Below are 116,438 nucleotides of genomic sequence, written 5' to 3' on the forward strand. Positions count from 1 at the left end.
GAGGCACAGAATCAACGATGGTAGAAATTCAGTCATTCAACAAACATTAATTGGGTGGCCTGGCAACCTACTGATTCATGAGTTTGGAAGTGCATAAAATATTATTTAGAAGCTACACGTGCAGGCTGGTAACTTAATATTATTGAACTCATGTTCCCTAAGCACCTCTCCTCTGATCTTGAGCAAACTATACTTATATGACCTTATTATGAATTAACCAGGGCCAACAAAGAATCTGGACTGCCAATGCAGGAGATCTGGGTTCGATCCCTGGGTCAGGAAGATCCCCTGGAGAAGGGGATGGCAACCCACTCCAGTATTCTTGCCTGGAGAATCCCATGGATAGAGGAGCCTGGCGGGCTACAGTCCATAGAGTCGCAAAAAGTCGGACACGACTGAAGTGACTTAGCACATAGCACAGACAATCTTTCAGAAGACTTCGATTTGCAGTTTTGGTCAAAAGTCCTTCAGCCTTCACAAACGAAGACTTGTCTTTCTGGGTTGGGCTCCTTTGCTAGTAAAGAGGTTTCTGTTTCTTTAAAAGGAGGCGGTACCCTGTCAAATGGACCCTAAAGCATAGGCTGAAGGCGCGTGAAGTCCCACCCACTTTCTGTGACGTCCTGTGGCCCGGCTTCTGATTGCCCGCTTCAGACGTCAATCTCGGGGCGTGTGTCTTGCTGGGACACAGTGGAGGTCTAACCTCTGGTTTGCGGAGCGGTCGGGTGTATTCTCCGCTCGTCCTCACGCCCTCGAGGCCCCCGCCGCCCGACCCAACGGCGGAGCCAGCCTGTGGCTCCCGCGGCGCCCTCCCGCACCGGATCGCTCCTCGCTGGGGCGGGACCTGGCCCGACGGCTCCGGTCACTATGGTCAGTGGTCTAAGGGGAAAGCGGGTGGGAAGGGGGCGCGGTAGGCGGGGTCGCCCCCCGGGCGCATGTGCACTCGCGGGACGGGGGATTCGGCGCGAGGCTCAGCCCTCAGTGTCAAATCCGCTGCGTTCGGGTCCCCCAGGAATACCGGGGTGTCCCGGTCCTTTCTTGGAAGGCTCCCGTGGACGGTCAGCGACGAGAACCCAACCCAGCGCCCAGGATCCCCGCCCCCGGCGCGTTCGTCCCTGGTTTCCCATGTGCCGCTCCAACAGCGGGGACAGGGAGGCTCCAGGGCTAAGGGTCCCCTCCTTTTCGTTACTAGCCCTCCCCCCCCGCCCCCCCCGCCCCCCCCCCCCAGTTCGCAGCTCCTTGCCGCACCCACCCGAGGGCTCAGCCATTAGAGACCTCCCCACTCCCAAGCCCCACGAGTGGACCTGGGGTTGCCACGGGTAGCCCGACATCCTCTCTGTCCTGCTTGTCAACAGAAGGTATTTGCAGTTAGGACCCACGTGGAGAGACTGTCTCAAGTTGTGAGGCACGTGACTTAGGGGCCAGAAATGGCCCCCGAGACCCTCTGAGCCAGGCCAAACTCAGGGCTTGCGCAGCCGGGGACCCTGAGGCCCAGAGAGGGAGGGGCTGGGACTGATCACGGTGGACTTGGATTCCCAGGCCAGTGCTCTTTGTATTTCTGTGTGTGTGTGTTAGTTGCTCAGTGGTGTCCGACTCCTTGCAGCTCCATGGACTGCAGCACGCCAAGCTCCTCTGTTCGTGGAATTCTCCCCACAAGAATACTGGAATGGGTTGCCATTCCCTTCTTCAGGGGATCTTCCCTACCCAGGGATCGAATCTGGGTCTCCAGCATTGCAGGCAGATTCTTTACCATCTGAGCCACCAGGAATTATTCCTTTGTATCACTACATCAGTCCATCTTGGGGGTGAGGGGAGACAGGGGCACAGGCAATCTGCAGAGGACTCTGTGTGATGAATGCCTAAAACTGATCAACTCTGACCCCCCTGCTCCAGGGAGCCTGGAACGCATAAGGAGTGGTGGCTTGGCCTGTGGTCACAGCCCTGAGGGGTGATCTCACCTCCACCCCCTGGAAACCCGAGAGGCGTTGGTTGGTCGCTTCCCCTCCCCAGCACTATTTTGCACACCTGTATAATGGGCTGCTGTGAGGATCACGTGAGGTGATGCACATGGAGCGCTTGGTTCAGATAATTGGCCGTGGCTTTCCTTCTGACAACAAAATCCTGGAAATGGGTGTGCACAGGGGCCTGGTTCTTAGAGCCTCCTCCCTCCTAGGTCTGAGTAAGGAAATGGGTCACTGACCACTGAGGGCTGCCGCTGGCTTGGGGCACAGGTCAGAGCCTGGTCACGGTCTGACACGTTCTGAGTGTGGCGTGGGTGGCCCGGCCGGTCCTGAACAAACCAGCTGGGTGTGGCTGAGGGCTTCTGGAGCGCCTGGAAACACCCACTTCCTGTTTCCAGGCAGGACCTAAGGGTTGACCTGGCTCTTCTGCTCCTGGAAGGGCACGGAAGTGTTTCTGCATCGCCCACAAGGGAGTGGCCAGGGCTGGGGTAATAATGGGTTTAGCCACCCTGGAGCCGAGGCTGGCTTGCCTTCCAGTCACCGCTGGGTAGCTGAGAGCATGGCGGGGTGGTGGGGCTGGGCCCTGATCTTCTGTCCTTCGTGGTGCACAGTGAGGCCTCTGACTCCAGCCTCCCATCTGCCCTGGACTCAGGAGAACAGAAGTTAGAGGGCAGATAGAGTCAGAGCACCAGCCCGCGCCCTGTGACAGGCAGCGTAGGTGCCTTGGAGAAGAATGAAGTGGTTAACTCACCAAACAAGACGTCTGTCTGGGAATCATGGGGAGGGGGTGGGGCAGAGGCAGTGCAGGGTGTGTTCTCGTCTGTTCATTCAGCATTTAGTGAGCACCTACTGTTTGCCAGGCACCGTGCTGGGCCCACTGGTGATGTTTTTGAGTCTGTGTGGTATGCATGATGGTGAGTGTGTGTGTGGTAGGCAGAGGAGAATGCCTTTGGAACATATAGTGTTTTCTTTCTGTATCCATTTCAAAGTCACTGAGCTTGGGAAAGGTCCCAGGTAGAAGACATAGAACCCTTGGGAAGGCAGTGGCCTGGGTGAGGACAAGGTTTGGGGGCTGCCACTGATGGAGGTTGCAGGTAGTGAGGGGCCTCATGCTCACTCAAAGGGCATTTAACATTCAGTGAAGAGTGAGGGTCAGATGTGAACAGCAAACCCACAGGGCCCTTCTGTGCTTTGTTCTTTGGTTTTTCAAACAAGCCCCCAGTAGGGTCCCTAGTCCAGCCCCACGCTGGGCTGGGCATTGATGAGAAAGACAAGGGCCTGCCCTCTTTTAGGAACTCACTGCATGAGACAAGACAGAACTGGACACAAGCAATTCCTGAACTATCAGTCATGACCTAAGAAGCTTAAGGGCTTGGGGAGCACAGCAGGAACCCATGCACTCTAAGGGAGCAGTGAGTGTCAAGGAAGGCTTCACAAAGGGGTCTTTTGAATGGGTTATTAAAGGATGTGTAGGAGTTTTCAAGAAGCATTTGGGGAATTGTGTGTTCCAGTCAGGGTGGGACAGGCCTGGAAATATGTGCTTACAGGCCTGGAAACATGGTTAAGAGTGGGATATTCTGGGAATGGTGAGCAGTCTGTATGGAGAGAGGAGAGATGAATCTAGAAAAACTGGGAGGGGGGTGGTCAGAATGTACTGTAAAGGGCTTCACATGCTGTGCCATGGGGTTTGGGTTTTAGTCTGCAAATGTGGTGGTGGAGGGGACCATAATGTATTTTTGACAAATAAGAGATGGTTGATTTGGATGGTCTCTCTGGCAGTGGAGCAGACAGAGGGCCAAAAGAGGCCAGGCTGGAGTCAGAGACCAGCTTATCCATCTATTCCGTCATCCACTCATTCTGCATTTTGGGAGCATTACTGTGTGGCAGGCACTGGGGAATCTGGTCATGACAGGCAAGCAAAGTCCCTGCTCTCATGGAGTTGACATTCTTGTGGAGGGAGAGAGACAGGAAGCAAGTCAACAAGTGAAAGTATATGTTAGAGAACCCACTGAAGACATAAAACAAGTTAAGGCAGTAGAGGTTGGGGCAGGGGCAACTTTAGACAAGATGGTCAGGGAAGGTGATTACACACGTAAAGAGGCAGAGAATCTGTCCGTGCACAGGAACAGCATGTGCAAAGGCCCTGCGGTGGAAATGGGTGCATCTTGTTGGAGGAACATAGGAGGGTCACTGGGGCTGGAGTTCAGGAGCGTGAGGGGAGCAAGGCCAGATGACGGTTGTCATCCGAAGGCTGAGTCTTTTCCCAAGTGAAGGAAGCCACTGGAGGGAACTGGGGAGGGGCACGCCCTCAACTGGTTTGCTTTGTGGGAGCCTGTGCTGGGTGCTGTGGGTGACGGTGGGGACGGGAGTGGAAGTGGGAGCCAGGAGGTCCACTGGGCAGACGCTGGTGCCACCTCCCTGGGGGCAGATGGTGGCAGCTCTGGCCAGACACAGGAGCAGAGCTGAAGCAGGAAGAGAGGAGGGGAAGGGTCATCCCATGTCTTTAGTGTGAGTTCTATCTGGATAGAGGGGCTTCCGAGGGTCTGGTGACACCTGGAGGGGATGCAGTGGTGGAGGGAGAAGGCAGTTAGGGGCGCAGTAGTTCGGGGATCATGGTCAGACATCCTGGTGGCTGGTGGTGTTTGAGGCTGGATCTCTAGGGAGAGGTCAGGGCGGGAGGTGAAGGTCTGAGGGTTGATTAGGAGGATGCTAAGGGTCCAGGTGTCAGATGAGAGAGGACCAGCATCTGAATTCAGGCTGTCTGCAAGGCCAGCCAATAACTGTGACCTGAGGCAATAGGGACTCAGGTGTAGGGTCTTCCCTGTTTCCTGCGCTGAACAGCAGAGATGGGGCATGTGAGTGGTAGGCTGAGTAATAGCACGGAGACACCCACATCCTAATCCCAGAGCCCATGAATAGGGTACCTCACATGGCAGCAGGGGCTTTGCAGGTATGGTGAATTAAGGGTCCTGAAATGGGGAGAGCACCCTGGATTACCCAGGGAGGTCCAATGATGTGATCACAAGGATCCTTATAAGGAAGAGGCAGGAAGCAGAGTGAGAAGGAGATGTGGCAGTGGGTGGAAGGGCTCATAAGCCAAGAAATGCAGGAAGCTTCTAGAAACTGACAAAGGTAAGGAAGTGGGTTCTCCCCTGAGCCTCCAGAAATGTAATTAAATCCTGTTGTTTTAAATCGCTGTTTGTACTAATTGGTTACAGCAGCAGTAGGAAGCCCCTTCAGAGCCCTAGGACTAGCACTCCCCTAAATCTTTGGCCTCCAAATGTTTTTGATCGCTCATCAGTAAAAGTGTTTGATTATTCCGTAGGTTGCTACATGGTAGATTATACCCTAAAGTAGACATTTAAAGCGGCATTCCCTGGAATATTACTCAGCCATAAAAAAGAATGAAATTGGGTCATTTGCAGTGATATGAATAGACCTAGAGTCTGTCATACAGAATGAAGTAAGTCAGAAAGAGGAAAACAAATGTTGTGTATTAATGCATATATACGGAATCTAGAAAAATGGTGCTGATGAACTATTTGCAGGGCAGGGATAGAAACACAGACATAGAGAACAAACACGTGCACATGGGGTGGTGGGGGGGCATGGGAGGGTGGAGCAAACTGGGAGAATAGAATTGACATATACACGCTACCATATGTAAAACAGATAGCGAGTGGGAAGCTGCTGTTTAGCACAGGGAGCTCTGCCCGGTGCTCTGTGATAACCTGCGGTGGAGGCGGGGGTGGGGGCTGTGGGAGGGAGGGGATATATGCATACATGTGGCTGATTCACTTTGTTGTTCAGCAGAAACGAACACAACATTGTTAAGCAACCATACTCCAGTAAAAATCAGATTAAAAGGCATTTCCTTCCGGCCCCTGCAAACAGCCCGCTATGGAGACCCCAGCACTAGGCAGGCAAGGCCAGGTATGGAGCCACGGGGAGCCTCTAGAAATGACAGGGACCTTTTGAGAGGGGCGGCGGACTGCATTCTGGGTCCTGCCCCACTGGTGGTGAGGCTGCAGGCTCTGGCCCCTGCCATGGAGGAGTTGGTAGCTTGAGGTCAGACCATGCACTGAGTTGTGGCTTCTGGGAGTCTGGGCCTGGTTAACAAGGCTGAGTCATGGCCCGGGGTCAGCCCCGCCAGCAGAGCAGCCTCAGAGGGAGGTCGGGCAGGCCAAGGGCTGGCCTTGCCCACCAGGCCTCGGGGTGGACCCAGGAGAGGCCCACCAGCACCTCAGAGCCTGGACCAGGGGTGCCCACAGAGGCACCGCAGGATACAACATGGGTGGTGGGGGGGCGGGTTGTAGGTAGAGGCATAAGCCTGAGGCCTGGCTATTAAGGAGCCATCAGGAAGTGACGACAGAGCACAGCTGAGGGCCAGGTGGGCTCTCTTCGTGGAGGGGGAGAGGGTCAGAAAGGCACAGGTCTGTGGAATACCTTTAATGTGCTGGGGGACCAGGGTCCCAGTTTCTTCCTGAATCGCTTCACTGTGTGACTTGAGGCCAACAGCTTGACCTCTCTGGGCTTCAGTTTCTATGTGTAAAACAGAGCTACTGTGAGGCTTAAGTGAGATTATCCCCAGCACCTGGCATACGGTGACCTCCCAGCAAAGGTAACGCATCAATCAGCGGGTACGTCGTGCCTGCTGGGGACCAGCAGCTGTTCCAGGAGTACGGTGACAGAAGTGACAAGGGACCCCGTCCCCGTGGAGCTTCATATCACCTCTCCTGAAAGCTCACGGGGGCTGGCTTCCAACCCTGAGCTGTACCTGTTCCAGGAGGGGCCCATGGAGAACTCACTGGAGGGGCAGGGGGCGCGCGTGGTTCACACATGTTGTGGGTCAGAGCCTTAAGGTCTGTGGGCCCGAGCTGCCAGAGCCCAGTCCTTTCAGCCTGGCCCCTCCCTGCCCCACAGCTCCTTGTCACCCCATTATCTCCTGGGGGGGGGGTCCCTGGAGGCGCTCGCACAGTGCTGGGCGCATGGGGTTCCCATGGGCGGGGAGGGGGCAGGCAGCAGCTGTGGGGCGCAATTTCTGACATCGCCCTGGCAATGGGCCCTCCCTTGGGCCCTGGCGGGTCACATCTTTACCGGAAGCCTTCGGAACTTCAAATGCCGCCCCCGTGGAGCAGGATCCGTGGATGAGGGTAGAGGTGGAGGGCTGGGGTCAACCTGGTTTTTCGTTAGTCTCAGGCTGGTTGAGGAACTCCTGGGGCTATGTGGAGAGGTTCTAGACGTGTAGAGGCTTTGGCGAGAAAACCGAGGGAAGCAGGGGGGAACTTGCCTTCCCTCCATTTGGAGGTGGGCGGTGTCTGGACGCGGGGTGGGGATCAAGGGCAGGGTCAGCAGGACCCCAGTAGGTGGTGACATGCTGGTTCTATAGTCTCCAAAGGTAGGAGATGAGAGGACCCCGACAAGTACTCAGATCTGGTCTAAACACCAAGCCCCCATTCTAGTGCATCTGGTTAGTTCCCGGGGTCTCTGGGGAGGAGTCAGTGATTAGAGAAACATCCTTCTCCACTTTGAAATATATTCTTCCACTTAGCAGCTCAAAACTGTTTCAGAGTAGAGGTGCTATCTGCCTGACCTAATTCATTAGCACCTGTTTGCAAATCAGCAGCTAAAGGCTAAAATCCTTTTAAGTGACCTGATGAGGTCTGACGCAACATTGTCAGGCGAGGCCAGTCCCTGTCCCATAACACCCTGGAAATTTTTGGCCACGATTTAAAAAACCACCAATTACAGTCAGCCAAGGTCAAATGCAGAGTACTGTACTTGGTTTATGGGCCAGTGAGCTGAGGCTGTTCTTCCAGCCATGTGACGAGGGCCATGCTTATGGTAAGTGGGGCGGGGGCCACTTGGGCTGACTTGAGTCACCCTGGACGTGCCAAAGTAGAAACTCACTCACCCCTCCCATTGGCCCTGTAAACACACATGGGGCCACGAGGGGGCGCTGGAGCCAACTCAAGGCTTCACTGCTGGGCAGGGCAACCAACCTGAGCGCCATTTGTCAAAAAGGGTGGATCTTAAATAGTATTGAATGAAGAGAAAAGGCCACGATACCTATAGAATAATTTGTCTGCACATTTAAAACGCATGCATACATAAAACAACTTGGTATTTTTAAAAAGACATATTGAAAGACATAGGGAATACCTATAAAGGATGGGGGGTGGCAGGATGGGAACAGGGATGGGAGATAAAGGGGGAAAGTTGACAAAACGCCTGGGGCTGACGGTGGGTCTCTTGAACCCTAAGTGTGAGCCCCTCCCCACCCCCAAACTGCTGTTTAATGTTTTCCTTTTAAATTGACTGTTTTAAATAGCCTAAGTAAATTTGCTATTTACTTTGCAAAAATGATACGGCTGTGGCGAGTGGAAAACCCAGGTAGGCTTCCCTGGTATGAGGCCTGTGGGTCCCCTTCCTGACCCACCTTTCACGTTCTCATTTTGACTGGCAGTTTTCTACCATCTGAAATATTGGCTTGGCCAAAAAGTTCGTTCAGGTGTGTCCATATGATGTTATAAAAACTCGAACAAAGTTTTGGCCAACCCAGTACTTGTCGCTCCGTATTTAGGATTCATTCTTTATACCGCTTTCCACTCTGCCAGTGACATTGTCTCAGAAACTGCTCATCAAATAGAACTGAGTTTGTGCCTTTTCCCTCACCGTTTGTTGGGTTTTATTGCGGCGGGGGGACGTCCAAGTGCGAGTGTTCAATACAGCTGTGGTCCTTTGTCATCATCCTTCATTTAAAAAGACCCAAGCCAGCATTTTAAGTCAGCTGTGTGTAAAAAACAAGCCTTTTTTTGACTGACGTAGGTAGGTAAATAATGGGACTTATTCTTTGGCAGTGCCAAAGACTGGCCAAGCTACTGTCCAAGCTGTGCTCATTCACACGCTAGTAAGGTTATACTCAAAATTTCCTTCCCTTTTAGGCCACCACAGAGCATTGAGGAGAGTTCCCTGAGCCATACAGTCGGTTCTCATCAAGGCTACTTATTTTAACTACAAACTACAAGTGGCTTTCACATTATATTTTAACATCATATTCCTGATGAAATCAGAGCCTTTCCCGGGGCAGGGGGTGGGGGTTGGAGATGGGGGTGCAGCTCCCACTGCCCTGAACCCTCGTCTGAGCAGGAAAAACATGAGGCAGAGACAAGCCTGTGGGAGATTAGCTGTTAGAACAGATGGGTCCTACCCTTCCCCTGGCCTTGGGTCTTCCTTTTGCCATTAGATGACTTCTCCACTCTCTGCTGCTGCTGCTAAGTCGCTTCAGTCGTGTCCGACTCTGTGCGACCCCATAGATGGCAGCCCACCAGGCTTCCCCCGCCCCTGGGATTCTCCAAGCAAGAACACTGGAGTGGGTTGCCATTTCCTTCGCCAATGCATGAAAGTAAAAAGTGAAAGTGAAGTCGCTTAGTTGTGTCCAACTCTTAGTGACCCCATGGACTACAGCCCACCTGCCTCCTCCATCATTGGATTTTCCAGGCAAGAGTACTGGAGTGGGGTGCCACTGAGGTCCTGATTTCTCTCTCTGGGTGGAAACTGACCTCCACCCAGAGATGGGCTGCAATATGAACTTTCACCAGTAGGTGGTGCTAGATGGTTTAACCTCTGTGTTTTCAGGTCAAACACCACTGAGCGACTGAATAACACAGTGCTTGGTGCAGACTGGTTGGGTATTGTCGGATGAATAGAAGAAGGAATGAATGAGTGAGACAGGAAGGTCAGGAGAAGACAAGGGGAGTATGGAGCCTCCTTACAGTATGGAGGCTCAGTAGGCTTGAGTTACTATATTCTTTTTTCTTCCAGTGTTATTGACATCCAGCAGTGCGTAAGTTTAAGGTATACAGCACAGAGATTTGACTTACGTAGATCATGCAATGATTGCACGTCTAGTGAGCATCCCTCATCTTTGTAAAGACACAAAATTTAAAAAAATAGAAAAGATTTTTCCTCTGATGAGAACGCTTAGGACTTACTCTCTTGTGTTAGTCGCTCAGTCCCTGTCTGACTCTTTGTGACCCCATGGACTGTAGGCTCCTCTGTCCATGGAATTCTCCCAGCAAGAGTACTGGCGTGGGGTGCCATTAAACTCTACAAAGTTCATAGACAACTGTTAATTATATTTATCATGTTGTACATTACGTCCCTAGTACTTGTTTATCTTACAGCTGGAAGTTTGTAACTGGAACCTTTTGACCCCCTTCCTCCAGTTCCCTGTGATCCCACCCCTGCCTCGGGTAACCACACATCTGATCTCTGTTTCTATGAGTTTGTTTTTGGAGTATAATTGACCTACAGCTCTATGTTAGTTCCTGTTACCCCACATAACGATTCACTGGTTCTCTATACTTCAGGATGATCACCATGGTAAGCTTAGTTATTGTCACCAAAGATACTACATAATTATTGAGTATACTCCCCTCACTGTATACTTCATACCCATGACTCATCTCTTCTGTTTAGTACCTCTTAATCTCACTCACCTGTTTCTCTCCTCCCCGCCAACCCCCTCCCCTCTGGCAAACACCTGTTCATTCTCTGTATCGGTGACCCTGTTTTTGTTTTGTTCATTTCTTTAGATTTCACGTTGCAGGTGATATCATGTAATATTGCCTTTCACTATTTTAACTTCCTCAGTGTGATGATCCCTAGGTCCATCCATGATGGTGCAAAGAGAAATATATCATTCTTTTTTGTGACTGAATATTTCCATTGCATATTCTACACCACATCTTTATCCATTCACCTATTGATGGGCACTTAGGTTGCTTCCACATCTTGACTATTGTAAACAGTGCTTCAATGAACATAGTGGTGCCTGTATCTTTCCTAAAGAGTGCTTTTGTTTTCTTTGGATACATACCCTGAAGTGGAATGACATATGATAGTTCTGTCTTAATTTGTCTGAGGAATCTCCACACTGTTCTCCTTATATGACTATACCAGCTTATAATCCCATCAGCAGTGCACCCCGGGTCCCCGTTTCCCCACATTCTCACCAACCTTGTTAGAAAGTGAGAGTTGCTCAGTTGTGTCCAACTTTTTGTGACCCCGTGGACTGTACAGTCCATGGAATTCTCCAGGCCAGAATACTGGAGTGGGTAGCCGTTCCCTTCTTCAGGGGATCTTCTCAACTCAGGGATCAAACCCAGGTCTCCTGCATTGCAGGCAGATTCTTTACCAGCTGAGCCACAAGGGAAGTCCCACCAACCTTGTCATTTGTCTTTTTGATAACAGCCATTCTAACAGAGGTGAGGTGATACCTCATTGTGGTTTTGATTCCCTGATGGTTAACGGTGTTGAAAATCTTCTCATGGACCTGTTGGCCATCCATATGTCTTCTTTGGAAAAATATCTGTGCAGATCCTCTGCCCATTTTTCAATTGGGTTGTGTGTGTCTTGGATGTTGAGTTGTATGAATTCTTTATATATTTTGGATATTAACTCCTTATTCAGATATATCATTTGCAAATATCTTCTTCTTTTCAGTATGTGGCCTTTTCCTTTTGTTGAAAGTTTCTTTGCTGTGCAAAAACTTTTTTTTTTCTAAACAGGAATATTCATAGTAACTTTATTCATAATAGCCCCAAAGTGGAAACAACCCCCAAATCCATCAACTGACAAATGGAACAAAATATGGTATACTGTACCATAGAATATTATCTGACAACAAAAAGGAAACAAGTACTGATATGTGGTACAACATGGATGCTTCTTAAATACATTAAGTGAAAGAAATCAGTCATAAAAGACCAATCATATGATTCCATTTGTATGAAATGTTCAGAAGAGGTGAGTTTACACGCACAGGAAACAGATTCCCAGATGAAAAGCTTTTTGTTTTAATGTAGTCCCATTTGTTTGTTTCTGTTTGTGTTTTCCTTGCCTGAGGAGACAGATCCCCCAAAAATACAACTAAGACCAACGTCAAACGGCATACTGCCTGTGTTTTCCTCTAGAATTTTAATGGTTTCGGGTGTTACATTTAAGTCTTTAAACCATTTTGCATTTATTTTTGTGCACCGATGTATTATAGTCTATAAAATGAGTCAGTTCAGAAATTACAAGATGAGGGACTTCCCCGGTGGTCCAGGGGCTAAGACTCTGCACTGCCAATGCCAGGGTAGCAGGTTCGATCCCTGGTCAGGGAACTAGATCCCACATGCCACAGCTAAGAGTTCATGTGTTGCAACTAAGACCCAGCACAGCCAACTAAGTAAATATTTCCAAAAAATTTAAAACGAAAGGACTTACAAGATGATAACGCCTTTCACGATGGGGCTGACCCTGACTCCTGCCGGGGACCCTGGCTTCTGGGCTGCTAGTCACATACTCGCAGGTGCTTCTGTCCAGGGAAGGTAACATCCTGCAGCCAGCACGCGGTGGGCTTTCTATTGGTGAAAGTCCTGCAGTTGCTTTTGAAATTGTCACAGCTTTGCTCCTTTTTTCTGTCTTTCAGAGTGAAACATCTTTCAACCTAATATCAGAAAAATGTGACATTCTATCAATTCTTCGGGATCATCCTGAAAACAGAATCTACCAGAGGAAAATCCAGGTAAGGCAGAGGGTCAGGAGGAGGGGAGCCTAGATGAAATGGGCTGGAGTTGGGAGCAGAGACAAAGGTACCACTTTGAAGGTAAAAAGGCTTTGCCTTTGGACCAGGTTCCTGGACAAATTAAAGCCTCCCAGAATAATGCAGTGTTGAGCATATTTACCTTAGTGAGAAATCCTTTAGTTGCAAAAAAAAAAAAAAAACAAAAACGAAAAAAACCAGCAGTTTTTGACCTCATTACAGGATTGCAAGGTCAGGACTTTTATTACCCACATTTCACAGCGGAGGGAACCAAGTTACGAAAATTAAATGGCTGGCCCACAATTCTACCGCACATGTGTGGAGGAGCCGGCACTTGGGCCGAACAGCCTCAGCTCATAAAAGTAGTATTTGTAACCACTCTGAGAGCAGCTCTCTGGTGAGAAGGCCCACTCTGGCTGGACTCTGACAAAGGAGAGATGGCTGAAGGATGCAGGAACGGTTATGGGACTAGGAGGAACCTGGGTGTCCCCCTACTGCCCTCTGGCCACCTGCATTTGGGCAGGACTGTCTCCTGTGGCCGCTGGGAGCCCTTCCTGGGGCAGGAGTGAGAGCTGGGCTGTACATCTCATCCTCTGGGAGATGATCTGGCCCTCCAGGGAGCACACCCCTCCCTACAGCCTGCCTCTAGGGGGCCGTCAGCTCCACCCTGGTGGGAGCAGGGACTCCCTGATCCCTTAGAAACCACACTGGGCCATCAGAATCCTGACCGTAGGCAGGCCCGGGAGGCAGCTGTGGCGGACGCGGACAGCTCAGAGCAGAACTGGAGCAGGTGCCATGGGGACGCCACACCTCTTAAGAACCGCTTGGAGGACTGGCCAGACTGCTTGGCGATGGCCGAGGAGGCCTTTCCTACTGCCTGTGCCGCCTCCTGGCCCACCTCACAGCCACATGCACCCTCGCTGCCCCCACCAGGCACACCACTTCTCTCGGTGCGATTCCTCCAGGAAGTCTTCCTGGACTGCTGAAGTCTGGTGTAGATGCCACTGCTCCGCGGCACCCTGGTGCATCCCCTGTCCTCCTGTGACAGTCGTCCAACCGTCCATCATCCCCCTAGCCTGTAGGCTCCTCAGAGCGGGACACGGCTCCCCGTTCACAGTGCCTCCTGCAGGTCGCACTCCACGTATTTTTATTTTTGTGGGATGAGAGTTGGGACACCATGGAGGGCCTCCAGTCTGAGAGGAGGGAGCAGATGTTGCCTGGGGGAGGTGGAACCCCACCCCTGACAGGACTCGACGGGGGTTCTGTTGGTACGGACACCCACATTTCCTCTGTCCCCCGCAGGAACTCAGCAAAAGGTTCACCGCCATCCGCAAGACCAAGGGGGATGGCAACTGCTTCTACCGGGCCTTGGGCTACTCCTACCTGGAGTCTCTGCTGGGCAAGAGCAGGGAGATCCTCAAGTGAGTGCCGCATGTGGGATGCCGGGCGGGCTGTGCTTCTGCTGCGTCGATTGGCCCTGAACCTCCCTGAGGGTTTGGTCTCAGCGCAGCCTGCTTAGCCCAGGCAATGAGTGGTGGCTTTGACATCAAGGGGATGCCCAGCGGCCCTCGTGGTGGAAGTGAGGGCAGCCAAGGGGCTGGCTGGGGATGGGACAAATGACCTAGAGGGCATTTCCAGCTCTCTGATCTGAGTGTGCCTGGGTGAGGTGAGTTTTGCCTTGGCTATGTTCTTGAAGCCTCACTCCAAGGAGAAAACAAAGAAGCATTGCCCGTTGTTCTGGATCGCTTTAGCTGACCTTGGAAGTGAGTGTGTGTAACCCAGGCGTCTGCCTGATCAGCCTGGATCTGGAGTTGATGCTGTCCTAGGCCCTTCTGTCCTGCAGCTGGGACTTGATCTTCCCTTCGACCCCTGGGGTTCGGCTTCATTCGGGCCTTCTCAGATGTCAGCATTTGTGCAGACCCCCTGGGATCTTCTTCAGATGCAGATTCCAGTTCTGTACGGCTGGGGCCGGGGACTCTGCATTTCTCACAAGCTCCAGGAGAAGCCGCCGGTGCTACTGGGTAACAGGGAGTAGTAGCAAGATGTTGAGACCCGCTTCCTTAACCTTGGAGGTCTCACAGGATCTTAGAGGATCCATGAAGATCCCAGGCTTCCTCATCAGATGCCCTCCCACACACACACCAGGGAAGAGTGCAGAGTGGCCACGGGTCACAGAGCACATGGGGTTGATCCATGGACCCTGGTGCCAGGACTCCTTTGCTAAGCGGGTTTCTACTCTACCCTCCTTCTGGGGCACCCTTGCTCCCTGCAACCATCACCCAAGTGGGTACCACATGCCGACTGTGCTGTGGGCCCCGGGGGTGCAGCAGCAAACAGGAGAGACAAAGCGCTCCGCCTGTCGAGCTTGCGTCCTAACTGGGAACGAGGGACAGGGGACATGGGCAGTACTTGGTGTGTCAGATAGGGGAAGCGCTGTGGGAAAAAAAACAGGCAGGAAAGGCAGCCAGGTTGTCCAGGGCTAGGGACTGCAGTTTTAAGTAGGAGTTGGAGACATAGCGGGGGCAGGTGGGGTAAGGCCTCATGGGCCTCATGGACCTCGAATATTGGCCTGAATGAGATAGAGGCACAGAGGGTTTGGCAGAGCAAAAGGCCTGACGTGTGGGCTGCTGTGTGCAGGGAAAACCAGGCACATGCACAAATGATGGCGTCCGAGAGCAGCGGGGGCGTGATCTAGGAGAGCCCAGAGGAGAGGTCGTAGAGGCGGCCTGAGTGGGTGGAGGTGGCACCACAGGATCCACTTGTGGCTGGAGTGGGGCGCGTGAGCAGAGAGTCGAGGCTGAGTGCTGGGTGTTTGACCTGAGTTATCAGGACTGAGAAGCCCGTGCCACACAGCGAGGCTGGGGGAGATCAGGAGCTCCAGGTTGCCAAGTCTGAAATGCCTGGGAGCCATCCAGGTGGGGTCCAGTGGGAAGTACCAGGCTGGTGTCACCCCATTTTACAGATGAGTAAACTGAGCTTCAGATAGGTTACATGACTTGTGCAAGGCAAGTGTGTGGCCAAGAGGGGATCTACGCTCTAAGTCCGGACACTATCCTCCTTCCCCTCCCTCACCTCGTTGGGGCAGGAGTCCTGTCCTGAGTGTTTGTCCCCCGCTAGATTGGACCCATGTGTCTCCGTGTCCCCAGGGCTGGCACTGTGAGGCCCGCAGGAACTGGTGAGGAATGAGCATGGGGATGCGATGGGCATGTGGCCAGTGATGGGAGGGTTTGCAGGCAGGAAAGCCGAGAGCCAAGCTGTGCATGTTGGCCTCACGGGAACAGTGGCCAGAGAGGCCTTCACAGCCCGCCGTGGAGACCTGTCCCCATCACCCACCCTGCACAGAAGGGGAGCCTTATAAAGCCAGAGAGCGACTTAGCAGCAGGGCTGCAGCCCCCCGCAACGTGCTCCTTCCCACACCTGCCCTGGCCAAAACGGGCTCAGAGACGCCGGCCCAGCCAGGGGCAGGCTGCCTTTCAGCAAAAGTAAAAGTGCCTCAGCTTCCAGATTATGAGATGATTCCACTTCAGACCAGCCTCTCCTCCCCTCGCCCTCCCACCAGGCACCTACGCCTCCCAGGCCTTTCTCCTTGTGCCCTGAGTCTCTCATGAAAACCCCCGCCGCGTCCTCACTGGAGCCTGGGCTCCCTTCCCAGGAGCCGGGCTGCAGTTAGGCCTGAGCCAGCTGGTCCCCCTGAGCCTCTCTACTCGGCCCTTCTTGTGTGGAAGGTGTTCCCTCCTGTGGACCGTCCCTTGGACTGTCTCGTCTCTGCTGCTGAACTCTGGCAGCTCCTCGCCATCCCCAGGGCTCAGGGCACGTCCCAGACGGGGCTGTGCCCGTAGGCGGCCTGCAGTGGGAGCAGGGACAAGAGGAGGGGTCCCTGGACCAGATCTTGTGGTAGGTCAGTGCTGGCAAAGGTTTAATGGCCGTTTGGCTGGGAGGCCTGATCTGTCATGTGAGTTGATTTCTGTGGTCTAAATCCTCTTGTCATGATTTTTTGTTTTCAAGCTACCGTCATGGGTTCACTGAATAGGGAGTAGGGAAGACGTATGCAACATACCCTATAGTCCAGGTTGTATTTCCACCGTCCACCCACAACAGACGATGATAACCTCATGAGCATAGATGAGACTCTTGTTTTTTTTTAAAAAAAAAAAATGTTTTTTACGTCCAGCCCATCTCTGAGAAGAGCGTGCCTGGCCAAGGGGACAGTGGATGTCAAGGGGTGAAGATGCGAAGGGGGAGTGGCTGTAGGGCATGAGGGAGGCTGTGGACTGGACTGGAGATGTGGCTGGTGAGCTTGGCAGGGGCCCTTCCGGGACCCCGGTGCTGAGAAGCTGTGACCTGAGGGAGAAGGCTGTGGCAGGTCACTCTTATGGTCCCTGTGGAGTGGGGACCAGGAGGGAGGGAAGGCTGGGTGTCATCAGGCCAGAGATGGTATTGATGCCCCAGGAACCATGGGACAGTCAAGAGACCTTTGGAAGATAGAATCAATATATTTTGGAATGGGTGGTACCTCAATTTTCTCATCTGCGAAATGGGTATATGACCCACCTCCGGTGACTCTCAGGTGTGTGGGGGCAGAGTGGGGAGTGAGATGACAGCTGACGGTCACAGAGGTGCCCCTGCCTTTCCCTGAAAGCACTGGCTTTCCCCTTCAGGTTCAAAGAGCGTGTACTGCAGACCCCCAATGACCTCCTGGCAGCTGGCTTCGAGGAGCACACTTTCCGAAACTTCTTCAACGCTGTGAGTTAACCCCAGGCACGACGGCTGAGGGGCTCAGCTTTCTTCAGGGCTGGCAGAGCAGACAGAAGACTGAGGGCTCCTTCCTGCCTGTGGGGACATCGAGAGGCCAGGGGGCCCAAGGCCCTGCCCTTCCTCTGGGAGGAGGCACCTCCTTTGGAACGGTAGCTGTCAGGCTGGAAATTTCCCCCAGCCTCCCCACCTCACCCCCCTGACCCCACTAGTGAGGGCAGTGCGGGGCTGGAGGACTCTCACTTCTGAATCTGTATGTAAGAATCGGAGTCACGGCAGTGAGGAGGGAGACTCGGGGCCAAGGGACTCACTACAGAGTGTCTCTAACCCTGTCACTTAGCTTTGGCGAGATCTCTGATGGATTGATTCTGGGGCCTCAACTTGAGGATTTCAAGGTGGAAATTTCAAGGAGCGAGGTTCGTGGAGGGAGGGGCAGGGCCTGCCTGGCCCCCAGCTGAGGGCCCGGGGGTGCAGTTTTACAGTGTGGTAGAGCTGGTGGAGAAGGATGGCTCCGTGTCCAGCCTGCTGAAGGTGTTCAACGACCAGAGCTTCTCAGACCGAATCGTGCAGTTCCTGCGCCTGCTGACCTCTGCCTTCATCAGGAACCGTGCAGACTTCTTCCGACATTTCATTGACGAGGAGATGGACATCAAAGACTTCTGCGCTCATGTAGGTCCTCGGGGCTCCGGCTTGGGATGTGGCCTCCAGCCCTGGGCTCTGCTCTCATCCCTCTCTCCTTAAGAGACCTTAACACCAACATTCCCTATCAGGGGGCTGGGGGGTCACGTCTACGTGGCAATTCAGAGCTTTAGATTAGATTAGCAAACTGAACAGGTTGTCCTTCAGCTGCCTGAGCTGTGGGGCTTTGAGCAAGTCACTTTCCCTCTCTGAGTCTCAGATTGTCTCATCAAAGGGCCTTTGGACTGGACTGTTTACAAAATGACAGAGTAGCAACCCCAGAGTCATCTTTGCTCCAGGACATATTTTATGATGTGCGGTGTTTACCTGAAAGGACTGCCAACCATTTAAACGTTGCGCAGTTTTTATATGGATGTCTGGATTTCTCTGGAAAAATCAGATCCAGCTCTCCAGGCTTTATTCTTGCATGGCAACAATCAGCAGGAGCTAAGTGGCAGCTGCCTGAGTTACTGGACTCACTAGCCAGCTTGTCACCATCTCTGCCTGTCTCCACTGACTCGCTCACTTGCTCGCCCAGCCCTCTTTAAGCACCTAAGCTTGAATACCCTTTATGATAGTCCCTTTCTGCTCTGAGGTTCCTTATGCATTAGAAAGCCCAAGCTGAAAAACTCCTGCTCTCCTCTCCAGATTCTTCAAAGTATTGTGTTCTTCTGACATACGAGGGGACCAGAATCAAAAAGATCTAGAGTCAAACCTTTTAATTCTGGTGACTTCTGTCTGTTCCTTCCTCACTGAGCCTGCGTTTCCTTCTCTAGAAAATGCGTATGTCGACATCTGCCTCAAGGCCTGTTGTGGAGACCATTGCACAGTTGCAGAGGTTTTGAGCTCTGCAACTGGGCAAAAAGCCAGGGTGGGACCTCTCACCTGTCCTCTCCTGGGCCTGCATCCTCAGCTGGGTTGTTTTCTCCTTGTGGCTTTTGCAGGAAGTGGAGCCCATGGCCATGGAGTGTGACCACATCCAAATCACAGCCCTGTCCCAGGCCTTGAACATCGCCCTGCAGGTGGAGTACGTGGACGAGATGGACACGGCCCTGAACCACCACGTGTTCCCCGAGGCTGCCACCCCCTCCGTGTACCTGCTCTATAAAACATCCCACTACAACATCCTTTATGCAGCCGATAAACACTGATTAATTCTAGGCCATGCAGTGGAGCCTGTCACCTAACGGGACTGCATTCTGAATGGAACATTACGGCTTTTCAGTTTTTTAAGCGATTTAGACTATAGTTAAGAGAACGTTGCCGCCTTTGGGGCAAAGGCACTGGGAATAAGGCCTACTCACTATGGACTGTTGGTAACTTGGTGATAATATTTTTAATATTTATTTTCACGGAGGATCCAGTGTTTTATAACTCTGGGCAAGGATGCCAGAACTGGCTTTAGCCCCAGTTCTGAGACATTGCATAGGTCACTACCCATCTCTGGGTCCAAATCTTCATCTGGAGGAGGTTCCTGCCAGTGTTGACATTCTGTTGTTGGGTAAAAAAATGTCCTTTGGTTTATTTTCCCTGGAGGCAGTGCCTGTCTGCAGGGGAGGAAAAGCTCAAGCTCAAGGTCTTACCAGTTCTATAAAAAATCAAGTCCAGTCAGCTGCTGGACTACACTTGAGGTGGTGAACTGAGGCCAACCTGAAGATCTCCAGTGTACTTCGAAACATTCACGATGGAGTGCTTTCTCACCGCGAACTTGAGGAACAAGACTTTAATGCCAAAGTCTAGACAGGGGCCTGTAGCCATCAGCATGAAGCCCAAGTTGTCGGGCCTCTTACCTCCCTCAGGGCCAGGACTGCCTGCCTTCTGGGGGGCAGCCCTGCAGGGTTCTGCTGCCAGCCCCACCCGGACAGACACTGAGCAAGACGAGGGTTCGGGAGGACCAAGAAGCTGTCTCGTCATCCCTAACACACCCTGGAAGCAGGATCTAGCGATGCAGCCAGGCTCCAGCTGAGCAGAGCAGACAAGCGCTTTGAGGCTGTCTTTGGCTTCTTTCTCCGTTCCCTCTTATGGGCTGGCTAGAGGTTAGGTGGGAAAGACTGGAGATGAGCAGGTGGTAGTGGGGGAGCCCACCGCTGTGGGAGCTGCCGGGTAGCCAAGAGCCCTGGCTCCTGCCAGCCTCCTCATTCATCCGTCTGGACATGGCCCTTAATAAGCTGCTCACCTTACTGCCTCAGGATCTCAAGGAGCCCTGGCTGGGCTGTGGCCACTGCCAGCAAGCTGTCTTCCCCTCTGGGAAGAAAGGGAGAATGCAGGGGTGTGGAATTGCCTTTCTTAATCGAAGGCCTTCAAAGGTTCCAACCTGCAGGGATTTATTCGAATCTACCGGTGCTTCAGTGTCAGACTGCAGTGTTTGCCGACAGCCAGGCCGCGCCGGGACCTGGGTAACAGCCTGCTCCCAGTCCCTGTATACAAAGGGCACTCTTGTGTCCATTTTCTGCCTTTGTGAAAACCGATGTCAGGGTGCTTTTAATCCCAGGCACGGGCCCGGGTTCCCGTACTGCCCTGGGCTGGAATGTGGACCCACAGGCTCAAGCTGAGTGCTTGTCCCTTCTTCACAGGAATGTAAATCCGACCCTGATCTCTGAATTGGTTCAGTGGTTCCCCCTCCCTGCCCCTCCCACCTTGGCCTGGGGAGAAGTACACTGTGACAAGTACACTGTCAGAGTGGGGTGATGCGTTACATGGTTTGTGAGTATCATGATCCCTGTTTCCAAACTGAAGGGCACTAAGCTCAATCTCTGCTGCTCAGAGCCGTTGTGAGAGGCGTCCTGGGTCTCGGGCCGGGCTGCCGGGCACAGTATGATCAGCAGTGGCTGCTTCCTAACTGCATTTGTCGTTTGTGCACCATCCACAAAAGCGAAGCTTTCTCTTCAGCAGAGGCTGGAGAAATTCCCTTCGGGGTGTGTCTGTGCCTTTCCAGGCCTGCCAGTGCTCCTGTGGCGGGGGGGACCCTCTTCTCAGGAGAGATGCTATCAGTTTAGAATCACAACACCCGAGAGAGGCAGGCTGTTTTCATGACCTTGCCCTCTGCTCTCCCATTTTTCACAAAACCACTGGCCAGACCCAAAGCACCGCTCTCTTCCCTTCACATCCGCCCTCAGATCTTGCTTCTGAAGGGAAAGCGCCGTGGAGGAAAGGAGTGGCAGGATTCAGAGGAACTCTAAGGAACACAAAGTTAAAAACTCACTCACGCACGGACGTTACCCTGCTTGGCTACAGCAGTCAGGCAGGCAGGCAATCCCACTTCCTGGGTAATGCACCCACCCCGCGATGCCTTCTCTTTGCAGACCAAAAGCTGGAAGGAAAGTTGCTTTAAGAGTTTGTCTTTACAACTGCATATGTGTTACTTTCCTTCCAAAGGGAACTTTATAAATCAGTGTGACTATTTAGCAACAGAACTGCCCTCGATTTTGGTTCCTACTTTAAGCACAAAGTGGCTCTGGAGCCAGACTGCCTGGGTTCAAAATCTCGACTTTGTCACTAACTAGTTATATGACCTTAGCCAAGTCACTTCACTCCCCCTGAGTTCCAATTCCCACAACTAGTGAAATGGAGACAGTTACCAACACATCACAGAATTATTGGTTCAAGTGCAACAAGATTATGTATGAAAATAATCGCACAACCTGACGTGTAGTGAGTGCCCTATAAGTGGGATGCTTCCCCCGCAGACCCTTCCCAATGGGACGTGGCAGAACACCCCAAGACGGGAAAAAGCCACCTTGGCGGTGACTCAGCAGTTTCCTGGGCAGAGGGAAGAAGTCGAAGGACCAAACACACTGCCATGCTGAGCAGAGGCAGGGGCACGGGCTGTGGCTCAGTGAGTGGGTCCCCAGGGGCCCCTGGTGCTGTGGGAGGTAGGCCAGGCCCTACGGCTTCCTCGGGCAATTGGTTAAAAACTTTTCTAGTATTAAAATGGTTTCCATAACAACTTTTGGTCCTGGCTTCTTAATAGTTGGTACCTGGCCCACACCAAAGATCAACACTGCCGTCCCATGGGGCTTGTCTGTGTGAGTGGATCAGCAGGGGCAGGAGTGTCTTCGTTGAGTGAAAGGTCCAGCCGCTCAGGAAATTCTGTCCTTGGGCTGGGCTGCAAGTGCCAAAGGAACCACAGGCCTCGCCAGAGCTTCACCTCATTGGGTCAAAGAGCAAAACTGCCTTGGAGGCCGGCCCTATCTTTTAAAACCCAGCTCTTTACCATGTTACCCCACCACAAAAGAATCTGCTAGGGGGCAAGGACAGGATGTCAAAGGACATCAGTGGGTCTCCTTGGCCTGTGACAAGTGTCCTTAGGCCTCCCAAGGCCCAGGAGCTGCTGCGGGACCTTGAGTCTGCTTGTGCGTCCACTGCTGGCATCTGGAAGATGGAGAGCCCCTGCTGTCCTCTGACAGCTGTCACTCAGAAGCTGACTTCACATTCTCCTCCACGTCACTGGGGATGCTGGGAAGACATCCTTTAAAGCAGGGGATTCCTGGTGGTTCAGTGGTGAAGGATCTGCCTGCCAGTGCAGGAGACATGGGTCCCTTCCCTGGTTCAGGAAAATCAGTGCCCCACATGCCGCAGGGCAACTAAGCCCATGCCCCACAACCAGTCTGTGCTCTAGAGCCCGGGAACCACAACTACTAAAGCCCCTCAGCCTAGAGCCCAGGCTCCTCCGCGAAAGAACAAGAGAAGCCACCAGGATGAGAAGCCTGTGCATTGCAACTGGAGAGGAGCCCCTGCTCGCTGCAAACTAGAGAAAGCCTGTGCACAGCAACAAAAGCCAGCACAGTCAAAAACAAAACACTTAAAAAAAAAAAGCATACCAAAAAACATTAACCACCAAGCAGTTTTCTAAACTTGCCTTTGACCTACAAGAAAATGCCCAGGCTTCTAATCCTAGCTCTGAGCAAGTCTTAACCACTCAGCATGAGCTTTCTCAACTACAACAAAGGGTACTAAGACTTATGTCCCAGGGTCTTGACGGAAACTAAATGATAATTAAGGCAGATAAAAAGTACCGAAGCAACACCCAGTGATACCTGCATCTGAGTTCAGGCCAACACCCTGTTGCAGTTACCTACAGGGGCTATGGGGATACAGCTGCCAACCACGAGGCCAAGGGAACACGTTTCGAAGCCCACACTTAGCTGTGCAGAAACGTCTGCTTCTCCCATGCCTGTGGCTACTCACCCAGACTGACGGCGAAGCTGCGGTGGTGCCAGGAGGTCACATGTTCCCTCAGCTCCTATTTACACCAGGCCCGGATCTAGGCACAAGGGCTGCAAGGGGAAATAAAGCAGCTTCTGCTCTCAGGGAGCCCAGCAAGATACCAGATCCCAGTGCGGCCAGTGCTGTGGGTGTCCGCAGGAGGAACTCCTCACCTCCTGGGGTTCAGGGGCCAGCATTGCTCAGGGATGGGAAAAGGCAAACAGGCCAAGGGAAATGCTGGGACAAAGGCTGGGGGAAAGGAATGAGGGCGTGACAGCGTGGGCAGCAACCATTCTGTCATACAGAGGAGGGAAGCTGTGAGACCAGGCCGCAGACTGGCCAGAGCCAGAGCCTGCACGCCTCACGGTCAGACTCTGCACACTGCTCCTGGCTTCCCCACGAGGGGCTCAGTGAGGTTAAGAAAGCTGTGTTCTCTAGGAACCCAAGAGCAGCAGTCTCTACCCTGCCCACGTCCCAAGGAGGCTCAGGCAAGACAACAGCTGTGAGGCAGAAAGAGCGAAGGAGCTGCTAGGATTCTGTTATGGAGAAAAGCGGGAACACACGTTGGGGACCCAGGCAGAAATGACTTCATCGTGATCGGCGAAACTCACCGCCTCTGCTCCATCCACACTGTGCAGGCTGCAGCCCGAGGACTGGACGGGGTCCCCCGACTCTGGCAGAAACTCAAGGTGACGCGTTGGTTCTGACCATTGTTTTTAATTGAGAAAATCAAGTTACACATACAAGAAGCCTGTAAGCACTGAAATGCAGAAATATATAAGCTGGCACACAGAATTCTTACTCTGAAACAACACGAATCTGTATGAGGTCTGTCCTGCTGTGAGGGGTGGTGTGGAAGAGAGGGAGGTTTCTGGAAGCAGAGCTGACAGTGGGGTGAGATCCAAGGCGGGAAGGTTTCCATACAGCCGGGGAACGCAGCCGCGGTGCGGTCGCAGCTGGCTCTGCCTGGGGCGGTCAGCCTGCACTTGTGCTTGGCCGAGGCTGCTCCTGCGGCTGCTTCTTGGGCTGCTGCTGCTGCTGCTGCTGCTGCTTCTTCTTCTGTTTGGAAAGGCAGCTCAGCGCGGACTCACCCTTTCTTGGGGCAGACATGAGCACGGGTAGCTTGCCCGACTGAGTCGGATACTTGGTTTTCAGGTCATCTTTAAACAGCGGCTGCGTAAGTAAATGGCGCAGCTCCTTCTTCAGGATCTTCATCTGCTTTTGTCTCCGACGCTCTTCCTGCTCGTCAACTCTTCCTCCTTGAAACGCAATTCAAAATAGATCGCATTTACTATGACTTATAGGAGCATTTTCTTTCCCTTGATGGATAATACTTGTGATGAAAAAATGTTTTGGACCTCTTGGGGAGACAGGGCTCCTAGGTTCTCGGCAGAGGCCAGTGTTGGCTAACTTCCAACAGTTTAGGAGAACCACTCAGGGCCACCCTGTCCTTCAACCCCATGAGGCAGGTACTTTATGCCCTAGTTTTATAAATGAGGACAGCATAGGTACCAGAGAGTTGAGTAACCTGACCTGGGCACACAGCTAGTTAAGAGAACAGGCAGCAAACACCTGCAGTCTGGTCTCAGAGCCTGCCCCGACTTCCACCATCTCTCCACACAAGGGACGGACCTATAGCCTCCAGACGGATGATGGCAACAGCTGAGGGCTTTAGGCTCATCTGAGATTAGGCTTCTCACAAAGGAGGAGGAGGTATCCTGCTGGTTTTGAGGGGACCTATGGTGGTGGGGGAGGCTCCAACAGACAGAAGCTGAAAAACCAAAGCTAAAAGCTGAATGAACCCTTCCTCAAGCCCATCCGGCTCCTTACCCTTATACATTTCTTCTTCCAGCTCAATCTCAAGGGCAGCCGCGGCCTGCTCAATCCAAGAGTTGTGCAGACAAGCCTGGAAGTTCCGATACTCTGCTTTTTCAATCTGTCGAGCTAAACGGATTCGCTCCTAGGGGCAAGGTAGAGAAAGTATTCATCCGACAGAGGGTTCGGGCCTCTGGGGAAAAAAGGCTCATTTAAGTTGTGTTTTTAAAAAAGATCTTGACGTCAGTGCTCAGAGAGAGACACCTCAGCTCCCATCAAAAAGCATTTGCTTGGGTTCCTGGTTAAAGTAATCACGACTGGTGAGTGTGTACACACGAACCTCAAAAGCCAGCCTTCCAAGCCAACGTGAACAGCCCCTCTTCCTGGCAGCCCACCTCGGTCAGACTCCCAATCTACACGTGTTCAAAGGGGAAACGTGTTTCCCAGACACCACAGCTGACCTCCACAGCCAAGCTAAGACCTGGAAACACCCCAACAGCCGAGTCAGGGCCCAGCTCTCACTCTACATGGCTAACACAGACCTGTCACAGGACTGCCTCCCCCCGTCATCCTCCTCCCAAAACACTTCGATTCTCCTTATGCATACTGGGTTCGACCGCAGTGACAGGAAACACCAAAAAAAAAAAAAAAAGGCAAGATCTTGTGGGGGAAAAGATCCACAGGAAGCCTGGTGGCTCCTGAGGCTCTCTGTAATCTCCATTTGTCCGTCTCATCTCCCACCTCATTTTCCCACACAACTGGCATTCCTTTTGAACCAGAGGAGCCAACAGAACGAGCTGTTCCTTGCTTTTTGCTCCCCCAGTTCCTGGAATCCCTTCTTCGTCTCCTCACATCTCTGCCTGCAGGAAGCCTGGAGGAAACTAAACCCCCTACCCGCCCAGGGTGCTTCATCTGCACCGAACTTCAACCTGCCGCACGAGCCAGCGGACTCCTATGGAAATGCAGCCACCCCACTTTGTTGCCTGACACGCTGCGGCCCACAGTCAGCAGCACTCACTTAACTGAATGTTTACTGAGTTAAGTAAAACCCCAAAGGTAGGAATTACAGGCATCTGCCTCAGGGATGTGACAGACCCTTGGTTTCTGCCTCAGTGAGACACACTGACCCCACTGCCCTACAACCATCCGTCCGTCCCATAAGATGTCCAGACAGCTACGCTTGCTGCACTGGCCAGTGGCGGGAGGTGGTTGATGGTAGAAGTTTCAGGGGCACAGTAAAGGAAGGGCTCATGAAGAAAGCTCCTCACTCTGGCCATTCACCCTTTGCTCCGTCCTTCGAGGAACGGCGCCCTCCATTTCTTTTTTCCACAAAACTAGGAATTCGTTTCCAAAAGCAGTACTCCAGGAATCCCAGGGCAAAGCCAGGGAGCGGCACAAGCCCGCCCCTCGTCAGCGCTGGGCTTCCAGCTTTTCTTTTTACCTTGACCGCATCCATGTACTTTGTCTGCACAGGGAACAGTGGGATGTCCTCATCTTTCTTGAGGGTTTTGTAAATCTTCTTAAAGTTGATCACATCCTCAGGCCCAACCAACATCAGGCTGAGGCCTTCATTGGTGGCACGGGCAGTCCGACCACTTCGGTGGACATAAATCTCCGATGTGCGAGGGACCTATCAAAGAAGAACTGGGAGGTCAACATGTGGCTGTCACCAACCACCACTCGTCCCCTCAAGGCCAACAACCCAAGGCGGGACCCTCCTGCCTTCCAGCCAGGCAGCTAGAAACCTTGCCAGCCCTGTGGAGAGATTAAGCCCTCCTCCCTAAGTCCCACATCCAAACCGTCCCCAGGTTTGGCCCCCTTACTGTGCAGGCTCTGCCCCCTGCCCTGGTTCTGGTTCTCATGACCATTCCAGTGCAAAGCAGAAACAGTGGGTGTGTCACCCACAGCTAGCGTGGCATGGGAGCTGGCGATCCCTCCCGCCCCACACCACGGCGCACACCACTAATCAAGAGCCGTCTTCTCCACGGAGCCCAGGCAATGCTCAGTGTCTTCCCCAAAGCAGTGCTCCAGGCAGACCCAGTAGATGGTGGGGTAGAAGAAGGTATGCTCATCTTCTGTGAGAACTACAAAATTACAACTAACTGCTGAAAACCATCAACAGGAGAATGTTGGATCCCACTGAAAAAAGATAACCTACATCCAGGGGCAAAGGAGAAGCCCCAACAAAATGGCAGGACGGGCAAAACTGTGTTTAGAATCAAATCCCATGCTCACCAGAGACACTCGGGGGGCTCAAACAAACCCATGTGCACACCAGGACCCAGAGACGCCACGGAGACTGAGCCAGACCTGCCTCTGAGGATCTGAGTGTCTCCTGCAGAGGCACGGGGCAGCAGTGGTCTGCCATGGGGACAGGGGCTCTGGCTGCAGCAGACCTGGGAGGTGCGGCGCGTGGCCTGAGTCCTCTTGGAGGAGGTCACCACTAGCCCCACCATAGAGCTGCTGAGCAGATGACCCACAGACTGGAGAACAATTACACCAAAGAAGTTCTCGCACTGTTCCAAAAGCTTTAGGGCTCACAACAGATTTCCCGACCTGGGGATCTGGCAAAAGGACTGAAAACCCCCAGGGAATTTGACTTTGAAGGTCAGGGGGATTTGATTACAGAACTTCCAGACTCTTAGAAGGCACAAACAAAACCCTGTATACACCAGGACCCAGGAGAAAAGAGCAGTGACCCCGCAAGAGACTGAGCCAGACTTGCCTGTGAGTGTCCAGGAGCCTCCAGTGGAGGCGTGGGTCAGCAGTGGCCTGCCGTGGGGTCAGGGGCACTGACTGCAACAGTCCTGGCAGCTGCAGCATGCTGGCATAAGTCGTTTTGAAGAAGGTCTCCATTACCCCTACCATATTTGGTAATGAGAACATAGCCCCACCCGTCAACAGAAAATTGTATTAAAGATTTCCTGAGCATGGTCCCGCCCTTCAGAGCAAGACCCAGATTTCCCATAGCCAGTCCCTCCCATCAGGAAGCTTCCACAAGCCTTTTATCCTTATCCATCAGAGGGAAGAAAGAATGAAAACCACAACCACAGAAAACTAACCAAATTGATCACATGGATCACAGCCTTATGTAACTCAATGAACTATGAGCCATGCCCTGTAGGGCCACTCAAGACAGATGGGTCATGGTGGAGAGTTCTGACAAAACGTGATCCACTGGAGAACGAAACGGCAAACCACTTAAGCATTCTTGCCTTGAGAATCCCACGAACAGTATGAAAAGGCAGAAAAATATGACACTGAAAGATGAACTCCCCAGGTTGGTAAGTGCCCAATACGCTACTGGAGGAGTGGAGAAATAGCTCCAGAAAGAATGAAGACGCTGACACAAAGCAAAAACAACACCCAGTCGTGGATGTGACTGGTGATGGAAGTAAAGTCCGATGCTATAAAGAACACTGCACAGAAAAGTGGAATGTTAGGTCCATGAATCCAGGCAAATGAAGTGGTCAAATAGGAGACAGCAAGAGTAAACATCGACATTTCAGGAATCAGTGAACTAAAATGGTCCAGAATGGGCAACTTTAATTCAGTGCTCTTAGCACTGTTACCCATGGTTGATGATGGTGCCAGAAGTGAAACAGCCTTCACTTCCTCTTTGAGTACACATCCCCTCTATTCACTCCCCGGCAACAGCCCACTACCACACCTCTCCTCCTTCCTTCCCTACCTCTACATGCCTGAATCCTCTCCATCCCTAAATGCCAAGCATCTTTTAGAAAGCACTTTCCAACCTAACCTCCCACACCAGAAGTTATCTCTTTGTCCAACTTTATTTTGCCACTTTCTAGTATCTTCTGCCTTAAAATTATGGCTGCAGGCATCTAACCTCCTCTAGTGGATTTGATATTTCTTAGGGGCTGGGAACTGTATTTTGTTCATCTGGATATTTCTCATAGACTGACCCAGACTCTCCCAAAGAGAGGAAGAATAAAGATTTGCTCAACTGCACTGGCACCCTTAAAGACTGTTAAAAGCATGAAAGATTTAAAGGAAAAAAAAGAAAGCAAGGATTTAAAAGGAGGAATAATTACACCAGTTACTGAGTACTTACACTATGCTAGGTGATCCATCAGCATTAGCTCATTTAATCAGAGTAACCCCATGAAGTAGGTAGCAGCATCACCACTACCAATTTACAATGACATTGAAACCAAAGACACTCAGTAACATGCCAAAAGCTAACCCACTCAGCAGCAGCCAATAAGCATTCAAAGGCTGGAAGTGAGGTTCGAGAGCCCATGCTCCCAACCACCACTCTCTGCTAATTTTCCCTAGGTTCACACACTAATACTAATGTCCGCATCAACAGCAGCTAACATTTAGGAAGTGCCGCCTGGCTTTCTAAACTCCTCGCACATAATAACCTATTTCACCTTGCAGGACTTAACCACCACTCTTTTCTCTATAGCAGGGCAATCATTTTACATGCTAAACTTTACTATGCCCATTTCATGGAAGAAACTAAGACTCTAACCTGCCAGTATTATGTAGCCAGCCCAAGTCAAAAAGAGAGGGGCTATCTGACATCAGACAATGTCAAGAGGTTTTGGAGAATAAATCTCACCATAGTAAGTGGAAGCAGCTAGTTGACCAGACACCAGTGGTATTCTCTGTTGCATGAGGCCTTGGGACCAACAATTCTCCTTGCTCTCTCCCTCAACCTTTGCTTTAAAAATCCCCTGCTCAATGCTGGGAGATGCCCACAAATTCCCCGATGCCCCTACCTGGTAATGGATGACATGCTGGACTTTTGGAATATCCAGGCCCCGAGCTGCCACGTCTGTTGCCAGGAGCACACAACTGTGGTAGAGAGAAAGCTTATTAATAACAACTAACAGCTGTCATTAATCAACTCCTTACCACAATCGGGTACTCTAAATACTGCAACCCTTATTAACCCTCTACAAGATAACACTATTATGTATCTCCCTTTGAGAGATGAAGAAACTGAGGCTCACAGATATTAACCTCCCAAGATACATACATGCCTATTCGGCTGTGGAGCCAGGATCCAAACTGGGTTTCACTGGCCACAATCAATAAAGCCACACTCTGCAATAACACAGACTACTTTAAGTGAATTAAATAAGGTAATATTCTAGGTCCGTGACCTCGTCTCCTATCACCCTCCCACTTAATTCCCTCAGTCACACAGGTAGACATCCTTGCTTCTGCTCAAACATGCCAAATCCGCCAAGTCTTTGCTTAGCACCCTTCAGGCCAGAATGGTTTCCCTCAGACAGTCACATTTCCTTACTTTCTTCCACACTCTGCTCCAATCTCACCTTATGAGAAAAGCCTCCCAGACCACACACCCACAGTCTGCTCAACTCCCTATGTAACTTTACTTCTTAGCACCACTTGACAAACTATATACTTACTTTTCCCTCCACATGGATGTAAACTCCCTGTGAGCAGGGACTTTGTGTTATGCACTATTCTATTACCAGGCCCTAGAACAGTAGCAGGTTCAAAACAAGCACTCAGTAATATGTACTGGATGACGTTTCATAATGTATGTGTAGTTTGAGGAGAGTCAAAAGCACTTGAGGGATGTTTTTAAAATAAATGTACTAGATGAGAGTGAACCTGCCTCATGCTATGCAAAATTTAAAAAAAGACTGGAGGACTACCTTCTATTAATAAGGCTCCCAAGAGAGAAGGGAGCTTCCCACCCTCCTGGCAACCTGGACCCAACGGCCAGTCTGTGGACAGGCCTGACTTACTCCTCCAGATGGGCGAACTGCTCCAGGTTTCTAAGCCTCTGCTTCTGGTGCATGCAGGCATGCAGGGTCAGTGGCATGATATCCAGGACTTTGAGGAGCCCGGAGAGGCGCTTGATGCAGGAGATACTGTTGGCAAACACTAAGGTGCGGCCTGGATACTGCATCAGGAAGTAGTACAGATACAAGTCTTTCTCATCAGTCTCACAATGGATCTTGGTCTCTGTCAGCGTCTCTACCGTAGCCTCCTTTCTTGTGAGGTCAATGACCTTGGGCTTGCCCCTCATGCCGATCTTCTGCATGAGGAGGTCAAGTTTGGCAGTTTTGTCGATTTTCTTGGCATGCTTCTTGTGAAGGATGCGGGCAGGAGCTTGATGTACCAGGGTCAGTGTGGCGGAAAAAACAAGAGTCTGTCTCTTTGGGTTGTACTGGGAATCACTGAGCATCTCTAGCAGCTGTGAGAGCTCAGCAAAGTGGCCTTTCTCAACCATCCGGTCAGCCTCATCGATCACCAGGCACCTACAGATCCAGACAGACCCGTGATCACCAGGTTAGCAGCAGGGGAGGGGAGTCACCACGGCATACTCCACCAGTGGCCCCCGCCCCCGCCCAACCCAAGACAAACACCACTTTCACCACCTCCACCAGGGCCCTCAACTAACCTCCCGCACGCATACTTGGTTTTCTAAAGGCCAAGTCCCTAGTACCTAGTAGGGTACCTAGTACCAAGGCTTAGTACCCCACGATGGCACTTTGTGACAGGGAGGATGCACTGTGCCAGCTCACCTCAGGCCCAGTTCAGAACAGGGAGTGGGGGAAAAGGGAGGCACTCTCACCTGAGCTGCCGAAGGTTGCTCAAATGAGGGTGCTTTTCTTTAACTAGCTCCCACAGCCGGCCTGGAGTGGCGATCACAATCTCCGGCTGGCGGTTCAGCATCCTCTGCTGTTTCTGCGTGGACATTCCACCAACCAGAATAGCGGTTTTAATGCCTATGGTTCACACAACACGAGGGACAGTGTTAGTCTGATTGATTATTTCTTCCACCGTGAACACCAGTGCCCCCAGATTAGCAAAGGCTGCCAGTCAGCGGCACAGCTCCCCTCTCCAGGGGAGTGCTAAGAGCTGGCCTGGCCTGCTGATGCCGTTACTGGAGGGCTTACCGGGTCTGCTATGGTCTAGGCCTGGCCTACTCCCTCAACCTCATTTTTTCTACTCTTTCCCCTCACCCACAACAGTAGCATTGGAGTTGAACCCAGGCATGGTGACATCCGAGGCTCTGGAGAAGCAGACCAGTGGCACACCGCAGTGCTGGGAGAGATGGAACCAGCAGCTGTGACACTTCTCCCGGGGGAACTCCTGCCCGTCCCCCTCAATGCAGATTCATCTCAATCTCGATTCATCTCAATCTCCTCTAATGCCTAGTGTTCTCTTCTCCTCTCCAGTGGAGGACTTCTCAAGGTATCCAGTGTGGGAGGAACAAAAAGGATCATGCAGGCGAAGTGCTCAGTCAAGTGCCTCACATACACAGCAAGAGCTTGGTAAAGAATCGTTCCTTTTGCTATAGAATTGAAACCCCCACTACCCAGCCTTTCCCAAGGAATTCCCTGAGAAAATTAAGTGCTCATGCCCTAAAGCAGAAGTCGGCACACTTTTTCACAGTCAACAGTTGTGGCCCCGTGCGTGGGCTAAATGGTCTCTGTCACAACTAGTGTCTCCATTCCACTCTTCAGTGGTGGTGCAAAAGTGGCCACAGACAATGTGTAAATACACAGGCGTGACAGCACTTTATTTGCCAGAAAAAAAATAAACAAACCACCCCCTAAATAGTGGTTTGCCAAACCCTGTCCCAAGTATCCACTGTAGTCAGTAAGGTAACTAATTGCTTATGCAGCTAGAACAGCGTTAGCTATGTGTTATCCTTGGGAGAATTAAGAATGTGTCACTTGAACAGTTTTCTGTCGGGCTTAATTCTCTGGCAAATCAAATTTCCTCTAGAGGGCAGGAGGCACAGCTCAGTCACCTCTACCACCCCCGCCACTGCGATGCTTTCAGGAAACATTATTCAATGAATTAAACTGACCTGTAAACTTGGCCACAGCATCGACGTGCTGCTTGACCTGCACAGCGAGCTCTCGAGTGGGAGTCAGAACCAGGCCGAGCAGAGGACGCCGCGGCGGCACAGCGCTGCCCCCCAACCCTCGCTTCACCTTTCCGGTCTGCTCTCCATCATGCTTTTCCACCTGGTCTCCTTCCTGGTTGGGGATGGGCTTCTCCCTCATCAGGGAAGAGGGTCCTTCACCAGCGTCAACATCACCGTCACAGGACGGCAGCCCCTGGTCTGAGCGGGCAGCTCCAGTACTGGTTCCTGCCTGGCTGGGTGGTGTTCCAGTCTTCGCTCCAACCTCACTGGGAAGTGCTTCACCCTCACTTCCAATCTCATCAGGCAAAGCTCCAGACGTAGCTCCAGCCTCATCGCCGGTCTCCCCAGGTGGAGCTCCTGTGTTACTTAGAGCTGGGGTAGGCTTCTTCTTCACCTGCCACCGCAGCACCGCGTCAATCATTGGAATGGCAAAGGCAAGAGTTTTCCCACTTCCTTAAAAGCAGAACAAAACACAAACAAAAACTGTGTGAATCAACAGGTACACACTCTTGCCTGAGGTTCCATTCTTCACTCGGAATAAGGGACCCTGAGACAGCCAAGCGCCACCCTGACCAACGCAAAGCCCCTCCCACCCTGCGCCGGCGTCGCAACCGCACTGCACCGAGGACACCCGTGTCCTCAGGCACCTGAGGGCGCGTGTGACAGACGGCACCGAGAGCTCAGGCCAACAATAACGAAGACACGTGGCCAAACGATGAGACCTGAAGAGACAGGTGGGTTGCGGGTGTGAGTGTTTTGTTGCTGTTGTGGAAGAACATAAAACTGCAGGGTAAAAAAGGGAAATCTGTATAATACGTTCCCAGAACGTTTCTTTGGTGAAGGAGGTAGTGAAAGAAAGTTTTCTTAGTTTTCAAGGAAACGTTAAAGCTTTTGTCTATGCTTAAACACTTTCAAACTAGCCTCTGAACGTATATGGAGCCCATCTATGTGGTCAAAAAACAAAACGAAACAAAATACCTCAGGCTGAGAATTTAAAGTGGTTCCAAAATTACAATGCTCCAGGCAGAAGGAAATAAGTGATCTCTATATGAAGAAGCTTTTATCACAGGCCTCAAAAAACTCACAGATGATTTTTCAGAGTAAAACGAGCTGAGTTCTTGCTTATAGTACCTTGTTCCTTAGAGCTGCCCATTTTCTGAGATGACTTCTACCACATATTTCAGGAAGAAAAATGCCAATTCTACACACACTCCTTCAGAAAACTGAAGAGAATACTTCAAGTCATTCTGGGCCCAGTATTACTCTGATTTCAAAACCAAAGACATTATAAGAAAACTACAAATATCCCATTAATAGAAATTAAAAAATCAACAAAATTTTAGCAAATCAAATCCAACGATGTATAAATGGAATAATATATTGCAACTAAATTCAGTTTATCATCATCAACAAATTGGAAATGAAAAAAGTATGCATCCCATATGTGCAGAAAAGGCATTAAAAAAAAAATACCACCACCATTCCTGATAAGAATCTTTCTCCAACTAGAAACAGACGAGAATTTTCTCAACCTGATAGAAGCTAAATATGATAAACCTACTGCTAACATCATATTTAATGATGAAACACTGAACATTTTTCCCCAAATCAGGGACCAAGCAATGGTGCCCAAAAGTTTTAGCCAGTGTGTAAGAAAACAGTAAACAAAAGGCAACCAGACCAGATGACATAATCACCTTTGTAGAAAATCCTATGTAATCTTCAGAAAACCAGTTAATCATACCAAGTTGCAGGATACAAGATCAATATAAATAAACGCATACTTCTACTTCCTAGCAACAGAAATAGGAAATTTTAAATTACTACTTACAAAAGCATCAAAAATATTAAGCAGTTAAGGATAAAGCTAGCAGAAGTATATACACTGAAAGCTACAAATACCAGTAAGAAAAAGCAAAGACCTAAAAAACTGGAGAGATGGACTGCATTCATGGACTGGAAGATTCCAGACTGTCTAGATGTCACATCCTCAGTTGGCTCTGTAATCAATGCAATCCTAATCAGAATACTAGCTGGCTTTTCTGAAGAAACTGAAAAGCTATCTTTAAAATTCATACTGAAATGCAAAGGGCCTCAGTTCAGTTCAGTCGTTCAGTCGTGTCCAACTCTTTGCGGCCCATGGACTGCAGCATGACAGGTTTCCCTGTCCATCACCAACTCCCAGAGCCTACTCAAACTCATGTCCATTCAGTCAGTGATGCCATCCTACCATCTCATCCCCTGTCATCCCCTTTTCCTGCCTTCAGTCTTCCCCAGCATCAGGGTCTCTTCCAATGAGTCAGTTCTTCACATCAGGTGGCCAAAGTATTGGAGTTTCAGCTTCAGCATCAGTCCTTCCAATGAATATTCAGGACTGATTTCCTTGAGGATTCACTGGTTTGATCTCCTTGCAGCCCAAGGGACTCTCAAGAGTCTTCTCCAACACCACAGTTCGAAAATATCAATTCTTTGGCGCTCAGCTTTTTTTTATAGTCCAATTCTCACATCCATACATGACTACTGGAAAAACCATAACTTTGACTTAGATGGACCTTTGTTGGCAAAATCATGTCTCTGCTTTTTAATATGTTATCGAGGCTGGTCATAGTTTCCTTCCAAGGAGCAAGTGTCACTTAATTTCATGGCTGCAGTCACCAGAACAGCCAAAACAACTTTTATTTTTATTTTTTTTTTCAAAACAACTTTTAAAAAGAACAAAGTTGGAGGACTTACACTGCCTGACTTAAAGACTTACACAAAGTCTTACCTAAAGCTACACTATCCAACACTGTGTGGTGTTGGGAAAACAGTAAAGATAGACAAATGGGTCAATGGAAAAGAGAAGACTCCAGAATTAACCCACACCTATATCGTCACCGATTTTCAAAAAAGATGTGGAAGCAATTTAGTGGGGAAAGAGTAGTTTTTCAGCAAACAATGCTGGAGTAATTAGATATCCACATGCAAAAATGGCAACCCACTCCAGTTCTCTTGCCTGGAAAATTCCATGGATGGAGGAGTCTCGTAGGCTACAGTCCATTGGGTCACAAAGAGTTGGACACGACTGAGCGACTTCACTTTCAATGTGAAACAAAACCAAACCTTTGATCCATATTTCTCACCAAAAAAGTTAACACAGGAACCGAAACACAGAACCTAAAACTAAACTAATAACACCTCCACAAGAAAATGTAGGAGAAAATCTTTGTGATCTTGTGTTAGGCAAAAGATTCTCAGGAAAGCAAATCTGTAAAAGATCATTTAAACTTCACCAAAATAATACCTCCTGCTCCTCAGAAGAGAACTAAAAGATAAGGTACAAACTAGGGGAGAAAAATGCACGTCATATATCTGATGAAGGAGGTGTGTCTAGAATATATAATGAATTCAGTGATAAAACCACTACCCAATTAAAACACAGGCAAAAGAACTAAGCAGGCATCACCAAAGATGATGACATGGATGACAATTAAGTACTTGAAAAGATGCTGCTTAACTAGTCACTTTGGCAATACCAATTAAAGTCACAAGGAAGTAACACCAAAAACTTTTTAAATCTAAATTAAATTAAAGACTGACCACACTAAGCACTGGCAAGGACTTGGACCAATTCAAACTCATAAGTTGGTGATTATGTAAAATGGTACAATCACTTTGGAAAACTACTAAAAAGTTACATTTACCTTAAGACCTAGCCATTCCACATCTAGGTATTCAGCCAATGAATCAAAGCATACATCCGCACAAAGACTGATATGCCAATATTTATGATAGTTTTACTTATAAATGCCAAAAACTAGAAAGACCATAACCATCCATCAACACAGATAACACAAACTGCACTATATCCATTCAGTGGAATGCCGCTTATCAATGGAAAGAAATGAACCACTGGTATTTGCAATAACATGGTGGAATCTCAAAGTATGCTGAGTTAAAGCGCAGAGATTCGCCCTCCCCAAAATTTACATATTTGTAGGATCTATTTTAAAATTCCGGAAAACGCAAACTAATCTATAGTGATAAAAAGACTATTAGAGGTTATCTGGGGATGGACAAGGAGGGGACCAGGGAAGGCGTGATTATTAAGGGGCCTAAATATCTTTTGGGGGTAATGGGTAAGTTCATTACCTACATTGGCAACAGTCTGTCTATAGCAGTTTGTCTCTGAGACTTAGACCTGTGGATCCATAGCACTCAAGAGAAACAGCCTGAGAGGATCTGCGGTAAAAACCCAAATGCCAATCTCTAGCCACAGTGGCTCACACCTGGCCTCTGCCTCCAGGCCTCTCTGCACATACGCAAGTCCTATAGCAGCGCTGAACAGCACACAGATCTGGTCTAGAATCCTAGCACTACCGCTTTCAGTGGGGCAGTTTTAGGGGCACTGTCTATCCTGTGACGCTGAGTTTCCTCTTCAGTAATATGGGAATAATAATGGCATCCATCTCAGAGTGGCTGTGAGAACTTTCATCAATATAATGCGTGTAACACACTGCGTGAAGTATTTTAAAGAAATGTTTTAATACTGTTACCTTCATTCCCCCTTCCTGGGGCTTCCTCCCTCTCCCATCTTTGTGACTTTTATACAGGACCTCACCTCAAGTTTCCTGACCACTCTTCCAGAAATCTAAGGCACAAAGTTTCTAGATGGTCTATTTCTGAAACAGAGCAGGACCCAATAGTTCTTCCCCACCATACCCTCTGCCTGCCTTTTGTCTGTGGAAAAACTTGAGCCAAACAGTAAGTTTAATGAAAGAAGTGAGAAAACGCAGAAAAAAAGGAAAGCAATCCAACAAGACTAGATAATAACAGTTTAGTCAATAAACACAGTTAGGGACCTTTAGTTGCTTTTCAAGAGCTGTAGCTAACATTCTGAGCCACATCCTGTGAGCTGTCTTGTAGATACTGAAACTCCCACCAGATCAAAGAAGTTAACTGCATGATGACCAGACTGTAGCCGTGACATCGTCGTTATTTAGTCACTAAGTTATGACCTACTTTTGTGACCCCTTGAACTGTAGCCCCCCAGGCTCCTCAGCCCATGGGATTTCCCAGGCAAAAATATTGGAAGTAGATTGCTATTTCCTTTTCCAGGGGATCTTCCCAACCTAGGGCTCAAACCTACATCTCCTGCTTGGCAGATGGATTCTTTACACACTGACCCACCAGGAAAGCCCATAAGCTGCCACATTTCTGAGGACTGACCTCCAGAAAACTGAAACAGACAGACCTTGGAGCTGAAACTAACTGAACTTAAAACAGTCAAAATGAGGCTGGTCAGACTACCCATGACCAAGTTCAAGATGTCTCAGAGCTGACTGCATTGTTTTTGCATGAAGCCCCCTCCCTCTGTCTATAAAAGTTCTTGCCCACTGTTTGTCATGGGGGTGGCAGGGGGAGAGCCAGCCTTTGGACAGGAGTCTTCCCCAACTCCCCATTGCTGGTATCCAAAATAAAGCAAACTTTCCTTTCCACCAACCTGGCCTCTTCACTGGCTTTTGAGGAGCGAGCAGCCACCCCACTTTGGTTACAGTTCTATGCCATACAATATAGTAGCCACTAGCCACGTACAACTATCAAGCACTTAAAATGTGGCTGCTCTAAACTGAGATGGGTGGCAAGTTCAAAATACACGTCAGATTTTGAAAATAGTATAAAAATTAGAACAGAAAATATCTAATTAATAATTTTACATTAATTAATACTGAAATGTTATGTAATGGTTAAATATATTATTAAATTTAATCTTCACTTTTTTAATATGGCTCCTAGGGAATTTTAAATTGCACGTGTGGCTTGCATAGCATATGTCATGTCTGATGGCTACTGTTGGTCAAGGTGGACTAATAGTTTCAGGTCTGTTTGCTCCTTACCCCCATCAGCAGTTTAGTTTCCCAGGGTGTCAACCTATCATCGCTTCACAAAGCCGTAGATGGCCCAGGGTATGAGGGATCTTTACACAATGCCTAGTTCCAACAGTCACCTCCTGCCCAAATTTGCCTATAAAATCTACCCAATGGTTATCACACACTCAAAACCTTCCAATGCCAATAAACCCACCAACTCCCAATGCAGCCCTTTTTATCTGTAGACAACTCTTGAGAATTAGACACTTCCTTATACTAATAAAGATCTACCTCTCCAGAGGGCTGATCTGGTCCCACTTTATCCCCGAATCATGCAGAAAAGGTTCGAGAATTGAAAAAAACCTACCATTTACAGATCACTGGGGCTTCCCTGGTAGCTCAGCTGGTAAAGAATCTGCCTGCAATGAGGGAGAACTGGGTTTGATCCCTGGGTTGGGAAGATCCCTTGGCGAAGGGAAAGGCTACCCACTCCAGTATTCTGGCCTGGACAATTCCATGGACTGTATAGTCTATGGAGTCGCAAAGAGTAGGACACGACTGAGTGACTTTCGCTTTCACAGATTACTTACGATGTACCGTGTAAATTTTAGTTTACTACTGCTTTTTGTTAGCAGTTTACTATTAGGTAAATGTATAAATTTAGTAAGCATTTACACTTAACCCACATAGCAAAGAGGGCTTCCCTTGTGGCTCAGTGGTAAAGAATTCACCTGCAATATAGGAGATCCAGGTTCAATCCCTGGGTTGGGAAGATTCCCTGGAGAAGGAAAGGCTATGCGCTCCAGTATTCTTGCCTGAAGAATCCCATGGACAGAGGAGCCCGGAGGGCTACAGTCCATGGGGTTGCAAAGAGCCCAACAGAACTGAACGACTAAGTACACAGCACACAGCGAAAGATGTAGGTACTGAATTCACCTATCTCCACTTGATAATGCAGTCTACAGGGCTGAGAGAAATAAAGTGACCTGCATAGGGCACCAATCAGGAAGTGAGCTACTTCAACTCAGAGCTAGCTGACTTCTTAAAGTCTTCATGCAACAGTGCTTTCTTTTGTGGTCATGTTCCCAACATTCCCCAGTCTCCCAACCATCCAGCCTGTTAGTGGCCACAAACTCAATCCAGAAGCAATCTCACCCTGGCCAGATAAGAATGCCCTTACCTGTCTCAGCGGCCCCAAGGATGTCCAGTTTGTCACGAATGGCAGGTGCCAAGGTCAGCGCTTGGATTGGTGTGGGGGCAGAGAAGCCTAGAAAGCTGAGTGCTCGGAGAACCGGCTTGGGTACAAACAGATCCTTCCAAGCTGACACATCTGCTTTGTGATCATGCGTTTCAGGCATCCACGTTTTTGCTTTTTTGGGCATCTTTGGAGAAGTACCCTGGGAAGGCTCTGATTTTTTTTTCCCTTTCTTTTTCTTCTTTTTTAGTACAGTCTGGGCCGGGCTTTCTGATGCCATCTCCCCTACCTCTGGATCAGGACAAATTGTGCCCTCTCCCTGGGGCGCTGGCTCAATATCTGTGACCTCAAACACTTTCTGGGAACTAGTTCCTTCAGTTTCCACATCTTTATTCTTCTTCAACTTCATCTTTTTCTTTGAGGAGCCAGGCTCTCCTTCCTCCTCTCCTTCTGCAACAGCCTGTGCCTTTCTCTTCTTGGGCTCTTCCTTTGAGAAAAGACTGGAGGAACTTTTGGCAGGGGAGACCAACTGATAATCTGTCAGTTCCTCAAAGCACACCAAGTCATCCATCTGTCCATCTGCAAACATATTTGGGTCTATCTTCACCTCCTTCCATTTCCCCACAACTTTGATTCCCTTCTTCTGAAATCTGCCACAGTTTGTTGGCTTCGGCCTTGATTTTTTCTCTTTCAACTTCATGGCTGCTGAAAAGGAAAAAAAATGTTCCATTAGATTGGCAACTGAGAAGCAAAGGATCCTGAGGCAACAAATATTTCCTAAGCAGCTATCAGGTCTTACAAAAAAGTAAGGACACAAAGATGGCTCTAACACTGATGCTGCCAGCTGGAGAAGATCACAGAAGGGAAGAAATGTACCCAAGAGCACGCAGCTAGGCCTACAACAGAGAGGACACAGGAGGTGTAGCAAAGACAGATGAGCTAGATCTAGTGTGGATTTCAGACTCAATACTTACTGCCTGGGTGCCCTTGGCAGGTCCTGCTCAATCCTCCCTGAACCTCAGAGTTCTCATATTTTAAAAAGGTGGGAAGGATTTACCTGCTAAATCACAAAATGTTCTATGCAACAAGTAAACTCACCTAAAGCGTGGAGGGTGAAGCCTACCACTCCCAAGCCATTCAGAAGCCAGAATAAGAATCTAAGAGGGGGTCGCTGGAGGGTGCCGGCTCTACGGAGTGCACAAAGCTTTCTTCCCTCTCAATCTTACCCCAAGAGGTCAAATGCCTGTGTCACCACTCTGGCTGTTGGCAAGTGACTTAAAACCCAATCAGCTTTAATCATTACATTTTAAGTAATTTAAAAACCACTGATGCACAACTCATTTGACTGGAACTTGATCCACGTTCTCCCTTTTTCAGAAAGGCAGAGGAAAATCATAGCTTCCGTGGAAACAAAGGGAGACCTAGGTTCAAATCTTGACGCGTCACTGGTCAGCTCTGGGTCTGGGGTGGCCCTTATCAATCTGCACGAGTCTCAGTTCCTCGTCTGGAAAACGGGGATGAGAGAGCCTGCGACTCCTTGGATTGTCACGCCATGACGAAAAAGTGGCGCACGTTCAGAACCGCTTAGCATCGCGCCCGGTGGGCAAAGCACGCCAGCGCGCAGGGAAGGTCCACCTCCGCCCCGCATCCGCGACCACAGACAACCCTCACTAACGGGGGCAGGCGTGAGGGGCAGGCACAAGCGGGGCGAGGACGTGGAGTGTGACTCGCGGGGTAAGCCGGAGGGTCCCTCCCTATGGAGCCCGGCGCCGCGCCAGCGCCTCGTCTCAGGCTCGAACGGGCCCATCAAGCGGAGAAGCCGAACCAGCCAAGCCCTGACGTCCGCTCGGCTGGTTCGGAGGCCCCAGAAGAGGCCCCCATGGCAGGGTCGGCCAGGGCACTTGACAAGGCCGGCGGCCACCCCTCTCTGGTCCCCAGAACCCGAGGGCCTGGAGGAGCCCGCAGTGAGAGCCCGCCCCCACCCCGCTCCGGCACTCACCGCGAGGCTACCCGGCCGCGACCCCCTCAGAAGCCCACCGAACGCCTCCAAACAAGCAGCGCCGGCGTGCCGCCGCAGCGTCCGCCGCAGCGTCCGCCGCAGTTCCGGGGCGGGGCTTTCACGCAGGCACGCGTGCACGCAGCGAAGGAAGTCCCGCCCCCATTCTAGACGCCGCACTTGATTCGCTGCGGCGCGACTGAGTGCTGGACCGCCGGCACGGGAAGTTGGGCTGCGGTTTTACGTTCTCCTCCAGGAATTAGGGAGCAAGCGCAACAGGTGAAGTTTGTCCTGCTTCTTCCGGGAGACTTCTGTGCTAGCTTATGCACGGGAATGCAAGTTTTCCTGTCTTCTTGCTTTAGTTTCAGCGCACTGTGTTACGTATTGGCTGTGTGCCTGGACCCTCGCAAATGTTTTAGCATTTAACTGACTGCTCAACCATTGTCGTATTCTTGCCTGGAGAATTCCATGGACAGAGGAGCCTGGCGAGCTGCAGTTCGTAGGGTCGCACAGACTCGGACAGGACTAAGCGACTAACATTTTACAACCCAACCAGACTGTATTGGAGGTTCTGTTTTCCCCAGGTTTTCATGCCTCCGCCTGTTGCTCACTGATGGTTGGGGAAGGTGGGCCTGCTTCCAGTCATCAAGCTAAAGTGGGTCTTTTGTTATATTCAGAGAAGTCAGCTCCACAGTAGGTAATCATTTTTTCCACTTGGGGATCACCAGACCATCTGGTGATCTGGAAACTTTTCCCATAGACTGTCTCTGTGTCTGGTGTCCTTGGGAAGTCCTAAAGTTTCAACGAGGGAATTCACCAAGCTCAGGTCAAGTGAGCCTTCACAGCGCCACCATGGGACACAGCTTAACTCATTCCTCGGGGGCACTTGCCAATGTATCCCCAAGAGTCTAGGTGGCATAGTCTGTGTCCAAGTGGTGCTTGAAGAGGATGTGAAGACAAGAGACGGGCTGTCCCTGATGGCAGAGTGAGGAGAGGCTGCATATCCCTCCATAGTAGGACAGTTTCCTCTCTCCTCTGGGCCAGCTACCCACCTCAGGAGCATTGCAGGGCTGTAGTGACAGAACCTCGACAAACCGTGGCTGGTTGGTGGGAAAAGGGACCTCACCAAAAAGAGGCTAAAAGTAGGGTCCCGGAGGTGGTACTTGGGGGCTGTCTTATGGGGTCCACAAGAAACATTGAGATTCTCAGTGGAGGCCTCCAAAAAGCTAACAAAAGCATCTGTATTACTCAGGGTTCTCCCTGGTGGCTCAGATAGTAAAGAATCTGCCTGCCATGCTGGAGACCTGGATTTGATCCCTGGGTTGGGAAGATCCCCTGGAGAAGAAAATGGCAACCTTGCTCCAATATTCTTGCCTGGGAAATCCCATGGACAGAGGAGCCTGGTGGGCTACAGTCCATGGAGTTGCAAAGAGTCAGACATGACCAAGGGACTGACACTTTCATTTTCACTTTCTCCAGAGAACCAAAATCAACAGAATACCATATATATAGAGAGGTTTGTTTTAAGGAATTGAGTTACAGTGATTGTGGAAACTGAGAGAATCCAGGATCTGCTGAGGTAGTCCAGCAGGCTAAAGACTTGGGGAAGGCATCCTAAAGCAATTAGCTTGCAGAATCCCTGCTTGCTGAGGGAAAGTCAATTTTTGTTGTATTAAGGGCTTCAACTGCTTGGGTGGGGCACACCCACACAGTGGAGGGGAATCTACTTTGCTCAAAGTCCACAGATTTAAATGTTAATGTCATTTAGGACTTCCTGGCGGTCCAGTAGTTAAGAATCTGTCTTCCAATGCAAGGGATGTGGGTTGACTCCCTGGTTGAGAATCTAACATCTCCCATGCCATGGAGCAATAGCCAAGCTGGTGTACTGCAATGAAGACCCAGCACACCACAAAATTGTAATAATAATAATAAAAATATTTGTTAAATGTTTGGTGGTGTTCAGTCACTAAGTCGTGTCCAACACTTTGTGACCCAGTGGACTGCAGCATGCCAGGTTTCCCTGTCCTTCACTATCTCCCAGAGTTTGCTCAAACTCATGTCCGTTGAGTCAGTGATGGCATCCAACCAGCTCATCCTGTCACCCACTTCTCCTCCTGCCCTCAACCTTTCCCAACTTCAAGGTCTTTTCCAATGAGCTCAGATGGCCAAAGTATTGGAGCTTCAGCATCAGTCCTTCCAATGAATATTCAGGGTTGATTTCCCTTAGGATTGACTGTTTTGATCTCCTTGGTGTCCAAGGGACTCTCTAGAGTCTTCTCCAGCACCACAGTTTGAAGGCATCAGTTCTTCAGTGCTCAGCCTTCTTTATGGTCCAACTCTCACATCCATCCATGACTACTGGAAAAACTATCACTTTGATTATACAGACCTTTATCGGCAAAACAATGTCTCTGGTTTTTAATATGCTGTCTAGATAGTAAATGTTAATCTCATCTAAAACACCTTCACAAAAACGTGTAGACTAATGTGTGAAAAATATCTGGGCATGATGACCCAGTCAAACTGATGCATAAAATTAACCAGCAAACATCCTTGGAGAGAAAAGGGCAGCTTTTGTTTGGATGTTCTCCCTGACAGAGACAGCTCTATTGGACAGCCAAGAGACCTCTACATACTTTACCACCTAAAGTAAAATAGCTTTTTGCACCTTTATGTCTCATGGCTCTAGTCAGTTGACCCTGACATTGCCAAAAGCAGCCATTTGGGAAGGAAGTAGAGGAAAGAAAAGTGAGGAGCAGAATCTGTCTCCCTTCCCCTTCTGAAACCTCTCCACATGGGAGCCTGAATCAAATCTAACCTGGGGAAATGGGAGAAGTTATGAATGACACATGAGATGGAAATTCTGACATCAAATTAAGTTTTTATTTATGCATTAGTTTTTCATAATAAAACTTTTCCTGGTTATTATGGATACAATGTTGAAATGTCATTCTTTCAGAGCTGGTTTCAAACTGAGAAGAAAACAATAGCTGTCAAATTTCCTCACTCTGCAAAGTAGGTTGCTTGGAGAGCCTTAGACCTGGCAAGGAAGTTGTCTCAAAATCAGCTTTGTGACCCTTAACTCAATATGTAGTTCAAATTATGAGAGCATTGAGATTGACTTAACTTGAAATTTGTAATAATTTCCTTGCAGAATGTTGTTTCAAACATGTAACCACAGTTGAAGAAAGTATAATTCAGGCTAAGAATTTGTCTCAACATCTTCTTCAGGATTCCCAGAGCTTTTGCTGTGCTGAATAGCACTTGTAGCTCTATATTAGAGAAAGAGATGTATTTTTCTTGTCTTATATTTCTTCCTAGATTGCAAACTCCTCGTGAAATCCCGTCCGATTTATCTTGGCATCCCCCCAAAATGTCTAATCAGTGCCTGACTGACTTTGTGAGTCATAGATATTTGTTAAAGGAATGAATGAATGAGCAGTTGATTCTAGCTGAGAACAGACTCTTCAACTCCACTTTTGTGGTTGAACCTGGTACCAAAAGTTACAGAGTACTGACCTGGTCAGGTGCCACTTGTTGATAGTTCATAGCAGCTTTAATAGCTAATAGCCAAAAACAACCAAGATAGGTGAATGGCTAAACAAACGGCAGTGTGCAGTAATCTTTTGGCAATACAGGCATGTACTAAATCACATTGCACACTATAACTTACACAATGGTTTACATCAATTATGAAAAGCCCATCACGAAATATCATATAACATTCTTAAAATGACATTATTATAGAGGTATAAAACAGATTAGTGGTTTCAAGGGATAAGAAAAGCTGGGCCAGGGAGATAGAGGTTCAGTGTGAGGGTTCAGAGAGAGGTTCAGGGGTGATGGAATCGTTCCGTATCTTGAGGCGATAGTGGTTACTCATGTAGTGAAATGACATAAACACACTTTCTACCAATGTTAGCTTCCTAGCTTTTAGCTTATAGTATCATTACATAATATACAAGCAATGGAGTTGACTGGGTGAAGGATCCCCAGAACCCCTCTGCACGAACTTGGCAACTTCCTTTAAATCTATCATTATTTGAATGTTTAACAAGGAGAAACTACATCACCCATATATTCTTATCACAAAGTATTTAACCTGCATCTAATTCTGATTACTAAAATAATTAATACTAGTAGTAAAACAATTAATTTGCTATTCTTTCTTAAAGGGAAATAATTTTGGCATTTTCTTTTAGCAGAAGGTGATGTGAAGTAATATGAAATATTATGATGATGTGAAATAATAAGGAAAAAATATATATATATTGATCTTTGACCCTAATACCTAACACAGAATTCCTAAAACCTTTGTACTTTCCTAGTGATAGGTGCATCTTACAGAGAGCTCCTATGTTCTTTGGAGTTTCCTGAGTGATAGAATCATCCTTTGTTCTAATGGGGTGATTCTAGCCGGGCTCCTGGATGGGAGCTGGTCACCAGAAAGACCAAGCCATGATCAGCCCCATCCCCAATCCTACAGGGCGAGGAGAGGGATAAAAATGAAGCTAATGTTCCATCACACCTACACTATGGGGCCTCCATAAGTGAAGTCGCTCAGTTGTGTCTGACTCTTTGCGACCCCATGGGCTGTAGCCTACCAGGCTCCTCTGTCCATGGGATTTTCCAGGCAATAGGCCTGGAGTAGATTGCCATTTCCTTCTCCAGGGGATCTTCCCAACCCAGGGATCAAACCTGGGTCTCCCACATTGCAGACAGACGCTTTACCGTCTGAGCCACCAGAGAAGTCATGGGGCCTCCATAAACATCCCTAAAATATGGAGTTCTGAGAACTTGCCAATTGGGAAACAATAATACATCCACACTCTGGAAGGGTGATGCACCCCAGACTCCACGGGGACCGCAACTCCTGTGTTCCAACCTCATCGTAGGTATCTTTCCACCTGGCTGTTGACTTGCATCCTTTAATACTCTTTGTAGTATATCAGTAATAGTAAGGAAAGTGCTTTTCTGAGTTCTGTGAGCCTTTTGGCAAATTATAGAACCCAAGGAAGAGGTCATGTAACCCAATGTATGTCTGTGTGCCCAGCAAACAGTGGGGCCAAATAATATCAAAACGTCAGTTTGGAGCAGAGGACTGTTCCTTGCAGGGCCAGGAAGGAAACAGGTGGCTCATGCCTTAAAAATCCAGAAATCTGGAAGCTTTCAGTACCTCTTTCTAGGAAAAATGAGGGAGGGCTGTGGTTGATTATTGTCACCTTCCTGATGTCAGATCCCTTGTTCTAGAGGTCAGGTCCCAGTCAGCGCACTGCTGCTGTTGCTGCTGCTAAGTCGCTTCAGTCGTGCGACCCCATAGACAGCAGCCCACCAGGCCCCCCCCGCCCCCGCCCCGTCCCTGGGATTCTCCAGGCAAGAACACTGGAGTGGGTTGCCATTTCCTTCTCCAAGTCAGGGCACTATGTTCCTGTAAATCTCCACCAAACAAAGATTATTCTCTGTCCTGCCAAGGAAGCAGGAAAAGCAAAGTCCCAAGGTACAACTTTTGCCCTCCGAGGCTCAGGCCCTGCCTAAGAGGAGAGAGTACATGAAGGGGTAGGCTACCCTGCCCAGGTCAAGCACCCCACGGGGTCCTCCCACAGTGCCCAGATCTGGCTGAGGAGGCAGATCTCAGCTGGTGGTGCCCTCAGGCCTGGTCCCCAAACCCTGTCCAGGCATCATCATGAAGGAGCCAGGCATCCAGAGCCCAGTCAGTTCGCAAGCTCCTCCGGCGTCCCCGATGGGACCGGGTCTCAGACCGTGATCCAAGGTGACCACCACAGCCATTAGGTCAAAGAGGCAGGGATGGATGGTGTTTATAATGTCACCTGTGGTCAGATGATACCAGTCTTTTCTGTTTCATAGGCTGTCTTTCTAGCTATCTTCTAGTGACAGGAATTTCAGAGAAACCAATCGGCCTGATTCTCCAGGTAGGGGGTGTTCCTTGTGTCCTGAATTCTGGGAAAGTCAATACCAGGTGACACCAAGGAGGGGCTCCTGCAGCCTCTCTGCTCTTGGCCCCATGGACGTCGTCCCGCAGTGGCTTACCAAAGCTGGATCAGATTTGCTGAAATGTTTGGCTTTGTTGTCCCAAAGTTTAAGCAAAGGTAGGGGTAGGGGAAAGACAGGGCCCTGGCTCTGGTCCCTCCTGTCCTCATCTTTCAGGAGGAGCAAGGCCTCCATTTCCAAGACACTCAAGCCTGTCCCAAAAGAGGCCTCTTCCAACACTGATTCTGCCTCTTCCAACACTGATTCTGCCTCTTCCAACACTGATTCTGCCTCTTCCCCCATTTTCTGCCCCTTGTTCCCTGACCCAGCTTCACACTGACATTCTCACTTTCCTCTTCTTCTTTGCTCTGCCATTCAAAATATATTTATTGAGATCTAGACCCAGGAGAAGACAGACAAATCTATGCCATTTGTAAGGTTTATTCCACCAGGGATAAGGGACAGAAGGGCTTCCCTGGTGACTCAGGTGGTAAAGAATCTGTCTGTAATGCAGGAGACCTGGGTTCAATCCCTGGGTCAGGAAAATCTGCTGGAGGAGGACACGGCAACCCACTCCAGTAATCTTGCCTGGAGATTCCCCAAGGACTGAGGAGCCTGGCAGGCTACAGTCTTGGGGTCACAAAGAGTCGGACATGACAGAGCAACTAACACTTCAAGGGACAAAAAGAAGTAAATATAGTAATACCACCTATTCTGTGAATTCCAGGGTGTCAGCAAACTAAGGCATATCAAGGGTAATTCACTCCCTTAGTCGCAACTAAGGATTCCTCCCCAGGCACTGGTCAGAGATGGTGCTTTGACCATCAACCTGCTCTGCCTCTTCCGTTATTACAGATATGAGATTGGGGTTCTCTGCTATTTGTCAGTCAGGAAGAACATTTTGTACCGTAAACCTGCAAATCATGGAGGGCAGGGAAAATAAAGTTCGCAAGAATTGCAGGTGAGTTTTATAAAAAGGAGGACTAGGGATTCCTCATATATCCAAGAAGGGGAATCTGAAAGGGAAAGTCATGCTCCTGCAGAAGCCCCGCCTCTCATCCTCCCATTAGCATGCAAAGGTGAGGTCTACGTGGCACCCAGCCTGGGATGAGAGGGACTCACCTCCACATTGGACTCTTGGGGTCAGAGGTCATCCAGGGAGGGACTATTTAGCCGGCTGGACTTCTCAACAGCCTCACTCTGTGCAGGGCTTCACACACTACTCTTCAATTCCCAACTACTAAGCAGGGTAAGCAGGGGCCTGGGAGGAGGGGAGGGGAGGGAGCAAAGGGACTCTACTCTCAGCCTCCCTCTCCACTTCCATCAGGACTGCTGTCCCTGTGACCAGAGCTGAGTGTGTGTGGGGGGCTTGATCCCACCTTTACCATGAGACGTTAGGAACCTCTGGTCTTGTCTTGACCCAGGTTACCTTGAAGCCCTGAAACTTAGACCAGGTGGGCAGTGAGCAGGGGCAGAGATGGGGTGTTAGAGGTGGCCAGGATTCTGGAGATCAGGGAGCCAAGCAAAGTCATTATTAACTTCAAAACTGTGGTCTGAGCAGATTAAGGGGGTGGGTTGGAAGTGGTCCATAGGCTGCAATGGGACAGAGGGCAGGGCTGGAATGGCAGACGATGCCCCCCTGAAACCTTAGTGCAGCCTAAATTAGGCAGTGAAAGTGAAAGTCGGTCATGTCCGAGTCTTTGCGACCCCATGGACTATACAGTCCATTAAACTCTCCAGGCCAGAATATTGGAATGGGTAGCCTTTGCCTTCTCCAGGGGATCTTCCCAACCCAGGAATGGAACCCACATCTCCCACATTGTAGGCGGATTCTTTACCTACTGAGCCACAAGGGAAGCCCAAGAATACTGGAGTCGGTAGCCTATCTCTTCTCCAGTGAATCTTCCCAACCCAGGAATCAAACCAGGGTCTCCTGCATTGCAGGCGGATTCTTTACCTTCTGAGCTATCAGGGAGGCCCGAAATCAGGTGGAGCAGTTTTAACCTCACACTCTGTTTCTAAAAAGGCAGTGGTGTCCTTGGCTCCAGAACCAGTGTTCCCACACTGCCCCCAGGATGTCAGCTAAAGCCATAGAGAGCGGGGAAGGCCATGCCTTGGGCCCCCTCCTACCAGAATTGCTGCCGGAAGGTGAGTGCCCTTGGGAAAGCTCCCGAGGGTGGGTGGCCCAGAACTTGGGGTTCCTGGGTGGACAGTGGGGGTCTGGGTTCTGGCCTGGGGCTGCCACCAGGTGCTCTGGTCCCATCAAGCCTCTTCCCCCTGGGCCTCAGCCTCCTGCTCTGTGCAGGCAGGACCCCCAGCTCTCCACTGGTGCTGGGCCTTCCTCTCTCTGTTGTCTCCCTGGTTCACCTCCAAGCACCCTTGACACCTCTCAGCTCAGCTTCCTCTGAGGTGCCCTCCCTATATCAGAGATCCTGGGGGCTTCAGGAAAGGGTGGAGGGGGCTGTGCGGGGTCTATTCCGCCAGCCGCTTGCCCTGCTGTGTGCTCCCCCATTATTTCTTTCTTCCAGAGGAAGAAGAATCTTCCCAGTCAAGCAGCCAGACCTCTGATGGGTCTTCTCCTGGGAAGGCACCACATCAGGGACCGGATGGCTCTGGCTCTGACCCCAGAGATCCACCCAAGTCGGAGGGCAGCAATTTCTACCATTATGCAGGTAACGGGTCTCTGACCAATCCATGGATCCTCACCCCATACCCACTGCTCAGCTCAACATGCTAAGCTGTCAGTGTAAGGACAGTCTTCCTGATGAAATCTCTCTGATGCACTGTCAGAAAAAAGCCACAGTGTACAGGAAATGAAGTAAATGATGCTCTAGAATCAGAAGGACCACATTTCAGGGTTTAGCTCTGCCTCTGACTTGCTGAGTGACCCAGAGCCAGTCACTTGCCCTCTCTGGGCCTTCATAGGTTGGTTTTTAGCACAGGGATAGGATGAGGTCACTCTTACGGGTCTCTCAGTGTCAGGTCATCTCCAATCAGGTGGGGTAGAGGTGCTGCTCAGGTTAGATGCCTGACAGCCAGCAGGCCAGGTCTTAGGCATGGCTCCTTGCCAATGAAAGTTCACCGCTCATGCCTGCCCTGTCGCCCCTCAGCACCCAAGGCAGGTAAGTTTCATTTCTCCATTTGTGCTCCTCCTTTGATACCCCAGGGCCTGGTCACTAATGTCCTCCCAGAACACACCCTCCAAGGGCAGAGTCACCTCTAATGTGGGGCCGGCTAGGGGCAGGGCACCAAAGGTACATGTTTGTTTTTCCTTAAATCAGGTGATAATACACTACAGAATTTAATTTGCCAATTTGTCAGCGTAGGTTGAACAGTGTTAACGACATTTGCATTGTTGTCTACTTGGTCTCCAGAATTCTTTTCATTTCCTGAAACGGAAACTCTGTCCACGTTAAACATTAACTCTAACGGAAACTCTGTCCACGTTAAACATTAACTCTGTCTCCTCCTGCTCCCAGCTCCTGGAAACCACAATTCTTTCTATTTCTAAAATTTGAGTAAGGTAATCTAATTTCCATGTCAGCGGTTCATTGTACTTCGCATAAGGCCCTAGGTTCACCCATATGTCATAGCTTCCTCTTTCATGCAGAATGGTATTCCCTTGTGTGTCTCTAGCACATGGCGATGACCCATTTATCCATCGACGGACACTTAGATTGCTTCCACTTCTTGACAACTGTGAAAAATGCTGCTGTGAACATGCAGTGCAAATATCTCTTCAAGACCCTGTTTTCAATTTCTTTAAATCAATATCCAGAAACTGGATTGCTGCTGGATCCTATGATTTTCTATGGTAATGTTTCAGGAACTGCCATAGCGTTTTCCTCAGCTCTTGCACCGTTTTATATTCCTACCAACAGTGCACAAGAGTGCCACCGCCTCCACATACTGACCAAGACTTGTTATTTTATGTTTTTTTGTTTTTTAAATAGTAAGTATCCTGATGGATGTGAAGTGGTATCTTGTGGTTTTGATTTAGTTAGTTAGTGTTAGTCGCTCAGTCGTGTCAGACTTTGCGACCCCATGGACTGCAGTCCGCCAGGATCCTCTGCCCATGAGGTTTTGATTTACATTTCCCTAATGATGACTGACCCCACTCCAGTATACTTGCCTGGAAAATCCCACGGACTGAGGAGCCTGGTGTGCTGCTCCATGGGGTCGCTAAGAGTCAGGCACGACTGAGCAACTTCCCTTTCACTTTTCACTTTCATGCACTGGAGAAGGAAATGGCAACCCACTCCAGTATTCTTGCCTGTAGAATCCCAGGGACGGGGGAGCCTGTTGGGCTGCCATCTCTGGGGTCGCACAGAGTCGGACACGAGTGAAGTGACTTAGCAGCAGCAGCAGCAGTGATGACTGAATTCAAGGACCTTTTCATATGCCTGTTAGCCGTTTGGATCTCTTTAGGGAGTTGCCTAATTGAAATCTTTGCCCAATCTTAAACCGAGTTCTTTGAGTTCTCTCTCATAGGAATTCTATCTACCATACCTTGAATATTAGTCCCTTCCTAGATACATGATTTGCCAAGGTTTTCTCCCATTCTATAGGTTGCCTTTCCATTGTGTGGATTGTGTCTTGATCATTATGGGTGCTATAACTAAATGCCATAACCTAGTCTTAAAAAGAACAGAACTTTATTTTTCACTTTTGTATAGCCTAGGAAGTCACAGGTCAGGACACCAGTAGACTCTGTGTGTTCTGAGAGCTCACTTCCTAGACAGCCATCCCTGTGAGCCTCTATGCTGGGAGGAACAAAGGAACTGGCAGGGGGATGGGGTGGAGGAGTCTCTCTCATAAGGAAATTGATCTCAACCAAGAGGGCTCTGCCTTCAAGACCAAATCACCTCCCTGAAGCTCTCCTCCCCACCATCACATGGGCTATTAGGTTTCAACAGGTGAAAATACAAGAACACAAACATTCAGATCATAACCTGACTTTTTGTACACATAGATATGCTTCATTCATACTTCTTTTGCTGAATTTCTCCTTCAGAGCTTCCTTGTTCCCAAGCCAGTACTTGGCATGTTGGGAGACGGCAGAGAAGGAGGATTTACCCTTGACTTTAAAACGCTCAAAAAGCAGAAACGGTAGAGAATCATACTGCCTTGTGGAAAATTCTGTGCCAGCAGGAGCACAGTAGACTCACACTGAGTCTTTGGGTGGAGGTGGCTCAGGAACATTGGGAATGTGTGGCAGAGTCCTGGAAGATGTTCCTGGATTTGTCAGGCAAAAGATTGAATGCTGAGGGCTGGGCGTGCCTTCTATTCTTTCCCCAGGATAGAAGCAGAAGCCAGATCAACGAGAGCCTCCTCATCCTCACTAAGGAGGTGAACTTTCACCTGTGGGCACAGGGGGCAAGGAGGGACCCCAACACCTTCACTCTTGTCTGTACCCAGCAGCCAACAGATGGGTCTCATTCTGTGTGTTGCCCCCCATCTCTGATCCTGGACAAGGAGAGGTGATGCCCACAAGGGTGGCAGTGGTGGAGTCAGAGAGATCGGAGCGAGGCAGCCATGAAGCAGGACACACCTTTCCTGATGGGGGAATCAGGGATGCTTTGTGCAGAAAGTCACAAGTAGGCTGAGCCCTGGTGGTCAGGGGGCTTCCACTCCAGCTATAGCCTGGGAAGGGCATAGTGTGTCTGAAAGATGAACAAATCAGGACAGTCAAATTTATTCCTTTGCAAATAAACCAGCATGCTTTTCTGATGTGTGTGTGTGTGTGTGTGTGTGTGTGTGTGTGTGAGTGTGTGAAAATGATATTGAAGGTATTGAAGTTAAAGAGCTGTATGAAACGCTTTCAAGGCAGGTGCCTCTCCCAATCTGGAGAATCACAGAGCTCTGGACTCTTACCTAACATCCTTGATCCCCAGAACATCAGACTTCCTTTAAAAGTAGAGAGAGCCACACAGGGACTGCTCTGCCCTGTGATGTAGACTTCAGGGATCCCTTCCCACTGGGATCCCAGTAGGGACAAGGGGGGAAGGCAAATGCTGGCTATTCACGGGAGTTCTTCTGTCTACAGGCAAGACTGCTGCAGCCGTGATCGGAGGAGGTGAGTCTCTTTGCAAAGCAACTCAAGGCCCCATGTGCCCCTGTCCCTGGGTGCCTGGGACAGGCTGGCCTTGACTGAGTCCAAGATTGCTTTGAACCTCAAGACCTGGGTGGGTAGGGGTGGGGTGGAAGGGGTCAGAGGTGGAATTCTTGAGGTAACAAGAACCTTGCTAAGAAGGAACCAAAGCAAAGCCATTCACAGTACCCACTTCCAATCTCAGCTTCTCCGGAGTGCAAACAGTGGGAACCCAGGTAAGGTGTTAAGTGAAAGTGAAGTTGCTCAGCTGTGTCCAGCTCTTTTCGACCCCCTGGACTGTAGCCTACAAGGCTTCTCCATCCATGGGATTCTCCAGGCAAGAACACTGGAGTGGGTTACCATTTCCTTCTCCAGGGGATCTTCCCTACCCAGGGATCGAACCTGGGTCTCCCGCATTGTAGGCAGACGCTTTACCCTCTGAGCCACCAGGGAAGCTATCTGAATCTGTGATTTCTCCTCAGAAATCTGGGGCAGGGTTTCCTCCAAAAGCCTGTAGCTAATGTGTGAGCTGAGTTGCGTGGATTCCTCTGAACTGCTTTATAATCCCTGTAGCTCATCCAGTGCCAAAGTGACGCCCAAAGAGGCCTGGGATTCAGGTTCTTACATGGGTCCCATCTTCGTACTTGTGTCCACATCTACAACCTTCCTTTCCCTCGGACGCCGAGGCTCTCAGGAGAGCAAAGTGGACCCCTCACCTCATGTCACAGGAAGGTGTCAGGGAGATCTAGGGAGTCGGCCCATGGGGCCAAACCCAAATCTCCTGTCTCCCTGCAGCCCTGGTCGTGGCAGCTGTGCCCGTGGGGCTGGGAGCCCTGGGCTTCACAGGGGCTGGAATCGCCGCCTCCTCCATCGCGGCCAAGATGATGTCAGTGGCCGCCGTGGCCAATGGGGGTGGAGTTGCTGCTGGCAGCCTGGTGGCCACCCTCCAGTCCGTGGGTAGGTGTCCGGCGGGAGAATGGGGAGGGTGTGACAAACCAGCTAGGATTCAGGCACGAGGCCAAGCCTGAGGGAGGGCCTCTGTGCTTCTTCCAGCTTCGTGGTCATCAGGGTCCTGGTCCTTTGTGTCACCCTCACTGTCCCCTCTTCTAGTTGGGAATATGGTTGGTGGGATAAGAGGTATGCAGCCCAGGAGGCCGGCATTCCTCATTAACCCTATATAACCTATGTAGGTGCCCTCCCCTCCCTGGGCCCAGCCTGGTGCTGTGGAGGGAGGGGCAGCCTGTCCTTTCTCAGAGGGCCTGTCCTGTGGCTGGTGGACTGACCATCAGAGTTCGTGTCTCCTCTTTGGGCAGCCATGTGCAGCGGCCCAGACATCCTGGGGTATCAGGAAGTAGAGCAGGAAACAAAGGTGGGATGTCTCTTTCCTTGGCTTCCAGATGGTCCTGGGATTTCTGACTCCCACAGCCTTGGCAGGGCCTGCTAGGCCTGCCTGTCCCCTTGTGCTCTAACCTCCTCCTCTCCCCCAGGGGCAGCTGGACTTTCCACATCATCCAACATCCTCCTCGGCTCTGCTGGGTCAGCAATTGGGGCATGGCTGTGGGGTTCAAAAAAGAAGGCCCCTTCTCCACCAGGATCCAGTACTGAACAAGAGAGTGGTTCCCATGCTGGAGATGACCCTGCAGGGCCTCAGGATGTCAGTCCCCCAAATGACAAGCCCTCTGCCTCCCAAAATTCTTCAAAGAATCATAAGAAGTAAAAACAAGATGCTGTGACTTTTCATGAGTGTCTCTACTGGGTTCTTATTTATCAGACAGGGTGCAGGGCATCTGTATAGCCAGGGGAGATGGGATATGGGCCAAGAACTCTGTAAGAATGGACACTGATATCCATAACAGGATGCCAGGTGTGTTTCCACTCTATTGTGACCAAAAGTGAAAGTGTTAGTTGATCAGTCACTGCCGGGAGCCAGCACGAGGAGTCCCACCTGTGGCAAAGGTCATGAGGTTAAGGGGTCCAACAGGCAAAGGCGAGTCTGGCCTTAAGGGAGTCTCGCTGGGTTTTCTCAAGCATCTACTCCCAAACCAGAATCTGCCTGCCTTACTGCTTTGTGCTTTTTGCCTACTTTTCTGACATTAACAGGGGGCTGTCCCCCCACCACCTTTTTCTGGAAAAAGTTAGTTTAGAGTTTTTAGATAATAAGTCTTCTGGGCATAGTGTTTCAACCAAAAGCCTCTCTGATGGCTTTCTAGCCTGCCTACAAGACTCAGCTGTGCATGTGATTGTTTGCCTCCTCTGGACCTTGAGAGGCACAGGAAGCTTAAACCATCCGAGGAATGTAGGGGCTTCCGAGGAGTCAAAATCATTAGCATAGGGACTGATTAAGGGTTTCATTTGTTGAGCCAATACTTGCTGCCAAATTTTCGTATCTTTTCTTTGTTGAAATAGTTGGTATATAGAAAAAACAAGTAGCAACATAGATGTTTGAGTTAAGTACCTTCTTCATTATAACGCACTGTGCCTTTGTTCTACAGGGATGTAACTTTAGTGCTTTAAAGGTGATGCAGATTAAAGAAAAACACTACAGGGAAAATGAGATTAACATTCATTAAGGAAGAGAGCCATAAAATGTTAACAGGCCTTTTGGCCAGAAGATAATGTAAACCACCTGAAACTCTTTGTTTATGGAAAGATTTGCAGAAAGAAAGCCTGGTCTTGATAAGAATCAGGGCTGCTGACCCTTTCATAGCTTTGTATTATCCATTGATCTCTATGTACAAACAAAAGTATAAAAAGCTTTCCTGGAAAATAAAGGACAGGCCAGTTCCTGGAAAGACTGGTTCCCCCATGTCTTCTTTTCCTTCTTACTCTATTTTCTGGCCGATTCCCATCTGGGGCATAGAGGCTAGCTGTGTCTACTTATTTGCCTGGGCTTCTAAGACCCACGCGAGAGGGAGCCCAAGGCGGGGCACCCTCCGCTATTCAAGCGGGCGCCTGTGGCCCTACGTAGGCGGTTCAAGTCCCTTGTCTCAGGGCTTTGTTGGCTTTCTAGGTAAACCAAGGAATACAGCCTCTTTCCTCCTCTAAATTCCCCGCTACACTATTCTTTCCTAATCTCTCTTTTATTTCCAATTAAACAGTTTTCCTAAGACACCAACACCATCCCCCTTCGAATTCCCTGGATCCACAGGGGCTAGAACCCGGCAAGTCATGTCTGATTGTTTGTGGCCCAATGGATGGTAGCCGCTGACAAGGCTCCTCTGTCCATGCAATTGTCCAGGCAAGAATCCTAGAGTAGGTTGCCATTCCTTTCCTCAGTGGATCTTCAAGACCCAGGGATGGAAACTGGGTCTCCCACATTGCAGTCAGATTCTTTATGATCTGAGCCACTAAGTAGGGCAGTCTTGTGGGTTTGAGCCCTTAACCCATGAGGTTAACTCTAGTTAACGTCAGAATCAAGTTAAATTGCAGGACACCCAGCTGCTATCCATAGACAACTAAAGTTTCTTGTAAAGGAATCCACACGTCTGACGTCCAAAGTGGTCTGAGTGGCCATGGTACTGAAAAACTGTTTCTCACTCAGATGGTAAAAGTAATTTATGTCTGTGACATCGTAAATTACCTAGAATTTTGCCCACACTTCCAGAGTTGCTCCAAGTACCATACATTACAAACACAGGTACAGGGACTTCCCTGCTGGTCCAGTGTTTAAGAATCCACCTTCCAATGCAGGAGACATTGGCCAGAGAATTGGTCAATTCCTGGTCAGGGAACTAAGACCCCACATGCCCGGGGCAACTGAGCCCCCAAGCTTCACCTACTGAGCCCACATGCCCTAGAACCCATGGTCTGAGGCAAGAAAACCCACCACAGTGAGAAGCCTGAGCAGCACAATGAGAGAAAGCCTGCACAGCAATGAAACTCAGCACAGCCAGAAAGAAATAAACTAAATAATGAAAAGATACGTGCACGCAGTTACATGTAATTAAAATAGCAAGTTTGACTTTATGAGACTCTTACCACAAAAACAAACAAACAAAAGAAAAACATACGTACATGTTAAAACTCTAAACGGTGTCTTCCCTTACTACTGCACGGTCAATTCCTTCTTAACAATACCTAAGGAACAGTTCCCCATATTGACAAATATAAACCTATATAACCAAGGACAGAGCTAGGATTTAGGGGTTTGAGATTAAAGTAACTGGGGAGAGAAAACTCTAAAAAAGATAATAGAGAATTACAGTCTAAAACGCCAATAGAACTAAAATGTCATTCAGAAACAAGGGAAGGCAGGAGAGGAAAGACAATTTGGAAGGGGTCTGCAGTCTTAACCAGTTACTCTTAGAATATCATACTTTTGCAAATAGTAATGATTGCAACGCTAGCATACTGCAGAATTGTTCTCAGGAATTCTCCTGGACAGAAGCAGTGCAAGTGAGGGTCCCTGAACTCAGACTTCTTTCAGTTTTGTTCAGTTCAATTGCTCAGTCATGTCCAACTCTTTGTGACCCCATGGACTGCAGCAGGCCAGGCCTCCCTGTCCATCACCAACTCCTGGAATTTACTCAAGCTCATGTCCATCGAGTCAGTGATGCCACCCAACCATCTCATCCTCTGTTGTCCCCTTCTCCTGCCTTCAATCTTTCCCAGCATCAGGGTCTTTTCCAATGAGTCAGTTCTTTGCATCAAGTGGCCAAAGTATTGGAGTTTCAGCTTCAACATCAGTCCTTCCAATGAATATTCAGGACTGATCTCCTTTAGAATGGACTAGTTGGAACTCCTTGCAGTGCAAGGGACTCTCAAGAGTCTTCTCCAACACCACAGTTCAAAGCATCAATTATTTGGCGCTCAGATTTCTTTACATTCCAGCTCTCACCGGCTTCTTTCACTTAGCGGTAAACTGGTCTTTGACTCTATCATCAGTTTCTACATAGAAGTCTGTTATATGGGGGGATATAATTATGTGTCCTTGATTTCCTCTGGTTTTGAAGGTTTTCTGTCCTCAATAACAGAGAAGGCAATGGCACCCCACTCCAGTACTCTTGCCTGGCAAATCCCATGGATGGAGGAGCCTGGTGGGCTACAGGCCATGGGTTGCACAGAGTAGGACAGGACTGAGTGACTTCACTTTCACTTTTCACATTCATGCACTGGAGAAGGAAATGGCAACCCACTTCAGTGTTCTTGCCTGGAGAATCCCTGGGATGGGGGAGCCTGGTGGGCTGCCGTCTATGGGGTCGCACAGTTCGGAGATAACTGAAGCGACTTAGCAGCAGCAGCAGTCCTCAATAACACTGTGATAATCAATCATGTACAGATATTTTTGTGCACATATCTGACTCTTTTCTTACAATGAATTCCCAGAAAGCGTATTTCTGAATCAAGTGGAGTGAAAGCTGTTATTACACATTTCTGTATTGCCACTTGTGACCTATGTATCAGAGCACATCCCACCCAGCAAGGCGTGAGCATTCACTTTTCCTTGCCCTGTGCAAACACTGGGTGTTTTTAGTTACTTTCTCTGGAGCAGCTGTGGAGGTTGTCCTCACTCAGCTCTGCTTTACCCCCTGCTGTGAACCCCCCAGGACAGAGAGTAATGACCATATTCCCAAGCTTCTCTGGTGACACCGCTTCTGCAAAGGCCCTGGATCTTGTGTCAGGCAAGGAGACAGGGCTACTGCTTTGCTACCAAGCAGAGTAGTGAGGACTAAGTCTTCTCCAGCAGCAGTGGAGTCAGAATCCAGCTCTCACCTGGCTGAGATGCATCATTTTATCTGCAGACATGACATACAAGGCAGTTTGTTCCCAGAGTGGCTGCTCAGTATCTCTGGTTCCTGATCAAGTCAGCAGTCCCAGCATCCTTCGTGGCCCAGTCCTTCAGCATTCCTCTAGAGGATGGGAAGTTCATTCCAGCCTCCGCCTTGAATCTTCTTCTCCAATCTTGGGGTGCATGGAATTCCTTGTGTAAAAACACATTCTGCTTCAGTTAGCTGGAGTGAGTCCTGATATCTGCAGCCAAAATCTAACTGAATGATTTATGGAACACACACACACACACACACGCACACACACACACACACAGAGCTACTTTTTAAAAAAATTATTTTTACTCTCAGCAAGATTGAATGTTTTCTCAAATATTCATTGGTAATAAACAATTCTCTTTAAGAATCGCCTCTACTAGTCTGACTTTTTTTTTTTTTTTTTTGGCCACATCTCAGCATGCTGAATCTGTTTTCCCAGACAAGGAATGGAACCTGTGTCCCCTGCAGTGGAAGGACAGTGTTCTAATCTCTGGATCTCCAGGAATTCCCAAGGCTGAGTTTCTTTTGAAAAAAAGAAAATTATTTATTTGGCAGCATTGGGTCTTAGCTGTGGTGCTCAGGTCTTTGTTGTTTCAGGTGGCTATTTACTGTAAGTACACAGACTCTCTAGTTGAGGCCCGAGAGCTCAGTAGTTGTGGCCCTTGGGCTTAGTTGCTCCTTGACATGTGGGATTTTAATTCTCTGACCAGGAGTCGAACCTGTGTTCTTTCCACTGGAGGGCAGATTCTTAACCACTGGACTACCAGGGAAGTGCCCTGAGTTCCTTGTTAAAGGCTTTAAAAATATTATTCCTTAAGAACTCTCTTTACTTTGGGAATTCGGTAATGCAAAGGTTTTGTTTTCCTTTCCCCTCAGTAGATCACTTCTCTCTTACCCATGTTCACGAGTTTGTAATGTCACATGTACTCTGAAGGCACCAGTCTTTTCTGTTCTGTAAGGTGTCTTTCTAGCTACCACCTCGGTTCGGTTCAGTTCAGATGCTCAGTCGTGTTCGACTCTTTGTGACCCCATGAACCACAGAATGCCAGGCCTCCCTGTCCATCACCAACTTCAGAGTTTAGCAAACTCCTGTCCATTGAGTTGGTGATGCCATCCAGCCATCTCATCCTCTGTCGTTGCCTTCTCCTCCTGCCCTCAATCTTTCCCAACATCAGGGTCTTTTCCAATGAGTCAGCTCTTCACACGAGGTGGCCAAAGTATTGGAGTTTCAGCTTCAGCATCAGTCCTTCCAATGAACACCCAGGACTGATCTCTTTTAGGATGGACCGGTTGCATCTCCTTGCAGTCCAAGGGACTCTCAAGAGTCTTCTCCAACCCCACAGTTCAAAAGCATTAATTCTTTGGCGCTCAACTTCCTTCACAGTCCAACCCTCACATCCATACATGACTACTGGAAAAACCATAGCTTTGACTAGATGGACCTTTGTTGGCAAAGTAATGTCTCTGCTTTTTAATATGCCGTCTAGGTTGGTCATAACTTTCCTTCCAAGGAGTAAACATCTTTTAATTTCATAGAGTTTAATTTCATCTAGCTACCATCTAGTGACAGGAAATTCAGAGAAACAAATCAGCCTGCTTCTGTAGGTGGCAGGTGTCCCTCATGCCCTGAATTCTCCAGGAAAGTGGAGCCATACCAAGTGACACCAAGGTGGGGCTCCTGTAAACTCTCCGCTCTCTGCCCCATGGACAGCATCTCACAGTGTCTCAGGGAAACCGCAGCAGGATTTGCTGAAATGTTTGGAATTCTTGTCCTAAAGCTTAAGCAGGGGTGCAGGTGGGGGACAGACAGCGCCCTGCCTCTGGTCCCTCCTGTCCTCCTCTGGAAGGAGGGACAAGGCCCCTATTCCCAGGAGAGTCACCTGTCCCAAGCAGCGCCCTCTTCCACCCCTGATTCTGCCCCTTCTTTCATCTCCTGCCCTTTGTCCTCCCACCCCACCCCAGCTTCACACTCACCATCACTTTCCCCTTTCTTGTCCATATTCATTCTTTCTTTCAAATCATATTTACTGAGCTCCGGACCCAGGACAAGGAGGCTGGCAAATGTATTCTTTTCATGAGACTTATTCCACTAGGGGTCAGGGACAGAAAGAAGCAAATGTAGTAATATCACCTAATCTGTAAGTGCCTGCTCACCTCCAAACTAAGGCACAGCAAGGGTAAATCAGTCCCCGAAGGTCACAAGGAAGGGTTCCAGCCCAGGCACTGGTCAGAGATCCTGCTCTTAACCGCCAACCTGCGCTGCCTCCTCGGTTGTTACAGATATGAGATTAGGGCTCTGCGCCATATGTCAGCCAAGGGAGGATGCTTTCTACTGTAAACTTGCCAATCATGGGGAGCAGGGAAAATAAAGTTCCCAAGAATTGCAGGTGAATTTTTACTTAAAATTGTATTTATTTAGTTACTTTTGGCTGTGTTGAGTCTTTGTTGCTGTGCTGGTGCTTTCTCTAGTTGCAGAAACAGGGTCTACTCTTCAGAGCAGCAAGAGTCGTGGGCAGGATTCTCGGGGCAGTGCCTTCTCTTTAGCAGAGCACAGATGTAGGCGCGAGGGCTCAGTAGTCGGGGTGCTCGGGCTTAGCAGATCCATGGGATGTGGAATCTTCCAGGAGCAGGGATCGAACTTGTGTCCGCTGTCCTACAAGTTGCACTCTTCAATGCTGAACCAGCAGGAGAGCCCGGTGAGTTGTATCAAATGGAGGACTGTGGATTTCAAACATGTGCAAGAAGAGGATCCTGAGAGGGAAAGTCATGCTCTTGCCCAAAACCAGCCCATGGCCCTCAATGTCCTATTAGCAATGTAGTGGAGAAACCACAGCTAGAAAGAGACCTACTCCCTTCCTACTTGGACTCTCGGGGTTAGTTGTCATCCATGGTGGGACTATTCAGCTGCCTGGAGGCCCCAGACTCACTCCGTGCAGAACTTGCCACGCTGCTCTTTGTTCCCAGACACTTACCAACCAGGATAAACAGGGACCTGGGCAGAGAGGAGGGAGGGAGCACAGGACTCCACCCACAGCCTCCAGGGCTGTGGGCACTGTGACCAGAGGTGAGTGTGGGAGGGGGCTCGAGCCCATTTTACCATGAGACTTTGGGAGCCTCGGGTTTTGTCCCGAAACAGGGTGCTCTGAAACCTCAAGACTTCGACTGGGTGGGTAGTGAGCTTCGGACAGAGATGGGGTGTTAAGCGGTAGACAGGATTCTGAAGGTCAGGGAGACAAGCAAAGTCAAGATTAACTTCAAAACTGTATTCTGAACAGATTAGTGGGGTGGGCTGGAAGTAGCCCACAGACTGTCATAGCACAGAGAGCAGGGCTGGGGCAGTAGAGAGGTGCCCGTCCCCTGGTCCTTCAGAAATCAGGAGAGCACTTCTGATTTTCTCCCTCTGTCTGTGAGAAAGAGAGTGGTGTCCTTGGCTGTGCATCCTGTTTCCACATGGCCACCAGGATGACAGCTGAAACCATAGAGAGCAGAGAGAGGAGCCACCTCTGACCTCACAGGGGTAGGATGAGGTCACTCTTAAGGGTCTCCCAGACCCAGGTCATCTCCAATTAGGTAGCACACAGAGGCTGCTCTGGCTCCTGGTCAGCCAGCTGGCATAGGCAAGGCATGGCTCCTTGCTGCGCCTGCCCTGTGCCCCCCAGCACCCAAGGCAGGTAAGTTTCATTTCTCCATTTGTGCTCCTCCCTTGATACGACAGGGCCTGGCCGCTAATGTCCTCCAAACACACACCCTCCGAGGGCAGTGTCACCTCTAACACAGGGCCAGCCCAGGGCCAGGGCACCAAAGTCACATGCCTTAAAAATAAACCATGGCAGAATACACAGAGCCTTAAATACCAACGTGACCTTTTGTCAGTGTGCACTGAACAGTGTTTATTCTATTCACAGTTTGTGCACCTGATCTCCAGAACTCCTTTCACCAAACCCCAACATGAAATTCTATAAGCATTACACGTAACTAGCCATTTCCTCCTCACCCCAGCTCCTGGCAGCCACAGTCCTTTCTGCCTCTATGAATCTGACCAATTTAAACTAATTTCCAAGTAAATGGAATCATGATGTATTTTTCTCTTTCTGGCTGATTTATTTCAATTAGCATAAGTTTCCCAACGTTACAGGAAAAAAAAAATAAACACAAAAGTAAACAAGTGGGAGCTTATTACACTTCAAAGCTTTTGCACAGCAAAGGAAACTAGACCGGAGGTGAAAAGACAACCCTCAGAATGGGAGAAAATAATAGGAAATGAAACAACGGACAAAGGATTAATTTCCAAAATGTACAAGCAGCTCATACACCTCAATACCAGAGACACAAACAACCCAATCAAAAGTGGGAAAAAGACCTAAACAGACATTTCTCCAAAGAAGACACACCGATGGCTAACAAACACATGAAAGGATGCTCAACACTGCTCATTGTTAGAGAAATGCAAATCAAAACTACAAAGAGATATCACCTCACACCAGTCAGAATGGCCATCATCAAAGAGCTGAAAAGCAGTAAATGCTGGAGAGGGTGTGGAGACAAGGGAGCGCTCTTGCAGTGTTGGTGGCAATGTGAGTTGATCCAGCCACTATGGAAGACGGTACGGAGATGCGTTAAATGCTAGGAATAAAAGCACCATGTGACCCAGCAATCCCACTCCTAGGCATATACCCTGAGGAAACCAAAATTGAAAAAGACACATGGATCCCATTGGTCATTGCAGCACTATTTACAATAGCTAGAACACGGAAGAAACCTAGATGTCCATCGACAGATGAATGGATAAAGATATCTTGGTACATACACCCAATGGAATATTACTCAGCCATAAAAGGGAATGCATCTGTGTCAGTTCTAACAAACTGGATGAACCTAGGACCTATTATACAGAGTGAAGTAAGTCAGAAACAGGAAGATGAATATCAAATTCTAACGCATATATGTCAGAGAGGGCAATGGCACCCCACTCCAGTACTCTTGCCTGGCAAATCCCAGTATGGGGGAGCCTGGTGGGCTGCAGTTCATGGGGTCACGAAGAGTTGGACACAACTCAGCGACTTCACTTTCACGTTTCACTTTCATGCATTGGAGAAGGAAATGGCAACCCATTCCAGTGTTTTTGCCTGGAGAATCCCAGGGACGGGGGAACCTGGTGGGCTGCCTTCTATGGGGTCACACAGAGTCGGACACGACTGAAGCGACTTAGCAGCAGCAGCAGCAACGCATATATGTGGAATCTAGAAAAATAGTACTGAAGAATTTATTTACAGGGCAGCAGTCAAGAAAGAGACATAGAGAATAGGCCAATGGACATGGGGAAGGGGCGGAGAGAGTGAGAGGTATGGAAAGAGTAACATGGAAATTGTTACCTTATGTAAAATAGACAGCAAAGGAAAATTTGCTGTATAGCTCAGGAAACTGAATCAGAGGTTCTAGAGGAGTGGGATGTATCAACCTAGAGGAGTGGGATGGGGCAGGAGATGGGAGGGAGGTTCAGAGGGAGGGGATATATGTATACCTATGGCTGATCCAACCAGTCCATTCTGAAGGAGATCAGCCCTGGGATTTCTTTGGAAGGACTGATGCTAAAGCTGAAACTCCAGTACTTTGGCCACTTCATGTGAACTGTTGACTCATTGGAAAAGACTCTGATGCTGGGAGGGATTGGGGGCAGGAGGAGAAGGGGACGACAGAGGATGAGATGGCTGGATGGCATCACTGACTCGATGGACATGAGTCTGAGTGAACTCCGGGAGTTGGTGATGAACAGGGAGCAACAAGCCTAGTCTGCACCAGGCGATCCTCAAGTCTCAAGGCCGGGCAGGCATGAGATGGGCAGGCATGAGATGGGCAGGGAAGAGACAAGCGTTAGGAGGGAGTAAATGAGAGCCATTCCAAGACCTTGCTTTGGAAGCAGCTGGACCTGCATTGGGTCCTGCTTTGCATAGCAGAAGTAGTGAAACAGAATTAAGGGTAAAACAACTAATTCTCTATTCTTTCTTAAAGGGAAATAATTTGGTCATTTGCTTTTAGCAGATAATATAAAATAAGTAAAATATATACACATATAATAATATATAATATTTACATATGTCATATAATAATAAGGAATATATATATATAATATATATAATATATAATATAATATAATATAATATAATATATATATTATATATTTTATATATATATAAAAGTCTCAGGGGGCTTCCCTGGTAGCTCAGCTGGTAAAGAATCTGCCCACAATGCAGGAGACACCAGTTCAATTCCTGTGTTGGGTGGATCCGTTGGAAATAGAGTATCCTCTCCAGTACTCTTATTGGAAACTTTCATGGACAGAGGAGCCTGGTAGGATCACAAAGAGTCAGACATGACGGAGCCACTAACTCTTCCATATATCAAGGACAAAAAGAAGTAGTGTAGTAATACCACCAATTCTGTGAATGCCGGTGTGTCACCAAAGTAAGGTTCATCAAGGGTATTTCACCCCCTTAGTCGCAACTAAGGATTCCTCCCCAGGCACTGGTCAGAGATGGTGCTTTGATCATCAACCTGCTCTGCCTCCTCAGTTATTACAGATATGAGATTAGGGTTCTGTGCCATTTGTCAGCCAAGGAAAAATATTTTGTATCATAAACCTACACGGAACAACAGACTGGTTCCAAATAGGAAAAGGAGTACATCAAGGCTGTCTATTGTCACCCTGCTTTTTTAACTTATATGCAGAGTACATCATGAGAAACACTGGAGTGGAAGAAACATAAGCTGGAATCAAGATTGCCGGGAGAAATATCAATAACCTCAGATATGCAGATGACACCACTCTTACGGCAGAAGGTGAAGAGGAACTAAAAAGCATCTTGATGAAAATGAAAGAGGAGAGTGAAAAAGTTGTCTTAAAGCTCAACATTCAGAAAATGAAGATCATGGCATCCGGTCCCATCACTCCATGGGAAATAGGTGGGGAAACAGTGGAAACAGTGTCAGACTTTATTTTGGGGGGCTCCAAAATCACTGCAGATGGTGATTACAGCCATGAAATTAAAAGACGCTTACTCCTTGGAAGGAAAGTTATGACCAACCTAGATAGCATATTCAAAAGCAGAGGCATTACTTTGCCGACTAAGGTCCGTCTTGTCAAGGCTATGGTTTTTCCAGTAGTCATGTATGGATGTGAGAGTTGGACTGTGAAGAAGGCTGAGCGCCAAAGAATTGATGCTTTTGAACTGTGGTGTTGGAGAAGACTCTTGAGAGTCCCTTGGACTGCAAGGAGATGCAACCAGTCCATTCTGAAGGAGATCAGCCCTGGGATTTCTTTGGAAGGACTGATGCTAAAGCTGAAAATCCAGTACTTTGACCACCTCATGTCAAGAGTTGACTCATTGCAAAAGACTCTGATGCTAGGAGTTATGGGGGGCAGGAGGAGAAGGGGACGACCAAGGATGAGATGGCTGGATGGCATCACTGACTCGATGGACGCGACTCTGAGTGAACTCCGGGAGTTGGTGATGGACAGGGAGGCCTGGCGTGCTACGATTCATGGGGTCGCAAAAGTCGGACACGACTGAGTGACTGAACTGAACTGAACTGAACTGAAACCTACAAATGGTGGAGGGCAGGGAAAATATAGTCCACAAGAATTGCAGGTGAGTTTTATAAAAAGGTGGACTAGGGATTTCTCACATACCCAAGAAGGGGACTCTGGGACAGAAAGCCATGCTCCTGCAGAAGCTCCGCCACTCATCCGTCCCATTAGCATGCAAAGGTGAGGTCTACATGGCACCAAGCCTGGGATGAGGGTGACTCACTTCCTTCTTGGACTTTTGGGGTCAGAGGTCATCTAGGGAGAGAGTATTTAGCCGGCTGGGCTTCTCAACAGCCTCACTCTGTGCAGGGTTTCACACACTACTTTTCAACCCCCAACAATTACTAAGCAGGGTAAGCAGGGGCCTGGGAGGTGGGGAGGGGAGGGAACAAAGGGGCTCCACTCTCAGCCTCCCTCTCCACTTCCATTGGGACCACTGTCTCTGTGACCAGGGCTGAGTGTGGGGAGGGGGCTTGAGCCTACCTTTACCGTGGGGCATTGGGAACCTCTGGTCTTGTCTTGACCCAGGTTACTACTGAAGTCCTGAGACTTAGACCAGGTGGGCAGTGAGCAGGGGACAGAGATGGGGTGTTAGAGGTGGCCAGGATTCTGGAGATCAGGGAGCCAAGCAAAGTCATTATTAACTTCAAAACTGTGGACTGAGCAGATTAAGGGGGTGGGCTGGAAGTGGTCTATAGGCTGCAATGGGACAGGGGGCAGGGCTGGAACGGCAGACAGATGCCCCCTGAAAGTCGCTCAGTCATGTCTGATTCTTTGTGACCCCAAGGACTATACAGTCCAGTGAATTCTCCAGGCCAGCATACCGGAGTGGCTAGCCTTTTTTTTCTCCAGGGGATCTTCCTAACCCAGGAATCGAACCCAGGTCTCCTGCATTGTGGGCAGATTCTTTACCTTCTGAGCTATCGGGGAGGCCCGAAATCAAGCAGAGCAGTTTTTATTTCACACTCGGTCTCTCAGAAAGACAGTGGTGTCCTTGGCTCCAGAACCAGTGTTCCCACACTGCCTCCAGGATGTCAGCTAGAGCCATAGAGAGCGGGGAAGGCCATGCCTTAGGCTCCCTCCTGCTAGAATTGCTGCCGGAAGGTGAGTGCCCTTGGAGAAGCTCGCGAGGGTGGGTGGCCCAGAGCTTGGGAATCCTGGGTGGGCAGTGGGGGGTCTGGGTTCTGGCCTGGGGCTGCCACCAGGTGCTCTGGGTCCGTCAAGGCTCTTTCCCCAGGCCTCAGCTTGTGCTCTGTGCAGACAGGACCCCCAGCTCTCCACGGGTGCTGGGTCTTCCTCTCTCTGTCATCTCCCTGGTTCACCTCCAAGCACCCTTGACACCTCTCAGCTCAGCTTCCTCTGAGGTCCCCTCCCTACATCAGAGATCCTGGGGGCTTCAGGCAAGGGTGGAGGGGGCTGTGTGGGGTCTCTGTTCCCCCTTTTGCCTACCCTGCTGTGTGCTCCCGCATTCTTTCTTTCTTCCAGAGGAAAAAGAACCTTCCGAGTCAAGCAACCAGACCTCCTATGGCTCTTCTCCTGGGAAGCCACCAAAGGGACCACATCAGGGACCAGATGACTTTGGCTCTGACCCCAGAGATCCACCCAATTTCTACCATTATGCAGGTAACGTATCTCTGAGCACCAATCCATGGATCCTCACCCCACACTCACTGCTCAGCTCAACCTGCTAAGTTGTCAGTGTAAGGACAGTCTTCCTGATGGAATCTCTCTGACACACTGTCAGAAAAAAGACACAATGTGCAGGAGATGAAATAAATGACACTCTAGAATCAGAGGGACCACACTTCAGGGTTTAGCTCTGCCTCTGACTTGCTGAGTGACCCAGAGCCAGTCACTTGCCCTCTCTGGGCTTTTATACATTTGTTTTTAAGCACACGAGTAGGATGAGGTCACTCTTAGGGGTCTCTCAGAACCAGGTCACCTCCAATTAGGTGGGGCAAAGGTGCTGCTCAGGTTAGATGCCTGACAGCCACCTGGCACCTGGGCACGGCTCTTTGCCAGTTTAAGGTCACTGCCCATGATTTCCTGTTGCCCACAGCACCCAAGGCAGATAAGTTTCATTTCTCTATTTGTGCTCCTCCCTTGATGCCCGAGGGCCAGGTCACTAATGTCCTCCCAGAACACACCCTCCAAGAGCAGAGTCACCTCTAATGTCGGGCCAGCCTAGGGCCACAGCAGCAAAAGTCACAGAGTTTTTTTAAAGTCATTTCAGAATACCCATAGCATGAAATTTACCAAAACAACTGGGCTTCCCTGGTGGCTCATCTGTTAAAGAATCTGTCTGCGATGCGGGAGACCTCGGTTCAATCCATGGGTTGGGAAGATCCCCTGAAGAAGGGAGTGGCTGCCCACTCCAGTATTCCTGCCTGGAGAATTCCATGGGCAGAGGAGCCTGGTGGGCGACAATTCATGCAGTCAGAAAGAGTGGACTGGACTGAGTGACTAACAAACACAACCGTTTTGTGTCCACAACTGAATTGTTGGTTTTTGTTGTCTGGTCACTAAGTCGTGTCTGACTCTGCAATCCCATGGACTGCAGCACGCCCGGCTTCCCTGTCCTTCACTGTCTCTGAGGTTGCTCAAACTCATGTTCATTGAGTCGGTAATGCCAGCCAACCATCTCATCCTCTGTCACCCCCTTCTCCTGCTCTCAATCTTTCACAGCATCAGGGTTGTTTCCAGTGAGTCGGCCCTTGAACAGTGGTAACCATATTCGTGCTACTGTGCCTCCCATCTGCAGAACTCTTTCCATCTCCTCATACTGGAACTCAATTAGACATTAACTATTGATTTCCTCCTGCCTCTTCCTGGCAACCACAGCTCCTTCTGTCTCTTTGCTCAACTAATCTAATCTAATCTCCAAGTGAGTGGAATCATACAGCATCTGTTATTTTCTGACAGGTCTATTTTAGTTAGCATAAGGTTCCCCAGGTTCCTCATGTGTCAGAAGTTCCTATTTAAAGTTGAATGATATCCTCTCGGGCATCTATACCACGTGGTAATGATCCATGCATCCACTCATCGACACTTAGTTTGCTTCCTCTTGGCAGCTGTGATTACTGCTGCTATGAACGTGGAGTGCAAATATCTCAAGACCCTGTTTTCAATTTCTTTGGATCTATATCCAGAAATGGGATTGCTGGATTATATGGTTTTCTATCTTAAATTTGTTCAGGAGCTGTCACTGTGTTCCATGTTTGTTGCACCAGTTTATATTCCTACCAACAATGCACAAATGTTCCAGTTTCTCCACATCCTAACCAACACTTGTGATTTTCCATTTTTGTTTTTTTTTTTTTAATATAGTGGCTTTCCTGGTGGGTGTGGAGTGATATCTCGTTGCAGCTTTGATTTGAATTTCCTAATGGTTACTGATATTAAGTATAGTTTTCTATTCTTGTTGGGCATTTGTGTATCTTTCGGGAAATGTCTATTCTGATTCTTTGCCCATATTTTCCTTCTTTCCTTTTCTTGTCTGTGCTGCGCCTTCCTTGCTGCATGTGGGCTTTCTACAGTTGCACTGCACACTTGCCCATTTTTAAATTAAATTATTTTAAATCAAGTTTTCTGTTGTTGGAGGAATTCTTTATACTACATCCTGAATATGAACCTCTAAACAGATATATGTTTTGCCAATATTTTCTACCATTCAGTAGGCTGCCTTTTCGCTCTGTTGATTGTGCCCTATCTTAGTGAATTAGGGCTGCTATAACAAAATGTGGTAAATCGGATGGCTTAAAAAGAACAGAAACTTATTTTTCACAGTTCTGCAGGCTGGGAAATCATGATCTAGGCACCAGTGGACTCTGTGTGTGACGAGAGCTCACATCCTAGAACAACCATCTTTCCGCATTAACCTCCCATGTTGGGAGGAAAAGAGGAACTCTCTTGGATCTCCTTTATAAGGAAACTGACCTCAATCAGGAGGGCTCTGCCTGCAAGTCTTAATCAGCTCCCACAGGGACACCTCCTAACATCATCATTGGGTATTAGGTTTCAATATATCATTTTTTGGGGACACAAACATTCAGACCATGGCATGACTCAGGATGCCCAAAGGTGCACTTTGGATTAGTACTTCTTTCTTTGAACTCCTCCTTCAGTGCCTCCTTGATCCCAAGCCTGTGCCTGGCATAGGAGAAAGCAACAGTGAATGAGGCTTGGCCCTTGACCCAAAAGAACTCAAAATCCAACAGAGATTTCAGAGAACCATATTGCCTTGTGGGAAATTTTGTGTCAGCAGGAGCACAACCAATTCACACTCGGGAGTCTACCGGTGAAGGTGGCCGAGGAAGACTGGGAACGTGTGCTCAGGGCAGGTTCTGGAAGATGGATTGGGTGGCAGAGTCCTTAAAAATGTGCCTGGATTTGGCCGGCAAAAGATTGAACATCAGGAGGCAGGCAGGTGGCTTCTATTCACTCCCTAGGATAGAAGCAGAAGCCTGATCAGGCAGGGACCCCCTGTGCTCATGGAACAGGTGGACTTTAACTTATGGGCCACAGGGAGCAAAGAGGGGATTTAATACCTTCATTCTTCTTCCCTGTACCCAGCAGCCAGCATCCTCTGTATTGTTCCCATCCCTGATCTTGGAGAACAGTGGTGACTAGGATGGCAGGGGTAGAGCCAGAAACAGATTGGAGAGATGCAGCCACAAGGCAGAGATTGTCACTAACAGCTAGACAACGATGCTAGACAGATAAGGAAGGATCCTCCCCTAGAGCCTTCAGAGAAAGCCTGGCTCTGTTTATCCTTTGATCTTGGATCTCTGACTGGGAGAAAACATGAGAGAATTAGCACAGTTCATGGTAATTCCTTCCTGCAGCCTCAGGAAACTAACATGTGCTTTTATAAGTTGAAGATTTGTAACAACGTAAGAGTTGGCAGGTGGAGGTTCACATTTTTAGCAATGAAGTTTTTTTAAATTAAGGTATGCACATTGCCTTTTTAGATATTAGGCTATTGCACCCTTAGCAGACAAGGGTATAGTCTAGTTATACATAGACAAAACTTGTATATAGACATAACTTTTATATGCACTGAAAACCAAAAAGTTCACATGATATTCCTTTTACTTTGGTGATCTGTAACCCGATCGACAGTATTGCCGAGGTGTGCCTGGACAGAGATTAAAAATCTCATTGTGTTTGATGAAATGGTGAAGGCTGTGTTAGAGTCAGAGTCTGTAAAAGGAGGAGGTGAGAGTCTTCACGTGAGCGCTGGTCATTGATCATAGAGAGGGATTTTTCGCTGGTGACCAGGTCTAGGGCAGCACTGTCTGGGAGCCCTTTCTGTGATGGTAAGCGTGTTCCTTGTGTGATCCAGTATGGTAGATGACCACTAGCCAGATGCAACTATTGAGCGCTTGAGCAGTGGTCCATGCAACTCAGGAACTGAGTTTTAAGTTTTATTTCATCTGCACTAACTAAGATTTACCTTGCACACATGGGTAGCTGTTCCCATAGTGGTGAGCATGGGCTAGGGCACTAGTCCCCAAACTTTTGGGCTCCAGGACCCATTTCAGGGAAGATACAGGCAGGGAGGGGGAGGATGGTTTGGGGATGATTCGAGCACATTGTATTTATCGTGCACTTTATTCATATTATTATTGGGTTGTGATATATAATGAAATCATTCTACAACTCACCATAATGCAGAATCAATGGGAGCCCTGAGCATGTTTTCCTGCAACTAGATGGTCCCATCTGAGGATGCCAGGAGACAAGGACACCTGAAGTGTCTTACTTATGTCCAGTCTACCCTGTCATCTTTTGGTTACTGTTACTGCACAAAACCCGGCATCACAAAGATAGGCTGTCGGAAACAGAAGCAGGCTTTTCAGTGCTTTTGTGGCAATCTCAAGCTATTCTGCCTTGATTTTAATCTAGAACATATGGAGATTTGAAGTCATCTCAAACATACTTTCAAGGGCACTGTGGTTTGTGATCTCAAGCAGTTGATTCTCTTCTAGCAGGCACAGAGTCAGTTCACCTGGCTTATGTACAAATGGGTCAGGGATCCATTCCTTCCAAGTTCAGGGGTCTTTGGTGGTTGAGAAGTAATGCTCAAATGCTGTTGAAAGCTGAAATAAGTGGACATGCACCAGTTGGGTGGAAAAGGCGATGGCACCCCACTCCAGTACTCTTGCCGGAAAATCTCATGGATGGAGGAGCCTGGTGGGAAGCAGTCCATGGAGTCACGAAGAGTCAGACACGACTGAGCGACTTCCCTTTCACTTTTCACTTTCATGCATTGGAGAAGGAAATGGCAACCCACTCCAGTGTTCTTGCCTGGAGAATCCCAGGGACGGGGGAGCCTGGTGGGCTGCCGTCTATGGAGTCACACAGAGTCGGACACGACTGAAGTGACATAGCAGCAGCAGCACCAATTGGGAGAAAGACGACCCTGACCGAGTCTCTTTCCAAATCTCTGCTAATATTTGAAACATGTCAAAATTCCCAGTGTTCATTCCTCGCCTGCATAATTCCAGTTTGGCTCTAAATGCAGCCACTTTACCTGGTGATTTGAACAGTTGTCATTCTCCCCTGAAGTGTCAGACTGAGTTCACTGAGCAAGTTGAGTGTGTCACACAAGTAAGGATGTTTTTCGACACCTTCTGTGTCACTAAAATATGCTGCCAGTGGTGACTGCTTTTCTGAAAGAAATCCCTGGAGTAGCTCTCACAACTCAAAACTGCTGGCCAGTGATCTACATTTAGACAGCTGTCTCATTTCTGTGTGCAAGAGAAGACGTTTGTGCTCTGCATCCATTTCCTCACAGAGCTGCATGAACAGACATGAGTTAAGGACACGTACTTTAATGTCGTTGATAATTTTCACCACTTCCTGCGAAACGTTAAGTTCAGGTGACATTTTTCAGCTGGCAAACACTTCTCTGTGGATGACACAATGTGTAGACTCACATTCAGAAGTGACCACTTTGACCAATATAGTGAAAACCAGAATTCCATCCAATCATGGCAGGCACTCCGTCCGTGCATATAGCAATGCAAAATGACCAGTGCAGCTTTCCTGATATGTAGTCATTCAGAGATTTGAATAGTTTTGCAGCTGAGGTGTTTGTCGGCAAAAAAAGGGCACATTACACATTCTCGTGCACATCCTCCTGAAAACATATCGCAGAAAACCAAGTAAAGTTGCCTCTGGTCAATATCGGTGGATTCACCAACCTGGGTTGCATACCACGGTGACTCATTAATCCTTTCCAATAATTGGCCTCAATATGTCTGCTGTTTCACACGCCAGCTTTGAACTTCAGCCTCTCCTAAAGAGGAACACATGTCAGCTTTTGAATTTCAGCATCTCCTAAAAGTTCATGAGAAATGACCTTAGCAGCAGGCAGGATCAATTCTTCACCAATAGTAAACAATTTCTTAGATTTAGCAATGCGGTTAACCACTAAGAATGATGCTCTCAGTGCAGATACATTTCATAAAGTGAAGGCCTTCAATAATTGCTTCTGTTCTTCATGTTCCCCCCCCCCTTTTTTTTTAAAAAAAAACCCCAAAGCCTTGTCTTTTAATGCAGGGTGCTTGGTCTCCATGTGGCAAAGCAGTTTTAAAGGATTCAAAACTTTGTTGGGTAGCTGGTCGCCACGGATTATACAAAGCAGTATTGGAGAATGTGATCACCTGCTGCAATGAACTTGTGCTCTAAGTAGCACTCTTGGTATTTTCTTTTAAATGTAGCTTTCCCTTCATTGCCCATCTTAGAGTCTTCTACATTCTCATCATTAGGTCTTTCTCCATTTTCAAAGAAACCGTTCAGGAACATTTGCTTAAAATTTTTTTTAACTTATTTTGTCAAGGGTTAGCTTGTGGGCTTACCAAAAGTGTGACTAAAACAAGGGCACAGTGCAGGAAAGAGGCAGGAATAGAAGTGGCAAATAAAACAGTGAGTGGGACATGGGACTAAAATAAGTGTCGGATTCTGACTTAAAGCCTGCCACCAGATGCAGCTTAATTGGCCCTTGCCACTCACCGGTAGGGTTTGATATGAGTCTGCAAGGTATTCATTTATTATGGTCCCTGTGCAGTCAAACCTTTCTGTTTGTGATCATCTGTATTTGCAGCCGCTCCTGACTCCTACCATCACCACCTCAGCTGCAACTCAGAGCATCAGGCATTAGACTCTCATAAGCATTAGGAACATCAATCCATCACAAGCGCAGTTCACGGTAGGGCTCGAGCTCTTGTGAGAATCTAATGCTGCCGCTGATCTGACAGGAGGTGGAGCTCAAGTGTTCATACGAGCGAGGGGGAGCAGCTGTAAAGCTTTGGTGGCTCACCTGCCACTCAACTCCTGCTGTGCGACTGGGTTCCTAACAGGCCAGGGACCAGTATCAGGGTTGGGAACCCCTGGCCTAGGGTATGACCTTGGGTGTGTGTGGCATAGGATCCAAGATCCTTGGAAGTGAGGAGGTGAGAACTGTAAGATCAGTTTGTTGAAAACATCATCTGTGCAGAAATGGAAACTCTCAAGACAGGTCAGGTGTCCTGATGGAGAGAGATGTTGGTGAGCCAGAAGCTACAACCTTCCAGAAATGACTAGGGGATGGAGACTGCTTTTGCAACTTCTCTCCCTTGCCTGGGGCCAAGACTCTTTTTCATGGGGAGCTCTCGGAGCTCACTCTCACAGATCCTGAAATCTCTGGAACTGTCCCAGCTGTCCAAAATCCCTAGTCCCTGCCAGACCCAAGAGCTCTGAGCAACTCAATGTGGTCCAGGCATGCTCTGTCCAGTGTGGCCGGGGGCTCCAGCCACAAGGCAGGACATGCAGAGGAAGCATGGTGTCTTCTAATGGGGGAATAAGGGATGCTTGTGCAGAAAGTCACAAGTAGGCTGAGCCCTGGAGGATGGGGGCTTCCACTCCAGCTGTAGCCTGGGATGGGCATAGGGTGTCTGGAAGATGAACAGACAGAACAGTCAAATATATTCCATTACAAAAAAGGAGCATGCTTTTCTTCATTTTTTTAAAAAATGATACCAAAATGTGTTAAGTTCAAAGAGCAGCATGAAACCTTTTCAAGGCAGGTTCCTCTCCCCTCTGGAGCATCACAGAGCTCTGGACTCTTGTCCATCCTCCTCTGATTTCTGGAAAATCAGACTTCTCTGTAAAAGCGGAGAGAGCCACACAGGGCTGCTGTCTCCTGTGATCCCAACTCCAGGGAACTCTTCTCACTGGGACAGCAGCAGAGACCCAGGGGAAGTCCAGTGCTGGGCACTCACAGGGGTTCTTTCTGTCTCCAGGCATGACTGCAGCTGCTGTGATTGGAGGAGGTAAGTCTCTTTGGAAAGAAGCTCAAGGCCCCATCTGCCCCTGTCCCTGGGCTCCTGGGAGCACCCTTCCTTGACCAAGTCCAAGATTGCCTTCAGCCCCAAGACCTGGGTGGGTAGGGGTGGGGTGGACAGGGAACAGAGGTTGAATTCTTGAGGTAACAAGAACCTAGCTAAGAAGGAACTGAAGGAAACCCATTCATAACACCCACTTCCAATCTCAGCTTCTCCCAAGTGCAGACTGGGATCCAGGCAAGTTGGAAGAACTGTCTGAACTCATGATTCCTCCCCAGAAAGCAGTGCCAGGGGCCCTTCCAAATGACTGTAAGGAATGTGTGAGCTGAGTTGTGTGGATTACTCAGAACTGCTCTGCCGACAACCCTCTAGTCATCCAGAAAGCCTAGTGGTTTCCTGCTGGGCCTCTGGCCATGGTCCTCCCACACGGTGGCCAAAATTAAAGAAAATGAAACATTTCTGTCATACCAGCCACAGTCTCAAGTGCTCAGCGGCCACATATGTCCACCGTGTGGACGGTGCAGACACAGAAGGTTCCTGGCTGCAGAAGGTTCTATGCCTGAGCTGTCTGGAGATGTAGGGACCCTGGGGGGATGCTCACCGCTGGCCTCAGGGCAATGGACAGAAGCTTCTACCCAACACCTTTTCAAAAGAGCAGCTCTGTCCTTATACTGTGGGCCTGTGGTTGCATGAAAGACACCAGTTTCCCACCAAAAGGGGACATTTGAAGACCCCTGCTTGTTTCAACTTTATTTCATAAAGGGCAAACTAAAGCCCAGGGAGGACTGCTGAAGCTCCCAGGGTCACAGGCAAGCAGAGTCAGGAACAGGCCTGGGTTCCAGGTTCTTGGAGGAGGATGGGGTGTTGGGGTGGGCATCCACCCAGTTGTGTCCACACCTACAGCCTTCCCTTGCCTCTGGCCCTATGGTCTGAGGAGAGCGAGGAGGACCCCTCACCTCACCCCCCCAGGAAGGTGTCAGGGAGGTCTGGCAAGCCTGTCCCTCGCAGCTAGCCCTGAAGTGTCTCTGCCCTTACAGTCGTGGCCGTGAGGGCTGTGCCTGAGTTGCTGGACACCGTGGGCTTCACCAGAACAGGAATCTCCCGCTCCTCCTTAGCAGCCAAGATGATGTCATCAACTGCCAGAGCCAATGGGGGCGGAGTTCCCTCTGGCAGCCTAGTCTCCAACCTCCAGTCCAAGGGTAAGGGTCTCCCCGGAAGAGGCGGAGGAGGGCTCACAGATCAGCACAAGACTGATCCAGATCCTAAAGAAGCAGACAGGCTTCTTCCAGCTTTGTGGTCCTCAGTGTCCCACTGGTCCTTTGTGTCCCCATCACGGTTCCCTCTTCTGGTTGGGTGTGGGGTTGCGGGGCAAGGGGTGTGTCACTCAGGAGGCCTGCACTCCTCATCAACCCTAAAAACCCTGGTTAGGTGCCCACTCCTCCCCGAGCCCAGCCTGGTGCTGTGAAGGGGAGGGGCAGCCCATCATTTCTCAGAGGGTCTGTCCTGTTGCCCTGGACTGACCATCAGAGTTCATGTCCTCTTTGGCAACCATGCGCAGCCGCCCCTCCCTGAGCAGATATCCTGGGGTCTCAGAAGTAGAGGAGGAAACAGGGGTGGGATGTTGGTGTCTAGGGCCTCCAGTCAGTCCTGGGGTCTCTGACACCCACAGTCTTGCTGGGGGCTGCTGGGCCTGCCTGTCCTCTTGTGCTCTAACCTTCTCTCTCCAGGGGCAACTGGACTTTCCACACCAACCAACATCCTCCTGGGATCTGCTGGGGCACTTTTGGGGGCCTTGCTGTGGGATTCCTACAGCTCCTCCAGGAGGACCCAGTACTAAAGCAGAAAGAGGCTCCCATTCTGGAAATGACCCTCCAGGGCATCAGGATGTCAGTCTCCCAAATGACAAGTCCCCTGCCTCCCAAAATTCTTCAAAGAATCATAAGAAATAAAGCCGAGATGTGGTGACCTTCGATAAGTGTCTGTGCTGCGTTCCAGGCAGGGTGCGGGGCACCTAGAGAGCCCTGTGGGTGTTGGGTGCAGGGCAGGAACTCTGTAGGAATGAGCACCAAGCCAGAACAGGAAGCCATGTCTTTTCCCAGTCCTGCCACTCAGTTTTGACCCTGGGAAGATTGTGTCTCTTCTTTGTGCCTCAGTTTGTTGCTCTTCAGATGGGAACTTGGACCACATGTCTTCAAAGACCTCAGCCAGAGGAGTTAACAGCTTGGCCCTGGGGTCAGTTTGAGCCACTGACCCTCAGTTACCAAGCCCTTTATCCTCAGGCAGTATTGATCCCCTCCCCTCCCCACCCAAGACTCTGGGTCTGGCTGTCTCATGACTCATCAGTAACAGTGTCTGTCTGGCCTGGTGGCCTTTGGAGTGCTTCGGGTGGGAAGAGAATCTGCATTTCTCCAGAGAGCTCTGTCTGTGTTGTCTAGAGCTCAGTCCACTGGCCCCAAGTGAGTTTGCCCAGAACCTGCAAGGACAGACAGGTCTCCCCACCATGGGGCTCCCGAGAGGCCGGTCAATGCAGAACACCCACTTCCTGGGACCCACTGGGTGCCTGGCCCTGGATCCAGTGCCAGGCTCTGTGTGTGTTGACTTGGCACCTGCAACCTGCCTGCCCATGTGGATAAGCCACCGCAGGTTCTGGAACACCTGCTTCGACTTAAACGTGAGTCTCTGAGCCCAACCTGTTGGCTCCAGACTCCAGCCCAGGTCCCCACTCTGGCCTTCACACCTGTCTTCCCTCCTGCTCCTTCCCCACCGGGCTCTCTCCTTACGATGCTGCCTCAGCTCACTGCAGCTTCCAGCTGGCTTCCAGGGCTCCATCCCAGTCTCCTACGGCTGCAGTAGATTGCCGGGGTCCCTCTCAGCCCAGTGTGTGTAACACTGGACAAGCCTGACTCCACACTGGGTCTGTTCCTTCCGCTCTAACCTTTGTTCTCTGTGCCTGTGCTTAGACACGCTGGCTTGCACCTTTGTAAAAGAACGTTTCCTGTAGCCTGAAATACACAGGACAGCCCATTCTCAAGGCTCTGACTCTTAATGATAGAATACTTCTTTAAAAAGCTGCAGAACAGAGAATAACATTTGTTTAGTTGGAGGTTTATAGGAACATTGTGACCAGACCTATGGGAATAGTACCAAGAACAAAGGCCCCAAAAGATTGCAAGAATCAGCCACATCCCCTCCGCTTTTAGAATAAAGGAAGCCTGAATTCTAACTCTGGGAAGATGATTTTTTGGAACACTTGACTGCCATCTTCTCAGTCTGTTGGTTTTCTGAATAAAGTTTCTTTTCATTGCCCCAGCAACCTGTCTCTCAATTTATTGACCCGTCATGTGGCAAGTAATATGAGCTTAGACTCCAAACAGGTGCAGTGTTGGTGGGCAGTTGGAGGAAAGCACAGATATAATGCCATTAAGAGACCTGTGGTCAAGGACAGGAATGAGCACGTTCCAGTGCCCTTCAAAGTACCTGTACAGTTCATCTCACTGAGAGCTGGAATTTATTATCCCTCCCTGAAGCCGGGCTGGCCTTCTGGAGGAAAACGAACACAGAGACCTAATGGAGGAGTCAGTTCTTTTTTCCCAGACAAGGTTCAGGAATGAGCCCAGCTAAGATTCACAAAGCCAGCCCGCTGCTGACTGCAGGTGTAGGAGGGAGCCCAGCTGAGACCAGGAAAGCCACATGCCTAAACTCCTGAATTGATGCTTCTAAACTGCGGCATTGGAGAAGACTCTTGAGAGTCCCTTGGACTGCAAGGAGATCCAACCAGTTCATCCTAAAGGAGATCAGTCCTGGGTATCCATTGGAAGGACTAATGTTGAAGCTGAAACTCCAATACTTTGGCCACCTGATGTGAAGAGCTGACTCATTTGAAAAGACCCTGATGCTGAGAAAGATTGGGGTCAGGAGGAGAAGGGGACGACAGAGATGAGATGGTTGGATGGTATCTCTGACTCTATGGACATGGGTTTGGGTGGACTCCAGGAGTTGGTGATGGACAGGGAGGCCTGGTGTGCTGCGGTCCATGGAGTTGCAAAGAGTTGGACATGACTGAGTGACTGAACTGAAAACTACTGACCCAGTGAATCACAAACTAAATAAATATTTGGGGCAGGGGGGCATTTGTTACCCACCAATAACTAACTGATAACATGAAACAATGTGTGTAATCCATTGAGAGATTTAAGCTTTATGACGTGGAGGACAGAGAAGGCAGACATTAATTGTAATTGTAGTTATCTGGGAAGACTGCTTGGAGTAGGTGTTGCTTTATTTAAGGCCTACGTAGTTGTAAGTCATAGAATCTTGGTTATAACTGGCTGTGAGTTCAAGGGAATTTACTGGCTTGCCGAACTGAACAATAAAAAGGTCATTTGGCTTCAGGCCAAGTGTGAATTAGCAGCTCAACACTGAATCCAAGGGGCTGTTTTATCCTATCCCTCCTCTTTGTGTTACCCAGTGAAAGATCGTGTGCCCAAGGCACAGTGAGCTTAAACAAACTAAAATGGAGTTTGGGGATTATGGCATGACCATGCAAGGGGAATGGGTGGCTCGTGCCCAGAAAAACCCCAAACTCCACATAGGGTTTCAGCAAAGCAGTTCTAAAAGCCAAGTGAGGGAAGACATCCCTGAGCATGTGATTGGCTCTTGTACAGTTCTCAGATTGGTTTATGGTGAGGTAATAGGGCAGTTAACATTATCAGTCCTTAGGTACCAGTAGGTCTATAGGCTACATGTGCGTGGTCATCAAGTAATTAATCTCTTCCATTTGGTGGTGGATTTCAGCAGCTGAAAACCTCAGGAAATATGCACGAGATATTATTGTGTACTTCAGAGAGGAACTTCTGTTGTTGTTTGGTCATTAACCACGTCCAATTCTTTGGACATGAACTGTAGCCCACCAGTCTCCTCTGTCCATGGGATTTCCCAGGCAAGAATACTGGAGGGGGTTGCCACTTCCTTCTTCAGGGGATCTTCTCGACTCAGGGGTCGAACCAGCCTCTCCTGCACTGGGAGGTGGATTATTCGCCATGAGCCACCAGGAAAGCACTCGGAGAGGGACTAAGGGGGAGGGGTGTGTCCCTGGGAAGCCCCATAGAGTCCTGCTGGGTTACGTCTGCTTTCTGAGGTATCAGCTCCATCCTTTAGCTGCCACACTCCTGGTTTAATAGAGGCCTGTTTGCATGCTCTGGAGGTTATCTGCTTCTTTATTCTGGTCTTCCCCCTAAAAGGTATTTTTTCATGAACCTTCTGCTGATAAGCAAGGAAACTTCCTTCCCAAATATCTCTGGTAAATGTTCCTGTAATATCCTAAACGGAATCATCTCTTTATTCCTAAACCAGTTATTTTAGCCCAAAGGATGGGATACGATGATTGGTTTCACTCATTCTGGGCTCACATTTGGAGGCTGGCAGGAGCGCTCAGGCCTCTGACAAGCCCAGGGTCAGGGCAGGGAATCTAGTACCTGAAAGAGAAGTAAGTTCCCGTTTCAAAGAGAACAGGAACACAGGACACTTGTGTGGCCAAAGACAGTGGCTGTACCCTACAGACAAGACGCGGCTTTTCCTCTGTCAAAGGGCCGGTCCTTGTGGGAAAACTGGAGCAGCCTCCTCACCAGGCTTGTGTGTCTGTCTCTACCTTTTTAAATACTCCCTACCTCTTCAGTGAATAGGGAAGAGCGTTATGGATTGGAAGGTAGGCCATCAGCAGAATTCTGTCTTTTTATTTTATGTCTATTTTTAATCATCTTTATTGGAGTGCAGTTGTTTTAGTCCAACTCTTTGCAACCCCATGGACTGCAGCGCGCCAGGCTTCCCTGTTCATCACCAACTCCAGGAACTTGCTCAAATTCATGGCCATCAAGCTGGTGGTAGTTTCTGCTGCGCAGAAAATGAATCAGCCGTACATACACATACATCTCCTTCCTTTCGGACTTCCCTCCCGCTTAGGTCACCACAGAGCGTTAAGTGGAGCTCTCTGTGTCATACAGTCGGTTTTCATTAGTTATCTATTTTATACATAGTATCAGTGTTACCCAGGCCAAGCTTGTTTTGCTCACCTGGGACAGGTCAATAAATTGGAGATGAGGTGTTGAGGCAAGAATACAATTTTATTCTGAAAGCTAGCAGACCTAGGAAATGGCAGACGAATGTCTCAAAATAATCATCAAATGGGTCTGGATGCCAATTTTTTTACAGAACATAGAGGTGGGGGGCAAGGTGAGGATGTAAAATGAAAAGGCCATTAATCTTGCAAATATCTCCTGGATGATCCGTTTTGGGGAGGGCACATGCTAATTCATTCTTTCTTGCAGCTATTCATTCACAGGTGGACAGGGTCTTGTTGTCTTCCTGACCAAAGGCACTTAGGTTTTATGTTCAGGCAGAAGAGCAGGGTTTCCTGCAGCAGGACATTGAGTATGGATACTATCCTGTCAGTGAACAGAAGCAATGGGAAGCAAAAGTTAGAGACAGAGACAACAGATACAAGATTTTCTTCTTCCCTGTAACATCAATAGTGTATATGTGTCAATCTCAGCGTCCCAATGCCTCTACCACCCCTTGTCTTTTCACTTTAAATTTTACAAAATGGGATTGCATTGTTTGCTAATGAAAACTGACATTTTACTGCAAATGAATTATCAAAGTTGCAGCATTTTGATAATGGGGGAGGCTGTGCATGTGGCTTGGGGCAAGGGATATAGGAGAAACCTCTGTTATGAACCTCAGTTTTGTTCAGAACCTAAAACAGCTCTAGGAAATAAGGTCTATTAAAAGTTACCTAGTAAAAATTCACCTAATAATATATTCATTCTAATAATAAATTCACACCTGAGAAATATTAATCATTGATAAATGCATTCTGCTCTTAACAATCTAAATGACTCCAGACTAGGCTAAAGTTAATTTGGACCCAACAACCATCCTCTCGAATTATCGCTGTTCCTGACTCCTGTTTCCAGAAATAAGTGCTGCTGCAATTGATAAGTACTTTCAATGCCCTTTTAAAGTGACTTCTGGGACTTCCCTGGTGGTCTAGGGGTTAATTCTCCCTGCTTCCACTGCAGAAGGAGCAGGTTCATTTTCTGGTTAGGGAACAGATCCTGCTTGCAGCAAGGTGTGACCAAAAAAAATTTTTTTAAGTAAATATAAAGCAACTTCTCTCGATGGAGGATAGGTAGATAAGTAGAAGGACGAGAGATAGATAATTTCAGAGAAAACACTTAATGTAATCCTCTTATACGCCTTCTCACTGATAGAGTTCTGTTTTGACTCACACATATTGTACAGCTGGCCTTTTCCTGTTCTCCAGGTCTTTCCTGTTATTTTCAGCTGCTGCTTGGCATTCCATGATAATCATATACCATGTCGTATTTACCCTTTTATCTATTTTACCAATATTTGTGTAGCTGGATCTTAAAAAAACAAAAAAACAAAAAACGCACACACAACTTTCCTGCTTTGGAAGAATCTCAACAGAAACTTCAAAGCTGAAAGCAGTGGGAGACAGGGACCCCCCCACTTCTGAGAGAGCTGCTGGCCCTGCCTCTTTGGGCCAACAATTCTGTGACTATCAGCCCTTGGTACCCATATCCAGTCTGTCTAAGAGAGGGCTTGGGATTGATTGGAAAAGATGCTTTAAAAAGAAGTCCTTCAACCAAGGTGTGCTGAGTGCTGTGACACAGGGCTTAACGAGTCAGAGCCATCGTCCTTGTGGAGATTTGATGGGGGCCTGGAGCATGCCTGAGCTTTTTTTGGTCCTGTTCTTGGAACCCCTGGGATAGGCAGTATAAGAAATTTTGAGACCTGTGATTGTTGGGTCCATCCAGGGCTGATCGTCCACAGTGAGTGGGCAGTGGAGGAGAGACTGGGCTGTTGGAGTTCGGCTGTATGAGGAAGGCTGCATGTTCCTGAGGGTCACACAGAGGCTTGGAGAGGCGATGGGGCATGAGCCGTCTTCAAAAGACTCAGCCAAGAGGGTGCTCACCTCGTTATGGAGACCCAGGAAGAAATGGATGCAGCAGGGGCAGGAGGCAGGGAAAGAAAAAGGATCCAGAGAATTCAGGTAAAGAACACAATGAGAGGGCCCCATGCAGAGTCAGCCAAGACTCATCAGCTCGTCTGTGAAATGCGGATAGTAGTATCTCTTCACGGGGTGGTTGTGAAGATGAAAACGCTTAATACCTGAATGCACAGTGCTTGGCCCAGAATAAGAGTCTGGCCCAGAAGTGTCCCTTTGTAGGAGCACTCTGCTGATGCTGTGTCAATCTGTCTTTGACACCCTCTGGTGGGAGACATTCAAACTCCCAGCTGTTTGTAGGCTTTTGGACCCTGCTGCCCTCTGGGTTCACTTACCCACAAGGTCCTTGACAAGGGGAAGCTTCCCTGGGCTGGATATCTCTGCCTCTGTTCTCCACCACCACCCTCCAGCCGTGCACCTGTCCTGGGCTCCCATCCACTTCTGGGTGGTGCTGGCAACAGTTCTCTTCCAGCTCTGCCTGTCTGGTTCCACATTTGGTCCATGGGAAATTGTAAGGAGCTCTAAAGGGGCAGCTCCCCCTACCCACCCACCTTCAGACTAGTCCCCTTCCTTTCTCAGGAAGGCCTGCTCACCAGTTTCCTGCCTTTAGCCTTTGTAGACCCAAGTAAGACACGTGTCGTTGCTTCCCTCAAATTTCAAGGGAGTCTCGTCAAGCTTTCCAAGGGGGTCCCACTGAGGTCCAGCCGGGAGAACCACTTGCCCTCCTGTCACCCTTGGGACTTGGAGGAAAGCACTGGCCACCAAGCCTCTCTAGTTCTCTCTTTCTCCTTCTCCCTTTCCTCTCCAATCTCAACTCCTTAACTCATTATTCTATTTCTTTGAAAACTAGTTTTCTCATTTCTTAGCATAGTGTTCCATCAGAAGTTACAAGGTCAAGGCTCTTGGCATGTGATTGACACATTCCCTGTCTTTGAACCCCAACTGAAACAGCAATGGACATTCAATCAATTCCAAGAAAATTATGCATTTAATATTCATATGTGTTAAAAATATAAATCCATGCATGGCAATCCGTGCATGTGTGCTCAGTGTCTGACTTTTTGACCCCTATGGACTGTAGCCCCCCAGGCTACTCTGTCCATGGAATCTTCCATGCCAGGGACCAGCCTCAGCAGAGTCCAGGGATAACCTCAGGATGGATGATGCTGGCGAATGAATGAATGACATGGGGAGACCAAGCTTCAGTATGCGAGGCCCCTAACTTTATTTTCAAAAGGAACTTTTATGCCTTGACTTGTACATAGAGGGAAATGAAAGATGCAAGGTCATACAGAGTCAGCCCAAACACTCCAGCAGTTTTGCCCTTATCGAACTCAGGATTTTTTTCTGCATACCTTTCCCATAAACAATGTTGTGTACATTATCTTCTGGCCTTGGAGGCCTGTGGACATTTTATGACCTTCTTTTGATAAAGGCTGCTCAACCAGAAAACTTATTTTTCCCTGAAGTGTTTTTTCTTTATATTTCTAATCTATGTCAGCCTCAGAAAGTATTAAACAGAGTTCCATTCTCCCGGAGCAAAGGTGCAGTGAGTTACAACAAAGAAAGAACCAATTAGCTCAAAGGTCTGATGTGGTTAATTCCAAGGCTACTACTTGTTTTTCTTACATTCCAACTATGTTAACTAATGCACTCCCAGGTGCACAATGGATAAGGGATATGGGAACTTGGCAGCAAGCATTGGCTCAACAGTGAAATCCTACACCAGCACTATTCTAATAGTTTTTAACGCTTCGAAAGGCTCTATATTTTTAGAATGTTTTAGGCTTTCCATGCCTCTCACAGTTGGGGGCTGTGAACAATCACATGCATAGCTGCAAGAGTCTGGATAAACCTGCCAAGCAAGCTCAAGAGCCCTCAGAGGGGTTTGAATTGAAACACTCCTATCATGTCCAGGAGACTTATTAACTAAAGCCCTAAGTTAACTTTTTCCAGAAAAAGGTGGTCGGGGATAGCCCCTGTTAATGTCAGAAGAGTTGGTGAAAGACATAAAATAGTAAGACAGACAGATTCTGGTTTTGGGGTAGATGCTCGAGCAGATCCAGGGGGACCCCTCGAGTCCTGACTCGCCTTGCATGTCAAGTCTCTTCCGTATGACCTTGTCATGGGTGGGATTGGCCCAGGGAGTCCCTCAAGTCCTGAGGCCTTGCTTATCAGGTCTCCTTTGCATGACCTTGTCATGGGTGGGATCTCCTGTGCTGGCTCCTGGCACTTCCAGGCAAGAATACTAGAGCAGGTTGCCATTTCCTCCTCCAGGGGATCTTTACAACCCAGGAATGAAACCTGTGTCTCTTGCACCTCCTGCGTTGGCAGTAGGATTCTTTACCACTAGTGCCACCTGGGGCTAATCAACCCTAAACTCTCAAGGGTGACTACCTGTGAGAAGGTAGAGAAAGGAGGAACATGAGAAGGGATTCTCAGGTCACATAAATTGTATCTGTAACATTATGAAGTCCTGATTCAGGGGTGGGTGAAGAAGTGTTTGTTTATTATCTATAGCTTTTTGGATGCCTGAAAGTATTTGATATTCTGTAATATTTCATATTATATATTTGAATTTTAAGAATAAGGTGAAAAAGAGGAGAGCAATTGTCTACAACTCTTTTAACAATTTGTAATAAAGGCAGCAGAGAAATTAAATGGCACTTGGCAAGATCTTGGGAGCAGGAAGTGGTTAGAAAGTTGATCTGTGTAGTAACAGTTGGTCCTTTGGGGGAGGTGTTTTCAAACAAAAGTTCATGGGCCCTAGGCATAGGGAGGCCAAACAAACCCAAACTTTGGAGTTTGAAGCAGAGAAAGGTATATGGCAGGGCAGTACAAGGAGAGCGAGTGGCTTGTGCCCCCAAAACTTAAACTCCCTGAACAGTTTAGTGAAGTATTTTTAAAGGTCAGGTGAGGGAGGGGTGGCCAGGGTATATGATCAGCTCCTACACAATTCTCTGATTCACTGATGGGGATCAACCCTTAGGCACCAGTAAGTCTGGGGGCTACGAGCGCAGGATCATCCAGTAGTTAATTTCTTCCATTTGGTGATGGTTTTAGCGTTTGAAAAATTCAGGAAATTAGCATTAGCTACTATTATCTCAGAACTTCAGAGAAGAGCTAAAGCAGAGGACAGGGGGAGGGATGTCCAGGAAGCGAGAAAACCAGGTGTGACTTTCGTTTTCTGAGAAAATGAAAGCTATCTCATTGGCTGCCTGCATCCCTTGGGAGGTATTCCTCTGTCATCGGCAGAGCTGCTGTAAACATCCTGCTTCAGATCTTCCCTGAACTCAGCGAAGCTCGAGATAACCAGGTCAGGTCCACGTCTTCAGAAAGTCTGCTCCCCTGGGTAAGACAGGGAGGGGTGGGCAGGGGCTGCTCCTTCCTGCGGCCCCCACCCTCGGGGAGCTGGTGGGCTCGGTGACTGTAGGGGAGACCCCTGTGGATGCACTGGGAGAATTGTCTCCTGTTCCTCATCTGGGCGGCTGCAGTCAGCGAAGCTGGGTCTCCAGAGGGAAGGGACTTAAACCTCCACCCGTCCCTGGGCTCTCGGACTCGGGGAGCAGTGGGCCTCGTTCGTGCCCGAGTGACCCTCAAGGCTTGAGACTGGGTGGGGGTGAGATGGGCTGGCGAAGAGACAAGCAATAGGAGGAAGCAAATCAGAGCCACTCCAAGCCCATGCTTTGGAAGCCCCGAGACCTGTATCAATTACCGTGTACTTTGCCAAGCAAAGCTGTGTGACCGTGGATGAGTCCCTTACCCTCTCTGTGCCAGGGTTTTCTCATCATAACATGGGGATGATAATTTCATTCTTCTCGTTGAGTTAGTGAGGAGAGGGCATGAGAACAAGAACTTGACCAACTTGACCCATGGCATATGCCTTAAAAATGTGATTGGCTCTGATTTCCTATATCTGGCACCTTTTAAATGGCTCCATGGAGGTTTAAGGGCTTTCTAGAAACGTGAGTTTGGGGAGGAGGGAAGCAGACCGCCTCAGGAAGTAAAAGCTCCTTCCACCTCCCCCATCTGCCTTCCCCTCACTCTGTCACCCCAATACCGTGTCATTGGGCCCTTTCCAAGCCTGCATTCTCTGCAAGCTCAGAGCAGCCTCTCTACGCGCTGGAGCCCCTTGAGATTTTTCAGGGCAGTGGGCATGTCCCCAGTTCTGGTGTCCCTATCCCCCATCCAGGCTCCACTCTTTTGGCAGGTTTGGTGCTTGTCTGTTTTGGTGCCATGGAATTCACCAAGGTTGCCCTCTTAGCCTCTAACCTGGCTTCCAAGATACTGTCTGCAGGGAGCCTGGCCAAAGTGGGCGGGGCGGCCTCCAGCAGCATCTTGGCAGGACTTCCTTCACTGGGTGAGTGCTCCTGCTAGGGGCTGGTGGGGGGCCTGGTGTGAGGGCGCCAGGGAGCCCACAGGGTCCTGCTCTAGGAGCCTTGGGCAGAGAGCGTGGCATCACCCTCAGCCAGTCTCCCTCCCCTGTCCTTCCCCTCAGGCATCTGCTCTGGCTTTCTCTCTGAGAAGGGCCACAGGGAGGCAGGACTCTGACATGCGGGACATGGGGGAGATGGAGTGGTGGTACCGGGGATCTGGGTCCCTTGCCTCTCCTGTCTAGACTAAAGGACCCTGCGGCTGGGACCCATTCTCTGGCTCTCATTTCCCTAGGGATACACCCCTAGAATTCAACTCCTTTATGTTTTTACCCCAGTGACCAGCCAGCTTTTTGTAAGTTTGTCCTGGTAGATTTCAAATCCAGAGCTTTGATTTGAACAAAATTCTTCCACTCAGGTCCCTTTCCTTCTTGCAAGCCCCATCTTTGGTTTTATTAAATTAGTCTCGCTTTTTATCTTGCCTTTTGCCTGCAATTCCCCCTCCCCAAGTCAACCTTTCTAGTATGTTGAACGTGCATCTGTTTTTCATCTATATTTTTGCAAAATAGGTGTTGTTTTTTGTTTGCACGCGTTTTAATTTACGTATAGGAGAGTGTGTGCAATATCTCAATGTATTGGTATTCCCCACCCCCACCCCACCCTGAGAACTTTTTTTGAGATCCATCAGGGTCGATAGGTGAGCCTGTGTCCCTGGCTTCCAATTGCTACACAAAGTGCTCCCGTGCATATCCGCCATCATTCACTTTTCTGTGCCCTGTGGTGGACCCCTAGGATCACTCCACCTCTGCCAGTGCAAATAGTACAAGATGGAAGTGGGGGCGGGACAGGGCTGCCTGACCTCTGACCTCGGACTCCTGCCCATTTACCCTCCGTTCTTTCTCAGGGCTCACTCTGCCATCCAGCACTGCCCTGGCGGGGGCCACGTCTACCCTGGGATCCTTGGTGGGGACGCTGAAAGGCTCCTTCCTGCTCGGATCCCCCGCTGCGGCCCTGAGCACTTTGCCAGTAGGAGGTAACTAGCCCTGGGTGATACAGACCCCTCCTTGGACTCCCACTCAGCACGGGAGTGGGACAAGAAAGTGAGGACCTTGGCCACAGCTGGTAATCCTTCCTTATGATCAGAAATAAGAGGACGCCTCAGCGTATGAGAAGCAATTCACAAGATGAAATAATCAGAACAACTATATTTTATCGAACACTGTGATATCCTAAGTTTAGCACTTGACATTTGGCAACTCATTTAATTCTCATAACAACCCCAGAGGAAGATGATATGACCTCTTATTTACAAGGGAAGGAACCGTTGTCCAAGGGCCCTGGGCTGGGAGCTGGGGTGGGCGGCTGCATCCGAGTCTGGGACAGGAAGTAGAACAGAAATGCAGGGGCCCAGGCCTGGGAGGAAGCCTCGGGGCAGGGGAGGTTCTGAAAAGCCCTGAAGGTCCAGGCCCCTCTCCCTGAGGGTGACCACTGGGTGAGCCCAGCAGACAGGCCATCAGAGACATAGCACCCTCTCCCCTGGACTATCTGTGCTTCGGGGCCCAGGCACGCCACGCGGCCAGCCAGCTTGTCATCCTCTCTCCTCCCTAACAGTAACACTGAGCCTCAAACACTCTAATTGGCTCTCCATTCTTGAGTCTCCAGTTCCATACCCCAGCCAGGTGGCTCACTGGTCACTTGTTGTTTAATCGCTCGGTCACGTCAGACTCTTTTGCAATCCCATGGCCTGGGGCCCACCACGCTCCTCTGTCCATGTGATTTTCCAGGCAAGAATATGCAAGTGGGTTGCCATTTCTTCTCCAAGGTATCTGTCCCACCCGGGGATCAAACCCACATCTCCTGCATTGGCAGGCAGATTCCTTACCACTGACCCACCAGGGAAGCCCTGCTGGTCACATAGGGTTTGATTTTCATACCTTCTTTACCTCCTTAACTGCCACCCCAAAGCTCTCTTCTTGGGAGGCTGGCTGAGCTCACTCCTGCACACCTTGCTGTGTTTAGAACTCCTGCTCCCCGCTGGCCCCAAAGATCGCAGTCTTGGCTTCCATGGCTGCCGTGGGCTAAGACCTCTGCCAGGGAGTTCCAGGAACTCTAGTTTCAGGGAACCATGGTTCCGTGCTGTGACTGGCTCCAGCCACAGGAAAGCAAGGATGGTTCCAATTGGGAGAGTCTGGGGCAGCCTTCCAGAGGAGGAGGCAACAGGTGTGGCCTTGAAGAATCAGGAGCATTCAACGCATTACAGCACTGTTCTCAAGTAGCACGCGAGCATTCAACAGTGTTTGCCCAGATTTCAGTCAGGTCCTGCAAAATGAAACATGTCTCTCTAAGTGAGGATTGACTGCTATCTGAATAGCTTTCTCTGGATGGTAGGAGAAGGTCATATAATGCCTCTGGCTGCCACACTCATGGACTTCCCTGGTGGCTCAGCTGGTAAAGAATCTGCTTGCAGCGCAGAACTGGCTTCAATTCCTGGGTCAGAAAATTCCCTGGAGAAGGGAATGGCTACCCACTCCAGTATTCTTGCCTAGAGATTTCCATGGACAGAGGAGCCTGGCAGGCTACAGCCCATGGGGTTTCAAAGAGTCGGACACAACCGAGTGACTCACATTTTCACTCCACACTCATAAAATACTGACCCTCTTTCGGGTGAACTAACATCAGGGCCCAGAGAGCCACTTCTTAGGAAATCCCAGTTCTCTGGGTGAAGCAGCCAGGCTCCTTCCTTCCTGTGTCTCCCAGGCTGGGGCAGCCCCCTCTGTGTAGGTGGACTGTGGGCTCAGGGAGTGGAGGGGTGGTGGCCAGTGTAGGTCAACTCACAGAATGTTCTTTTGGTTTCCAGCCAAGGCTGCTGCAGTTGTGGTGGGCGGAGGTGAGTCTCTGCCAGGCCAGGCTCGCCCTTGTCTGTCCCCAGGCCCTGGGACTTGGGGAGCAACTGGCCTTGTACCTGCCCCAGCCTGCCCCAGGCCTCCTGTCCATGGTGGGGGAGGAGGCGCTGGAATGAGAAATGAGACATTTCCATGGAAACTCTTGTGGAGGTAGCCCCAACGGGGGCCCAGGTTTCTTGCAGACCCTTTACCGTGTGACCTTGGATGTGGCTTTGAAATCCTCTGAGCTCAGCTTTCCTCGTGAAGAACACGCCAAGACTGCGTTCAGGGTCACCGTGAGGATTATGTAGGATGACACATATGCACAGTTTGGACACATGAGATGCACTGAGGAGAAGCCCAATGGTTCTGGCTTCCAAGGGCTCTGCAGTGATGCCACGGAGGCCCAGTGTCGGGACTCAAGTGGGGCTCAGAATGTGTTCCTTGCTTTATGCTGGGCCCTCAGTAAGATTTGCTTAAAAATTTCCTCAACAAAGACAAGAAGCTTGCAAATGTCCCCCTCCCCCTCCCCAGTTCCAGCATCTTACTAAGGCAGAAACTGAGGCCCTTCCCAAGGAAGGTCCTGCTGAGAGCCAGCACCGTTTTCCCGTCGACCCCACAGCCCTTGCCTCTGCTTTCCCCATCAGCTGTGGCTTCCCTGGACTCCTGACTGCTGGCCATGCCTCCTGGAGTCTCTCCCAAGCTCAGACTTAACCTTCTCCAGACTTCCCAAAGCCCCCAGGCTTGATATCATGTGTGTGTTTGGAGGGGGATATCCATTATCCCCTCACCTTATCCTCTCCCTGTTCAGCTTCCACCGTGGTGGCTGTGCCCGTGGTGCTGGGTGCAGTCGGCTTCACCAGTACAGGAATCACCGCCTCCTCCTTAGCAGCCAAGATGATGTCAATATCTGCCATTGCCAATGGGGGCGGAGTTGCTGCTGGCAGCCTGGTGGCCACTCTCCAGTCCGTGGGTAAGTGTCCCCTGGGGGGGTGCTCGTAGGGCTGAGGGAGAAGGACAGGAGCCTCAGTGCCTCTGGCCCTGACCTCAGCCCCAGCGAGCCCCAGTCTTCCTGCTCCTTGGTATTTCCTCCTTGGTCCCTCTCTCTCTCTGGGTTTCTCTGAAGCAGATATAGGAAGGAGGGAAGATGCTCTGGCCTGCAGCTGTTCTGGGATCAGGCTGACTCTGCCCAGAGCAGATTTTCTGGGTTAGCTGGAGCATCTCTGTCCCAGCTGGGGTTCAGCTTTCTTCCCTGGAGTGGGAGGCAGCTCCCAGCTCTTGACTTCATCACTGGAGTTCATGCCTTTGAGTATCTGCCTGCAGCAGCACTCCTGTAAACAGAGATCTTTGGGGGGCTGGGGAAAAAGAGCCTATTTCAGGGTGGGATCTCTGGGCCTGATGGGCCCCCCCCCAAGCCTGCCCACCCCACTCTACTCACCCTCTGCTTCTCCCCCAGGAGCAAGCGGACTCTCCCTGTCATCCAAACTCCTGGTGAGCTTCGCTGGGTCCACCCTCGTGTCCACACTGGTGGGCCTGTAACATCCCCTGTAGCTCCCTCGGCAGAGAAGAGGACCAGGTGGGGCCCTGCCCGCCAGCCTGATGCAGTGAGGGACCCAGTCCTGGGGTGACAAGTGCCAAACGCTGCACCCCCAGAGGAAAATGAGAAATAAAAACAAGTTGTGGAAACAAAACAAAACGAGCTGTGCCGCGCCTCTGGGTCCCTTCCTTCTTGCTGGCCTGAAGTCAGTTGGGGGGAAGGCTCACCACTGTTAGAGTGTCATGGTGTTGGGGTGCCCAGAGTTGGACTGAGTCTAAATGTGAAGACTGGAGGCTCCCCCTGCCTGGCTTAGGGCTGTGTGTGGCCCCAAAGGGTCACCTCCAGTCTGGGTCTGCATTTCCCCTTCTCTCCTGGGGAGTTCATTTAAATAAACTCCAAGGTCTCAGCTAGGGTGGGTGTTAGGCACAGTGCCTATGCAAAGTCAGGAATGGAATGGAAGGGAGCTTCCTCTTTGGAGCTTCACTGGCAGGCTCCCTGCCCATAGCTGTTTCCTAAGTGGCCTGCCTCAGGCTCAGAAAGCAAGGATCTCAGGATGTCACCGCTTCCTTCCGAAGTCAAAGCCAGTGCTTTGGCTTTTCTTCTCCCCCAACAGCTAGAGAAGAAACCTAGTTTGGCCAGCTAGTGGCGCTAGTGGTAAAGAACCTGCCTGGCGATGCAGGAGACATAAGAGATGTGGGTTCAATCCCTGGCTTGGAAAGATTCCCTGGGAGGAGGAAATGGCAACCCACTCCTGTATTCTTTTTGGGAAATCCCATGAACAGAGATGCCTGGCAGGCTATAGTCCATAATGTTACAAAGAGCTATTTACGACTAAAGTGACTTAGCACACCTGCACTGATCTTTCCGCTTCAGGGCCTTGGTCCCTATCACCCTTCTCACCCCAGTATAAGGCCTCTTAGAAACTCCTTATCAGCAGGGTGGGTTCCATTCCAAAACATCAGAAAATTCACTTAGGGGTTGATTCAGTCCTCCTTTCCATGAAATCTTTGAGCATGTGCTGTAGGAGAGGCACTGGGCTTGGTGCTGGGGAATTTGGCCTTCCCGAGGCAGCACTCCTAGTTGGCTGGGTGGATGGACCCCAGGCATTGGTCCATTGAATTTGGCCTCTGATGACACCAGGAGCCAGCCCAGGGCTCTGGGCATGCCCAGAAGGAAGCACAGAACAGTACCGTCTTAGTCCGTTCAGGCTGCTGTAACAAAAACACTGTCAAATGGGCAGCTTATAAACAATGGAAATTTATTTGTCATAGTACTAGAGGCTGGGAAATCAGAGATCTAGGCTACAGCAGATTTCGGTTCCTAAGTGATCGACTTTTCCCTGCGTCCTCACATGATGGCAGGGGCAATAGAGCACTCTATGGCCTCTTTTATAAGGACGTTGTCAGCTTAAAAAAAGTCACAACCTAAAAGTTGAGAGTTGGGTTTTATTTGGTGGCAATTTTTAGGACTTCAAGCCCAGGAGACAGCATCTCAAGTAACTCTGAGAGAACTGTCCCAAGAAGGTGAGGGGAGGAGTCAGGTTGTATAGGTTTGTGACAGAGGGCAGGTAGTCTGAACATCAAAAGTATTGTTGTGAATTAAAGGAAATGAGATAGCTCAAGGAATTTAGTGCTTTTCTGTGCATGGGGGTTTTCAACGTATGGGAAGATACAAGAGTCTGGGCTCACAGAAATTATTTCTTTCATATGCGTCTCAGCTAGCTGGGGCCAGTATCCTGTGTTTTCCGCATCCGGGGTTCCTCAGTGCTCACTGTAGGGAGGGGCTGCAGCCTGAATGCAGCCAGACGGAGCAGGTATCCTTCTCCTTCCTAGCTGCCCTGGAGGGCTGGAATCGCTGATGACTGTGACATCCTTGTTTATTGACATGGCAGGAAATGCTCCATTTCTCAGAGGGGTACAAACATTCAGACCATAGTCAGCATATTGGGGAAGGGGAGCTTGAATTCTATCCAGAGGGTTTTGGAGAAATGCTGAAGGGTTTTCAGTATGACAGTGACCCTATCACAGGCCCGACACCCCTGAACACCCTCTCCTAGGAGCCATCAGCAGCCTGACAGGATCTCAGTTCCTAACAAGGAGAGTAGCCCCTGCTCACAGCAACTAGAGAAAGCCCCCAAACAGCAGTGAAGACCCAGCACGGTCATAAATAAGTAGAATAAAAAAAAAAAATTAACCACACTATATTTAACAGCCTCTTGCCTTCTGAGAGAGCCCATACTCTGTCTATAGAATGCGTATCTCTCTAAATAAATCCATTGTTACCTATCACTTTGCCTCTTGCCAAATTCCTTCTGTGCTAAAATATAAAGAACCAGAGCTTCCTTAAGTCCTGAGACCAGGTGTGTGATCTTGATTAAAAGACAGTGGATTCAAGTCCCAACTTGGGTTTTGGCTGGGTTTGAGTCCCGTCTGAGTTGTACAGTTTCAGTAGGGCATGAGGAGGCAGGGCAAATTCCCACTGTGGGAATCTAGCTAGGATGGCTTCCTGTCTTCTTCAACACGGCAGAGGACTGCTCTTTGCTTCTGGCAAAAATCAGAGCCCTGGTCTTTGGCTGGTACGTGATTCCCAACCAAGGACTGCATTCTCAGTCCTCTTGCAGTGAAGCCCTCACAGGACTGGGTCTGGCCAGTGGGAAGTGAGTGGAAATGTATGCCGCTTTCTGGGCATGCCCTTAAGGGGAGTGTCGGGGGCTCTGCCTTGCCCCTTGGCCTCTCCCATGGGCTCTGCTGTGGTCAGAGGGGTGACCATCCTCCACCCTGCAGATGACAGCAGCATTTTAAGGAAGGCAGAGCAACAAGACCGCAGGAGCCTGGGCCTCCCTGAGCTGAACCACCGCTCTGGCTCATACCTGACTGAGGAACAGAGAAAGAAACCTCTCATGTTTAAGTCAAGAGGGCTTCTTTTACAGTAAGCAAATGTATACTCTCATGAACACAGGGGAATCTTTTGATTGCAAGTAATAGAGAGATCAATCCAATAAAGAGAGTTACTTTTACCTGCTCCTTCTCAAAATCCCACTAAAACAACAGGAAAGGACTAAAGAAAGGCTTAAACCCATGTCAACAAAGAGGCTGGGAGAGATGACAGTGACATAATTTAGGAGGTGGAAATCACACAGACCTGGGGCTCCACTTGGCAGCCCCAACAAAGCTGAATCTTAAGGTGTCAGTGGATAAAGGGAAAAAGAGGCAACTATGCCCTTAGGACCCCTCAGAGCCCTGGACATCAGAGTGGTGTGTGCTACTGCAGGTTGGCAGTAAGGTGGACTGGCAGCAAGAGGGCTGGCCGGAAGTCTATTTAGGAAGCAGACAGGCCCCTAGCTGGTCCCCTCTGGCAGACTCCTGGAAGTTTCGTTTTGGTGAGATGGAGTCCCTGGGCCAGGAGGCACCAGGAGCTTCAAACTGAGAATGAGAGTCTCCTTACATGGGTTGAGACCCTCAGTCTTCCTCCTTGACGGGAACTGAGAATGCTGTAGCTAGCCTACAACATTCTAAACAGAGGGAGGAAGATTCTTCTTGGGAATCTGACCAGCCCCCCAAAAGAAATTGCTGGTGTTCTAACATCTGGAAGGAGGTGCCTGTTGAAAGGTTCATCCGGACCTCGTACGGTCTCCAAGCTGACGAGAGCTGGCAAAGGCTGTCATGGTGTTGCCCGATTCCCGGCTCCTTGTCCACTGATGCTGAAGAGACAGAAAAACACGATCCAAAAGGATACACTCACCTCAGTGTTCGTGCAGGACTGTTTAAAAGCCAAGGCATGGAAGCAACCTAAGTGTCCATTGACAGAGGAATGGATAAAGAAGATGTACATATATACTCAGCCATTAACAATTATGAAATAATGTCACTTGCAGCAACATGGATGGGCCTAGAGATTGTTAGGCGGAGTGAAATCAGATGCAGAAGGAGAAACATTATATGACACCCCTTATATGTGCAAACTGAAAAGAAATGATACAAATGAATTTATTTACAAAACAGAAAGAGACTCACAGAGACCAAACATGGTTGCCAGCAGAAAAGGTTCAGGGAAAGGGATAGTTAGGGAGTTTGGGACGGACATGTACACACCGCTGTATTTAAAATGGATAACCAACAAGGACTTACTGTATAGCACATGGGACTCTGCTCAAGGTTATATGGCAGCCTGGATGGGAGTGGAGTCTGGGGGAGAACAGATACATGTGCATGTATGGCTGAGTCCCTTCACTGTTCACCTGAAAGTATCACATTGTTAATCAGCTATATCCCAATTTTTAAAAAAGAAATACGGAGTTAGAGTTTGGAGGAAATCGAAAGATGGCTTTATTCCTCTACCAGGCAAGGGGAGAACACAGCAGGCGATCGCCTCAAGAGCTGTGCCCTCCTCCTAGGGGAATTTAAAGAACTTATGAAGAATTTAAATTTAAAGAAGTTAAGTATAAAGAAAGCTGAGAGCTGAAGAATTGATGCTTTTGAACTGTGGTATTGGAGAAGATTCATGAGAGTCCCTTGGACTGCAAGGAGATCACACTAGTCCATCCTAAAGGAAATAAACCTTGAATATTCATTGGAAGGACTGATGCTTAAGCTGAAACTCCAATACTTTGGCCACCTGATGCGAAGAACTGACTCATTTGAAAAGCCCCTGATACTGCGAAAGATTGAAGGCAGGAGAAGGGGACGACAGAGGATGAGATGGTTGGTTGAATGGCATCAACGACTCAATGGACATGAGTGTGAATAAACTCTGGGAGTTGGTGATGGACAGCGAGGCCTGGCGTGCTGCAGTCCGTGGGGTTGCAAAGAGTTGGAAACGACTGAGCAACTGAATTGAACCGAACTGATGTAGCCTGGGTCTTGTGGTTTTAGGGTAAACGATTGGCTCAAAGTAATGAATGTCTTCAATTGTTCTTCCTGAATTATTTCAAAACAGTCACAGCTGGTGTCAGGCAGCCCAGTAATTGGATCCATTTATCTCTGGGTTATTGACCTGTGACCTTCTTTCTGAAATACAAACAGCTATAATGGGTTGTTTGCTATAAGAGAGTGCAAAGAGAGCAAATACCAAGTGCAGGATGTAACTTACATCAGCTGTCCCCAACCTTAATGGCACCAGGGACGGTTTACACCAGGGACGGTTTACATGGAAGACAGTTTTTCCATGGGCCAATGGGGTGGGTGATGGTTTGGGGATGATTCAAGTGCATCACATTTATTGTGTATTTTGTTTCTATTATTGTTACATCAGCTCCACCTCAGATCATCAGGCATTGGATCCCAGAAATTTGGGGACCCCGGGTTTACACAGTATCGGAGTGATAGGTTAGCTTTCTGAAGGACAGATTGAGTCAGACACTACAGATTAGTAACTGTTAAAAACTGGGGCTGATTAACTCTTTCAGGCCTGTTTACGTTTCTCCTCCAGCCTGCTCCCTGTTCTCCTTACTTCCCTTGTTCTCAGGAGAGGAAAGAAACTTCATTTCTATTGTTATTGCAATGATGCAACATCTGTGAAGGCTCAGACATGAAAGGCTTTGTGCTCAGTTGCTCAGTCATCCAGCTCTTTACACCCCTATGGACTGTAGCCCGACAGGCTTCTCTGCCCATGGGATTCTCCAGGCAAGAATACTGGAGTGGGTTGCCATTTCCTCCTCCAAGGGATCTTCTGACTCAGAGATCAAACTCAGTGTCTCTTACCCCCAGAGCAATTCTAAAAGCACTGGGGCAAGAGCAGCAGCAAAGCAAACAACGGTAAAAATATGTTTACTCTGGTTAAGACACTGGGCACGATGTAGCACAGAAAATCCACACGCTATTCCAGGACAGGTCACACTGCCACCCCTGTTTTTATAGGCGTTGTTGAAAGAGCCTGTAAGACATGACCCCACGTCCCTGACTCCGGCTGCTATTGAAGACGGGCTTCTTTCCATAACTCACATTTTCTTGGTGCGTTATTTCCAGGAGATCTGGAGCCTTTACCTGGCTCGCTGCCCATCAGCTCTGTCCCAGCTGCCTGCTCAAGCAATCAGCTTGTGTTCAGGGAGATAAAATAGCTTTCATAATAACTCAAATAATTTCAAAGTGATGAGGAGACCCGAGGTTGGGGAGGGATACACCGAAACAATTACAACCCTTGTCCAGCCAGCCTCCGCCAGACTCTCCTGAGTGACTTTGGAAATAGGAATTTTCCAGCAGAAAAGGAAACTGAAAAGGAAAGGGAAACTGAAATTGTGCCAGGCTTTCCCTGACAAGCTACAGGATTAGGGACTGTCTGCTGGTTTGCATGATTGCCCTCAAGGGCCTTGACCCGTGGCTTTGTAAAGGGTAGCGTTTCCCAGATCTTGGCTCCCTGTCTGCCGATGAGGAATGGAAATATGGAGATAGAGTTTGGAGGGAAGAGAAAAGAGCAGCTTTATTTATTTATTTATTTTTGAAGAGCAAAAGGGAAACACAGTTGGCTAGGGTCTCAAGAACCGTGAACCCCCTCTCTGGGATTAGGGAGAGGTTTTCTATCATCATTCCTTTTCCTTTCGCAGGGTTTTGAAACGGCCACAGCATTTAGGCAATTGAGGAACTGGGTCTGGTGTCCCTAAACTTATTGTCTCCTGACCTTTTTTTTTACCCCGCCTTGAAGTGCAGAATGCTGCAAGAGAGGGTAGGGAGAAAAGAATGCCAGGTGCAGAATACAACTTATTTGAAGTCAGAGAGTAATTAGCTTTGTTTAACTTTGTGAAGGGCAAGTCTAGCTACAAGTATTTGTTAGTGTTAATAGTAACAGCTAAAGAATAACCAAGATTAACTCTTGAAGATCTGTTTAGCTGGTATGTGCTGGTATGTGACCTCTGGAGGTGGGGAGTTATCCCCCAAAACTAAAACCCATCCCTGGCTGAGGGCTCTTCTGGGGAGTGGGGGGACAAACACCTGACACCTCCAGGCTGTCTTGTAGCCCCTGGGGGCAGGCACTGGGAGCCAGTGCTGGGGAGACCTGGACAAAGCTCCCACAGGGTCTGTTGCTCTAGCGAAGTGGAGAGTGTGGTGAACCGGATTTATGCCAGGCCCTGCACCAGGTGACGGGGAGGAGGAGAGGGAGGGGCGAGAACGGGGCTTCCAGGGTGGGTCAGTGATGAAGAATCCGCCTGCCAATGGAGAAGATACAGATTCGACCCCTGTGCCGGGCAGGTCCCCCCCCCACCCCCCCCCCACCCCCCCCCCCCCCCCCCCCCCCCCCGCACAGAGCCTGGCGCTACTGAGCACGCATGCACTGCCGCGCGCGAGAGGTCGATCTGATCAGGAGTTCAGCTGGGGGTTTGGAGTTCTTGTTCCTATGGCTGCCGTCTGTGACCCAGCAACCTCACATCTGGCTTCCCTGGCCTTCCCGCAGTGTTGCTTGTCCTTTGCTAGCCTGGCGGCCAGGGCCGAGGGGTTCTCTGTGGCCCCAGCGGGTCTCAGTCTTCGCAGGCGCTGTGGACCTGGCCTCGGGGGGCGCTGTTGTCTGGTTACCGTTCCCCTCCCCCTGCTGCCCCAGTGGTGGGCGGAGCCTTACTATCCCAGTCCAGAAAGTTTAGCACCCCAACTTCAGGGGGAACGGTTTTTTTTTTCTCTTTTTCTTTCCTGTCTACAGTGATCTTCACCTGTGCTCTGCGGGCTACAGTTTACTCTCCTTGCACTAGCAGAATAAGGCTTTTGTTCCCTAGGGGGCGGGGCTGCAGCTCCCCTCTGCCAGTCTTGCCTCAATGAGGTGCGTTTTCCTTGGGTTTCCTCCTGCCTCCAGTCTTTCTTGGGAGCACCCAGTGGGTCCTTGGGAGCTTTCAGTCTGGCCTGAAGCATCCATCCTTGTGACTGTAGCTCCCCAGGGCCCCTGCACTCATGCAAGCCTATCCTTGCCCTTGAGCGATCAGGTAAGGCTCTCAGCTGAACTCGCACCCCCTGCACCAGCCTCAGCTCCCTCCTGCGCTCTGCACAGGGTGGTCTCCAGGGCTCTCCTTGGAGGAACCTGACCTCCCTGAGAATTCAGGCCCATCTGGTGGCCCCCGCTTCAGCTCTTTCAGGGGTTGAAGGAAAGTTATGCTTTTGTAAGTTTTCTGGCTTTTTCTTATTGTCGGGGGGAGTTAACACTCTCTCTAGCTTCCTGTGTCCTAAGCAGCCCCTCCTTCTTCATAGGGTCAGGAGCAGCAGTTTCAGAACTGATTATCTCCTTCTTTAAAAAGACTCCAGAGAATGTAGGCCTCTCTGGAAGGAAGTGAGCGCTCACTCTGGATGGGAACAGAGTCTCAGGGGAGACCAAGAACTCTTGTCACCAGGGGAAGTGAAGGAAGTGAAGTCGCTCAGTTGTGTCAGACTCTTTGCGACCCCATGGACTGTAGCCTATCAGGCTCCTCCGTCCACGGGATTTTCCAGGCAAGAGGGCTGGAGTGGATTGCCATTTCCTTCTCCAGGGGACTTTCCTGACCCAGGAATCGAACCCGGGTCTCCCGGGTTCGCATTGCAGGCAAACGGTCACCAGGGGAGGAACTGGTAAACGCCAGTTCCCTTTCAATTTTCCAGGCACAAAGCGTAGGGACCACTCCCGACCCCATCTCTTCCTCTCGAAGTACCCACTGTAACACTTGGCACACGGCACTGTCCTTGTCCTGGTGGTCTGCTGGTCAGCCTCCCCACAGCATTCTGAGAAAGGCCAATGTCCTGATCACCTCTGGATGTCTGGTGTCCAATAATGACATTAAGGGCAGAGGGATCTGGGGTCAGTGGCTCTATACGCATCCTAGATACCCCTCATCTCTGCCTACCTAGGAACCTCTGTCAACCCCATCGTTGAGTGTGGCCTCCTAGATGGCTCAGTGGTAAGGAATCCACCTACTAATTCAGGAGACACAGGAGATGCGAGTTTGATCCCTGGGTGGGGAAGACCCCTGGAGGAGGAACTGGCAACCCACTCCAGTATTCTTGCTTGGGAAACGCTATGGACAGAGAGGCCTGGTGGCCTTTAGTCCAGGTGGTTGCAAAGAATTGGATACAACTGAGCAACTAAGAGAAGGCGATGGCACCCCACTCCAGTACTCTTGCCTGGAAAACCCCATGGACGGAGGAGCCTGGTGGGCTGCAGTCGATGGGGTCGCTAAGAGTCGGACACAACTGAACGACTTCACTTTCACTTTTCACTTTCATGCATTGGAGAAGGAAATGGCAACCCACTCCAGTGTTCTTGCCTGGAGAATCCCAGGGACGGGGGAGCCTGGTGGGCTGCCATCTATGGGGTCGCACAGAGTCAGACACGACTGACGTGACTTAGCAGCAGCAGCAGCAGAGCAACTAAGCATTCAAGCATCATTGAGTGAGTGGTAAACTGAGACCCACGGATGGCCCACGGATGGCCCTGGGTTATACAGCCCATGCTCTGTAAGATGGGGACCAATGAGAGCCTCCTGCCAAGTGATACTGTGCTTGATCAGCTGGCCACCCCTCTCTGCCCCCCACCAGAAGACAGGTTGGGAGTGTGGTGGTTCAGTCGCTAAGTCGCTAAGACTCTGCAACGCCATGGACTGTAGCCCACCAGGCTCCTCTGTCCATGGGATTTCCCAGGCAAGAATGCTGGAGTGGGTTGCCATATCCTTTTTCCAGGGGATCTTCCTGACCCCAGGGATTGCACTCATGTCTCCTGCATTGGCAGGTGGATTCTTTACCACTGAGTCACCGGGGAAGCCCTTCAGGTTGGGAGAATGGGGAGGAATTGAAACTTCCAGTTCACAACTCACAGCCCCCCAGGGCTGCAAGGAGTAAAGACAGGGAGTTACATCTGCAGGTGATCTTTATTTCTCATACTTCTCTGGCCCGAGTGGGGGTTTTGGAGGTTCGACTTGGGGTACATTTTCTCCTGGCTGCTCCCCTGCAGGTCTGGGTCCACCTGGAGGAGGGGAAGGAGGTGCCCTTCTGGCTCCTCCAAGCAAAGCCCCAAAAGCTGATCCAACGGAGCCCAGGAGGATGTTGGATGATGTGGAGAGTCCAGCTGCCCCTGTTGGGAGAGAAAAAGGGTGAGCGTAGGAAGGGTGCAGTGGCCAGTGGCTGGGACCCCTTCAGAAGGCCTGAGGCCCAGAGATGCCACGTGGATGCCTCCTCTAGGTCCAGAATCCCCCAGGGCTCTGCTTTGGGCAGAGGGAGCTAGAGGTGGCTGGAAGAGAGAGAGAAGGGGGTGAAGAGAGAGAGTCAGCCACAGACCCCAAGAGCGACAGGTCCCACTGAGGCTGAGAGGGGAGGGGATCTGCCTAGGCCACTCAGGGGTCAGATTTTGGCAGGGCTAGACCCAGAGCCCAGGCTTCCCTGGTGGCTCCGTGGTAAAGAACCTGCCAATGCAGGAGACGTGGGTTCGATTCCTGGGTTGGGAAGATCCACTGGAGAAGGAGATGGCAACCCACTCTGGCATTCTTGCCTGAGAAATCCCAAGGACAGAGGAGCCTGGTGGGCTACAGTCCATGAGGTCACAAACAGCCGGACACGACTTAGCGACTAAACAACAAAAACAAAGACCTAGAGCCCAGCTGTCACAAACCCTGGGACCCTCCGTTCTTCTCTTTCCCAGGACCCGCTCACCCCTCCACTCCACTCCTGCCTGCAAGGCTCACCCAGGACTCAGGAGAACAGTGAGGGAGAGACAGAGAACCAGGGACCTTGAGGACCACGAAACTGGAGGGGAGGGACCGGCCCTCCCGCAGGCTTAGCCTCGGGCGACACTTGTGCTGGTCGGACCCTCCTCCCCTCTGTTCCTCCCGCCCCTCATCCGGCCCAGCCCCTTACCCACGGACTGGAGAGTGGCCACCAGGCTGCCGGCGGCAACTCCGCCCCCATTGGCCACCGCGGCCGCTGACATCATCTTGGCCGCTAAGGAGGAGGCGGCGATTCCAGCCCCCGTGAAGCCCACGGCGCCCAGCACCGCGGGCACCGCCGCCACCGCCAGGGCTGCAGGGAGAGAGGAGCTTTGGGGTCGGGGGCATGGGCTGAGGGGAGTGGACCCCCCTTTAGGAATCCTTGACAGTTTCTGGGGACTGTCTGCTTGGAGCAGACGGGGACAGCCGCTTGGAGAAATGTCCCAAGGTTAAAAAAAAAAAAAAATGGTATGGGAGCGGGGCTGTGGAGCCAGCTAGGGACAGTAGTTTAGGGGAGGCACCTATTTGAGTCTCCAACTTGCAGTGTGGCAACGGGGAAGTCACCACCCCTTCCTGGGCTTCAGGTCTGCGTGCGTGTGCGTGCGTGCGTGTGTGTGCGTGCGTGTGTGTGTGTGTCAGTGTGGGGGTGAAATAAACCAATAAACCACTGCTGGCTTTAGCAGCAAATACCCTTTCAAATGAAACCTTCTCTACATGCTCTTTACATATAAGGACTAGAGGAGCATCTACGTGGGGGATCGCGGGGTCCTCTTCCTAGGGAGCACCGCTCTTGGTCCCTAGCAGTCACCCCAGCGGCTCCAGGAGTGGTGGGGAGTGTCCCCTTTCTAAGGCCTCCCGTCCATCCCCGGACCGGGGCCAGGTGAAGGCCTGGCGACACAGGGATGCAGGGATGCAGGGAAGTCACCTCCTCCGATCGCAGCGGCCGCCGCTCGTTCTTGAGAGAGAGGAGAGAGAGTTGGTTGAAGTATTGAGGGAAAGAAGCGAGTCCTCTGGCCCTTGGTGGGTTGGGGTCTGGGAGGGCCGCCCCCTGCCCAGGACGTCCCCTGATGGGAAGGAGAAACTCACTTATCATGGCGATGCCCTCTTCGCAGCAGCTGAGCTCAGGAAATGACTAAGATCCAGGAGGTGCTGTGATTGTCCGAGGAACCAATGGGGAAGCGGTCGGCCCCTCGCAGCATCTCTGCCCCAATTAGACTCTGCTGCTGCTGCTGCTGCTGCTGCTAAGTCGCTTCAGTCGTGTCCAACTCTGTGCGACCCCATAGACGGCAGCCCACCAGGCTCCCCCGTCCCTGGGATTCTCCAGGCAAGAACACTGGAGTGGGTTGCCAGGAAGCACATTCTGCTCTCCTGCTCGCCCGCCCCCACCCGCTTCCCATCCCTACCCCCGGGTCTTACTCGCCCGCCCCCCACCTTCACCCCACTGGTCCTTCTCTTCACCTGCCCCTCTCCTCCGGCTCTCTTCTACCCACCGGTGGTTGCCCCCCCGCCCGAATGGGATTCTCTCTGGTTTGGTGGCCCCACCAAAGGGAAAAGAACCTGAAAACACCCGAAAGACGCTGCAAGTGGACCGGGGTTCCAAGTGTAACATTTTGCCCCCTGATGACAGACGAGTCGTTCTCGGCCAAAAACAAAAAAATAACAACAACAACAAAATAAATACACACAGAACGCAAGGAGAAAATTTAATTCACTTCCAGAGGGAGATACTGGTAGATCTTACTGCTTTTCCTTCCAGTCTGTCTTGCCAAGACCACCACATCTCCATCCTGTAACCTCACTTCCAAGTTCCAATCACACTTGTATGCTACTTTGCAAATTACTTATTTAATCTACCGTTTATATTTCCCCAAGCTGTTTAATGGGCTTCCCTGGTAGCTCAGCTAGTAAAAAAAATCTGCCTGCAATGCAGGAGACCCCGATTCAATTCCTGGGTGGGGAAGATCCCCTGCAGAAGGAATAGGCTACCCACTCCAGTGTTCATAGGCTTCCCTGGTAGTTCAGAGGGTAAAGAATCTGCCTGCAATGTGGGAGTCCTGAGTTACATCCCTGGGTTGCGAAGATCCCCTGGAGGAGGGCATAGCAACCCACTCCTGTATCCTTGCCTGGAAAATCCCCATGGACAGAGGAGCCTGGGGTCACAAAAAGACACAACTGAGGGACTAAGCACAAGTTGTTTGATATTCTTCAACCAGATTTTTAAAAAAGTTATATTTATTGAGGTGTAATTTACACGGAGTAAAACTCAATGGGGTGGGGGTGGGGGGGGAGGGCAGTGTGTTTCATGAGACATGCCAGAATTAAGATCCCTGACCAAGGATGGAGCCTGAGACTCCTGCAGTGGAAGGGCAGAATCTTAACCACGAGACCGCCAGGGAAACCCCCAGATTCAACTTTTGAGTGTATATTTTTATGAGTTTGGACAAACCTTTACAGTTGTGCAACCATCAGCTCAGATACAGAACGTTTTCATCACCAGTCCCCCTAGTCCCCAGTTCTCTCAGGTCATTTGTAATCAACTTCTCCCTGACCCCTGCCTCTGGCCACTTCTGATGTGTTTCTGTCCCTGTGCATTTGTTTTTTTTTTTTTTTCAGAATTTCAATGTGATTTTTCACTTGTCATCAGACATTCTGTCCTGGGGGTAAACTATAGTTTGATGCATCAGCCCTTCCCTGCACCACGTTTAAGGGTTTAAATTTTTGCTCTATAGCTTATCCTGGCCTGAAGTGCTTATGACATAGTGCTCAAGTAATGTCTGATAATATAGTCCTGGAGGAGGAATTGCTGGGTCAGAAACTAAACATTTCTTGTGGCAATTGATACTTTCTTGTTAGGTTATATTTCAAAAGTATTGCTTCAGCTTATACTCCCTCTAAAAGTATGGGAGGGGATCTATTTTTCTCTACTCTTAACCAACAATTAGCTTTGTCGTTAAAACAAAAAAATCCCTTTTCTGATGAAAGGTTAAAAAAAATGATGGCATTTTAATTTAAATTTCTTTTTTTTACTGCTGATCAGGTTAAATTATTTTCTAAATTAATTAGTTAGTTTAGTTTTGGCTGCTCTGGTCTTCCCTGCTGCCTGAGGGCTTTCTCTAGTTGCAGGGGACAGGCTTCTCATTGCAAGGGCCTCTCCCGTTGCAGAGCACAGGCTCTAGGGTGTGTGGGCTCAGTGGTTGTGCCATGTGGGATCTTATTGCTCTGTGCCATGTGGGATCTTCCAGGATCAGGGATCAAACCCATGTCCCCTGCATTGGCAGGAGGATTCTTAACCATTAAACTATCAGGGAAACCCCAGGCTAAATTACTTTTCTGTTACTTAGGCTTATGCAGTCTTATTTGTGAATACGGTCTGGTATTCTAGGATGTTTCTTCCCTGGATGTGTTATATTTTTCCCTTACAGATATAGGAATTTATTTATATTTAACTATCTTAATTCTTTCTTATAGATGTTGCAAAGTTTTGTTTCATTATTGTCTTTTTTTTCAAGGGGGTAGGGGGACTTTTTTAACGTAGAAAAGTTTTTAATATTTATGAGAATATACTAGTACTTTAATTTGTTATTTTTTTATTTGTATGTCTAAAAAAAGCTGTTCCTGCTATCTATCAGATACATCATCACCTATATTTCGAGGGAGTGGGGGTAGCGGTTCTTCTGTGGCTTCACTTTTTAATCCATCTGGAATTTAGTTTGTACATATAGGGTGTTTTACATATCTATGTATGTCTTAGCCAATGAGCTCAGATATAAACACCATTTATTAAATTCCAACATCATTTATTAAATCATCTTCCATTTCCTCTTTGATTTGAAATTCTAACCTTATATTCAAAATACACATGCTTGTGTATAAACCAGTGTACCTGTTTTGGAATATTCTATTCTGTCTTAATGAGGATCTCTTCTGGCAACAATATAATACCATTTTAATGTTTATACATTTAATATTTGATTTCATGTCCGTGACCATTTTCATTTAGGTTTAAAATACTTCTGATTCTTCCTACTTATTAGTTCTTCAGATGAAATTTACAAATATCTTTTTTCAATTTCAGAATCTTTTTTTGCTATTTTGATGGAAATTGAGCTCATTTTAAAAATAAATATTCAAGGAGAAATATTTTTACAAAAGCAATTTTTTTATCCAGGAAGATGATAAGTCTTTCTACTTATTCTTTTTCCATATTCCTGGGTAAAATTTTGTCATTGTATGTGTCTGTGTGTGCTAACTTGATTCAATTGTGTCCGATTCTTTGCAACCCTAAGGACTGTGACCTGCCAGGTTCCTCTGTCCATGGGATTCTCCAGGCAAGAATACTGGAGTGGGTTGCTGTGCCCTCTTCCAGGGATCTTCCCCACCGAGGGATCACACTCGCGTCTCTTACTTCTCCACACTGGCAGGCGGGTTCTTTACCACTATAAGGACTACATATTTTAAAATAAACTTTATTTTCAAAGAAAAAATTGCAAAGATAGTACAGAGAGTTCATACATATCCTGCACCCAGTTTTCCCTTATTATTAATATATTAGTAGGATACACTTGTTACAATGAATGAACCAATGCTGGCATGTTATTATCAAAATCATACTTTATTCAGATTTTCTTATTTCTAACCTAACATCCTTCTGTTCCAGGATCCAGTCCAGGATATCACATGACATTTAGTCTTCATGGCTACTTGGGTATTTCTTTGCTGTGACAGTTTCTCGTGCTTTCCTTGCTTTTGTTGACCTTAATGGTTTTGAGCAGTACTGGTCAGATATTTTGGAGAATGTTCCCTCACTGGGATTTGTCTGAAATTTCCCTTCATGATTAGATAAAAGTCTCGTGGAGGAAGATCACAGAGGTAAATTGCCATTCTCATCACAGTGCATCAAAAGTACATGCTATCAACTTACAACTGTTGGTGTTGATGGTAGACATTTTCACATATTGTGGTATGGGGAAGTCATTTTGGCTTATATGTGATTTGGCTTGAACATTGTGATAGCTAGCATGACTTGTCTTATGACCGGTCAGATATCTGTGGTGCATCTTCTTTAAGTACCACAATAAAAAGAATGCAATTCCCAGGTTGATTAGAAGGTCCATTTTGAAGATAAGGATAGATGCTTTCCCCCTTCCCATGACATCAGTGCAAGACAAGATTCCTTCTCTAGATAGCAAGGTCATGTGTATGGATTGTGGATGTGGTTCCAGTCACATTCCTGCATCACTGAGAACTTGAATTTTCTGAAGTATATCAAACTGAAGGACCCTACCAGCCATTCTCAAAATAGTATCTGCTAGCGCCGCCTGCCACCTTATGGTCTTAAGGTCTTTCCTGGTAACCATGCAACCATTTTGGACCCCAAGCAATTCTTGCTTAAGAAGGACCCTTCTTACCAACTGTGCTGAGGGCACCCAGAGAACTCACAAAGGGAGGCAAAGTTGGAGACAGGCATTCAACTTCTGGACTTGCTGTCAGGAGGATGAACCGTACTTTTCTCTATGATCAAAGCTTTCTGGCCTTTATCAAAGGACCAACATACCCAGAGATGCAGATCTTGGGCAGGAAAAGAAGGACGAAAAGGGTCCAACTGATGAGTGATGACTTCAGCCCCAGTGAATGTTGTGGTTGGAGGGGTGAAGGTGAGAGAGTCTGAGAGCCCTGCCCACTCACTGGTCAGCTGGGGAGACAGAAGCCCATAGACAGGGGTGCCTGCCTGAGGTCACTCTGCTTGTTGTGGACAGTGCCGGGGGGCCAGGGTAATGGTGTCTCAATTTTAGTCTCAAAATTTTCCCTCTGCTTCACCTCTTTGCCTTTTCATAGGCCAGATCTTGTGTGACTTTTTTTTTGTCTGCACCACAAGGCTTACAGAATCTGAATTCTCAGACCAGGGATTGAACTCATGCCGTCTGTAGTGGAAGTGCAGAGTCCAAACCACTGGACACCTAGGGAATCCCCTTGTCTGACTTCTCTTAAGCAGGACAAGGGGCTCTGGATTAAAATAGGTGAGAGGACTTCCCTGGTGGTACAGTGGATAAGAATCCACCCACCAGTGCAGGAGACACAAGTTCGATCCTTGGTCTGGGGAGATGCCATATGCCGCGGAACAACTAAGCCTGCGCGCAACAATTACCGAGCCCACACTCTAGGACCGTTGAGCCACAGCTACTGAGCCCATGAGCTGCAAGTACTGAAGCCCACGCAGCTAAAGCCTGTGCTCTGCAACTAGAGAAGCCCCCAGGAGAAACCTGCACACTGTAATGAAGAGCAGCCCCCACTTGTTGCACTAGAGAAAGTCCAGGGGGCAGTGAAGACGCAGTGCAACCAAAACAAAAAATAAATAAATTATTTTCAACAAGAAGCATTAATCCAGCCCTGTGTATCTTTTGTAAACATTTTAAAATGCATTGTAATGATATCTAACTGTCTTGAAATGGAATTCATAGGGAACGCCATCTAGCTACACACAAAAAACATGCCAACAATTTCCCAAGATGTCCCCTAGGTGGCAGTACCATCCCAGTTAAACACTAACATTTTAGAAGGAAATGGCAACCCACTCCAGTATTCTTGCCTGGAGAATCCCATGGAGGAAGGAGCCTGGTAGGCTACAGTCCACGGGGTCGCAAAGAGTCGGACACGACTGAGCGACTTCACTTTCACTTTCACTTTCAAGACAGTTAAAAAACCTGGAATGCTTATAACTATTTAAAATGAAATAAAATTAATAAACCAATGATATTAATGTTTTAGGCAATTATTTAAGAATAATTTGTGCGTATTGAACATTTAGCTTATGCATAAGAATATGGTATATCTGCCATTTGAGTTCAGTTCCGTTCAATTCAGTTCAGTTGCTCAGTCATGTCTGACTCTTTGGGACCCCATGAATTGCAGCACGCCAGGCCTCCCTGTCCATCACCAACTCCCGGAGTTCACTCAAACTCATGTCCATCCAGTCGGTGGTGCCATCCAGCCATCTCATCCTCGGTCGTCCCCTTCTCCTCCTGCTCCCAATCCCTCCCAGCATCAGGGTCTTTTCCAATGAGTCAGCTCTGCGCATGAGGTGGTCAAAGTATCAGAGCTTCAGCTTTAGCATCAGTCCTTCCAATGAACACCCAGGACTGATCTACTTTAGAATGGACTGGTTGGATCTCCTTGCAGTCCAAGGGACTCTCAAGAGTCTTCTCCAACACCACAGTTCAAAAGCATCAATTCTTCGGTGCTCAGCTTTCTTCACAGTCCAACTCTCACGTCCATACATGACCACAGGAAAAACCATAGCCTTGACTAGACAGACCTTCGTCGGCAAAGTAATATCTCTGCTTTTGAATATGCTATCTAGGTTGGTCATAACTTTTCTTCCAAGGAGTAAGCGTCTTTTAATTTCATGGCTGCAGTCAGCATCTGCAGTGATTTTGGAGCCCCCCAAAATAAAGTCTGACACTGTTTCCACTATTTCCCCATGTATTTCCCATGAAATGATGGGACTGGATGCCAGGATTTTAGTTTTCTGAATGTTGAGCTTTAAGCCAACTTTTCACTCTCCTCTTTCACTTTCATCAAGAGGCTTTTTAGTTCCTCTTCACTTTCTGCCATAAGGGTGGTGTCATCTGCATATCTGAGGTTATTGCTATTTCTCCTGGCAATCTTGAGTCCAGCTTGTGCTTCTTCCAGCCCAGTGTTTCTCATGATGTACTCTGCATATAAGTTAAATAAGCAGGGTGACAATATACAGCCTTGACGTACCTCTTTTCCTTTTTGGAACCAGTCTGTTGTTTCATGTCCAGTTCTAACTATTGCTTCCTGACCTGCGTATAGGTTTCTTAAGACCAGAGATCTCTTCAAGAAAATTAGAGATACCAAGGGAACATTTCATGCAAAGATGGGCTGGATAAAGAACAGAAATGGTATGGACCTAACAGAACTAGAAGATATTAAGAAGAGGTGGCAAGAATACACAGAAGAACTGTACAAAAAAGAGCTTCATGACCCAGATAATCACGATGGTGTGATCACTCACCTACAGCCAGACATCCTGGAGTGTGAAGTCAAGTGGGCCTTAGAAAGCATCACTATGAACAAAACTAGTGGAGGTGATGGAATTCCAGTCGAGCTATTTCAAATCCTAAAAGATGATGCTGTGAAAGTGCTACACTAAATATGCCAGCAAATTTGGAAAACTCAGAAGTGGCCACAGGACTGGAGAAGGTCAGTTTTCACTCCAATCCCAAAGAAAGGCAATGCCAAAGAATGCTCAAACTACTGCACAATTGCACTCATCTCACACACTAGTAAAGTAATGCTCAAAATTCTCCAAGCCAGGCTTCGGCAATACATGAACCGTGAACTTCCTGATGTTCAAGCTTGTTTTAGAAAAGGCAGAGGAACCAGAGATCAAATTGCCAACATCTGCTGGATCATGGAAAAAGCAAGAGAGTTCCAGAAAAACATCTATTTCTGCTTTATTGACTATGCCAAAGCCTTTGACTGTGTGGATCACAATAAACTGTGGAAAATTCTGAAAGAGATGGGACTACTAGACCACATGACCTGCCATTTGAGTTATGATCCCAATTTTGATGGTATGCTTTGGCAAGAGATTTCATCTTGTGACTATAAAGATGAAAAATATTATATGTAAAACCAATTTTATAATGAAAACTTAAAGTTCAAAATTGTATAAGATAGACCATATGCTGGGCCATAGCAAATCAATAAATTTCAAAAGACCGTGAAACATACAGAGCACATTTATGATCACTAAAGTGTTAAATTAATACTCAGTAACTGTCAGACTTTATTTTTTGGGGCTCCAAAATCACTGCAGATGGTGATTGAAGCCCTGAAATTAAAAGACGCTTACTCCTTGGAAGAAAAGTTATGACCAACCTAGATAGCATATTCAAAAGCAGAGATATTACTTTGCCAGCAAAGGTCCGTCTAGTCAAGGCTATGGTTTTTCCAGTGGTCATGTATGGATGTAAGAGTTGGACTGTGAAGAAAGCTGAGCGCCGAAGAATTGATGCTTTTGAACTGTGGTGTTGGAGAAGACTCTTGAGAGTCCCTTGGACTGCAAGGAGATCCAACCAGTCCATTCTAAAGTAGATCAGTCCTGGGTGTTCATTGGAAGGACTGATACTAAAGCTGAAGCTCTGATACTTTGGCCACCTCATGTGAAGAGTTGACTCATTGGAAAAGACCCTGATGCTGGCAGGGATTGAGGGCAGGAGAAGAAGGGGATGACAGAAGATGAGATGGCTGGATGGCATCACCGACTGGATGGACATGAGTTTGAGTGAACTCCGGGAGTTGGTGATGGACAGGGAGGCCTGGCGTGCTGTGATTCATGGGGTCCCAAAGAGTCAGACACGACTGAACAACTGAACTGAATTGAACTGAACAATAAGATATTTAGAAATTTCTCAAATATATGGAAAAGAACAGCATAATTCTAAGTAATCCATAGGACAGATTAAAAAGTCACAAGTGAAATTAGAAAATATTTTTAGTTGATTAGGTAAAACACTGAAATTTGTGGGACACAATTAATTAGCACATAGAAATATTTTTGTACAGTTTTAAATGTTCATATTAGAAAAAAGATTTAAAATACATTATCTAAGTTTCCAAATTAAGGGAGCAAATTAAACCCAAAGTAAGTAGAAGGAAAGATATATAACAGAAACTAATGAAATAGAAAGCAAACAAGAGGGAAAAAATGCACAAACCCAACCTTTTTATAGTAAAACATTAAAAAAAAATCTATCCAGAGTTTTCCTTGATCAAGAAAAAAGTGAGAGAAAACAAATCTACCATCATAAAGAATGAAAGGATAGTTATCACAGTGAAAGGAAAAAAAGGATCTATAAGCAACTTTATGTCTGTACACTTGATAATATAAATAAATGGACGCATTCCTTGAGAAATTAACAAACTCACCCAAGAAGAGATAGAAAACCTGAAAGACTCTGTGTGTATGTGTGTGCATGCACGCCCATGTTAGTCGCTCAGTTGCGTCTGACTCTTTGCAACCCCAAAGACTGTAGCCTGACAGGCTCCTCTGTCCATGGGATTCTCCAGGCAAGAATACTGAAGTGGCTTGCCAGTCACTTCTCCAGAGGATTTTCCTGACCCAGGGATCGAACCCTGGTCTCTTGCATTGCAGGTAGATTCTTTACCTACAGGGATAGGGGAAAAGACTCTCTATACTGAATTAATTTAATATGTAATTTAAATTATTCCCAGAAAAAATTCCAAGCTCAGATAGCTTCACTGATGAAGTCTATCAGGTATTTAAAGGGAGGAAAGCTATCAAGTTTATACAAACTTTTTCAGAAAATGGAAAAGAGAAATTTTCCATAACTCACTTTATGAGGGCAATATAGCCTCATTATCAAAATTTAACAAAAGCATTGCAGAAAAAGAAAACTATAGACCAATATCCCTTAAAAACTTAGATGTAAGTAACTTGAACAAAATATTAGCAAATTAAATCTACCAATATATAAAAGAGACAATGTCATGAAGTAGTGAAGTTTATCCTGGCAAATAAGGCTAGCCCAATATTTGAAAATGAGTTCATCCAACCAGTCCATTCTGAAGGAAATCAACCCTGGGATTTCTTAAGGAATGATGCTATAGCTGAAGCTCCAGTACTTCGGCCACCTCATGCGAAGAGTTGACTCATTGGAAAAGACTCTGATGCTGGGAGGGATTGGGGGCAGGAGGAGAAGGGGACGACCCAGGATGAGATGGCTGGATGGCATCACGGACTCGATGGCTGTCAGTCTGAGTGAACTCCGGGAGTTGGTGATGGACAGGGAGGCCTGGCGTGCTGCGATTCATGGTGTCGCAAAGAGTCAGACATGACTGAGCAAATGAACTGAACTGAACTGAACTTCCCACATGTACAGAAATAGAGGAAAAAATAATCATATTCTTATCTAGTAGATGCTCCATTATTCCCACCCAGACTATGAGTGCCTGAGGACAGGCTTGGATCTTATTCCTGACTGTCTATCACAGTTCCAGAATATAGTTGCTACCCAGTCAATATCCATTTAATGAGTAAAAACTTGTACCAATTTTCTTGCATTCTTTCTTCTTTGTGTTAAATTTTAATTAAGATAGATTCCTTTTCAAATAAATAAATAAATAAAATTCTAAACAATTTAGAAATAAAAAAGAAAATTTGCAATCTTACAAATGTTTTCTATGGAAAAAAATCAACAACAAACATCATTCTTAATCCTGCTATATCGGGTGCATTCCCGTTTCTGTTGGGAGGAGGCAGGATGCCCACTCTCACCACCTCTGTTTGGTATTTCCCTGGACGTCCTAACCCCTGGAGTGAAGAAAGCAGGGAGGGAGAGGAGGAAGTAAGGCATGCCGATTGGAAAGGAAAAAGTAAAAACCTTTCTCATGTACAACATGATTGTTTATGTAGTGAGTCCTAAGGAATCTGCAAAAAACTGCTAGAAGCAACTTAAAATATTGCAAAAATCAACTGTATTTATAAATACTACCAACTAAAGTAAAATTGTCACAGCATCAAAGCATCTTCCAAATGACATGTGCAATATCATCAAAACTGTAAAATACTTAGGAATATACTATCAAAATATATGCACGATGTGTACAGTGAAACCAGAAAACATTGTAGAGAGAAATGAAAGGGAGCCTGAAAAATGGAAGGGTAAACCATATTCACGGGTTGGAAGGCTGGATTTTAAGCTGTCGATGCTCCACAAATTGACCTATAGATTCAATGTGATCCATTAACACCTCTCCCAGGTTTTTGCTCGAGAGAAATGAAGATAAATGCCACACTTCTGGACTTGTACACAGAGGCCAAAACAACTTTATTCAGAATAGCCCCATGTGAAAAGAATCCAAGATGTACTGTAACAAGTGAATTATAGGAGCAGTCCATGTTCATTGAACTTTTAAACATTGTTAGATATGCAAAGTGGAAAAAAATTAAGCTCCTCTGTTCCCTATCACTAACCTCTGTTGATGCTTTCAGGTTCAGAGCTTTGCCACTTTGCCTATCTATGTAGTCCTTGGCTTCCCTGGTGGCTCAGCAGTGGAAAAAAAAAAAAAAAAGATCTGCCTGACAGTGCTGGAGATGTGAGTTCAATCCCTGGTTCGGGAAGTTCCTTTGGAGAAGGAAATGGCAACCCATTCCAGTATTCTTGCCTGGAGAATTAGTTAGACAGCAGAGCCTGGTGGGCTACAGTCCACGGGGTCACAAAGAGTCTGACATGACTGAGCAACTA

General features: G+C 48.8%; 6 protein-coding genes, 1 long non-coding RNA gene and 1 other non-coding gene across 20 annotated transcripts; 4 read left to right on the forward strand and 4 right to left on the reverse strand.

Moving 5' to 3' along the window:
* Positions 1-644: 644 nt before the first annotated feature.
* On the forward strand, positions 645-21,925 carry OTUB2 (OTU deubiquitinase, ubiquitin aldehyde binding 2). Its single transcript, XM_069559360.1, has 6 exons — positions 645-867; positions 12,436-12,531; positions 13,852-13,970; positions 17,208-17,292; positions 17,776-17,970; positions 18,924-21,925. Exons 1-6 carry the CDS (start codon positions 865-867, stop codon positions 19,128-19,130), a joined length of 705 nt encoding a protein of 234 aa, XP_069415461.1. The 5' UTR covers positions 645-864; the 3' UTR covers positions 19,131-21,925.
* Positions 16,669-23,887, reverse strand: LOC138423458 (uncharacterized). Its single transcript, XR_011250267.1, has 4 exons — positions 23,796-23,887; positions 23,167-23,255; positions 18,865-18,995; positions 16,669-18,047 (listed from the first exon to the last, which is right to left on the reverse strand). It is a non-coding gene; the product is annotated as an uncharacterized lncRNA (long non-coding RNA).
* DDX24 (DEAD-box helicase 24) lies at positions 23,886-42,701 on the reverse strand. Of its 5 annotated transcripts, none has more exons than XM_069559343.1 (9): positions 41,931-42,701; positions 39,917-40,636; positions 32,828-33,340; positions 31,583-31,736; positions 30,750-31,265; positions 29,748-29,823; positions 26,441-26,629; positions 25,015-25,144; positions 23,886-24,443 (listed from the first exon to the last, which is right to left on the reverse strand). In XM_069559343.1, the coding sequence occupies exons 2-9, from the start codon at positions 40,629-40,631 to the stop codon at positions 24,160-24,162; spliced, it is 2,577 nt and encodes an 858-aa protein (XP_069415444.1). In that variant the 5' UTR covers positions 40,632-40,636; positions 41,931-42,701; the 3' UTR covers positions 23,886-24,159. The 5 variants fall into 5 exon arrangements, with proteins under 5 accessions (XP_069415444.1, XP_069415445.1, XP_069415446.1 ...); XM_069559344.1 differs by having other exon boundaries at positions 39,917-40,633; positions 41,931-42,140; XM_069559345.1 differs by having other exon boundaries at positions 41,030-42,044.
* Positions 32,888-55,744, forward strand: LOC138423457 (interferon alpha-inducible protein 27-like protein 2). 5 transcript variants are annotated; one of them, XM_069559365.1, is made up of 6 exons: positions 32,888-33,621; positions 49,942-50,063; positions 50,444-50,587; positions 53,962-53,991; positions 54,802-54,963; positions 55,494-55,744. In XM_069559365.1, the coding sequence occupies exons 2-6, from the start codon at positions 49,991-49,993 to the stop codon at positions 55,721-55,723; spliced, it is 639 nt and encodes a 212-aa protein (XP_069415466.1). In that variant the 5' UTR covers positions 32,888-33,621; positions 49,942-49,990; the 3' UTR covers positions 55,724-55,744. The 5 variants fall into 5 exon arrangements, with proteins under 5 accessions (XP_069415466.1, XP_069415463.1, XP_069415465.1 ...); XM_069559362.1 differs by lacking the exon at positions 32,888-33,621 and adding an exon at positions 42,088-42,206; XM_069559364.1 differs by lacking the exon at positions 32,888-33,621 and adding an exon at positions 42,092-42,206 and having other exon boundaries at positions 49,946-50,063.
* TRNAC-ACA (transfer RNA cysteine (anticodon ACA)) lies at positions 54,388-54,459 on the reverse strand. Its single transcript has one exon. It is a non-coding gene; the product is annotated as a tRNA-Cys (tRNA).
* Positions 55,745-67,609: 11,865 nt separating the features above from the next.
* On the forward strand, positions 67,610-78,655 carry LOC138423308 (interferon alpha-inducible protein 27-like protein 2A). 3 transcript variants are annotated; one of them, XM_069559090.1, is made up of 6 exons: positions 67,610-67,709; positions 68,335-68,460; positions 68,842-68,979; positions 76,644-76,673; positions 77,723-77,884; positions 78,413-78,655. In XM_069559090.1, exons 2-6 carry the CDS (start codon positions 68,388-68,390, stop codon positions 78,520-78,522), a joined length of 513 nt encoding a protein of 170 aa, XP_069415191.1. In that variant the 5' UTR covers positions 67,610-67,709; positions 68,335-68,387; the 3' UTR covers positions 78,523-78,655. The 3 variants fall into 3 exon arrangements, with proteins under 3 accessions (XP_069415191.1, XP_069415192.1, XP_069415194.1); XM_069559091.1 differs by having other exon boundaries at positions 67,648-67,709; positions 68,339-68,460; XM_069559093.1 differs by having other exon boundaries at positions 67,661-67,709; positions 68,209-68,460.
* Positions 78,656-87,489: 8,834 nt separating this feature from the next.
* LOC138423607 (interferon alpha-inducible protein 27-like protein 1) lies at positions 87,490-93,665 on the forward strand. Of its 3 annotated transcripts, XM_069559696.1 has the most exons (7): positions 87,490-87,534; positions 87,949-88,066; positions 88,925-89,074; positions 89,992-90,120; positions 91,945-91,974; positions 92,781-92,942; positions 93,426-93,665. In XM_069559696.1, the coding sequence occupies exons 3-7, from the start codon at positions 88,951-88,953 to the stop codon at positions 93,506-93,508; spliced, it is 528 nt and encodes a 175-aa protein (XP_069415797.1). In that variant the 5' UTR covers positions 87,490-87,534; positions 87,949-88,066; positions 88,925-88,950; the 3' UTR covers positions 93,509-93,665. The 3 variants fall into 3 exon arrangements, with proteins under 3 accessions (XP_069415797.1, XP_069415796.1, XP_069415798.1); XM_069559695.1 differs by lacking the exon at positions 87,490-87,534 and having other exon boundaries at positions 87,906-88,066; XM_069559697.1 differs by lacking the exons at positions 87,490-87,534; positions 91,945-91,974 and having other exon boundaries at positions 87,906-88,066.
* Positions 93,666-103,295: 9,630 nt separating this feature from the next.
* LOC138423608 (interferon alpha-inducible protein 27-like protein 2) lies at positions 103,296-105,480 on the reverse strand. The gene is made up of 4 exons (XM_069559698.1): positions 105,232-105,480; positions 105,071-105,100; positions 104,297-104,458; positions 103,296-103,517 (listed from the first exon to the last, which is right to left on the reverse strand). The coding sequence occupies exons 1-4, from the start codon at positions 105,236-105,238 to the stop codon at positions 103,315-103,317; spliced, it is 402 nt and encodes a 133-aa protein (XP_069415799.1). The 5' UTR covers positions 105,239-105,480; the 3' UTR covers positions 103,296-103,314.
* Between the last annotated feature and the right edge of the window lie 10,958 nt (positions 105,481-116,438).

The sequence above is a fragment of the Ovis canadensis genome, chromosome 18, assembly GCF_042477335.2.
Source record: "Ovis canadensis isolate MfBH-ARS-UI-01 breed Bighorn chromosome 18, ARS-UI_OviCan_v2, whole genome shotgun sequence".
NCBI classification, from domain to species: Eukaryota; Metazoa; Chordata; class Mammalia; order Artiodactyla; family Bovidae; genus Ovis; species Ovis canadensis.

Excerpts from the sequence above, each read along its gene's own strand:
- OTUB2 (XM_069559360.1), top strand. Across the intron at positions 12,532-13,851 it reads TCTACCAGAGGAAAATCCAG|GAACTCAGCAAAAGGTTCAC; the intron begins GTAAGGCAGAGG and ends TGTCCCCCGCAG. Across the intron at positions 13,971-17,207 it reads AAGAGCAGGGAGATCCTCAA|GTTCAAAGAGCGTGTACTGC; the intron begins GTGAGTGCCGCA and ends TTTCCCCTTCAG.
- DDX24 (XM_069559343.1), bottom strand. The coding sequence starts at position 40,631 with ATGAAGTTGAAAGAGAAAAAATCAAGGCCGAAGCCAACAAACTGTGGC. Across the intron at positions 25,145-26,440 it reads AGTACATGGATGCGGTCAAG|GAGCGAATCCGTTTAGCTCG; the intron begins GTAAAAAGAAAA and ends CCTTGCCCCTAG. Across the intron at positions 24,444-25,014 it reads GGAAGAAGAAATGTATAAGG|GAGGAAGAGTTGACGAGCAG; the intron begins GTAAGGAGCCGG and ends TTGCGTTTCAAG.
- LOC138423457 (XM_069559365.1), top strand. The coding sequence starts at position 49,991 with ATGTCAGCTAAAGCCATAGAGAGCGGGGAAGGCCATGCCTTGGGCCCC. Across the intron at positions 50,588-53,961 it reads CAATTTCTACCATTATGCAG|GCAAGACTGCTGCAGCCGTG; the intron begins GTAACGGGTCTC and ends TTCTGTCTACAG. Across the intron at positions 53,992-54,801 it reads TGCAGCCGTGATCGGAGGAG|CCCTGGTCGTGGCAGCTGTG; the intron begins GTGAGTCTCTTT and ends GTCTCCCTGCAG.
- LOC138423308 (XM_069559090.1), top strand. The coding sequence starts at position 68,388 with ATGTCAGCTAGAGCCATAGAGAGCGGGGAAGGCCATGCCTTAGGCTCC. Across the intron at positions 76,674-77,722 it reads AGCTGCTGTGATTGGAGGAG|TCGTGGCCGTGAGGGCTGTG; the intron begins GTAAGTCTCTTT and ends CTGCCCTTACAG. Across the intron at positions 77,885-78,412 it reads CTCCAACCTCCAGTCCAAGG|GGGCAACTGGACTTTCCACA; the intron begins GTAAGGGTCTCC and ends TTCTCTCTCCAG.
- LOC138423607 (XM_069559696.1), top strand. The coding sequence starts at position 88,951 with ATGGAATTCACCAAGGTTGCCCTCTTAGCCTCTAACCTGGCTTCCAAG. Across the intron at positions 90,121-91,944 it reads GAGCACTTTGCCAGTAGGAG|CCAAGGCTGCTGCAGTTGTG; the intron begins GTAACTAGCCCT and ends TTTGGTTTCCAG. Across the intron at positions 92,943-93,425 it reads GGCCACTCTCCAGTCCGTGG|GAGCAAGCGGACTCTCCCTG; the intron begins GTAAGTGTCCCC and ends CTTCTCCCCCAG.
- LOC138423608 (XM_069559698.1), bottom strand. Across the intron at positions 104,459-105,070 it reads GGCCGCTGCGATCGGAGGAG|CCCTGGCGGTGGCGGCGGTG; the intron begins GTGACTTCCCTG and ends CTCTCCCTGCAG. Across the intron at positions 103,518-104,296 it reads GGCCACTCTCCAGTCCGTGG|GGGCAGCTGGACTCTCCACA; the intron begins GTAAGGGGCTGG and ends CTCTCCCAACAG.